Source organism: Pan troglodytes, chromosome 4 (assembly GCF_028858775.2).
Source record: "Pan troglodytes isolate AG18354 chromosome 4, NHGRI_mPanTro3-v2.0_pri, whole genome shotgun sequence".
Classification (NCBI taxonomy): domain Eukaryota; kingdom Metazoa; phylum Chordata; class Mammalia; order Primates; family Hominidae; genus Pan; species Pan troglodytes.
This window is the reverse complement of record NC_072402.2, coordinates 93475161-93619339: the sequence shown is the minus strand read 5'-3', so window position 1 is coordinate 93619339 and position 144179 is coordinate 93475161. Positions and strand designations below refer to the sequence as shown.

Genomic DNA, 144179 nt, shown 5'->3' with positions numbered 1-144179 from the left:
AACAAAAAACCAAACACCACATATTCTCACTCATAGGTGGGAATTGAACAATGAGATCACATGGACATAGGAAGGGGAATATCACACTCTGGGGACTGTGGTGGGGTGGGGGGAGAGGGGAGGGATAGCATTGGGAGATATAACTAATGCTAGATGACGAGTTAGTGAGTGCAGCGCACCAGCATGGCACATGTATACATATGTAACTAACCTGCACAATGTGCACATGTACCCTAAAACTTAAAGTATAATTTAAAAAAATAATAATAATAAAATTAAATTAAAAAAATAATAATGCAACCAAAAAAAAATAAAAAATAAATAAAGATCCATAAATTGCTTTGCTGTGAAATCTATACCTACTGCATTGATTATATTTAAATTTGGGGCCAATTCTCAGCTTCTTATTATTTATTCTTACTATTCACGACATCGGATATGTCTATCTTTAGTTGCATCTGTTATAATAAATTGCAATAAAGCTTTATTTTTTTCTGGAAGAAGTCTCAAATCTGTTTTACAGCTTAACAAGTGAAATGGGATAAGAAGAAAAATGTAGCTTTTAAGTTGTAATTTTATTATGTTGTGATTAAACTTTGGTTATGCTGAATTTTTGAAACTAAATGTTCATATGACAGATGGATATCCTTAAGTAGGCAACTTAAATGCACTATTTTATTTTCACTAGGTTTTTTTTAATCGTAAGCATAAACAGGTTTATCCATTTTCTCTGACACCTACTTCTATGCATACCAGAAAATCTAGAAATATTGATTTATTACTAACTCATCAATTTATCTGTATATTTATTTGATAATTCATTTATTAAGTAGTAATTCACTATGAAAATACTATGTATTTACAAAAATTAGCCAGGCGTGGTGGCATGTGCCTGTAGCCCAAGCTACTGGGGAGGCTGAGGCTGAAGAATCGCTTGAACCTGGGAGGCAGAGGTTGCAGTGAGCCGAGATTGCACTGTTGCACTCCAGCCTGGATGACAGAGTGAGACTCCGTCTCAAAAAAAAAAGGTACTATTATTTAATATTATCATAAACATTTGTGTAATAAATAATAATGGCAAGACCAGATTGTAATACTGAAATTTGTTTTAATTTTCTTGCTGTTAAAGTATATTCTGATTATACTAATTATTTAATGTTTTTTTAAAAAAGTAACTCTATGTATAAGCTCATTTAAATGAGTAAAAGTCAAATTTGATGGTAAAATATTTCACCTCTATTCCATGAAGAATATAGTGTGTGTGTGTGTGTGTGTGTGTGTGTGTGTGTGATTTAAATATACAAATATATAAAAGGAGAAAACGAAGAACAAAGCAGCTTTCTTAATGAAAAGGTATTAAGAAAATAAAAGTCAATTTCCAGTTGACTGTTTGGAATTAAGGAGTTTTTTTTGGGAGAAGGTTATTTTAAGAAAAAATAAAAATCAGATGTATTTGGGAATGCATAGGGTGCATTTATTTATTTTTACACTACTATAAAAGCTTTATGATTTTGATGAACAAATATAGAAGCATTTTATAAACGACAGTCTCAAGTCTCTTAGAAAAAAAAAAAAAGCAAGCACATATATCAGCTGACAAAGCATGTTTATGACCTAGAAATGACACTGTCACCAGTGATTAAGACCTACAAGTAAGACCAGTTCGTGCCTGTAATTTGAAATTGCTTAGCATCAGATACCTTTTATGTGTGTAAAATAGCCAGGAAAGTAATTGGTTCTACTTATAGCAAAAGCAAGTTCAGCATTTTGAGTATTTTTTTCTTTCCCTAACTGATGTACATTTTATCTCCACTCAGCTGAGGCAAATGAAAAAAAAAAAAGAAAAAAAAAGAGGTTTGACTCAGCATTTGTACTCAGATTCATTAGTGAACTGAAGAAGGGAAAATCTAAACCCTTTTCCCCTACTCCCTATTTAAAAATTCAAATGATATCAGACAGAAATATTCCCAAAGTATGTTGAAGTAAACAGGAAAAAAAAGTACTTTTTATTAAGGTAAATTCTTCCTATCATTAATGCAGTGGTTTATAAGGAGATATTCTACTTCTGTTAGGATTTAAGTAATGTTTGGGGAAATTTTTAATCACCTAGGGAGCATTTTAGAAAATACTATTCCAAAGACATGCCCCCAGAGATGATGTTTTAATTGATCTCTTAAGAAGACTTAGAAATAGCATTGCATTTCTAAAAGCTGCCAGTGCCTTTCTCACGTGTACTAAGGATGAAAACCACTGTTCTAATATGTTCCCCACTGCTCTCACTCAACTTTGGAAGTCATTAATTTCTTTAGACCACTAGGGTATTAGAGTCAGCTATAGATTATCTAAACCTACACGCCTAATCTCTGATGATGAATAAGTAAAAAGGTATTTGTCTTTGGATTTTGAATATGAGAGCCATATTCAAACACAGATCTGCTAAGGGGCAACAGTGTAAAAGCAATTATATGATCTATCTGACTTGCACTCCACAGTTAGCCCTTTTGTCAACAGTTTATGAAACACATGTTGATGACAAAGAGGGGGAAGCCATAAGTCATTTATAAAAATATTATCAGGGTAAAACCTCCTAAGCATCCTTTCCACCTGTTGACTTCCACTTTCCTTCTCATTCTGGAAAATTAAAGACCGTGGGACAAAAATCGTAACTCTACCTTGACGCAGAGATGTAGTTGCTGCCTTTGTTTTCTCTATCTTATTCAAACACAGTTGGCTACAAATGAAGTGTTTGAATGACTTCAACTTCTGAGGATTACAAAAGTAGAAATAGTATCCACAGCCTATGCTAATAAATGACTTTAAAAATATGATGGGAGAGAAGACAAATTTTTATTTTAAAAATATGATAAAAGCTTAGAAAACAGAGTAGAATATCTTCCTCTAAACATATGCAAATAATTATAATAGCTCACATTTCTTGAATGTTTTTGTGCTGGTACTTGTGATGGACATTTATTGCTTGCCTTCCCAGAACCCATCATTAATATACAAATATAGTACAGATAATACACATACACATATTTACGGAGCTTTCTCCTTTCTCTCCTACCTTGTTGTTTCATTAGGGACTAATCGTCTTGATACTACAACGCTCTGGCCACAAGGGGAGGATCAGATGCAAGCCAGTATACTCAAAATTCTTCTCTGTGGATTAAAAGCAAACAGAGGTGCATATTAGCAGCCCATCACTTTATTCCAGACATTGCTAATTCCTAGGTATGTTCTTGCCTGTTTTGCAAGTGTCTTTACCAGATATAAAATTTCCACTATTGGCTTACGCCAATTGGAGCTGTGATTCTATTTGCAACACAATTTTTTTCAGTGCTGTACTATAAATGCATAGTGACATTTAATACTATATTTGGAAGTATGATGTAGAGAATTTTAAAAAAAAGGATCATGGCATTATTACTTACTAGTTGTAAGAATTTTAGGCAAGGTAATTCATTACTTTTAAGCCTATATGTCTTCATGTCTAAAATAGAGAATATGTAACAACTTTCCTCATCATGTTATTGTACTAGATGGAATTCTGTGCATAATGCAGGCAGTCAGGTACATAAAAACTAATACAAACGTTAATATTATTGTTCACAGATATTTTAGTTCAGTAATGTATTTTCAGTTTTACATATAAATAAACAACCTCAGAAAGGTTAAAATAACTTGTCTAATTTTGTAATAATATATAAGTGATTAGAAATTGAAACTTTACTTGCATAGCACAAACTCAAAATATGCACTGTTTTTTTATAATTTGAAATAAAGCATGAATGCAAACACACAGACATCAAAACATAAAGTAACAAGGCATAGAGTTATTTACATAAATAAGTGTATATTAACAATTCCTAAATGCAGAGTGAATACACTCACGTAATCTCTGCCCATATAAAAAATGAAATATTTGTAGCATCCCAAAATAGCCCTCATATGGGCCCTGTCAAAAAATTCTCCATTCTGGTGACCACCACGTTTAAATTTGCCTGTTTCTTACTTTTGTATGAATGAAATTAAATAATATTTACTGTGGTACATCAGGGTCTTTAATAAGAGCTTTCCATGTGAAATGTAGGATTAGTGTGGTCATCTAAATTGCTATTTGGTGTTACATTGTATGGGCATTGTGTATCTATTCCAAAATGTATCTATCCATCCTACTTGTGAGAATAACTTTTTTTTTCCATTTTGAGCATATTGCAAATAGTGCTTTTATGAATATCCCTATACATATCTGTTGGTGTGTGTTTGTATGCATTGCTACCATATGTATATCTGGAGTGGAATTTCTGACACATAGGTTGTGCATATGCTCATTGCAATGGAGTTGTTGCAATATTTACTTTCTCCTCCAATAATGCCTGTTGGTTACAATTGCCCTTTCTCCTCATCAACACTTGGAATTGTCAGTCCTCTCCCCACACCCTCTCCCCACCTCCCCACCCTCACCTACCACATGAGCATGCTCTGGCGATTGAGGAGTGACATATCGCATTGAGTTTTATTTTAAAATCTGATATGTTTGCTAACATTTTCACTATTTTTGTTTTGTGAAGTGCCATTTTAAGTCTCTTAGGCATTTACCTTTATATTTTCAATCTTATATTTTTATGTTTTTAATCTTTTCCCATAATGTCTTCTTCTCCCCTTCCGTGGCTTATTTCTTGTTTCTTTTTGTTTGTTTTTTTCCTCTTAATAGTGCCATTTTATGATGTTTTAAATTTTAATATAATTCAAATTATCAATCATTTTGATGTCTTATTTAGGAAACCTCTGCCAGTCTTATGATCATAAAATGCACATTATCTTTAAATATCTAAAATTTTCGGTTTTATATTTTGACCATGGTCTATTTGACTTACTGCTATTTGCTTGAATGTGTGGTGTGGGTTCAAGAATCACATTCTACCTATGGATATACAATTAACCCAGAAACATTTATTGATGAGACTATCCTTTCCCATTATTGTACAATGCCAATTTTTAATAAATCAAGAGACTATGTTAGTATAGGTCTCTTATTGAACTGTTTACACTGATATATTGATCTTTTTATTTATTCTTATGTCAATTACAGCCTCCTGATTACTGTTGATTTATAACAAATATTGATATATAGCAGTGTATATCATCCAGTACTGTTCTTACTTAAAGACCACCCTACGATATTATACTGTAACTCATGACCAATACTCCTCCACCAGTATGTGAACGTCTGGGTGAAGGTATTCAATAGATACTGATTGAATTGATATAATTTAATTACCAGAACAAAAGACCTTCCATATCAATAAATTTCTACCTGTGGCTTCCACCAATAAGTCATCAACCTCTGAAGCACTAGCTGAAACCAAAAAAAGCTACTATATTTTTTCTTTAAAAGGCAGTGTTAGCAAAATTAATTTTTCTTATCAACTGATATATCTGGAATTTAATTTTTGAAAAGTGAACAAAATATTTTTAATTACTGTAATTAGTTTACTATTCAGAATATGACTCAGGAATACCCAAATGGAAGAGTTGCATGAGGTAAGGTAAGGTGAAAGAATCACAGAGCTTACATGACCTCTCAAGGCATACCACCCTCTTAGCACCTTAATATGGTCACCAACTTGGGAAGCTGCAGAAAACTTTAATTTTGTCCTTCGGTTCCTCACTTAACCTGCCAGAATGTGGTATCTAAAATGAAAATTTCACAGAAGGAGAGACAATACCTAGTTCATTGCTATATCAACTATATGTACAGCAGAGTGGAACCTATAATAGATGTTCTATACATATTTGTTTCTAATGAATACATATATAATTGTATATATATTATTAATTAACTTTTTCAGTGTGTAGGAACTTGTCAAACAAAAATGCAAGCAAAAGCTTCTGATTTATTCTACATATGTACTGGTGTTACTTAATGATAAGCATACCCAGGTTTTTCATTTGTTTAGTTTTGTCTTTGTATTTTCAAGATGGCCGACTGGGGCCATTGCATGCCAGTTCTCTTCAGAAAGAAGATAAAAATTACCTTTCACTGGAAAACATTGAACAGAAAATGGAGAGAAGAGAGCCAGGACCTGTAGGAGCACCCATAAGAAGAAGCTGGGATACCACAGAAAAATGAAACAGCCAGAGCCTTGCTGAGATTGATGCCAGAGGAACTTAGAGCCCAGTGGAAATGGTAGGTGGAAGTGCTTCTCTGCTCCCCTCAACCCTCTGACAATATGCCTCCTGCTAAATTTTTGGTGAGTCCCTCTGCCCTCATGAAACAGGGCAACACTATTGATGGTAATTAGAGGATTTCTGAGGAGCAGAGAACCAAATAGCTAATTTGCTCAGCCATGCCCATTCTTCCCTCAGACCCAAATTGACAGCAAGCAGCATACCAACTGTGCATTCATGGTGTCATTGTCCTGCCTGGGAATCCGCCACCCTTGAGCACCAGTGAACCTCCAGATCCGCAAACGTACCTCACAAAGGGCACTGACTTTGGCAGGCACAGGGGACCTGCAGTTCCCCAGAGAGCTGTGGGTCTCTTGGAGATCTAGCCCTTGGCACAAGCCACCTGTAAGGGAGGGAAAGTTCAGCCACCAAAGTCTCCCTTGGACAAAGGAAACACAGGTGTGTAGCCAATCATTGAAGTGGTCAGCACCAATACCTGGGAGTGAATGTATCCGGGGGATCATCTCCCACCCCTCCATGTCCATTATACATTGTTTCAAGTGCAGCAGCAATTCTTCCCACTGGGGCCTGGCAACTGTGCACGGAAAGAAAACATGTCTCACACCCCTGTTCACCCCACAAAAGATAGCCTACACCTGCTCAGGCTTTCAAAATTGCAGAGCCCAACTCCCGTTCCCTACACAGACCAGCAGTGCCCTGGCAATGAGAGGACAGGCCACAGAGCTGCCTTCCTTGCACTAAAAGAAGATGCTCTGCTTGGACTCTCATTCCGGAGGTAGCCATCATAAAGGCGGATCTGCAGTCCGCAGCTGCATTGCACCTGGAAACCAAAGGACAACGCCTTTTAAACAGTAAGTCATTAGCCCCAGGACAGGTGAATGTTAGGGAAGTGGATCACATTTCTGCCAGCTCAAAATGAGAAGCTGGTGCATTCCCCAATGCTATCCCCAAGGCTTCAGAGCACCCAATCACAGTTTCTTCCTGCCACCTCCATCGGGGTGGATGTGACAACGCCACACCAGCCTACTCGCTGGCTCCTACTGTTAAGCATCATCTACTAGAGGGAAGCCCGAACTGCACCATCAAAAAATTATGTATGCCTGCAACAAACAGCATCTAAGAAAGCCACCTGATGAAACCTATCCCAGGCAAGGAACCCATATAGAGTCTTGGCCTCCTGCAAACACCCGAAAATTAAGCCAAATGCTCATACACAACATACATGATAGTTGTATGCTCAAGGAAAAAAAAAGAATTTAAAAAATAAGAAAAGCCCCATTCAAATGATAGCAAATTCAAAAATAAGACGTGACACTTCCCTCAGATGAGAATTAATCAGCATCTACATAATGACTCTGGCGGTACAAAACCAGAGTGTTCTGACACTTCCAAAATATCGCAGTAGCTCCCTAGCAACCGGATTGAAATGTCTGAAATGATAGATGAAGAATTCAAAAGATGGACTGCAAGGAAACTCAATGAGATCCAATAGAATGTTGAAATTTAATACAAAGAAGCTGAAAAAATGATTCAGAACATGAAAGACATTATAGCTATATTAAGGAAGAACCAAACAAAACATCTGGAATTAAAAAATTCACCACAAGAATTTCAAATCACAGTTGTAAGACTTAGCAATACACTAGACAAACCAGAAGAAAGAATTTCAGAGCTTGAAGGCTAGTTTTCATGAATTAATCAATTCAAGATTTTAATAAAATGAACAAAGCCATCAAGAAATGTGGGATTAGGGAAAGTGATCAAACGTATGTCTTGGCATTCCTGAAACAGAAGAAGAAAAAGTAACCCACATAGAAAACATATTTGAGGGAATAATTAAGGAAGATTTCCTCAATCTTGCTAGAGATGTTGACATCTAAAACAATAAATTCAGAAAACTACTAGGAGATACTACAAAACATAACCATCCTCAAGGCACATAGTCATTAGACTATACAACATGAATGCAAAAGAAAAAAAATCTTAAAGGCAGTTAGAGAAAAGGACCAAATTACCTGTAATAGAAATCCCATAAGACTAATAGTGCACATCTTAGCAGACACTTTACAAGGCAGAAGAGATTAGAGGCCTATTTTTACCCTCCTCAAAGAAAAAAAAGAAACAGCCAAAAATTTTATATTTTGCCAAAGTAAGCTTCATAAACAATAGAGGAATAATGTACTTTCCAGAGAAACAAATACGAAGGGAATCTGTTACCACCATGCAAACCCTACAAGAAATGCTAAAAGGAGTTGTAGACATAGAAACAAAAGAACAATACCTGCTACCATAAAAGAAAATGTAAGTGCAAAGCCCACAGACCATATAAAGCAAATATACAATTGAGACTACAAAGCAACTAGGTAACAACACTATGACAGAAACAAAATCTCACATATTAATATTAACCTAGGACATTAGCTTAAATTCTCCACTTAAAAGACATAGAGTAGTGAATTAAATAAAAAAAAACAAGACCCAACCTTTTGTTGCCTTCAAGAGACACTTCTCACATATAAGGACACCCATACACTCAAAGTAAAAAGATGGAGAGATATATCATGCGAATGGAAAATGAAAAAGATCAAAGGTGGTCATTCTTGTATCAGATAAAATGTACTTTAAACCAACAACAGTAAAAGAAAATAAAGAAAAGCATAACAAAAAGTGTTAAATTCAACAAGAAGATTTATCTATCCTAAATATATATGCAGCTGATATTGCTGCACTCAGATTTATAGGGCAATTACTGCTAAAATTTTCTCCCATTCTGTAGGTTGCCTGTTCACTCTGATGATAGTTTCTTTTGCTTTGCAGAAGCTCTTAAATTTAAATGATCCCATTTGTCAATTTTGGCTTTTATTGCCTTTACTTTTGGTGGTTTGGACATGATCTTTGCCCATGCCTATGTCCTGAATGGTATTGCCCAGGATTTTTATGAATTTTTGCAATCTATTGATCTGACAAAGTGCTAATATCCAGAATCTACAAAGAACTTAAAGAAATTTACAAGAAAAAAAAACAATCCCAACAATAAGTGGGCAAAGGATATGAACAGATACTTCTCAAAAGCAGATATTTATGCAGCCAACAAACATACGAAAAAATCCTCATCATCACTGGTCATTAGAGAAATGCAAATCAAAACCACAACAAGATACCATCTCACACCAGTTAGAATGGCGATCATTAAAATGTCAGGAAACAACAGATGCTGCAGAGGATGTGCAGAAATAAGAACGCTTTTACACTGTTGGTGGGAGTGTAAATTAGTTCAACCATTGTGGAAGACAGTGTGGTAATTCCTTAAGGATCTAGAACTGTAAATACCATTTGACCCAGCAATCCCATTACTGGGTATATACCCAAAGGATTATACATTATTCTTCTATAAAGACACATGCACATGTATGTTTATTGTGGCACTATTCACAATGACAAAGACTTGGAACCAGCCCAAATGTCCATCAGTGATAGAATGTAGAAAGAAAATGTGGCACATATACACCATGGAATACTATGCAGCCATAAAAAAGGATGAGTTCATATCCTTTGCAGGGATATGGATGACGCTGGAAACCATCATTCTCAGCAAACTATCCCAAGAAGAGAAAACCAAACACTGCATGTTCTCACTCATAAGTGGGAGTTGAACAATTAGAACACGTGGACACAGAGAGGGGAACATCACACACCAGAGTCTGTCAGGGTGTGGGGGGCTAAGGGAGGGACAGCATTAAGAGAAATACCTAATGTAGGTGATGGGTTGATGGGTGCAGCCAACCACCATGGCATGTGTATACCCATGTAACAAAACTGCACGTTCTACACATGTACCCCAGAACTTTAAATATAATAATAATAATAATAAAACAATTACTGCTATCTCTGAGATACAGAAAGCCATACAGTAGTAGTGGGGGTCTTCAACACTCTATTAACAGCATTAGACAGAATACTGAGGAAGAAAACTAACAAAGAATTTCTGGACATAATTTGGAGAATTGACAAAACGGACCATATTGATATGTATAGAATACAACACTGAACAAACACAGAATACACATTCTCATCTTTACAGAGACGATTGTCTAGGAATGGTTATATGCTAGGTAACAAAGCAAGTTTTAATAAATGTAAAAAAAATAAAATCATACCAATCATCTTCTTAGACCACAGGGGAATGAAATTACAAATCAATACAAAGAGGAACTCTCACAATCACACAATACATGGAAACTAAACAACTTGCTCCTGAATGACTTTTGGGTAAACAATATAATTAAGGCAGAATGAAAAAAATATTCAAAACAAATGAAAATTGAGACACAAAACTTATCAAAACCTCTGGGATAAAGCAAAAGCAGTGCGAATAGGAAAGTTTATTATACTAAATGCCTAAATAATGCATATAAAAAATCTAAATTAACAACCTAATATTGTATCTAAAGGTACTAGAAAAACACGAACAAATTAAACCCAAAACTATCAGAAAAAAAGAAATCTGGAGATCAGAGCAGAGCTAGGTGAAACTGAGACCTAGGAACCCATCCAAATGTCACGAAACAAAAAGGTCGGTTCTTGAAAAAAAATTTAAACAAGATTGATAGATTGTTAGCTAAATCAACAAAGGAAAAGGAGAGAAGATCCAAATAAGCACTATCAGAAATGATAAAGGTAACATTATAACAGCTCCCATGGGAATATAAAAGAACCTCAGAGACTTCTATAAACATCTCTATGCACACAAACTAGAAATTCTAGGGGAAATGGTTAAATTAATGAAAACACAGAACCTCTCAAGTATGAACCAGGGAGAAATTGAAACTCTGAACAGACCAAAAATCAGTTACAGAATAGAATGAGTAATAAAAAGCATACCAACTCCCGCCCCCACCCCCCCAAAAAAAGCCTTGGACCAGAGAGTTTCACAGCCAAATTCTACCAGATATACACAGACGAGCTAGTACCTTTTACTGAAACTATTCCCAAAAATAGAGTAGGGATTCTTCCCTCATTTATTGTACATAACACATTTTATCTTCATATGAAAACCTGGCAAGAACACAATGAAAAAAGAAAACTAAAAGGCAGAATCTTTGATGAATATAGATGTAAAGATTCTCAAAAAACTACTAGCAAATCCAATCCGGCAGCACATCAAAAAAACATTCATCACAAATGAGCAATTGAGTGGGCTTTATTTGTGGTATGCAACATATGCAAATCAATAAATGTGATTCACCACATAAAATTAAACACTAATATCATATAATCATCACAACAGAAATAGAAAAATAATTCTATAAAATGCAACATCCTTTCATGAAAAAAAAAACACCAACAAATAGGAATTGAAGGGATATACCTCAAAATAATAAGAGCTATTTGTGACAAACCCACAGTGAACATCATACTGAACAGGCAAAAGTTAAAAGCATTCTCCCTAAGAACTGGAACAAGACAAGGATGTCCATTCTCACTACTCCTACTCAACATAGTAGTGGACATCCTTGCCAGAGTGATCAGATGAAAGAAACAAATAAAAGGCATTCATATAGAAAAAGAAAATCAAGTTATCTCTGTTCAATGATGACATGATTCTATACCTAGAATACCCTAAATATTTCTTCAAAAGACTCCTAGACCTAGTAAACAACTTCAGTGAAGTTTCAGGATACAAAATCAATGTATAAAAATCAGTACTATTTCTATACACCAATTACGTTCAAGCTGAGAACCAAATCCAGAATGCAATTCCGTGTACAATAGCCACAAATAAATAAAATACGAAGGAGTAAAGATGGTGAAATATCTCTACAAGGAAAACAACAATACATTGTTGAAAGAAATAGTTGACACAAACAAATGGAAAATTATAATTTTAGTTGTATTAGCAGCTAAACAATGAGAAGAGAACCCCAACTATTGAATTAAGAGAAATAAACATGAGCTCAAATGCATTGTGTTAACTCAGACTAGGCCAGTATTTCTCAGTAACATCTGGTTTTAAAACATTTTTCACAATATGTATATATGTAGTAGGCAGAGTGAGCCTCCCAAAGATGCCTGCACTATAATCCTCGAAATATGAATACATTACATTATGTGGCAAAGGTATTTTGCAGATGTAATTAACTTTATGAACCTTAAAACATAAAGACATTACCCTGGATTACCCAAATAGGCCCAATCTAATCACAAGAGTCCTTCAAAGCAGGAAACTTTCTGCAGCTGGAGACTAGAGTAATGAGGCTGAAAGAAAGTGACTTGCCTTTGATGACAGAATCATGGAGTCCGTAAGCCAGGGAATATGTGTAGGTGGCTTCTACATTCTGAAAATGACTTCCAGTGTGCAGTCAGCAAGGACACAAGGACCTCAGTCTTATAACCACTGCATCATTCGACTGGGGAAATTTAATCCATTTAAAGTAATTATTGATAGGAAAGGACTTACTGTTGTCATTTTATTCATTGTTTTCTGTGTGTCTTGTAGTCCCTTTGTCCCTCCTTTCTTTCCTAGCTGTCTACCATTGTATTTAATTGATTGTTTTTGTATGGATATGTTTTTATTCCTTTCTCTTTTTTGTTTGTGTATCTTCTATAGATATTTTCTTTATGGTTACCATGAAGCTTAAATAAAACATCCTATATTTATAACAGTTTAAGTTCTTAATGACTCAAATTGCATATAATTAAACCCCCTCACATGCACATAATTTATGTTACTGCTGTCAAAGTTTACATCTATTTTGTGTATTGATAAACATATTTTATAGGGTTTAATATTTTGTTAATTATTATTATAAATTATATAAATTAAATTATTATAGTGGTTAATATTTTTATATTTTATTTCTCCTTCATATCTGAAAGACAGTTTTGCTGGTACAGCATTGTGGTTGGCAGGTTATTTTTTTCTTTCATCAGTTTGAATATATTATTCTACTCCCTTCTTGTCTACAAAGATTCTATTGAAAAAAATCCGATAGTCTTAAGGCAGATCTTTTATACATAATGAGTCACTTTTCTCTTGCTTCTTTCAAAATTCTTCATCTTTGATTTTGACAATTTGTTTCAGTACAGAGATTTCTTTGCAATCCTTTTATGTGGGAACAATTTGGCATCCTGAATCTGAATTTCCATTTTCCTCCAGATTTGGAAAGCTTTAAGCCATTATTTATTCGAATCAACTTTCTTTTCCTTTCTCTCCTTTCCTGTCTGAGGCTTACATAACGAGTGTATAGGTTTACTAGATGGTGTCCTGTAAGTCCCTAAAGCTTTCATTCTTAATTATTTTTGCTTCTTTGAGTGGATAATTTCCAATGACCTTCCTCCAAGTTTGCTGATTTTTTCTTCTGCTTGATTTAGTGCTGTTGAACCCTTCTAGTGAATCTTTCAGTTTATTATATATTTTTTTACCTTCAAGATATCTGTTTGGTACTTTTTAATAGTCTCTATATCGTTGTTGAAATTCTCTCTTTGTGAATCTGTTGTTTTTCTAACTTTGTTGAGCAACTTTATGATAGTTATTTTGAATTCTCCCTCATTGAAATTATATATCTTTGTTTTACTAATTTTGGTTAATGAAGATTTATCTTATTTCTTTGTTTGAAACACATTTCCCTGCTTCTTCAGTTTTTTTGACTCATTATGCGCTATCTGTATATTAGAAACAACAGCCACCTCTCCCAGTCTTCATGGACTGGCCTCATATGGGAGAAGACCCTGGTAATCAGCCTGTCCAAAGATTCTGCAGATTTCCTCAAGCCTTCATGCTGGTGCAAACTGCTATTGTTCTCATTGGCCCTAGTCATTTAGAGTATGCTCTAATAACAGGACCTGTTAGTGCTCCTTGACAGGTGAGGTAGAAGCTGCTACTTTGGACAGTCTCTGGAAAAAATTGAAACATTGAATGTGAGGTCCAATTTAGCAGGGAAAATTTTTCGTGGAAAATCAGGGTGCTGAAAGTTTCTTTCTGATTATATTGCACTCTGCTTGGAGTGGTGATGGCAAAAGGTTACCTAAAATTTTCTTGAAAGGTGAATGTGACTGGTGTCCCTGTTACCAGATGCAGGATCTTCTCAACTAGTTTCTGGATGACTCATGCACAAAAAAAGGTCTATATATTTTGTCGTTGATTTAGTTTCTGGAAAAGGGAGGTCCTGGGCTTTTTATTCTGCCATCTTGTTGACATCACTCCCCCCACCAAGTTTTATATTCTTCAGTTACCTTTTATGTCATCCTGGTGGGAAAAATTGCCTAAATCGTTTTGCCTTATTCTTGCTTCATGTATGCTTAGAAGAGTCTGCTTCCAGAAGAGCTCTTTTTCAATTTTAGAGCTAATGAAGGCAATCTTTTATTTCCTTTGTTAATATTTAAGCTTACTGCATGTATGTATATGTGCATGTGTGTGTGCAATATTATTTTTTACTCCATGAGTTTTTCACATTTAACAACTTAAAAATTAAAATTTGTATTACAATTGATAATATGCCATAATTTACAGACTGTACTTTTATTATTTTTCTTAATAATACAGAAATCCATGGCAGTTTAAAACCAATCACATCCTACATTTGATGAAATAAAGTATATACACATGTGTTTAACAGTAGTGAATATATGTTTATATACTGTGAGTGTGAGACAGAGAGAGACTGTGAGCACAATTCTACTAAAATAATTTGCAAACATTGATAACAAGTAACAGAAGCACCTGCTTCTTGAATTTACCGTCATTATTACTATACAAAGGGTTTAGAATGACCAGTCAGGTTTTTAGTGCTCTAGTGCTTGCTCCAGGAAATATTCTATTTAGAAAATTGAACCTCCCCCTTTTTGAACAAGAGTAATTCAATATGGAACATCAAACAACATTCTGATACTGGAAAACCTAGTCACTGTATTACTGGAAAAAGTTCTTCCATTCACACAGAGGTGATTGCTAAACATGTGAGCACCAACATAATTTTGGGAGGTGGGAGGAATGCATATAACAAGGAATAAAGAAGAGAACATTAAATATTGAATCATATCAATATTTAAAGAGATGGAAGGAAAACTCAATCAGGAAAAGAGCCAATTGCAGCACTCAAAAGAGAAGCAAAACTGTAGTACCAGAAAAACCAAAAGAAGTAAGAGTTTCTAATGAGAAACATCAATCATACGCTGTATTGGACTTAACTTGTTCTTAATGGTCTCCTTAAGGAGAAATACAATATCAAAATTACTTTTTAACTTAGGCACAAATATGTGATACAAATTTATGTTATTAATTTGAGAAATCAGAACTAATGTGTGAAATACGGAAAAAGCTATGCTTCTAGCACTAACTTCTGAACTCTGCAGTTTCTGAAACTAAAATTGACAGGTTAAATAAGGAACATCAGCTTTAAGTTTCTAAAATATGTCATTTACTATAGTGAACAAAGTAACCCCAAAACACTTTAGACAGAAATCTTTAATATAGTAAAATTGTTTAAATATGTCATTTATCCATTAGGCTGTCAGACAACACTCCCACACACAATGAAATGCCTGCTTCTTGACAGTTGGAATTGTGTGGGAAGATCTCTGCACTATACAGGCTAAAATAAATGCCCAAAATATACACTGCGCAGAAGGAACTTCCAGTTAGAGAAAAATATGGTATTAATATAAATAAGCTCTGCATCCAAAATTGTTAGGAAATATAATAATAGTATACTCTTATGTAAAATTCTGGTGAAAGAAAAAAAATTAAGTTAGGACTAGAGAACAGGAATTTAGTAGGAATTAATATAATTGAATATATCCATGGCATAAAATTTCAATAAAAAGTGGTAGATTTGACTTAATTTCTTGACAAAAGGATTATTTGATTTAGAAGGAAATGTATAATTTATTTTAATATACACAAACACACATTCTAGTGATAATAAAATCTGCTTTTCCTATGAATAATGTAATTTATCATTGGCAAAATTTATCAAGATAGCCATGATGAGAAATACAGTGGTTCGTTTTTAAAGAGCTAATTACACAAACATAGTTGAGCATTTCAAATTATAGCCTCTTGGACTCAAAGTTCCAATGATTACCAATAACAATGCCATCAGCCTCATCAACACCACCAAAAACTGTGAATTATTTAAGTTTATGGTGAGAAATGTCCACTTTTGGGTATTTCCCAAAAAGAGTTCATAATTCCTGCCACAGTTTTGCAAAGGAAACACTGTGTTCCTTTAACAAATTAAGGAACTGACACTCAAACAGTTATTCTCCCCAAGATCACAGAGTTTTAGAAAAAATGATTGTGGAATTTGAATCAGATGAATTTAATTTCATAGCTTGTTGTCTTTTATGTGTATATATTTATATTTTCTATATATTGACTACATTCTGCAAGTAGAATGGACTTGGAACTAAAATTTTGTTTTATTCATAGCTTTGAAATTATTTGACTGTAGCCTGAAATATTTTGCCTACTTTCTCCAGTTCTCAGTCTGTTTACCTATAAACTAAAGAAGATTCTGTAAGTTTCCCTCATTTAAATATATTCTGCACTTTTCCTCTGAGTTCTAAATTTGGCAAAATTTATGTTCTTTCTGTCAATCATTGTGTGAAAAATTGTCATGTGCCTTAACATTGTTGTAAGTGCTAAAGTTGAGTGGTTGAAAAGACAACCAAACCCTTGAGTTCAACTCATTTGACTGTGCAAGTTAAGAAATAAATACATGACATAATATATTCATTATAGATACATATATACACACATGTGTGTATGCACACATATGGGAAACATGATATGTAATATTGTATATGTAATTTATATGAGATAAAATTAGGTTGTGAAACAGATTCCAAGTGATGGGTTGTAAAAGTGCACTAATACTCCTTTTCTTAGGTGTCATTTGAGCAGACTAAAATGAAGTGAGGTGATGCCCTGTAAAAGAACTGGAGAATGTAATCAAAGGTATGGAAAAAAACAAAGGGAAAAAAGCCTAAGACAATAGTGAGCTCCTGGGTTTTTAGTGTCAGCAAGAAAACTGTGTAGCCATGTTGGAACAAACATCCTGGAGGATAACTACTTTATATTTACTCTACTGCAATCACTCAAGTTTGTACCACCCATGGGTCTTCCCATTTCCACTGGTGTTCCACTTCAGTTGGTTTTATATGTATTAGCCATAGAGGTGTGTTCAACAGTCAAATCCATTTCAAAAGCTACCAGTGAATTATGATCATATTCAGAAAAAAATTTCAGATCTCTTACTGTGGTGTAAATGCCTCTACATGTCCACCTGTTATAGGACTTGATGATGGGCAGGTAATGAGGCATAAGAAAAGGCATAATCAGGGAAAACTCTTGGATTTTGACCTGCCTAGTTAAATCATGCCATTTGTAGAGATATGGAAGATCAAGAGAAACAACTCAGAGTAGAGAATCAAGTACATAAGATTAAATGTTGGAACTATTATATAGAATGCATACAAATGCCTAATTGTAATCTAACTGGACAAAAGTAGTTGCGACGATAAAGAGAGTGAATCAAGGGATCAAATATTTCATGAAAGGGAAGAATTTCTTGGAAAGGTAGTATATTTTTGCGGCAATAAGAGATTGTGTGTGTCTGTTTGTATATATACATATAAATAATTACTCTGATGTTTAGTCTAAAAGAGAATGGGATTCTCAAAGATAAAAATATTTTTTTAAAAATAGCAATGGATTGTAAGAAAATTACCTGTGCTATCTTCAGACAAAGGAAAATGAAAACACATACACTCAGGTATGACCCACCCAACACACAGTGAAGACCTTAAAAAAGGTAAGAGTTGTTATTAGAAAATAACTAGGTTTCGATAAAAGCAAAATTTAAAAGAGGATTTGGAAAAGAAATAGAGACAGTTTTCAGAATTTTACTTAAGAAAGACTGTAAGTTCCAGGAGCCAATGGAAAATCATTTGGGATAAGGTGGGAGTGTTAGATTAAGTTAAACTAAGATACATGAAAGTTCTACCAGGAAGAGTCTTGGAGTCTAGTCAGCGGTATGGTAAATGGTATAAATGACCTCGTAGGCTCTGTTCAGGGGCACGTTGCAGGATGTAGAATCCTTAGGAAGTTGGTGTGTGAGTGGGAGGAGGCGGGATAGATATAGGCAGGGGCTCTGAAAGAAGCACATGAAGATTTAAATACGTGTCTAAACATTATTTCTTTCAGATGTCCCTACTTCCCTTCCATGGTAGGAAATGCAAATATCTTTACTTCAATTATCCTTTAAAAACCAACAATATATGGGCTTTTAAGACAAATTAACTAGAAAATGTTAAAATGGAAATTAACATTGAATCCAACATGGTATTAGATTTATAAATAGAATAAAATACATCTTTCAGCATAAATAGAAAATTGCATTTTTGTGCTTCTCTGTTTTATGTATTTTCTGTTACTATGGAAACCTCCTCTATAGAGCCATATATCTATTTTAATCTTGTCAAGCCTTTTCCAAGGTAAAAATGATCAACATTTAAAACAGCATTCAGTGGAGGAAAAAACCTACAGAGTTTACAAGGGAACATTTAATTTAAAAAGTATTCTATCTATAGTCATGTTTCCATATTATCCTATGTATCTACTAAGTGGAAGCAGACTGAATACTCAACATATCTGTGTGTTCCATGAGTAGAGGGGTGTTCTCAATTTTCTCTAAATCATTTGCAACATGGGATTTTCAACAAGCTAGTTTAATCTGTTGGTTGATTGTACTTTGTGTGGCAACATAGTGCAAAAAGTGTATAATGGAGTCAGATAATTTCTATATGAATCCCAGCTCCATTTACTACTCATACAAAATATTCACCCCAGGAAGCCTTAGTGTCTACATCTGTAAAACGGGAGTAATCACAATAACTGTCTCATAATTGTGTGTGTGTGATTATGAAATGAAATGACATATTCAAAGCATGTAACACTGCACTTTGGAAAACTCTCATTGCTTTGATATCTATCATAGCTTGGCAATTAAAGTGAATCCTGTTAGAACCAAACTCTCTTGCCTTCTGCTTACCAATTGCCTGCCCTATATTTAATATCACTCTGTCAGAGTTACAAATATAAAGTACTTAAAACATTAGATAAATAATATCTTATAGACTGGTCATGTTGGCTCATGCCTGTAATCCCAGCACTTTGGGAGGCCAAGGCGGGCGGCTCACCTGAGGTCAGGAGTTCAAGACCAGTCTGACCAACATGGAGAAACCTCATCTCTGCTAAAAATACAAAATTAGCCAGGCGTGGTGGCAGACGCCTGTAATTGCAGTTACTCAGGAGGCTGAGGCAGGAGAATCACTTGAACCCAGGAGGCTGTGGTTGCAATGAGCTGAGATCGTGCCATTGTACTCCAGCCTGGGCAACAAGAGCAAAACTCCGTCTTAAAATAATAATAATAATATCTTATAAACACTTTCTATTACTAAAGATGTGAGCCTTAGTTAAAGTGCTCGATAAAAACAAATCAATGAAATCCTATATATGTTTTAAATATAGTTTAAAAAATATCCTATATAAATAAATCCTCTATATAGAATATATATAGAATTATATAATATATAATTGTATATATAGAATAAAATACATATATAAATATTTTTATTCTTTTCACAAATACAATGGACTAAATGTTCCAGATTAAGAATAAAAAATGATGTGCCAAAAGGCTGAAGAGAACTCCAAAACACATAGCTTTAATCTATGCCCTGAATGAAGAGATTAAGAATGTGCAGCAGGCCATTTATTTTTAAATCGTCAAATGACACTAAATCAAATATTCCTAGTAATGTATTGGAAAACACACCATCACCATTCATAGAGAATCTGTAAATTAATGATGAGCTGTGAAAGCTAAATGATATTCTAAAGGAACAGTTTTGAAAACAATGCTTTCTGACAGAAAGTAACAAAGAAAATGAGAGGGAGAGAAAGAAGTAACCAAAAGCTTGTAAGTAACCATGAAATGATAATGATTCTTCAACCAGAGATATTAATGTGGGACAAAGTGCTTTATTCAGAGTTTTCAGAATTTTTCAGAAGTGAAAAACTACAAATACAGTATTAAACATACAGTTGTTCTCTTAAATAACAAGTGTTTATATGCTTGAATATTTTCCTGTTTAGGCTTCAATGAGAAGAGAAAATAAGAATGGGAGGGTTAATGTGACAACCAAAATAAAATTTTTTTTGAGACAGGGTCTCACTGTGTCACTCACACTGGAATGCAGTGGTGTGATCTTGGTGTACTACAGCCTCAACCTCCCCTCCTCTGCTCAAGCTATCCTTTCGCCTTTGCCTCCCAAGTAGCTGGGGCTACAGCCATGTGCCACTATGCCCAGCTAATTTTTTTAAAAATTTTTGTACAGATGGAGTTTAGCCATGTTGCCCAGGCTGGAACAACTAAAAATTCTAACAACCATATAACTCTCTGGCTGTTATGTTGTTAGTCAGATATGTTCACATAAGAAATGTTTCCATTGCAAGAATGGATTGTTGACTAAGACACTTTCTTAGTGTCTTAGTCAGTTTTGTGTTGCTATCAAGGAATACCTGAAGCTGGGTAACTTATGAAGAAAAGAAGTTTAGTTGGCTCATGGTTTTGCAGACTGCACACAAAGCAAGGTCAGAGCTTCAGGCTCCTTCCACTTATAGCAGAAGGTGAAAAGGAACCTGTGTGTACCAGATATCACATGAAAACAGAGGGAGCAAGAGAGAGGGGAAGTGCCAGGCTCTTTTTGACAGCCAGCTCTCTGAAGCTCCTGAGAACTAACAGAGCACAAAAACTCATTTACTTCTTCTCCTCCAAATGTCCAAACCATAGCAGAAAGATTAAAATAATAAAATAAGAAAGAAGAGAAATAAAAACAAAATTAAGGGAAGGAAGGAAGGGAGGGAGGAAGGGAAGAAGATAAAGGAAATAAAAGAAAAATGATTGAGGAAAGCGAAAGAAATAAAATGGACAGATTAGATTACTCTTTGAGACCAGATCAAATTCTATTTTTCTGACTTTCAATAGAGTTTGGATTGCAGCATCTAGTGTCACAAATTTCAAATTCAAACCAGACCTAGAAAATGTATTTGATGTGCAAGCATAAACAATTATTTAACTTTGCTACTCTCAATTTTCATATCTTTAATGCACATAAAATGAATGTATAAATAAAATAATAGCTGTAGCAAAGCAATGTTTTCAGATTAAATGAGGTAAAGCCAATACAGAGTGAGCATATAGTCAAATCATTTAAGGGAGCTTGAAATAAAAGCTATAATTATAATAAAATCATGGAAAGGGTAAAGAAAAAGAAACAACTATTTAAAAAAGGAATGGAGAGGGGAGTGATGACAGCAAGATAGTGAAGTAGGAGATTCTAGTCTTCATATCTACACAAAACTAACAATTAGGCAGCTATTTACAAATGAAGATATCTCTGGGAGAGCAGAGTTCAGTTAAAAAGGCACAGCAGCACTGTGGAGGAAAAAACAAACAAAAACTACACAAAAAGATGAGGAAGAATAGTTTTATTGTGTCCTGAATCACCCCATTCCCCTGGTTGTCACAGCTCAGCAATGAGAGAAAACTTCATCAATGACAAGGCTGCTCGTTTATCTTGGGAGAAAAAGATGAGCAGAGTGAGCAACCAGCTTCCCCAGACTTTCAGGCGCTACCCAAAACATGAGCTTTGGTTTCACCTCACCCGGTTCACCGAGGAGACCAGCAGAGATGAAAATGTCTGGAGACGGCTAGGAGCACAGAAGGGTGGGGGCTATCAGCATCAGCAATATGACGAGTGCTGCAGTCCCCAGCCAAGCACACCAGCAGCCATCACCACTGAGGACTTCAACCGTCATTGCAGCTGCTGTAAACCCTTCAAAAAAGGGGCCGCTGCTATGCCACCCTGAGCTTGAGCCAACCCTCTTCCCCTCTGCAACATGCACATCCCTTCCCCTGGAGCTTCAGTCATTCTACCTACACGCATGGTTCAAACCCGGGCTCCAAAGCCACTCGACAAGCACTGACACCTCAGAAACCAGCACCACAGGCTGGGCACATAGGTGCTCTGTACACCAGCACCACTGCCATCGTGATGCTCCACACATCCCCATGCTCCAGACACTAGCTTCACACATCCTCTACATTATAATCACACATCAGACACTGGTGCCACAGCCCCTCCCCGTGCACCCGCATCCGGGGCCGGGCATCAAGGGGGATCTCCTTGCCCATGACTTCCACCCACAAGGAAAAAGAGAACAGGAGTACTCTAGCAGTGTTCACCACTAAGGGACCTAGCAGACCTCACCACCCAAATGGACACACACAGCTTTGGCCACCAAGGGACTTGACATTCTTTAGTCCATGGAAATTATGTTACGGTGCCATCCCCAGAGCTGGAATCACCACATCTCACCCAGGCTCAGGGGAGGGAGAGATTAGGAGATGTCGGTCAAGGGATATGAAGTTATGCAAGATAAGTTATAGAGAGCTAATGTATAGCAATGTGGTTATAGTTATAGTTAACAGTACTGTATTGTATACTTGGAATCTGAAATTTGCCAAGATCTTACGTATTCTCACCACACACAAAAAAAAGTAAGCATGTAAAGTGATGGATATGTTAATTCACTTGCTTGTGGTGAAGACTGCACAGGGATAGGTATATCAAATCATTAAGTGCTATGACTTATATATATATAAAATGTTTATTGTCAATCATACCTCAATAAAGTTAGAACAAAAAAGGCAAAAAAATAAATAGAGTAAGGAGAAAATGTTTTTTAGAGAGCCTAGCCTGAGGGGAGCAAGGAGAAATGAGCACAGATCTTTGTGCTAGGCTTGTTGACAGCTACAGCAAGTACATAAACACGATGAGTTTCATGAGTCTAATTATCCTATAAAAGGATGCTTACCATGCCATTAGGAAAAGACAGAGCTTTTCATTGTGTAATAAAGTCTGAGTGAAATTTTCATATAGGGACATGAAACAACAAAATTCATAGTGTCTTTGCAAGCATCATGTCAAAACGTGGATAAAGACAATCAACTCAGAATTATTTCTCAAATTTAAGCAAAGACAATAATGCTAAAACCGAGTTCTCTGAAATTCTTATTATAGCGATCTAGAATATTGTCATTATGTAATTTTCTGGTGAAAATCTGTCAGCTCTAATATTCTATACCCTGACTAGGGCAAAGAGATTTTAATATTCTTCACAGAGAAAAGTAAACTCAACTGTGTTCTTTATTTTTTAAATTTATTGCTGTTAAAGACATGAGCCATAGTTGTTTAATATATTTTATATTGCCCTATACAAAGCTATATGCTGATTATTTTTTATTACTTTTACTATTGTTTTATAACTTCCCTATTTAATGACACATATTGCCTCTTCTAATCTGTTATTGATAAAGCTAGGGAAAATCCAATCCAATACCTGTGTCATCTCTGACTTCTCCATTAACATTAAAAAAACTGAAATTTTTTCCCCCACAAGCATCTATATGGGGATACGTGGGCAGTAGAAAAATGACATTCAACCTTAGTCATTGAGTTATTGCAGTTACATGTTCTGTTATATGTACATATTACCTGTTATCTGTTACATGTTACAGACTTATGATTACCATAAGGCAGTTCTTTGGGATTTCTGCTAACATCTGTTCTTCGCACATGACAAATCCCAGAAATATTTCATAACCAAAAAGAAGTTGTTTTGTGTTGGTGGACTTTGTAGTTAGTGACTCGGCCTTGTCACTGATGGATGAGAGAATGATAATATGTGATAAACGAAGCAATCATGAGAACAAATCAGCTTAATACCATTTATAAAGTTATTTTTATAAATTTCAGCTCTCTGGTTTGCTGTCATCACTCAAGTCATTTCCACCAAGAAGATGAAATGCTATTTCTATAGTGTTTACATCTCTTACATCTCTTATAACACACATATCCAACCAACACCCTTTATTTTCTCATCCAGAGGGAATATGATTAAATAATTTATGGAAGGTTCGAGTTGTTCTAAATTATCACAAAGTAAATGAGAGTCATTCTTGAGCTAGGCACAAGGGAATAATGACTTTCTAAGGTTTTCAGAGCCATACAGTTCATAAAAAAGAAATAATATATATTACATATTTATCCTATTTATATATATGCACTATATTTATTCAGAAAATATCGTCTCCTTTTTCTTGTCCCCAAACACACACATCCATATATCCTATGAAATTCCCAATATTCCAGTTGCAGTGAAAAATTAATTTAAGCTGAAATTAGAAGATAATTGTTTTAAGTGATAAATGAATTCTAAGTGAAATACGGAAAATTTGGACTGCATTAATGCAAAAATATAAATGTTATTTTTCCCAATTATTTGTGACTGAATACATAATTAATATACATGTTTCTTCCTGATAACTTCAAGGGTTTAAATGAGAGAAACAAGAGATTTTTGTCGTTGATACAGGTATTGGGTTTTTTAGACCCCTCCTCCACAAAATGAGGTGCAAGAAATCAAAAATCTAAAGTAAAATATCTTAATTAATTGTTTATTATATGAAAAAGTCCTGGCTACTGGATTAACCAAGTAATTAGGTCAAACATATTGAACAGCCAAAGTTTCTGCATCTTATAACACATTTTAGCTTTTTGGATTTATCCTTACCCAGTCTTTATCATCACAAGATGACTACAGAAATCGCAGGGCTCAATTCTTGACATGAGAATGCTCATATAAAATTAAGTAGGCCTCTGCCTTCTTTAAGTTTAAAGAGTCAGTAAACATTTTTCAGAAGTCCCATAGAAAACTTCTTCTCATGTCCTATTTGTCAGAGTTATGAAGGATGCTCATATTTTTTTCAGCCCAAATCAATCAGTAGCAAGAGAAATGGGACATTCAGTAGCAAGAGGAATGGAACTGAAATAATTGGCATAAAGTAGTGTTTCTTAATCTACACTGTATATCATAATCACTTGAGGGACTGTTATAAAAAGTAAAAAGGCTTTCATAAATTCTGAGTTCATTATGGAGTGGGTTTGGGGAATTATATTTGTTTGTGTTTGTTTGCTTGCTTGCTTGTTTTTGAGACAGAGTATCTCTCTGTCACCCAGGTTGGAATGCAATGGCAGAATATTGGATCATTGCAACCTCTGCCTCCCAGGTTCAAGTGATTTTAATGTTTCAGCCTCCTGAGTAGCTGGGACTACAGGTAAGTGCCACCACACCCGGCTGATTTTTGTATTATGAGAGACAGGGTTTCATCATGTTGGTCAGGCAGGTCTTGAACTCCTGACCTCAAGTGATCCACCAGCCTTGGCTTCCCAAATTGCTGGGATTACAGGCATGAGACTCCATGCCCGGCTTGGGGAATTGTATTTGTTTAAAAATTTCATGTAAATCTGAGGCAAATAAGTAGCTTTGACCAATTATACTCTCCCTGAACTGGTTATTATATTTCCTCACTTGAGGAATTCATACTACAAAAATTGGGGGTTCTCCAGCGGAGAAGAATGGAGGAATTAGCTTAGGCAAAACAAAAACCTCAAAGTGCTATCATGGAGAATGTAGCAGGAGAAAAACGCCTTTGGGGAAAAAAGACCTGAGAGAGAAAGATATATTAAATGGGGTAAAAGAAATAAAAGGAGAGATGATGTGGATTATGCGGAGGGTCTATCACTGAGCTGGTAGGGAGCATATAAGCCTGAGAAGAAACCTTGAAAGTAATTACAAGAAGAAAGAATCTCCAATAATTAGAAAGAGTCTGGTATTTCATAGCCTAGGAGCAAACTGGTGGTTGAGCCAGCATACATAAATTTCCCAAATCTTACTCCAATCAGAATAACCCATTGCCTAAATGCAAGGAATACACTAGCTATCCCTTCCATTATGGATTTCCTTTATTATTAGTAGTAGTAGTAGTATTAGTATTAGTATTATTGAGACAGATTTTTGCTCTTGTTGCCCAGGCTGGAGTGCAGTGGTGTGATATCAGCTCGCCGCAACCTCCACCTTCCAGGTTCAACTGATTCTCTTGCCTCAGCCTCCCGAGTAGCTGGGATTACAGGCATGTACCACCACGCCAGGCTAATTTTGTATTTTTAGTAGAGACAGAGTTTCTCCATGTTGGTCAGACTGGTCTCGAACTCCTGACCTCAGGTGATCCACCTGCTTCGGCCTCCCAAAGTGCTGGGATTACAGGCATGAGCCACCATGCCCGACCATTGTGGCTTTCCTTGTAAGCATCAGCATGTCACTTATCTGAGTACAGAGCATGAATGATACGCGTCCTATCTTTTTTGTCATTAAAATACATGATTCCATACACAATGCTCCAAAGTCCCTTTATTATCAAGGAAGAGGGAGTTGAATCCTGAAAGTCTAGTGGGAAGATGATGGGAATCTCACACCTCTTCCTGCACCTATAGATGATGCAGTATAATTAAAACTTTCTGAACTGAGGCAGTGGTTGATGACACCTCCATGAGGGTCAAATACTGGTTTATAATATGACTGTTCTGAAAGCATTCAAACTTAAAATGTTTGTACAACTTAACATGATAAAATTCAACAAAAATTAAGGGCAGAAATTGTAGAGAAGTGAATTAGGAAGGAAAAATTGCTCAGTAATCAGGTAGTCTGGTATTTGATTGCCTAGGAGTCACAAAAGAGACACATGTACAAAATGAATAAAAATGTGAACACTGATAAATATTCAAGAGCATATGAACAAAGGGAAAGATAGATCTTACCAATTATTCTCAGGTTTGTATGTGTGTGTAAAGAAAAAAAATGTTAAATTATTATTAAATCAAGTGAGGTTGCGATTATATATTTTTGTTCTTAATATCGGTCTATGCCTTTGGACATTTGTTTTTTATGCCCTTTTATCTCTTGAATAATAAGAATTCAGACATAGTAAAGTCACCGTTGAAAATTTGTTTCTGATCATAAATATTCCTTTAACGCATTAAGAAACAGTGTCAAAATGAATTTTGTTAATATTAAGACACAAAAATACTGAAAATCAACATAAGCTCAGAAATCTAATGTGTAAAAAGGATATTAATTTTCCACCTATTCCACTTCCAGCAACTGTCTTAGGTTTTCCTTGTAATATATTTTGCTTCCACATTTACTGTTTTCACAGGAGGATATTTGTCTCATTTGAAGTACTTAGCCTTAAATCAATGTAATTTTAACAATTATATAAAGTAAACAATTTGCATATTCTCATTAAATCCTAAAACATTCAATCCTAAACATATTAAATTTTATATTTATTCAATCCTAAAACATATTAAATTATGAATATATATTAAATTTTATATTCATTCAATCCTAAAACATTCAATCCTAAAACATATTAAATTTTAAAATGAAATTAAAAACATGTAGAGGCATAACAAGATGGCCAAATAGGTCACTGATTGACCTCCCCTCAAGAATACCCAATTGGACGACTATCCACATAAAGGAGCATCAAATCAGGTGAACGATCACAGTACCTGGTTTTAACATCATATTATGGAAAGAAACACTGAAGAGTGTAGGAACGCGTGTTGAATCACTTACATTCCCCCATCCACATTCCCAAACAGTGGATGCATAGTACAGAGAGGGAATCTGTTCTTGGGGGAGGAAGAACACAGCGATTGCAGGACTTTACATTGGAGCTCAGGGCTGCCCTGTCACAGCAGAAAGCAACAGCAGGCAGAACTCAGCTGGTGCCCACGGAGGGAGCATTTAGACCAGCCCCAGCAACTGGGGAATCATCCATGTCAATGTTCACAACCTGAGTTCTGGCAAGCCCCAGAACTGCAGGCCATCGTGCTCTAGAGTCCTAAATAAACTTGAAAGGCAGTTTAGGTCACAAGGACTGCAATTTTGGGTCAAGTCCTAGTGTTGTGCTGGACTCAGAGCCAGCAGACATGGGGGGAACATGAATTAGTGAGACACCTGCTATAGTGGCCCAGAAAGTGCTTGTGCCTTTCCTGCCTCAAACCCAGGCATCCAGGAGTGTATCCTTCCCTCCACTTGAGGAGAGAAGAAGGAAGAGTAAAGAGGACTGTGTCTTGCATCTTGGATACCAGCTCAGCCACAGTAGGGTAGGGAACTGGGCAGAGTTATGAGGATCCCATTTCAGGCCCTAGTTTCTGGACAACATATCTAGACACACCTTGGGCCAGAAGGGGATCTGCTCCCTTGAAGGTAATGACCCACTTCTGGCAGGATTCATCATTTAGGGACTAAAGTGTCCTTTGTCCCTGCAAAATCAGTGGTATCCAGGTAGGACCCACCGTAGGCTTTGGATGAGACTCTGAGATACACTGGCTTCAGGTGTGACCCAGCACATTCCTAGGTGTGGTGGTTATGGGGAGAGACTGCTTCTCTTTGAGGAAAGTAGAATGAAGAGTAAAGGGGATTTTATCTTGCAGTATAAGCGCCTGCAGAGCCACAGTGGGGTAGAGCACCAAGTTGGCTCTTGGCTTCCCCAATTCCAAGCCTTGGCTCTCAGACAGCATTTCTGGACCTTCTCTGGGCCACAGGGAAAATCACTGCCATGAAGGGAGAGTCCCAGGCCTGGCAGCATTCACTACAAGCTGACTGAAGAGCCCCTGGACCTTGAGTGATCATCATCAGTAACCAGGCAGTACTCGTTGTGGGCTTGGTGTGGTGGTGGACATGGAGAGCGACTCCTCTGCTTGTGGAAAGGGAAGATACGAGCGGGAAGAACTTTGTCTTGTGGTGTGGGTGCCAGCTCAGCTACAGAAGAATAGAAAAGCAGGTAGAATCCAAGTTTTCCAACTCCAGGCCCTGGCTCCTAGACAGTATCTCTGGACTCACCCAGAGCCAGTGGAACTGATCACCCGGAAGGGAAAGACACAATCCTGACTGGCTTTGCAACTTGCTGAGTATAGAGCCCTAGGGCCTGAGTCAACATAGGTGATAGCCAGGCAGTGATTGCTGTAGGTCTTAGGTGAGACCCAGTACTGTGCTAGTTTCAGGTTTGATCCAGCACAGTCCCAGGAGCAGTGGCTGCAGAAGTGCTGTGTCACTTCTCCTCAACTCCAGGTAGCTCAGGAAAGGAAGAGAGTGACTTCATTCATTTGAGAGAAATAAGAGATTAGAACAAGAATCTCTGCCTGGTAGTGAAGGGAATTTGTCCAGATCTTATCCAAGACCACAAGGTGGTACCTCAAAAAATCTGCAAGAGCCACAGCATTACTGGGCTAATGGGACCTTAATGCAGATATGGCTGCAGAGACAAAAATATCAGATTTATAACCCCCAAGTCCTTCTGAATGCCTTGAAAGCTATTTCAAGAAGGTTATACACATACAAGCCCAGACTGCAAAGAATAAAATAAACGCTAAACTTTTTTATGTCTGGACACCTATGAACATTCACAAGCATCAAGTCCATCCATGAAAGCATGCATTCACCAAATTAAAAAACACACTAGGGACCAATCCTAAGGAGACAGAGATATGTGCCCTTTCAGACAGAGAATTTAAAATAGCTGTTTGGAGGAAATGCAACAAAATTCAAAATAACACAGAGAAGATATTCAGAATACTATCGGATATATTTAACAAAGAGATGAGAAGAATCAAGCAGAAATTCTGGAGGTGAGAAATGCAACTGACATGCTGAAGAATGCATCAGAGCCCCTTACCAGCAGAATTGATTTAGAACAAGAAAGAATTGGTGATTTTGAAGACAGGCTATTTAGAAATATAGAGTCAGAGGAGAGAGAGATAGGGGTATAAATTTTATTCAAAAGAGTAATAACAGAACTTCCGAAACCTGGAGAAAGACATCAATATTCAAGTATAAGAAGGTTATAGAAGACTAAGCAGATTTAAACCGAGTTAAACTACCTCAAGACATGTAATAAACAAACCTCCAAAGAGAAAGGTTAAAGAAAGGATCCTAAAAGCAGCAAGAGAAAAGCAATAATACACATACAATACATACAATAACATACAATGAAGCCCCAATACATCTGGTAACACGTTTTTCAGTGGAAACCTTACAGGCCAGGAGAGAGTGGCATGACATATTTAAAGTGCTGAAGAAAAACACTTTTATCCTACAAAAGTGATGGCAGTGGCAGCCTGCCTGGAGCAGCCCCTGCCAAGATGGCAGCTGCAGCAGGGGATGCGTAGCCAGGGTTGCATGGTCCATGGAACCTGTAAGACCTAGGAACAGGCAGGAGCCCCACCCCCTACTGAGTTGGCAGGGCAGGAGCCCATGTTCGCAGGTGCAACCGCATGCATTTGCTCAACTGCAGCTCTGGATCTGGGCATCCCTGCCCTCTTGGGGGCCCGGGAAGCCTTCCCTGCCACTGCATGCTCAGAAGTGTCTGCTCTCACTCCCAGACCTCTCCCTACTCATGGCATCTGCTCTGATTTCAGAGCAAAATTGAAGCTGAGCCCTGGATCTGTCCTAACCCAGCAGGGTGTGTGCACACTCAGGGCAGCTCTAACATGCCAGACACCCACCACCTTTGTCCCCTCTGAAACTTTGGGAACTGATGATTGTGAGAAGGAGGCCGAGGGCACTGAGGGCAACTTGGGTGTGGGTCTGCAGGTGCCCCTTACCCCCAAACAGCCTGGACACTGTTGATGGCGGGAGGCAGACAGGCTTCTGGGCAGAAAGGGGCAGGTCCCTGGTGAAACCTTATCTTTAAGTCAGGGACAGCCTGAAGCCTGGGGGCCTGGCTGCCAATTCCAGGTAGACTCTGTGGCCTGGAGGGAGAACTTACGGTGCTTTTCCTGGGCCCTCGCATGGCTGTCCATGGACAAATCAGCATGCTCTTCCTTCCTTCTGAGCCCATAAAAACCCCAGATTCAGCCAGAGTTACACAGACATCAGGACTACCAGCTGTAGAAAGGAAATATCCACCATGGGTCTCCTCTCCACTGAAGGCTGGAAACTCATCAGGACAACCTGCCTGCAGAAGGAGCTACCCACTTCAGATCCCCTGAGAGCTCTTCTGTCACTCAGTGAAGCTCTTCTCCACCTTGCTCAATCTCCAGTTGTCCAAGTATCTCATTCTTCCTGAATGCAGGACAAGAACTAGGCACTCACCAAATAGTAGGACTGAAAGAGCTGTAACACAAACAGGGCTGAAACTTGCCTGCTGCCCACCACATTGCAGGTGACAAGAAGGAGAGATGAGCTGCAGCCCTTCATGGTTCCCAGGCCTAAGGGCTCTCTGAGCCAGGGCTGTGATGCTCTCTCCAGGGCTCTGTGATTCCTGGTATCTCCAAGCTTTCAAGTGCCACCGTCTTCCCTGGAGCCAAAGTGGAAGCTGCTTGCATTATGCCTGATCCAGCTGCAGCCTTACATGGATCCAGTGCCTATACTGCCAGCTGGAGCTGCCTGCCCTGCCACAGCTGGCACACCTGGCTGTGTGCAGTGGCCGGATGCCACACTCGCTCACACACCCATTGCCGCTCCATACCTGCCTTGCCTTTGGCAGGCATGGGATCTGGGCTGGTAGCATGATTCAAGCTCAGCCTTCCAGGTCGAGTAGGCTGAACAAGCCCAGAGGGCCTGAGCAAAACTTGGGCAAAAGTGCCACTGGCCACAGAGTTTTCCAGCTGAAAAAACTACACCCTAAGGATCCTGTGACAATAGCGTATCCAGTCAAAATACCCATCAAACACAAAGGAGAAATAAATAATTTCCCAAACAAAAGCTGCGGAATTTCATCAATACCAGACCTGTCCTACAATAAATGATATAGAGAGTTCTTCAATGTGAAAGAAAAAAGATGTTAATGAGCATAAGAATTCACGTGAAGGTGTAAAACTAACTTGTAATAGTATATACATAGAAAAACACAGAATAGAATAATACCGTAATTACTAGTGTCAACTACTCATATCTTGATTAGAAAGACTAAAAGATGAACTAATCAAAAATAACTACTACAACTTTTCAAGATACAGAAAGTACAAGATATAAATAGAAACAACAAAAAGTTAAAAAGTAGAGCATAGAAGTTAAAGTGTAATTTTTATTAATTTTCTCTTTGCTTGTTAGTTTGTTTGCTTATGCTATCAGTGCTCAGTTGCCATGAATTTAAAATAGTGACTTATAAGATATTCTGTGCAAGCCTCATGATAACCTCAAATAAAAAAAACTATAAGAGATACACAAAAAATAAAAAGCAAGAAATTAAAACATGCTACCAGAGAAAATTACCTTCACTAAAAGGAAGACAAGAAGGAAGAAACAAAGGAGGAGAAGACCACAAAACAATGAGAAAACAAATAACAAAATGGCAGGATTAAGTCCTTACTTGACAATAATAACATTGAATGCTCTAAATCTTCAATCAAAAGACACAGAAAGACCTATAGTGGCTGCTGAATAGATAAAAAATAAATGTAATGATATGTTGCTAACAAGAAACATACTGCTCCTATAAAGATACACATACACTGAAGATAAATCGATGAAAAAAAGACAGTCTGTGCAAATGGAATCAAAAAAGAGCAGAAATAGCTATAATCATATCAGACAAAATAGATCACAAGGCATAAACTATAAGAAGAGACAAGAATGTCATTATATAAGGATAAAGAGGTTAATTCAGCAAGAATATAAGAATTATAGATACATATGCACTCAACAGTGGAGCACTCAGATATAGAAAGCAAATACTGTTGGAGCTAAAGAGAGAGATAGACCTCAATACAATAATAGCTGGGGACTTCAATACCCCATTGTCTGCATTGGACAGATCATCCAGACAGAAAATGAACAAAGGAACATTAGACTTAGTCTGCGTTGTAGACCAAACTAATAGATATTTATAGAACATTTCGTCCAATGGCTGCAGAATATATTCTCCTGCACAGCACATGTATTAGTCTGAAGGACAGACCATATGTTAGGCCACAAAACAAGTCTTAAATTTTTTCAATGAAATTAAATATACTATTTCTCTGACCACAATAAGATCAAATAAGAGGAAATCAATAAGAAGAAGAATTTCTGAAACTCTGAAAACACATGGAAATTTAACAATATGCTTCTGAATGACCAGTGGGTTAATGAAAAAATCAAGAAAGAAATTTAAAATTTTCTTAAAACAAATGATAATGGAAACATAATGTATGACAACCCATGGAGATACAGCAGAAGCGGTACTAAGAGGAAAATTTAAAGCGATAAGCTCCTACGTCAAAAAAAAAAAAAAAAAACCCTCAAGCAAACAACCTTATTATGCATCATAAAGAGCTAGGAAAACAAGAGTAAACCACACGCCAAATTAGAAGAGTAAAAGAAATAATAAATATAAGAGCAGAAATAAATAAAATTTAAATTTTAAAAAATGCAGATCAAAGAAACAAAAAGTTGGTTTTTTGAAAACATAAGATTGACAAATTTTAGCCAGACTCACTACAGAAAAAAAGAGAAGACCCAAATACATAAATCAGAGATTTAAAAGGATGCATTACAAACATTACTGCAGAAGTTCAAAGGATAGTTAGAGGCTACTATGAACAACTATATGCCAATAAATTAATAAACCTAGAAGAAACTGATAAATTCCTATATATAAGAAACCTACTAAGATTGAACCATGAAGAAATACATAATCTGAGCAGATCAATAACAAATAGTGAGATCAAAGCCATAATAAAAAGTCTCCTAGCAAAGAAAAGCCTGAGATCTAATGGCTTTACTTCTAAAATTTACCAATCACTTAAAAAAGAACTAATACCAATCATACTCAAACTATTCTGAAAAACAGGAGAGGAGAGAATACTTCCAAATTCATTCTACAAGTGCAGTATTACCTTGATACAGAAAATAGACAGACACATCAAAGATAAAGAAAAAGAAAAAAGAAAAAGTACAGGCCAATATCCATGATGAACACTGATGCAAAAATCCTCAGCAAAATATTAGCAAACCAAATTAAAAAGATCATTCTTTAGGATGAAATGGTATTTATTCCAGGGATGCAAAGATGATTGAACATATGCAAATCAATCAGTGTTATACATCATATCAACAGAATGAAGGATGAAAACCATATGATCTTTTCAATTGACACTGGAAAGGCATTTGACTAAATTCAACATTCCTTTATGATAAAAACCCTCAACAACGTGAGTATAGAAAAAGCATACCTCAACACAATAAAAGCAATACACAACAGACCCACAGCTAGTATTATGCTAAATGAGGGAAAACTGAAAGCCTTTCCTCTAATACGTGGAACTTGACAAACGCTTACTTTCACGACTGTTGTTATACATCATACTGGAAGTCCCATCGAGGGGAATCAGACAACAGAAAGAAATAAAGGGCATCCAGATTGAAAGATAATAAGTCAAAGTATCATTGTTTACAGATGATATAATCTTACATTTGAAAGAACCTAAAGACTATAGCAACAAACTATTGAAGTCATAAATGAATTCAGTAAATTTGCAGGATACAAAACCAACATAGAAAAATTAGTAACATTTCTATAGCCAAACAGCAAACAATCTGAAAAAAACAGTCAAGAAAGTAATCTCATTAATAGTAACTACAAATAAAATAAAATACCTAGGAATTTACTGAAAGAAGTAAAAGATCTCTACAATGAAAACTGTAAAACAATGGTGAAAGATATCAAAGAGAACACAAAAATGAAGATATTTCATGTTCAGAAATTGAAAGAATCAATATTGTTAAAATGACCATACTCCCCAAAGCAATCTATAGATTCAATGCAATCTCTATCAAAATACCAATGATATTCTTCACAGAAATAGCAGAAACAATCCTAAAATTTATGTGGAATCACAAAAGACCTAGGATAGCCAATGCCATGCAGAGCAAAAAGAACAAAACTGGAGGAATCACATTACTTGACTTCAAATTATGCTACAGAGCTATCATAACCAAACCAGCATGGTATTGGGATAGAAACCGATGCATAGACCAATGGAACAGAATAGAGAACCCAGAAGAAAATCTATACAACTACAGTGAACTCAGTTTTGACAAGAATACAAAAAACATACATTGGGGGAAGCATAGTCTCTTCAATAAACGGTGCTGGAAAACCTGGATATCCATATGTCTATGAGTGAAAGTAGCCCCCTATCTCTTGCCATATACAATAATCAAATCAAAATGAATGAAAGACTTAAAATTAAGACCTTAAACTATGAAACTACTATAATAAAACATTTGAGAAACTCTTCAGGACATTGAACTGGACAAAGATTTATTGAGCAATGCCCATTTTTGCAGACAACTAAAGCAAAAATGAGTAAATTGGATTACATCAAGTTAAAAAATTTCTGCACAGCAAAGGAAACAATCAACATAATGCAGAGACGACAGACAGAATGGGAGAAAATATTTGCAAGCTATCTGCCTGACGAGGGATTAATGACCAGAATATAAAAGGAGCTCAAGCAACTTTTAAAGGAAAACAACAACAACTAATAATCTGGCTAAAAATGGGTAAAGGGTTTAAACAGACATTTCTCAAAAGAATACATCAAGTGGCAAACAGGTACATGAAAAGTGCTCAACACCATTGATCATCAGAGAAATGCAAATCAAAACTACCATGAGATATCATCTCACCCCAGTGTGGCTTTTATCCAAAAGACATGCAATAACAAATGCTGGCGGAGGTGTGGAGAAAATAGAACCCTTATACACTCTTGTCAGGAATGTGAATTGGTACACCCACTATGGAGAATAGTTTGGCCGTTCCTCAAAAGACAATAAATAGAGTTACCTTATGATCCAGCAATCCCACAGCTAGGTATATACAAAAGAATGGAACTCAGTATAGTGAAGTAATATTTACACTCCCATGTTTATTGCAGCACTATTCATAATAGCCAAGAATTAGAAGTAACCTAAGTTTCCATTAACAAGTAAATGAATAAAAGAAAAGGTACCTATACACAATGTTGTAATAATCAATTATGAAAAAAAATCACATCCTGTCACTTGCAACAACATGTATCTAACTGGAGGTCACCATGTTAAGTGAAATAATTCAGGCACAGAAAGACAAATTTTGCATGTTTTCACTTATTTGCAGAAGCTAAAAATTAAAACAATTGAACTACTGGAGTTCAATGTGCTACTCATGGAGTAGCACAATGGTTACCAGAGGCTGGGAAGGGTACTGGGGGCTGGGGGCAGGAGTAAGTGTAATTGGCTGATGGATACCAAAATATAGTCAGATAGAATGAATAAGATCCAGTATTTGATAGCACAAAGGGGTGACTATGGTCAACAATAATTTATTGTAGATTTTAAGGTAACTTAAAAAGATGGATTGTTTGTAACACATAGAAAGAAGGTAATAGATACCTCATTGGCTCTGATGTGACTATTACGCATTGTATGCCTTTATCAAAATAGCTTATGTACCGCCATAAATATATACACCTACTATGTACCCCCAAAAACTAAAAATTAAAAATTTCAACATGAAGTGAGCACTTAACTGCTTTAAAAGAAAGCATATATGAAATAAAATATGTAAAAATTATAATGCTGATAAAGCTTAACATGCTGGAATATAAAAATGTATTAACTTAGTTTTATTTTCTAAAAACCAAAAGAAGAAAAGAGAAATGATTATATACAATATATTTACCATACTATCATTTACACAGCTTAATTTGGAAATATGTTTAAATATTCATTCAAGTGAATTTTGATATATCTTCATTGTGGAACTTTATGGAGTCATTTGTGGGACACTGTTACAGTGATTATGAGTGAGTGTTTTGGGGATGACACAATTTGAATTGAAATCTGAAATGTTCTACTTACTAGATATGTGACCTTGACGAATTGTATATCCCCTCTATACTTCAGTCTTTTTGACCCAAAATGGGAGAGAAAAGTTACACGCTGTTGCACATGGTGATAGAGGTACTAGTAGTGTTAGTCATGAAATCTACACTGAAAACTCACTTTTGTCTAGAAATTATGGTTCCTTTTTATTTATTATTTATGCTAGAAAATATACGGTGATCTGTCCATTAAATCTGTCTCATTATGTAATAGACCTATTCAGATTATATATTTAATATATAATATGTCAAATATGTAGCAAATTCCAGATTTCGGTCTATGTTATCTCACTCTAGAAACTTGCAAGCATAATCACCGTAACAGTGTCTCACAAATGACTCCATAATATATATGAGGTCATATATTACTCTGATTATACCAGATATACATACTCTGATTATATCTGATTGTCACAGACTACTTAAGGACAAATACAATGCTCATGACATAGTATTAAATGATTGAATTAACAAAGCAGAATGATGCAACAGATCATTATTTTGCCAAAATTTCATAAGAGTTACTTATTGCCAGCCACCATGGCTCATGCCTGTAATCCTAGCACTTTGGCAGGCCAAGGCAGGTGGATCACATGAGGTCAAGAGTTCGAGACCAGCCTGGCCAACATGGTGAAATCTCATCTCTACTAAAAATACAAATGTTAACCAGGTGCGGTGGCAAGTGCCTGCATCCCAGCTACTGGGGAGGCTGAAGCAGGAGAATTCTTTGAACCCAGGAGACGGAGGTTGCAGTGAGCCAAGATGACGCCACTGTACTCCAGCCTGGGCAACAGAGCAAAAATCCCATCTCAGAAACAAAACAAAAAAAAATGACTTATTTAAGAATATCTGTCTATCAACTACCTTTGTTTCCATTTATTCTTTAGAACATAATGAAAGGAACATCATTTCAGAATGCAGAAATGAAGTCCAGTTGAAACGTTTGTGGGGTGCAGGTTCCTGTGTGTGTGTGTGTGTGTGTGTGTGTGTGTGTGTTTGTGTGTACATTATCCTCTTTTTAAGTTTTCCTTTATTAAGAAAATGTCAAGTGACATGTAGACATTACAATTTTTTGTCAAAGGTTGATGATAGTATTTGTTCACATATCTAAGCAATTTAGCACAAGAAAGTATGGCTCACTCTGCTTTTAAAAGGTTTACTAGCGATCCATAGACCGGCCCTTTGTTCACAACCAGGTGGTTTCTTTAAATGATGTTTTGGAATCGCTTATTACTTCCAGTGGGGCATAACAGGGCACCACAGGGCTATCCAATGTCATAGCTGCGTTACACTACTCGACGCAGGTTCACTGGACAGGGCACCTTATATTCTCAAGTGACTTTTCACAGGAATTGTACAAATACTTCACGATATCTGCCCTCCTTAAAATATGTATAATTGTTCTTTGTGTATCTTGGATAATACTTATAGTTTTAAATTACATCTTCTATGCTAACAATAATTAACTATTTGATAAATCCCAAGGGGTCTTTAGGGAGAGTTGACTGAGGTTCCACTGATACAATAGTCTATTCCATCATACTAGATGTCCTGGGGTATTGGTTCCAGAACCGCTCTCAGATGCAAAAAACCATAGATGCTCAAGACTGTGATATAAAATGGCATAGTATTTGCAAGTAGCCTGTGCACATCCTCCCATATACTTTAAACCATCTGTAGATTACTTATAATACCTGATACAATGTACATGCTATGTAAATTGTTTTACTGTATTGTTTTAAAAGTGACAACAGTAAAAAATAAAACCATCCTTTTTTTCTCACATATTTTTTATCCATGGCTGATTGAATACATGAACGTGGAACCCACAGAAACAGAGGGCTGACTCTATGTGAAAACAAAGAGACAGAAATACACTGAAGGCCATGGCATTTTTGTGAGAAATGCAAGCCCAAATAGTTGCCTTAATTCAAAACTTTCACAATTCAGCTTATCCTAATAAACCTGTCAGATATTTCTCTTTTTCTGCTAAAGTAGTGGTATCATGTGCCAACAATATAAAAACTATGTGCATTTTCTTGAGTCTGAAAAAAATTAAATTTTATTTCAGAGACAGGGTCTGACTCTGTTGCCCAGGCTGGAGTGCAGCAATACAGTCACAGTTCACTGCAGCCTCAAACGCCTGGGCTCAAGTGATCCTAATGTCTCAGCCTCCAGCCTCTTCTGTAGCTGGGACTACAGGCATGCACCCTCACCACACCTGGCTTTTTTTTTTTTTTTTTTTTTTTTTTGTAGAGATGAGATCTTGCCAAGCTGGTCTCAAACTCCTGTCCTCAAATGATCCTCCCACCTTGGCCTCCCATAGCACTGGGATTACAGGTGTGAGCCACTGTGCCCCGCCAAAATTTAATGTTGGACAAAATTTTAATTTGTGGGAAATTCACATTATTTAAAATTTTATGCTTAGATATGTGATTGATATTTTATAACACACTAGTACAATGTAGTCTCTTTTTTTGTAAAATGTAACTAGCACTGCATATGAATCAATCAAAAGGGAAAACAAAATATTAACAATGGAAAGACAGGGTTAAACATGACTTTTACTTTTTTATATAGCTCTTTTGGAGTGTAATTACCAAATTACATAAATGAAAACATTTTATTAAATGCTGGCTGAATAAATAAAATTAAATGGAATTTTAAAGTAGCATTACTAGGATAATCAGTGTATTATATTTTGTGAAATACACACACACGCATGCACACGCTCACAACATGTATTGAGAAATTAGTCACTTTTTAACCTTTTGGATATGTTCTTCACAATAAAGTTAAGGCATTGAATGCTTCACTATTAAATATTATAATCATTATAATCTTTTTTTTTTTTTTTTTTTGAGACAGAGTCTTGCTCTGTCACCCAGGCTGGAGCGCAGTGATGTGATCTCAGCTCGCTGCAAGCTCCACCTCCTGGGCTCATGCCATTCTCCTGCCTCAGCCTCCTGAGTAGCTGGGACTACAGGCGCCCACCACCATGCCTGGCTAATTTTTTGTATTTTTGATAGAGATGGGGTTTCACCGTTTAGCCAGGATGGTCTTGATCTCCTGACCTCATGATCCGCCCACCTGGGCCTCCCAAAGTGCTGGGATTACAGGTGTGAGTCACTGCGCCTGGCCAATCATTATAATCTTTAATATCTCTTTAATATTTATGAATTATTTCCCCTACTTTAATTTCCACAGTGAGTTTTCAAAGTAAAAGAGTTATACCAGGGAATACCAGTTCTAGTGTGGATGTCAATGATATTATATTTCCTGAACAAAAATGTTGGCATGCTATATTCATTATTTTCTTTCCAGTGATGTCATCTACCTATATAGAAATACACAAATTGCTAAAAAAAAAAATCTGATTGTACAAATTATATTTGCACACACATGCCTATCTACGGAAACTCAGTCCGACGTGCAAAAATTCTTAGAATCCAAGGCTTTGAAATGTATTAGGGGATATTCTATTTTAACGCTTATTCTTTTTGTCATACTGAAGAGAAGACAGAAACATATACTACTGATCACAGACGACTTCATAAAGAAGTTGGGAATACGGCAGAAACGGACTTGGGGAAAATTAATCAATTGGGGCGATTCGTTTCCAGGAAAACTCTACCACTCACCCACTAGAGTATCACCTGGAGATCAAGAAATCCCACACTTGGCTGGGGTGGTGGCTGACGCTTGTAATTCGAGCACTTTGGGAGGCCGAGGTGGGCGGATCACTTGAGGTCAGGAGTCGGACACCAGCTTGGCCAACATGTTGAAACTCCCCATCTCTACTAAAAATACAAAAAGTTAGCCGGGCCTGGTGGCGTGCAGGTATGGTCCCAGCTACTTTGCAGGCTGAGGCAGGAGAATCGCTTGAACCTGGGAGGCAGAGGTTGTAGTGAGCTGAGATCGGCACTGCAACCCAGCCTGGCGACAGAGCGAGACTCTGTCTCAAAAAAAAAAAAAAGACCCCACACTTAAAATTTGCCCCCATTCTAGTGTGATCCTGGATGTGCTTGGAAACACCCAACTGTACACTTAACAGTGCCAGTGTCTCTCCACTACATGTTCTTAGCAGGCTTCTTGATTTTGGACTGCAGAAGAATCATGGCTGTGGCTGCCATTCTGATTCTCAGCTAGAAATGTGTGTTTGTCAATACTCTGGGAAATCTTTGGTTTCACCCAGACAGTGTGACGCAACAGCATTGGAATTAGTTTTAAAAATCCATGATTTGCACAAAAGCAGAGGACATTCAGACAAATCCCTAGGCAAAGAAAATGTTTCTCTCTTTCAGTTCCTCCCTATATGCAAACCTACATACCTACCCTATTTTCTCATAGTCCTACCCCGGATCTAACATCTATTCTTGATTAAATGACTCCTGTGATTTTTGTTTGTTTGTTTTTTTCAGAAGTCAAGAGCGCAAACTTCCTTATCAAACATTCTCTTTTCTTTATACAGTCAGGTTGTTCTATTGCTTTCTCGTTCTTCTGCTTCTACTAAATGCTTGTCTTGTGATTGAATGAGAAGGGTATCTCCAATTAAATGCTCTCATTAATGATGTTTAGTGTTATGCTTAAAATTTGCATAGCACAAATGTATACTTCAGTGATGTTCTTTCTTCAGTGTTCATCTTTCACTCCTTTAACTCCCACATGCATATATATGGAGTGTACGTAGGTATATATATGTATAGGAACATACATGTATGTATGTATATGTAGGAGTACTTATATATATGTATATAGGAATTAAAGGAGTCGAAGATGAGTATATATGAAATATATAAAGATATATATATCTTTAGATCTAAAGATCTAAAGATTTTATATCTACATATGTATATTTTATATATAACGATATAAAGATTTTATATCTATATATGTATATTTTATATCTCTATATGTATATATACATATATAGATATAAAGATTGTATATCTATATATGTATATTTTATATATGAAGATATAAAGATTTTATATCTATATATGTATATTTTATATATATATTTATACATATTTTATATTATATATATTATATATAATTATATATATTTTACATAAATAATTACATATTTTTTATTTTATATATATTACATATATATTTTGTTTTATATATATTTATATTTTTATGTATTTTTATTTTATATTTTATATTTTATATGTATATTTTATATTATATATATTTTTAATATATAAAATATATATAAATATATATTTTAGTATATAAAATATATATAAATATATATAAAATATATATAAATATATATAAAATATATATAAACATATATTTTATATATAATATATAAATATATATAAACATATATTTTATATATAATATATAAATATATATAAACATATATTTTATATATAATATATAAATATATTTTAATATATAAAATATATATGAATATATATTTTAATATATAAAATATATATGAATATATATTTTAATATATAAAATATATATGAATATATATTTTAATATATAAAATATATATGAATATATATTTTAATATATAAAATATATATGAATATATATTTTAATATATAAAATATATATGAATATATATTTTAATATATAAAATATATATGAATATATATTTAATATATAAAATATATATGAATATATATTTTAATATATAAAATATATATGAATATATATTTTAATATATGAAATATAAAATATGTATAAACATATATCATATAAAATATATGACATATATTTAAAATATGTCATATTTTTATATATATAAAATATATGATATATAAAATATGATATATATTTTATATATAAAATATATGTTATATATATCTTATATATAAAATATCATATATATCTTATATATAAAATATATCTTATATATCTTATATATAAAATATATCTTATATATATCTTATATATAAAATATATCTTATATATATCTTATATATAAAATATATAAGATATATCTTATATATAGATATACATTTTATATATAAAATATATGATATATATCTTATATTTAAAATATATAAAGATATGTATATCTTATAAAATATATGATATATACCTTATATATAAGATATATGATATATATCTTATATATAAAATACATATGATATATATCTATATATAAAATATACAATATATATCTATATATGATATATATCTATATATGATATATATCTATATATCATATATAGATATATATTATATATATTATATATATCTATATATAAGATACGTAGATATATATCTATATATGATATATAGATATATCATATATAAAATATAAGAGATATATCTTATATATAAATATATAAGATATATATAAAGATGTATACATCTTTATATACAAAATATAGAAAGATGTATACATCTTTATATACAAAATATAGAAAGATGTATACATCTTTATATACAAAATATAGACAGATGTATACATCTTTATATACAAAATATAGAAAGAGGTATACATCTTTATATACAAAATATAGAAAGATGTATACATCTTTATATACAAAATATAGAAAGATGTATACATCTTTATATACAAAATATAGAAAGATGTATACATCTTTCTATACAAAATATAGAAAGATGTATACATCTTTCTATACAAAATATAGAAAGATGTATACATCTTTCTATATAAAATATAGAAAGATGTATATATCTTTCTATATAAAATATAGAAAGATGTATATATCTTTCTATATAAAATATAGAAAGATATATACATTTTTATATATAATGGTCCTTTATATATAAAGGGCCATTTGAATCAATCAGAAAAAAAGTACTATCTATGATTGAGTGAAATTTCAAGACATAATTTTATGATATGAATATAATTTGAGTTGATTCGAAGTAACTCAGATTAATGAAATTATCAACATTACAGTTAGTTTATTATTTCAATTTAAGTAGAGTGACACAATGGGCAAAATTGTGTAGAAACAATTTAACTGTGTCTTTGAGTCTTCAGATCTTGTAGAGGTTGAAGTCAAAATGTTGGCTGCAATGAATTGAAGGCTGGATTGGAGCTGCAGGATCAGTTTCTAAACTTGCTAATGTGCCTGCCTTCCAGAGCCCTCCGTCCCTCAACTCGTCAGCTTTTTCATGTGGCCTCTCAGGCCCAGAGCAAGTTATACCAGTAAGAGTGAATGAGAGAGTGAAGGAGACAGAATGCTCAAGATACCACTCCGCCTTTCATGGCCTAGTCGTGGAGTCAGACATCACTTGTTTTATATTAATAAAAGAATTTGCTTTATCAAGTCTTCACTCATTAAAATGGATTGCAAAAGGACTTGAATTCCAAGAGGCAGGGATCTATAGGGGTTATACTGAAAGCTGGCTACCATGCCAGGGACTTCTTTCTATTTACCAAAGTTATTGAATATTAACTTTTTATATTATACATATTTCGTATGGTACTTTAAACTTTTTAAATATTGAACCACACATTTTCTTTGATTTTACATGTAATCATTCATTTTCTAAATAATGAGATATTTTCTCTTGCTTATACATACATACATATATATATATATATATGCCATTATCTTTTATCCTCACCCCATTGCTTTGCTAATGATGCTATCTAATAGTGTAGAGGAAAGATAACAGTGAGAAACCTCTTTGCTTTTTTCTTGATTTTACTGGCAGTTGCTCTGGTAGTTTACTATTAATTACGTCAGTGTGGGTATTTTTTTTTGTAAATATCCTTTGTCAAGATTACTCTAGATCAAGAGTTTCTTTGTACATCTAATTTATTGTTTCAGATGAATAGGTGTTGGATACTTCTAATACCTATTGAGATAGCAATATTGTTTTTCTTATTAGTTTAGTCATCAAATATTTACTGAGTGGACATCATGGATAAAGCACTCTTAGCTAACAGGGTAAAGTGAATAAAGCTGTTAATTACGCTGTGTAATTGGGCAAATAGTGCATCACACTAACTTTTTATGAATTTTGCCATGATATTTATTCAGTCATAACATATATACATATAGATATATGTTCAAATTTGTTAAAGATGTCACTATTCAAGATTGTTTTTCCTTTTATATACACCTAGTTTGTAAAATCAGCTTGTTAATCTCCAAAAATGTTCTATGTTCTTGATCAGTTGCTAGCAATTATTTATTCCTTGATTAGGCAGAATTCATTTGGTAATTCTTCTGGATGGATCTTTGGCTGCTGTAATGGCTAATTTTATCTGCCAGCTTGACTGCCCAAACATTTCATGAAACATAATTCTGGGTGCGTCTGTGAGAGTGCTTCTGGATAGCATTAACATTTGACCTTCAGTAGGTGATAGGTAAAATCAACTATGGTACATCTATACCATAGATTACTACCCAGTAATAAAAAGAAATAAATTAGTGACAAACGCAACAACTTTTGATGGATCTCAGGAAATTATTTTTAGTGAAAAGGTCAGTCTTGAAATATTACATACTATATAATCAATTTAAATATTGTTTTTGAAATGACAAAATTATAGAATAGAAAACAGATTCAAGATTGCCAGGTATTAGGTATAGGAAATGAGAAGAGGAAGTGAGGTGCTGTTGTAAAAGGATGCAGGAGGATACTTTGTAATGAAACTGTCCTGTATCTTGATGTGAAGTCTTCCCAAATTGCAGAAGGAAGTAGGTTGCATGGGGGTGCAGGTAATGATAGATAGTCAATGTTAGCATCGGGGAGAAACTGGGTCAAGTGTGTATGAAGCCTCTGTGTATTATATTTTACATCTGCATACGAATCTACAGTTATGTCAAAATGAAAAGCTTTAAAAAGGATAAAAAAAGGAATTGGTTTTCTGAATAAAGTAGATCGTTCTTCCTAATGGGTGAACCTCATCCAATCAATTGAAGGGCTGAATAGAAGGAATAGGTGATTTCTCTCCCTGTTTCAGTAGTTATCGGTGTTTATTGTTTCCATCTTTATGTCCAGTTGTACTGGACATATATCTATATGTATATATGTTATGACTGAATAAATATCATGGCAAAATTCATAAAAAGTTAGTGTGATGCACTATTTGCCCAATTACACAGGGTAATTAACAGCTTTATTCACTTTACCCTGTTAGCTAAGAGTGCTTTATCCATGATGTCCACTCAGTAAATATTTGATGACTAAACTAATAAGAAAAACAATATTGCTATCTCAATAGGTATTAGAAGTATCCAACACCTATTCATCTGAAACAATAAATTAGATGTACAAAGAAACTCTTGATCTAGAGTAATCTTGACAAAGGATATTTACAAAAAAAAAATACCCACACTGACGTAATTAATAGTAAACTACCAGAGCAACTATCAGTAAAATCAAGAAAAAAGCAAAGAGGTATTTAGCTCTCACTTATAAGTGAGAATATTCTAAATTCTCAAAGGCAATTGCAACAAAAACAAAAAGTGACAAGTGGGACTAACTAAACTAGCATTTCTGCACAGCAAAAGAAACTATCAACAGGTTAAACAGACAATCCATAGAATGGGAAAAAATATTCACAAACTGTGCATCCAACAAAGGTCTAGTATCCAGAATCTAAAAGAAAGTTGAGCAAATGAACAAGCATAAAACAAGTAAGTCCATTAAAAACTGTCTTCTCAAAAAAAGACATACAAATGGCCCAAAAACATAAAAAAATGCTCATCACTAATTATCACAGAAGTGCAAATCAAAACCACAATCAATACCATCTCACACCAGTCAGAATGAGTATTATTAAAAAGTCAAAAAAATAAAAGAAGCTGATGAGGCCGCAGAGAAAAGGGAACACTTACACACTGTTGATGGGAATGTAAATTAACTCAGCCACTGAGGAAAGCAATATGCAGATGTCTCAAGGAATGCAAAACAGAAGTACTGTTTTACCCAGCAATCCTATTATTGTGTATATCCCATTACTGTGTATATACACAAACAAAAATAAATCATTCTACCAGAAAGGCCATACATTCATCTGTTCATTGTGGCACTATTCACAATACCAAAGACATGAAAAAATCCTATTTGCCCATCAACAGTAGATTGGATAAAGAAAACACGGTACATGTTTACCATGGAATACTACACAACCATAAAAAGAATGAAATCATGTCTTTTACAGCAACATACATGCAGCTGGAGGCCATTATCCTAAAAGAATTAATGCAGAAACAGAAAACCAAATTCTACATGTTCTCTTTTTCTTCCGCCTTTGGAAAGGTTTCTCTGGATTGAAAGGGATTTTTTTTTTTTTTAATTAATGCCCCTAACAAACAATAATAAAACCTTTATGGCGTGTAAATGCAATCTTTTATTCTTTTTTATCTTACGTTAATGTAGTCTTCCCAAAGTGTAGAAGGAAGTAGATTGCATGGGGGTGCAGGTAATGATAGATAGTCAATTTTGCAATGCAAGAACTTTTTTTGTTTCTTGGATCAAGATTCAAAAATATGGCTTAATGTATTGTGAATTTCTCTTCTCTTTTCCTCCTTTTCATCTAAAGGATTTCTTTTGTTGTTTTTGATTTTTCTTTGCCCTCATGGTCCCTGTCCTGCTCATGTTCAACACTATTTTCTTTAGAATGAGAATCTCCTGAAAATTTGTTTTGCATTGGATCCTAGAGCTGAGGAGCTATTTTACTAGATCCTCAAATTTTCTTTCCACTCACAAATGGAGTAGAGTGTACAAAATCCCTCATCATATCAGTGGCAGATCTTAAATTAGTAACCACCACTTTCCAGTGAGTACCTATTAGGTCTTATGGGGTTTTCCCACCTGCAAGTGTACAATTTGCCCATTTACTTCAGTCTTCTTTCTTCTGCACAGCTTCTGATACCATGCAGGTCTTGCAGCTTATGATGTCGGTGAACGTATGCAGTTATTTGTCAATGAGTTATTTTGTTTGTATGTTTAATTACCTTAGTTACTCTGTTTTGGGGTGGAATAAGGGGAAATCAGGGAGATTAAACGATTGAAACACTAAGCTAACACCACTTCTACCTGCCCAGTATCCTCATCAATGGTAGTATTTGGAAATTGGTGTCACTTTCTTCAAAAAATCAATAATTACTTCATATTTTATACCTTTCTCCTAACTTCTCCTTTACTGTCTTTTGACAGTGATGTTGTCTGTGTGTGTATAAAAGCTGAAGCTGCTCTGATTTTTCCCCCTCTTATAGGAAATGTGATTTTTATACCTGAGAGCAAGAAAACTCTTCTATTCTTCATGTAATTTAAATGCATTTGGCCAATTTCTTTAATTCGGTTCTGAAATTCAGAGGTATCTCTATATTTTACATATTTTTTTCCACTCCAAATATCTCATTTATTTGCTCTATTTAATATTTTTCTCTTTTTGCTTTATTATTTTCTTAAGCAGTTTTCTATTCAGTGACTAGGCTTTTGGTGCTAATGATTTAATTATGATTGTTTCTGATGTGATTTAAATCACTGCTGCTTTTTATTATAACTTAATTTATTTTCTATAATCTCAGCTCATTTGTTATATCCTGCTGTGGTTTTATCAAAATTAAGATTATTTTACGATGTTTATGTGGTCTGTCTTAACAGATAGTTGTTAAAGGATATGTTTTGTTTAAAGTAAAATTCCAGTTTTTATATAAATTGAACAAATGTCAAAAGTTTTAGTTAACTTATTAATTAATAAGAGAACCAGTAATATGTTACAACTAGCTCAACAGAGATTTCAAAACACACACACTGGAACAAACACACACACACACTCCATCCTTTGTGCTGAAATAAATTTACAAATAAATACAAAATTTTAAAAATTTTTCAAACATTGGAAAAGATCAGAAAGTATTGACTTAATGTTTTCTATTTCTTAAAAAAATTCTTTAAAAAATTATATTTCTTAAAAAAATTCTTAAAACTCATTCTTCCTAATTTCTTGTCTTAAAAAATATACACATATAAAAATATATATTTTAATACACTATATATTTTCTTGTCTTAAATATATATTCATATGTAAGTATATATAAAACTACATATATTTAAGACAAGCATATATATAGTGTATTAAAATATCTATGTATATATATATATTTAAGATAAGAAAATAGATATAGTGTATTCCATGTAGATTGGGATAGGAATTCATTAAATAATATTCTCTCTCCATATTTTACATTAATTACTGAAAATGTTTAGGTTGTTTTAACTGTGTTCTAATTTTATTTCATTTTAATAGATTTCAGAGAGACAGAGGAGGCAAAACCCCTCTACTTTTTTATCTTTTAAACCAATATGTAACTGGTTAAACAGTCTTATATTGTAAAGACAGCAGCCTATAAAAAGGTTTGCTTTCCATTTAATGTTTTTACAAAGCTAATTTTACCATTAGCTTTTTACTCGTCATTGGAAGAACAGCCCAGCTATTGAATATATGACCATGGCTTTTATTTCACCAGAAAATATGTATTTTGTTAGAAACAATAAAAATTGCACAAAGATGCTATTGGAGTTGAATCGGAACCTTTCAGGACTGCCTGTAAAAAAATAGTCTTTCATTTAAAAATAATAATTCTCTTCTTATTTAAGTGATAGGTCTTTGGGATTTACAGCTTCGATTACTCCTAAAGAGGAAAAGTCCCTTGGATTATTTGGCGTGGAGGGAATAATTCAAATTTTTAGATAAGGCAGTACCTACTTCTTTAGCTGCTGAGTAAGAGTTGGGAGGGCACCTTGAATTTTGAAGGGGGCATAGAGATAAATACAACAGACTACTTTTCTCCAGAAGTGTACATAGTAATTTTATTTTCCCTTACCCACTCCAGCCTACAATTTCAGTTTGGTTCATGACTAGAAATATATTTACAGATTCACAGAGTCTACAGATAAAACAGATTTATTCAACTGCACTGCACATTTAATATCTGCTACACCAGAGTATTTATACTCTATCAGAGAAAAACACTCATAGGAGTTGTTCAGAGAGCTTTGAATCACAAAGTTTTAGAACATTTGGATTATGTGGATTAAAAAATATATTTTTATATGTTCAGTAAAATAAAATCCCAAAAGCCATTTTCCTACCCTAAATAAATGTTTTCCAAGATTCATAGATAATTTCTAAACACAGTAATGCTACTATACCTCCTTTTACTATGAAGAAGCACCTGCTAATTTTTGCAGGAGAAAAGGAAATAACTCAAGGTGATGTGGGATCATGCAGTAACAACTGAAAGTGAATAAAATGTTACTTCTTTGAAATCAAAAGGGACAGCTGATTTACATACATGCACACACACCAAAAAATATTTTTAAAATCATATAAAATCTAATTTTTTCTTTTTTTTTTCGAGATAGAGTCTCGCTCTGTTGCCCAGGCTGGAGTGCAGTGGCGCGATCTCGGCTCACTGCAACCTCCGCCTCCCAGGTTCACGCCATTCTCCTGCCTCAGCCTCCCAAGTAGCTGGGACTACAGGCGCCCGCCACCATGCCCAGCTAATTTTTTGTATTTTTAGTAGACACGGGGTTTCACCGTGTTAGCCAGGATGGTCTCGATCTCCTGACCTTGTGATCTGCCTGCTTCGGCCTCCCAAAGTGCTGGGATTATAGGCGTGAGCCACCGCACCCAGCCAAAATCTAATTTATTACTGCAGAAGATTTAATATCCCTTCAAATATATGTTTTTACGTTGTTCTTTTACACATCAGTTGGATTTAAAGTTCTACAGTTACATATCTGATTCTTAAAAGCTTTGTACATTTATATTACATTTCGCTTTGATCAATCATTTGAATTAAACAAATTGATGTATTAGCAATACGTCTTTGAAATCAGTAAAATAGAATCGTATGGAAAGATACAGCTATAGGTCAAGAAAACACACACACATGCATGCACACACACAAAAACACACACGAATACACATTCATTCTCACATTATTTAGTTTGGCTCCAACTGTACCACACAGCAGCAACAAAAATTGAAAAAGGGTGCTCACGATCATAATGAACACTTTATAGAAACAAGCTCTTCAGAATAGCATATGGTACTTTAATTCAAATGCACTCCAGGATGAGGAAAGTGCTTCACAATGGAGTATTAGGGAAAATAAATAGCTGTCTAGGGTTCTTTAAGTATAGGAAAAGACATTGGGATAAAAAAAAAAAGCTATACTGAAACACAGGAGTTACACTAAATGTGTTTTTCCTGCTGGGAAAAAAATGCCTAGGGATATTTTAGTTTAATCAGTTACACACTTAGCTGCACTGGTAATCTTTTTTTCCCTTTTTCCTTTTCTTCCCTCTTTCCTTTCTACTTTCCTTTCTCCTTTCCTTATCTTTACCTTTTCCTTTCCTTTTGTCTTCTCTTCTCTCCTCTCCTCCTCCCCTGCCCTCCTCTTACCTCCCTTTCCCTTTTTTTTTACTTTATTGTTTTGTTTTCATTCTTCCTTACTTTTTAATCAGGCACACTTCCAGGCGCTAGAGATATAATAGTATCTACTTTCATGAAGCTTTTATTCTGTCACCGATAACCAAGATTTGTATTAATTCAATAATTTTAGACATAAAACTTCAATAGCATAAGGTAATATATTTAAATACATTTCTGTAATAAAAAGTGTAAGTTAAGTTATAAGTGGTTATTTTATGTTTCTGGTAATTTTTTTTTTTTCAATGAAAAGTGAGGTTGATCTCTGTTCAACCAATCTGGCAGAGTTGCTATCAACTTCATTTCAGAAAAGCTCCATTCTATGTGAATGCAGTTAGTCCAATATACAGATGATAAGCCCTAATTAGAAATATCTGAATACGAACCTTTCCAATCATGGTGCTAAAAGTCGTCCAGAAATTCAAGATAGACATAAAGATTTTCAGGAAAAAAATATAAGCATAAAAAGCTGAGAACTGGCTGGGTATGTGGCTTACTCTTGTAATCCCAGCATTTTGAGACACCAAGGCAGGAGGATCACTTGAAACCAGGAGTTTGAGACCAGCCTGGGCAACATGGCAAGACACTGTTTCTGCAAACAATTTAAAATACAATAATTTAGCCAGGTGTGGTGGTGCACACCTGTTGTCCTAGTTACTCAGGAGGCTGAGGCAGGAGGATTGCTTGGACCCAGGCATTCAAGGCTGCAGTGAGCTATGATTGCACCATTGCACTTCAAGCTGCACTGCACTCCAGGGCAACAGAACTAGACACTGTGTAAAAGTAAAAACAAATTAATTCATTAAAAATTTGAGATGTGACAAATCACATAGAAAAAATAATCTAGGTCTAAGTTTTTATGTGGACACTAGGCTGCCTGCATAAAAATCACCTATTTTTATGGACAAAATGCAGATGCCTAGGCCCAGACATGGATTTATGTAAACAACATTTCTAATAAGTTTCTTAATCATGTTAAGTACTGAGAACCATTGAGGTGAATTCTAGGGAGTGGTTAACTGCATTAGAAGAATTTCTCATGTGTGGCAAACAGATTTATAAATGAACTTCAAGGACTTACCAAGAAATCTTCCAAGATAAAAGTCCTCAACATGCATGCTACATGCAGGTTGGCTCTCCAGGACATTCCTTCATGTCCAGTAATTGTCAAGGCAAACATTGAGCTTGCAGCTCTGGAGTTTTCTATGAAATGGCAGAACTTAGGAATTTAACAACAATTCCTTTTATATCTGGGGAATTCTAAAATATTTCTGGTGTATTACATTTTACAGATTTCTTCTGTATCTTTCAAGATAGACAGCTAGATAGATTCCTGCCATTTAAATGAGATTTTTTGAGAGAAGGTGCATATATATTTTGATGACCGAAATGATTACATATTGTCATTAGTACTATCAGTAACAGTAGTATTACTATTATTTACAATAGCTGGGAAAATGTGGCTCATTATTGTAATCATTAGACATTCCAAAAGAATTTTTGTGTTAGTCCATTTTCACACTGCTGTAAAGATACTACCTGAGAGTTGGTAATTTAATTTGTAAACAAAAGAGGTTTAATTGACACAGCTCTACATGGCTGGGGAGGCCTCAGGAAACTTACAATCATGGCAGAAGGTAAGGGGTAAGCAGGCACGTCTTACATGGAGGCAGGACAGACAGCACAAGAAGGAAACTGTCAAACATTTTTAAAACCACCAGCTCTTGTGAGAACTCACTCATTATCATGATAACAACATAGGAGAAACCATCCCCATGATCCAATATCCTCCCACCAAGCACCTCCCTCGACATGTGGGGATTACAATACGAAATGGGATTTGGGTGCAGACACAGAGCCAAACCATATCAGTGGTGCACCCATCCATATCCTAATTTTGGAAATGTATGTCGCCATTTGTTTTTGCTTCTCAGGTTAATAAAATCTGAACTCTTTATAAGTAGACCAGAAAAACACTTATCAGGGTATTATAACATTTATATTGTAACATACAAACAATACCTAGAAAACTAAAGGTAAAACACTTCTGGTCTTGACAATATTGTGCCAAGAACACATTTTTTCGTGATACTAGTCTTTGCAGTCATCCTTGGTTAGGCAATTGATCTCAAAAGTCTGTAAGAAAAGATAACAGTGGTTATGGTTTTGCTAATCAATAAGCAGTATTGAAATATCGATCAATGCCCAATCTGGTAATTCTTCAGTTGATTTGTTCCTTTGTAAGGTATTTGCATACAATATATATTTCATGTCTTTATCTGTTGGAAGCACATAATATTGTTTTTCAAATCAGTTGCCAGTAGTTAATTTTTCTATTGCCTGAACTTCTGGAAATGGTTTATCTGGGTTTACTTGCCACTGACCATGGCATTTCCAGAAATAATAGAAAAAAATGTCAAAAATGTCTACATAGCTATAAATTGTGGCTCTTCTATTGGTTGAGAAAGAGCTAGAAAGATGCTAGGAAACAAAATTTAATGCATTAGGTCTTCATCATAATTTCTAGAAATTGATTTTATCTCTACCACAGGACTTTATTCTTGGTAGTTGAAGGCATATAGATATTTTCCCAGGAAGTAGAAACTTGGGTTTGTGCTGAAGCAAGCCTCATCTAACAGAGTCATAGTCATATGAAATATATAGCAATTAAGAGATCTTGGACCTAGTTTTAATATCTTATACATGTGACTTCAACAATTAAAAACACACACACATTTTTGCCTTTTTTCTCAGGCAATACTGCATTTTATTTGTTGCAAAATTGATGTTGTCACGAAAGAGACAGAAAATACTAATGGTTGAAGGAGCACTTTGGAGAAAATATCTATGTTTAAAGTACAGAATGACATCTGATAAATATATTAATAGAAAGATTAGGGAGGAGGCTGGACGATGGGATATTAAATTAAGAATCAGTAGAATGCTTGCTCACACCATTTGAATGCAATTTTAGATTTTTTTGCAAATAAATACGAAAAGTAAATGTAACAACGTCTTAAGATTATTTTTCACATTTTAGTATTGTTGCATTTGATAACAACTCTACAAATATGCCAACTAGGTGTTGTCTTCTTAAAATATACCACTTGGCTTCCATTGCAAATTCTGGAAATGTTGCTAAGACTAGATACCAATGCTTTTGAAGATCTCTGATGCAATCTGTTACAAACATTACTTGATAAGAGAAAAAAGTATTTGGCCACCACTGGGTAAGGGAAGAACATAAGTATTTATCTACTGTGAAGTATTTGAAAAAATGATTATTTTCTTTGAAAAAAATATTTTAGTTGTCAAAGATAAATTATTACACATAGAATCAGATTCTTTATGCTATTTGTTTATCTTATTTAGATGGAATAATTTATTACAACAAACAAAAATGAAAAGCATATTCAAAATAAGAAAATGTTCTACAAAAATCATACATATCTATATTTTATATTTTGGTATATCTTTCAAACAAATAGCACACACTATATCCAGACTTTAACAGATTGTTCCCCTAAGATCATATCAAGGATATGTACATAACTTTCATAATGTTAATTTTAATCAGTGCATGTTCTTTTTTAATATTTATCATAATTTATTTAAATAATTTATCTTGACTCTATACATCTGTTTCCAAAGATTTTCTCCTATGGTACATAATAACTTGATAATCACAATTTTAAGAGGTTTTGGCCCTCACTTGCTGATAATCACCTGCCTCAATGTGCACGCTCCCTGCCACTGCCTTACAGAAATGGTTTGATTATTCACAGTCTCTCACCAAATGAGACCTGTGTCCAGGGTACTAGCTTCTCCTGTCACTTGGGCTTATGCTAAAGATGTGAAATTTGGTGTAGAAGCCCGAGCCTTAATGCTTCAAGTTATATGACTTTAAGCCTATGCTCTAGCTGTTACAATGGAGCCAAAGAGAAGAATAGTGATTATTGAACAGAGTTGGGGAAGACCTAAAGTAACAAAAGATGGAGTGATTGTGGCACACTCAATTAACTTAGAAGATAAATATGAAAATATTGGAGCTAAACCTGTTCAAGATGTTTCCAATAACAGAAATGAAGAGGTTGAGGATTGCACCACCACTGCTACTGTACTGGCATGCCCTATTGTCAAAGAAAGAGAAAAATTAGCAAAAGTGCTAATTCAGCGGAAATCAGGAGACGTATTATGTTAGCTATTGATTCTGTAATTGCTGAACTTAAGAATCAGTCTAAACCAATGACAACTCTTGAAGAAACTGCTCAAGATGCTACAATTTCTGCAAACAGAGAGAAAGAAATTGGCAACATATTTCTTATACAGTGAATAATGCTGGAAGAAAGGGTCTCATCACAGTAAATAATGGAAAAACATTGAATGATGAACTAGAAATTATGGAAGGCATGAAGTTTGATCAAGGCTATATTTCTCCATACTTTATTAATACATCAAAGGTGTATTTTACTGTGAATAATAGTATGTGAATTTCAGTATGTGTATGTTCTATTGAGTGAAAAGGAAATTTCCAGTGTCCAGTCCATTATACCTGGTCTTTAAATTGCCAGTGCTCAAACCCTTGGTCATAACTGCTGAAAATGTTATATGTTTTGAACAGTATAAAAGTTGGCCTTTAGGCTGTAACTGTCAAAGCTCTAGGTTTTGGTGACAATTGAAAGAACAAGCTTAAAGATAAGACTACTGCTATTAGTGGTGAAGTGTTTGAACAAGAGGGGTTGACCCTAAATCAGGAAGTTGTTGAGCCTCATGACTTAGAAGAAATTGGAGAGGTCATTGTGACAGAAGATGATGCTATGCTCTTAAAAGGCAATTATGGCAAGGCTCAAATTGAAAAGTGTATTCAAGACACTCGGCCAGTTAGATGTCACAACTAGTAATACAAAAAGGAAAAACTGGGCCAGACGCAGTGGCCCACGCCTGTAATACCAGCACTTTAGGAGGCCAAGGCGGGTGGATCACGAGATCAGGAGATCGAGACCATCCTGGCCAACATGGTGAAACCCCGTCTCTACTAAAAATACAAAAATTAGCTGGGTGTGGTGGTGCATGCCTGTACTCCCAGCTACTCAGGAGGCTGAGGCAGGAGAATGGCGAGATTTTTTTTTTAACAAAAGTGGAAGAAAAAGTTCAATAAAAAACATTTGCTTTAAAGTGGTAGCCATATGCAATAACTAAAAGCCTTCAGGCAAGCTACATTCCCCATTATTGTAACTCATCACAGATTGTAGTAATATCCATTATCTTTTTCCTCCTCTGCTACAAGTTCTAGATTACCCTCTGTAATGGTTAATATTGAGTGTCAACTTGATTGGATTGAAGGATGCAAAGTATTGTTCCTGGGGTATGTCTGTGAGGGTGTTGCCAAAGGATACTAACAGTTGAGTCAGTTGACTGGGAAAGGCAGACCCACCCTCAATCTGGATGGGCACAATCTAATCAGCTGGCAGCAAGGCTGGAATAAAGCAGGCAGAAGAATGTGGACAGACTAGACTGGCTTAGTTTTCCAGCCTACATCTTTCCCACATGCTGGATGCTTCCTGCTCTCGAACATCGGACTCCAAGTTTTTCAGCTTTTGGACTTTTGGACCTTTGACTGCAGACCAAAGGCTGCACTGTCTGCTTCCCTACTTTTGAGGCTTTGGAACTCCTACGGGCTCCCTTGCTCCTCAGCTTGCTGACGTCCTATTGTGGGATTTCTCTTTGTGATCGTGTGAGTCAATACTCCTTAATAAACTCCTTTATACATATATCTATTCTATTAGTTCTGTCCCTCTAGAGAACTCTGACTAATATATCCTCAGACTTGGTGAGCAATTAGTTTGGTCTGAGCTGCTTCCTGTTAATGGATATTAAGACCTTAATCCCACAAGAGACAAAATTCTTCATTATCATGACCTTAAATGTGCACATTTTGAACCTTCCTTGAAATGTCCAAGGGACACATGGAATGTAAGCTTCTTCGGCTTGTCACTCATATAACCTATTCCAGCTTTGAGTCTCACATTTTTTTTTTCCAGAGTACCTTGACTTTGACAAAGGAGATCTGTGAAGACTTCATAGGTCTGTCACTTTTATATTTTGAACCTTGGCCTGATTTTCAGCACAGACTTTTCTGTGGCTACAGAAGATCATAATCTGCTTAAAAGTTACCTTAGAGACCTTATATCCTCCTCAGTATGCATTTAGTTGAATGTTGCTGCTCTGAGTCTAACATTTTAATTTTTAAAAATGTTCCAATCAGTTAAACAAAGTCAGCGTGTCATCTTTACTTCTTTCTCCCATACAGGTCAAGTGCCCAGCAAATGAGCATCACAATGGCTTACTTTCCTATTTACACCATCCTCATTAAGCACAAGTAAAAGTCACAATACTTGTATTACACTGAATGCCAGACTTTACCACCACACACTTACCTCCTTCACACATGAATTACTAAGGAGCTCAGCTCAGCTCCTTAGTAATTCATGTGTGAACTCTGATCCTTAGGATCTACTTTTTAGGGCCATTTCTGGTTCCAACTCTCTTCACATAGGTTATCTACAAAGTAGAGTGTGAAGTAGAGGACTTATGTGCTTTTCTTTTACTTACTAAGATGTATAAATCCAAGGAGGAGTAAGGACCAATGATACAATGTTGAGCTTTTTAATATCTTGCTCTATCCCAAAGAACCTACATAAAATGCATTTTGGAACTCTCAAATACATTCTAGAACAAGCAGCATAGGATCCTGACATATAGCAAGGCATGTCAGGTGGTGACTAGGTAGACTACAGCCCATGTAGAGTGGCTTACCACAGCAACATTTGGATTACCAGAGGGAGGGGGAAAAAGGAGATCAGAAATGGTATAAAACAGGTGTCCCATAAAGTGGCTTTTAAGTTACAGAGTTTTACATTGCAGAAACAAAAACTGAGTTGGATTAGACAATGATTAATATTACCAATATTTTATTAAAATAAATTTAAATCTTATCCCAAGGCATTCTCCATGTGGTATGGATGGATTGAAACAGTTCTATAAATACATTATTAAAAAACTTTCTTATTCAAAATACCTGTGAATAAAAATGAAGAAAGATGGCTACATGGAAGATTTTATTAAAAAGTATAGCTTCCACACACATTAGAACAAGTTACACCAAAGAAAGATAGCAGGCAAAATGAGAGCAAAAGAAGGACATTATATATTTAAAAACCTTGTACAATGTTAAAAAGTTTATAAGAGTAGGCTATATTCTCAAATAGTGTTATGTTAAAAAATTCAATAATCCAGCCAGACTATTAATTTAAATTTTTATTTTGTAAATGAATAACATTAAACAAAAGAGTGAAACTCCTCCACATTTATAGTACTAAAAAGCAAAATTAGATATTACAAATTGTGGGACTAATTGTGTTTACATTTAATCAGTGTTAAATGATGAATATTAATAAGGAGATAAAATACCACTTTTTGAATTGTATTCTTACGGCCATGCTTTAACTCTATACTATCCCCCTACTTTGATTGTATGTTTGCCAAAATTATTAGATTATTTGTATAACATTAACATTCTACTTCCAAAAATAAATACAATAGAAAATTTTAAGCAAATAGGTAAGTCAAAATAAAAATGTTTCTACAAATGTCCATGTACAGGCAAGCATGGCAGAAAAGAATGCTTATAGAGGAGAAAATTCTCATCTCCTGGACCACCCTGGATGGTTCTGTGTAAACCACGCACATTTGACTAGGATTCATTTGCTCATGAAATCAATTAATCTGTTATCCTATTTTTGAAGCAAAATATTATATGATTAAATGTTAGAAGTTACTGCTCTCTTAAAAATTCTGTTACAACATAATTTATATCTTACCATTAAAATTTCAAAAACCATTTGTTAATCAGAAGATCTCTCCAGATCTCATTTCATACTTTAGCACATGGCAATACTACATATGTCAAACAAAAGAGTTATATCTCTATCTCTATTACAATCATGACCAAAACCTGCCTCACACTTATTTATAGGAGAGTCGAGTGGGGACATTCTAAATCCTTCACTGTACTTTAAACACAAACATCAGTGGGGTTTGAAGATATTATTTGATGTAAGTTTTTACCAATTAAATGTAAATTCCTGTGGAGGATCAGTATATTGTTTTTTCTCTTTCATTAATCATTAAAAATGAAGGTCCCTTACTATAAAATCTTTCTAAATACAGGTTTTCACCATACTTTACCACAATACAGTCAAAAGATTCCAGTTAATAACTCACATACATCTCATTTAGAATGTTCGATGTAAATTATCACCATTAATGATGTAAGTGACATATTAACACAAAGAACACAAACAAATTAAAATTAGAAGACACATTTCATAGAGAGAAAGCATTCTTGAGGCTGTTAGCTAAGTCCATGAGAGAGAGTGAAGGTAGGAAAAAATGCAGAACAGTTAAGTGAGAAGAAAAAGTAGTTGTAACAGAGTCAAGGGAAAAGAACAACCAAAGTAGGTAGTACAGAAGCACCTGGATTCCCTCCCGAGTATCTTAACCACGTATTAAAATATAAATATTTGAACTAATGGTGACAATTATTTGACTCCAATCATTTTAGGCTCTGTTTCTCGCCTCTTTCCCTCAAAGTATTAACTCTGTTAGGTTGTCTCAACATCCACTATTATACAACTCACTCATTTACACATTTAAAGCCTCTGGACTATTTTTTCTTCCATTTAAGTTTCTCTCTCAGTATAGGCTTAGAAACAGCTCACCTTTTTGCCTAATTTGGAACAGTTTCATACGTGGCTTCTCTTCCAGGTCCCTGAACGTGGGGGTCTTGAAAACTTGTTTATATTAGTGAGGTTAGCATGAATGGCTTCCCGGACAATCCTCACCTCCCTGTCACTCCACTGTTTGAATGATCCTGCCCACAGTCCAGGCATGTTGGGAAGATGAACATCCATCAGGGATTGTTATCCACCCCAATGCTGTGTGTTTTGAGAAGAAAAGATTCCATTCTCCCACTCTGATCCAGATCAAAGTAGATAATAGGTAGAAGCTTTAAGGCTTAGGGCACCTGAAAATCTGACACAGACTTTTTCTGTGGGGAGGGCTGAAACTCATGGTAAAAGAAGGTAGCTGTGAAAAAGAGAAGACAAAATACATCAGTGAAAATGTCTGGAATTCCCATGATGCCGGGCACTGTAAGACACTGACCTTGTGAGTATTATGGAAAGGCCCCCCGTCACAGGCATCAGTATTGTTTGGATGGGTGTATGCAGAAGGGTCTGAATCAGGTGTTAGGCACAGATGGCTGTAGGAGGTAGGCATGTGAATGGTGTGGGCAGGGGAAAGGGTTTGAGAATGCTACAAGCAGAAAGGGGCTCATAGAAACAATTCTCATGTTCTTCTGATAGGCACATGAAAGCTTCCTGTTGTTAACTGTAATGGGATTCCATGGCAATCATATGCTATTGCTGCAAAGAATATCTTGAATTAAATATATCACTTAGGCTTTAATTTATATCCCATATATTAGCATAGCATTATAATTTATATCAGATATTTGAAATTGGATGTCTGTGTTAAATTTAACTTTACTGGCTATTGAGTAATAAAATTGATTAAGAATTTTTAAAAATCACCAGGAAGGTTTTATAAGTTGATTGTTATTATTATCATAATATTTTTAAACTACTCCCATTAACACATATGTTATCCAATATAGTGAAATCTCAAAGCAATTGACCTAACTATATCTAGTGTTCGTTAAAAGTCTCAAATGTGTGGAAAACATTGTGGCAAGGAAAAAGTTATTAGTAGCACAGCACTCTTTTCCTTTTCAGAACTTACCAAATTGTAAGTATTACTCAATTTTTATTAATTGAAAGAATTATCTGTATCTTAATTTTAAGTAATGTTGTTTATGCTTTTACGCCTAAAGCCTCTGTATTGAATAGCATACATTTCTACAACCTCCCTGAGATATAATTTGATTCAAATTCTGTGCATCAATTTTTGTCATAATAATTATGCCTGATCCTATGCTCATCCAGCTGATTAACAGCATAGAGGATGAGCATGATGACACTGGCACCTTGATTGGATTGTTTACCAGAAGGATATATAACAGTGAATGAAGGGCAGAAGTTCTCCAACAAATGCAGTGATATTAGACATGTAAGGATGTGAGTGGGGAAAAGAGTCAGGCAATCAAGAATGGCGTTGGTGTTTAGTCAAGCGCTCTCACCTCTGGTCTCCAAGCCAATAACCTACATATCAAGAATTCACTCATAATGTAGCTTGTTCCCACCACCACTAAGGAATGAAATAGTAGAGAAACATAAAGAATAGAAGTTACATTACACATTCAAAGTAGAAACATTTCACAGAGACAAAGCTCTGCTGCTTCGGATAAGCAAAATAAAGTCTTATTCATGTGAGGACTCTTCTCTGAAATAATGGGGAAGAACGCAGAAAGAAGGTAGACATAGAGCAGGTAGAAACAGCAGGAAAGAGCATGACCCCCAGCACAACTCGAATAGAACTAATTGTTCCGAAGAAGCTAAGATTAAGCACTCTATGATTATATGAATATAAATGAGTATATAGGTACATATTTTATGGTAGAATAACATTTCAACTCTAACTGTAGAAAGAATAATTTAACAAGGACAATAAAAGAGTTCCATTTCCTGAGCTATTTAAAGTGCCATCTGAGTCATCAGGCAGCAATGCACTTTGTATTTCCTAAAGGACAGAGCATGTACTCGATAAAGGATCGTTGACTCATGAAGCAGTTACCAAAGTTAATCTTCTGGCTTCAGAAAGAGATTTCACAGATTGTCTATCAAATAGAATAAGTAGATGGGGCCACCCTCTCAGTAATTCATTTGCCCCAGCTAATTCAATGACTTTTTTTTTTCTCTCTGATAGATGAAAACATATAGTCAAGGCCAAAATACTTTTTTTTCAATATCAAAAGCATACTGCACATAAAAGTGGATAATGCACATTAAATGACATATTTCTATGGCTTTTAGTTTCAAGACTACTTTCTTGTGCTCTATTTGACCTCACATCTCGTAGTCACAGCATTGCTATGACTAGCAAATGGTCCTTTTTTATTGCTATAATCATTGAGGCTATACCATATGCTTTCTAAAGGATGAACATGAAAATAGTAAAACTAATTATTTAAATTAGTTTCAGGGATACTGTTCTTGGCATGGAATAGACTTCATGAATCTTTTGCAGCTATTTCAACTCACAATGTGCCAGCTTCTGTAGATTTAACTCTCAACCTATCCTATATTTTCTTGACCTTGACCGCTTATTAACATTTTATGATTCTGGAATAGTACTTACTCCATAATAACCATACTCTTTTATGATCTATTATAATAATAGATTATACAATTATTTTATAGGATAATATATTAAAATCCTCTGAATTTTTAAAAAGCCTTTGAGCAAAATGTGAATAGGTCTAACAAGGTAAAAGAAATGACCTAGTTGTGTTTGCTTAAACTGTGGTTTGTCTCCTCAGAAAGGGTACCTGGCTCAGCAAAATCCATCAGCAATATGAAAAGACTCTTCTCCTCAGCCCACAAGTGGCTAAGCTCTACCTACAGGGTGATAACAGGGATCAATGTCTCTTTTTATAGGAAGAAACTGTTACAGGAAAGGGGTCCTGATCCAGATCCCAAGAGACGGTTCTTGAATCTTGCACAAGAAAGATTTCCAGGCAATTCCATAAAGTGAAAACAAGTTTATTAAGAAAGTAAAGAAATAAGAGTGGCCACTCCATAGGCAAAGCGGTACCGAGGGTTGCTGGTTGCCCATTTTTATGGTTATTTCTTGATCATATGCTAAACAAGATGTAGATTACTCATGAGTTTTCTGGCAAAGGGGAGAGTAATTCTGGGAACTGAGGGTTCCTCCCCTTTTTAGACCACATAGGGTAACTTCCTGGAGTTGACATGGTATCTGTAAACTGTGAGGGCACTGGTGGGAGTATCTTTTAGCATGTGAATGCCTTGTAAGTAGCATATAATGCGCAGTGAGGATGACTAGAGGTCACTTTTGTTGCCATCTTGGTTTTGGTAGATTTGGGCCAGCTTCTTTACTGCAACCTGTTTTATCAGCAAGCTCTTTATGACCTGTGTCTTGTGCCAATCTCCTATCTCATCCTGTGAGTCAGAATGCCTAACTCACTGGGAATGCAGCCCAGCAGTTCTCAGCTTTATTTTACCCATCCCCTACTCAAGATGGAGTCGCTGTGGTTCAAATGCCTCTGACAAAACCATCCCCTCTTATTTCTATCCTAATAATTCAGATGTTAATGTTACATAAACATTAAATTTTCTCTGGTTTTCCATGTAAACATTCTTTTGATACTTCATGGTACTTAGCCAATTTATATACCACCTTTATATACTGACTTTTAGCAATTCCTATGAAATGAACATAAATCTTCGAAACAAGATATGATTTTTTTTTTTTCTGCTTTCATGGTTTGGTTTTCAGTGAGCAAAATGAAGTAGGTCCGAGAATGTCTCTGGATAAAATGGAGCAATAAAGCTGTTAATCATGTTTGTGGCAAACAGAAATGCAAAGCCTCTAAAATGATTGGAAGTCTTACATCTGAATGAGCATAAAGATGAAGTAGATAGAGGTGCATAAAATATTCTAGGGGCTTTTTACTATTATCTTCATTAGGGTTCCAGCTTAATGCATGCTTTATTGCCCAGAAATTCATTTCATTTGCATTTTAACTGGGTTTTAGTCAAGTTAATCCTTTTTCTTCCCTTGCTAAGAAACTATTTTGCTACTACAGCAAAATACTGAAAGGAGACAGAAATTGAAAGTCTACTTATGCTAAAATGTAAATTTGTCATAGTTTACTAAAGAGAAGAGACCACTATACCAAGTTCACTAGATCATATTATTTTTGACACCAAAAATTGTCTTGTGTATTAAACAGTAAGCTCTATTAGATGACAAGGAATTTGAATCATTTATGCTAAAGATTTAATATCAAGAAGATTCAGTAAAAATCAACATCTCATTTTTACAAGAGTGAAAGTGATAAAGCAACCACGTATTTAGAAGTATCCAATTAATTTTCACAACAAACTCTAACATCTAATACCATGCATCATTTAAACACTGCCAATAAAAGAGCAATTTAAGTTGTATTTTGAAAAGGCATTCAGTTCAGTAGTATATTGGCCTAATAAAAAGGCAAAATATCTTTTAATTGAAAAAAGTAGGTTCATGGCCTAAATCTTAATAATTTTAGGTTCACATGGAAACAAAATAGTTTTGTTTATGAGATAGCTTGTTAAAAAAACAAAGTGCTGATAGCTCCTTATTAAAATGGCCCCTTCAGGTAAACAGACATCTTAGAAAATCCCAAAGGAAAAGAGAATAAAAACAGGCCGATAACCTGGGGACAACAGACAACAGGAAGCTTTCTTTGTTATTTATTTTGAAATATTTGAAATATATATTTATAAGATAAAAGATAGTATTTAAGCTTACCCATACTGTGTTTATTAAGATCTCTAAGCCTTCTTTCAATATTATTTTAAAATCTGTGCTATTTCTTAAGTAGATATAAAAAAATTGTTTCTCCCTCACTAAAACTTGAGAGATAAACTGCTCTTAACTTAAACCGTCATTTCAAGTTTAGGATGGCTTTCTATGATGTTTGTGGACAGCAGATGGTCTGCTGGAAGTGTGTTGCTTTTAATTACTATCTTCTTTTAAAAAGCATGTGAGCTGTCAATTATTTCAACGGTTTACCAATAAAAGTGTTGCAGGTGCAGTGGCTCAAGCCTGTAATCCCAGCACTTTGGGAGGCCTAGCCAGGTGGATCACTTGAGGTCAGGAGTTCAAGACCAGCCTGGCCAACATGGTAAAACCCCATCTGTACCTAAAAATACAAAAATAAATGGGGCATACTGTCACATGCCTGTAGTCCCAGCTACTCAGGAGTATGAGGCAGGAGGATCACTTGAACCCAGGAAGTGGAGGTTGCAGTGAGCTGAGATTGTGCCACTGCACTCCAGCCTGGGTGATGCAGTGAGGCTCTATCTCAAAAAGAAAAAATAATGATAATAATAATAAAAGTATATAGGAGAGAGAGTAGGGGTAACCCCACATTGTTTCAAACCTATAGTTTCCCTAAGGAAATTGAGAAAAAATGATTTGAAATGATTAATAGAAGCTAAACAGAAAGCTGTTTTCACCTTTCTTCACTCCTGCTGATTAATACTAGATATAAAGTCCAGGATTTTAAATGAAAACAAAACAATCCACTGAGACTTTGATGATCTTTATGACACAATTGACTTTCAGTACATTCCTGGTCATAAGATTAAAAAGAGTTCTTATTCTCAAGTCGAACTCTGTTTCTACTGAAGTTGATGGAAACATCTGTTTTCTTGAATCGAAGTATCTCCAACTTAATTTATAAAAAATGATGTTCCATAAGTTAGTCATGGAATTTATAAAGACATTCATCTCCTTGTACATTCTCAAGCTAATTATTACAACATTTTGATTGTTAGGATCTATATATTAGGAAAAAAATAAAACAAAATTCTGATTAAAAAATAGAAGTATATTATTCTTACGTTAAGTTGATTGCATTTTAAAGTGTTTTTATCTATGATATCTACCAGATTAACACTTTACATGGATTTCTTTTCTTTTCTTTTCTTTTTTTTTTTTTTTAGACAGGGTCTCACTGTGTTGCCCAGGCCAGACTGCTGTGACATGATCTCGGCTCACTGCAGTCTCAACCACCTGGGCTCAGGTGATTCTCCCACCTCAGCCTACCAGGTAGCTGGGACTAAAGACATGCACAAAAACCACATGATTATCTCAATAGATGCAGAAAAGGCCTTCAATAAAATTCAACATCCCTTCATGTTAAAAACTCTCAAAAACTAGGTATTGATGGAACTTATCTCAAAATAATAAGAGCTATTTATGACAAACACACAGCCAATATCATATTGAATGGGCAAAAACTAGAAGCATTCTCTTTGAAAACTGGTACAAGACAAGCATGCCCTCTCTTACCACTCCTATTCAACATAGTATTGGAAGTTCTGGCCAGGGCAATCAGGCAAGAAAAAGAAATAAGGGGTAGTCAAATAAGAAAGAAAGTCAAGTTGTCTCTGTTTGAAGATGACATGATTTTATATTTAGAAAACCCCATCATCTCAGTCCAAAAACTTCTTGAACTGATAAGCAACTTTAGCAAAGTCTCAGGATACAAAATCAATGTGCAAAAATCACAAGCATTCTTTTACACCAACAATAGGCAAGCAGAGAGCCAAATCATGAATTAATGCCCATTCACAATCACTGCAAAGATAATAAAATACCTAGGAATACAGCTAACAAGGGATGTGAAAGGCCTCTTTAAGGAGAACTACAAACCACTTATCAAGGAAATCAGAAAGGATCCAAACAAATGGAAAAAAAATCCATCCTCATGGATAGGAAGAATCAGTATCATGAAAATGGCTATACTGCCCAAAGTAATTTATAGATTCAATCCTATTCCCATCAAACTACCATTGACATTCTTCACAGAATTAGAACAAACTATTTTAAATTTCATATGGAATAAAAGAAGACCCCATATAGCCAAGACAATACTAGCCAAAAAGAACAAAGCTGGAGGCTTCACACTACATGACTTCAAACTGCACTACAAGGCTACAGTAACCAAAAAAGCAAGGTACTGGTACTAAAACAGACATATAGACCAATGGAGCAGAACAGAGACCTCAGAAATAACACCACAAATCTACAACCATCGGATCTTCAACAAATCTGACAAAAAGAAGCAATGGGGTAAGGACCTTCTATTAATTAAATTATTCTGGGAAAACTGGCTAGCCATATGCAGAAAACTGAAAATGGTCCCTTTCCTTACACCTTATACAAAAATTAACTCAAGACGGATTAAAGACTCAAATGTAAAACCCAAAACCATAAAAACCCTAGAAGAAAACCTAGGCAATACCATTCAGGACACAGGCATGGGCAAAGACTCCATGACAAATGCAAAAATCAATTGCACCCAAAGCCAGAATTAACAAATGGAATCTAATTAAACTAAAGAGCTTCTGCACAGCAAAAGAAACTATCATCAGAGTGAACAGGCAACCTACAGAATGGGAGGAAATTTTTGCAATCTACCCTTCTGACAAAGGTCGAATATCCAGAATTTACCAGGAACTTAAACATATTTACAAGAAAAAACAAACAACCCCATCAAAGAGCGGGCAAAGGATGAGAACAAACACTTCTCAAAAGAAGACATTTACATGGCCAACAAACATATGAAAAGAGCTCAACATCACTGATAATCAGAGAAATGCAAATCAAAACCACAATGAGATAACATCTCATGCCAGTCAGAATGACGATTATTAAAAAGCTAGGCTGTGAAGAAATAAGAATGCTTTTACACTGTTGGTGGTAATGTAAATTAGTTCAACCATTGTGGAAGTCAGTATGGCAATTTCTCAAGGATCTAGAACCAGAAATACCATTTGACCCAACAATCCCATTACTGGTTATATACCCAAAGGAATATAAATCATTCTACTATAAATACACATGCATATGTATGTTTATTGCAGCACTATTTACAATAGCAAAGACGTGGAACCAACATAATGCCCATCAATGATAGACTGGATAAAAACATGTGGTACATTTAAATCATGGAATACTATGCAGCCATGAAAAGGAATGAGATCATGTCCTTGCAGGGATATGGATGAAGCTGGAAGTCACCATCCTCAGCAAACTAACACAGGGACAGAAAATCAAACACTGCATGTTCTCAGTCATAAGTTGGAGTTGAACATTAAGAACACAGGGACACTTGGAGGGGAACAACACACACCAGGGCCTATTGGGGGGTTGTGGGTGAGGAGAGGAAACTTAGAGGATGGGTCAATAGGTGCAGCAAACCACCACGACACACGTATGCCTATGTGACAACCCTGCACGTTCTGCACATGTATCCCGTTTTTTGGCTTTTTTTAGAAGAAATAAAGAAAAAAATTATCAGGCAAAATATAATTCAAATGAAGTTTTAAGAAACATTATTACAAAAATGAATCATTATTATGATATCAGAAAGAACAATTAAATAATCTTCTAAAATTAAAGCATCAATATCAGTTTCTCAAGAAGACCTTATGCAAATTTGAAATCAATACAAATATTTCCAAGTCTTTTGGAAAAGGGTGAGCCTAGTAAGAATCCAGTGAAAATTCAGTGTCAAGCTGAGTTTGTCTTTATAATTGAGAAAAATAACCCATGAATTGCAAAATGGGTCAAATTATTGTATATCTTACTACTGGATTAAAAAAAGTAAAACAAATATCTGATATGTCAGAGATGCCACCCACACATTTTAAAACGTATAATTCTTTAAAAATCTAAATTTATTTTATTTATTTTTTCTCTTCCTACATTAACATTTTCCTAACCAAACATTTGATACAACAATTTTATCAGGCTGGGCATCGTGGCTCACGACTGTAGTCCTAGCACTTTGGGAGGCCAAAGCTGGGGGATCATTTGATGTCAGGAGTTTGAGACCAGCCTGGCCAACATGGTGAGACCCCATCTCTACTCAAAATACAAAAATTAGCTGAGTGTGTTGGTATGTGCCTGTAGTCCCAGCTACTTAGGGGGCTAAGGCAGGAGAATTGCTGGAATCTGAGAGGCAGAGGTTGCAGTGAGCCGAGATTCTGCCACTGCACTCCAGCCTGGGTGACAGAGCGAGACTGTGTCTCAAAATAAGTAAGTAAGTAAGTAAGTAAATAAATAAATAAATAAATAAAGCATGTGATTTATGAGCATTTTAATATTAATTTTACAGCCAAATACACACAAAATGGAAGAAATTAAAATGACTGCCTGAATTTTCTCTGGGAAAAAAAAATCTCTTCAACAAAAATATAAATAAATCTTCCAACAAAATCAAGAAAAATAAAATTTACATGGGTGGAGAAAGATGGCTGAATGGAGGAGCCTGACATTCCTACCCCCATATAAAGGATCAAAACAACAATTAAACCAACACATTTGAATTGGAGTGTTTGAGAGTGATGGAGTACAGTGTTGGAACGATAAAATGCATAAAGGAAGGAGACCTTTAGGGAGGGTCTGAAGTAGAAAAGGAAACAGCCTGCCTCTGCCACATCTTATTCCCAGCCAGGTTCAACTCAGAGAAAGAAGGCACTTTCCCCAAGACAGAAAAGGTAGGCAGGCAGGAGGCTCCCAGCAGCCCCGCCAACATTGCAAACACCTGCAGTCTTTGCTAATGGAGAACCCTGTAGTCCCCACAGGCACTGAGCTTAGTTTTGGGAGCTGCCTTGCACCCACACCTCTGCACTGTGCCAGAGAAGAAGCCCACACTGTGCCCCACTCCTTACTCCATGACCCAACCTGCACCTGTATGGTGTCATCTTGACACTGGAGTCACGGCTAAAGTGCATCCTGTTTCAGGAGCCAGTAGCCACTACATCTTTCCATTCCTGAGTCCATGCTACATTGACACCACATTCATGCATCATAGTGCACTCACTGAGCTGCCACAGCTTCCTATACCTAGAGAACAAGCTGTCTAGGAGGCGCTATGCCTTCCATATCCTAGAAACTGCAGACCCTAGCCTCTGGGATCATCGGTCCAGCAACCTGACGCTGGAGCCTGTGTTGACCCTGCCCCCAAGAATAAGCAGTCCTGCCCAGAGAAGTTGTGTCCAGAATGGGTGCATGCTCACTAGCCAGATACGTTACCCCTAAATCATTATGCTTATTTGATCATTACACAATGAATACACATATGGAAATGCACTTTATACCTTTATACAATTGTTTCAATTAAAGTTTTACAAAGGACAAATATGTGCTTTGGATTACTTAAATAAATTTAACATTTATATTATAGTCAGGAAAAAAAGGGAGAAATAAAAACAAAATAATTTTAGAACCGAGATTTTTTTCCCATAAGAAATCTCATGGAATCTAAATAGCACCTCAAATTCTTGATATGAGATACTATAAAGGTATTAGACATAAGAATAGAAGTTTCTTATTACATGTTCCTTAATGGGATAAAACATATTAATTATCTTTCTATTTTATGTTCAGAGAGTGTGAGGGACCAGTGATGCTGGTCAGGAAATGTGAAACATGGCAAGCAATTTTGCATAGATATCGCCATGGCATTTATAGTTAATGCCTAAAACTGAGAATTTGCAAGGCTGCTGATTGTTAGCAGCTTTTACAACGCTTTTGTGATGGGAGTGTTGTGAGAATACTGTACTGCAGAGTGAAAAGACAGTTGCCTCACACAAGTTCTAAATCTAGTTTGTCACTGCCTCATTATATGCCTAATTCTGCTCCATTCCTATAGAACACATGGTGGGAAATACAGTATAGAAATATGGGTTCTGAAGAAAATAAACATAAGATACTTTGACATCTAGATAGTATATAATGCAATCACATGTGATTGTATGATTTTTTAATAGAAATAAGATAATCTTTAAAGTTAGTGACTAAGAATTCAATGCATATGTAAAATTACCTAAATTCCCATCAGAGTGTAGTATAGTCCCTGGCAGGATTGACTCAACATTTTACGATTATATGAAATAAAATGCAAAATCATGAGAGCCAAAAAAACCCCAATAGTTAAAACAGAATCAATTTCTTAATGCCAATAAGACTTCATTTAGGAAATTATCTCAGTTTCCCATCTATTAGTGTAGCAGATATTTCTAGTACTCAATTTTCTGTGCACCTGGATAGACTACATTTCTCAGCCCTCTTGGACTCTTGGAGTTAGTGGAACATATGTCCAGTATTCACCATTGGCTCATAAGCAGAAGTGATCTGTGCCATTTGCAGCACAAGGTATTTAACAGAAAAGTGTGAATTATCTATGCTGTCTATTCCTCATTAGTGGTGTCCAAGAATGCATATTTGAGATGGAGGAAGAACAAGGTAGAAGCAGCTGAACCATGGACGCATACATGGAAGGTGCCTGCCTAGAATGTTGCCAAACTCAGAAATACCCCTTTGCTGAATTGAGACACTGATATATCTTTTTGCAATATAACCTAGTCTACTTTGGTTAATCAGATGGATCAATTCCAAAAGATTTACTGCAGTCTCACAATTGTCTTGCACACTCTTGGGCCCCCATTGCATTGAGATTTAATATACTGCAACAAGTATTAATTTTGTTACTAAAATGATATTGTGCAAAGCATAACCATCACAAAGGGCATTCTTTATAAAGGACAATGCTTATGATGGAACATCCAGAACAAATTATAGTGATGACACAAGGTTGTTTTCAGGTCTGTTGCCATCCCAGTACTTACTGAGCTATAATGTCTTCCAAAACCTTGAAGAGCATATCCTTTTCCATTCTTACATCTATTACAATGGTTTCTGATCATTCATCATGAAAAACATCTACGATAGCAGCAGACTAATATGATGATTTTAGTGATCCACAGTATAAAAATGCCATGGAACGTTCAATAGATAAACTGTGTAAAGGATCTGTCTGTTACAGGTTTTGAATCCATCAGTCTCTTCTCTGTGTTATTTGCTCAGCTCTTGAAATATTGTCAGCCATTACTTGTAGCATATCTGGCTTCATAGTCAGGAGCACTTCCATTCCTCGCCCTCATTGTTCAGTCTGTAAAGCACAGGGACCCTGATTTTTAGCCATTAGTAGAAAAGCACACAAATCGGACTTGACAGTAACAAGTATGCCTCCAGCGAGGCTATTTTCTCTCTGAAAAATCAAAAAGTTTGATATATAATTTAAAAGACTAAATTGTGGAAATATTTGGTGGTGAGACCATTTCCAAATTTCCTGAGTAATATATGCTGAGATTCTGCACAAGAAGAGCTGTCACTGAAGAAATGTGCCTCTTTTACAGGAAAATTAAGAAAAAGTTGGACTGGAACATTATTGCTATGTTTTGATTTTTTGAAGAGAGAATGCTCCTTTAAAAAAAGACTCAAGAAAAAGAAAAAGAAAGAGAGTTTTAGAAAAAAAAATTGTCATCATCATTTGTCCTCAGCTATGGGAAAATAAAACCAAAAGATAATCAGATGAGCCTTGTAACCAGATCTGCGGCCACCTGATGAGCCCTTAACCAGATTTTTCAGGATAAAACATAAGGCTCATCTCAGCTAGTAAGTGTTCCTTGCCCATTTGGCATGAAAACAATCCTTGCTTTCAAAACAGAAATTTCCATCCTTAGAATAAAAAGCACATTTTTGGCTGGGCGCGGTGGCTCACGCCTGTAATCCTAGCACTTTGGGAGGCCGAGATGGGCAGATCACGAGGTCAGGAGATCGAACCCATCCTGACTAACATGGTGAAACCCCATCTCTACTAAAAATACAAAAAATTAGCCAGGCATGGTGGCGGGCGCCTTTAGTCCCAGCTACTCGGGAGGCTGAGGCAGGAGAATAGCGTGAACCCGGGAGGCAGAGGTTGCAGTGAGGTTGAGATCGCGCCACTGCACTCCAGCCTGGGGGACAGAGGGAGACTCCATCTCAAAATAAATAAATAAATAAGCACATTTGTTTATTCTCCCAATAGGAAGGAGAATAAAGAGATGTCATAACTCTGTGACCTTGCTGTAAACTTAGCAGCCAGCACTGCTCCGTGAAGATGGGAAGGCAGTCAACGAAATTGAAATATAGGCTACTAGCATGAACCTATTTGTAGGTAAGTTCTTATCTTGTGACTCAATTGATGATATAAGACAATCAATCATTGCTGGACAAAGCAAACATGGTGTTCTAAATAGGGTACCTGTTGCAATTATTCATGTGTTAGGATGTGGTTCTTCTGTTTAGGCTAAACCATCTAACTACTGGGTAGGAGCTTGGGAAACGGTCTAGTTTCAAAAGAATGCCCTGGCAAAGATCAGACAGGGTACCAAAAATGGTTGAACTGAAGTGGATGGCTTTAATTTTCACAGAAAGTGAATGAGTTAGAAAATTAAGCAAAACTTTGATAAGAAGGAAGATATAAAACATTAATCTAACAACATTGGATATATAGATCTTTGAAATCATAATTTAAATCCAAACATTCCACAACTGTAGACAAAATCCTTAAAGTATTCCTCAGAATTAATTCAAGATTAATTCTGGGTAGGTAAGTATTGAGTATGTAATGAAAAGACTTTAATACTTGGAACAATCAATGAATCAATGATTCAATCAAACAAGGCTTTAAAAAATCTAGGTCATAGAAACTAATGTGTGAAGTAGACATGACTATTTAAGCAAAGCACATCCCAGAACCTTGGATAACATGACATTTCTAACTAAAATATACTAGAGAAGCTTTGGGTTTTTAAAAATAGCACAGTGGAATTCAGGTAAATTTTCTCAACTTCAAAGCTATGCCAGGAAACTAGTGAGAGAAACCCACAAAGCTAGACTTATGCTATGACTCAGCTTTCATTGTATTCATGATTTGATTATTAATAATAGTTTTTTAATATCATGGTTTATTCTAAAATAGATTTTAAGGTGACTTGTTAAAACATATAAAAGAAAACGGCTTATCTTAAATCTAGGAGCAGATAAGGGTTAGAACACATCAGCCTACAAAATTTTAGGTATACATCTAGGCACAGTCAGTAGGTGAATGTTTTGTGTCTTAGCTCTAGGCTTTCTGGCAAGCATATCAGAAATTTTATAATTCATGCAATTCACCATATTTATAAGATGAAAATAAAACTATCTGCCCTGTAGCATTATACTTTTTAAAACTAGGAGTCAGAAGGAATTTCTCACAAGAATCTTCAAGCAGACATGAATAATGTAAGAAAAATTGTGCTCAAAAGACTTGATAAGAAATGAGTTGATGAATATTAAATCTGAAGTGTCTTTATTCTGTAGAGGACTATTGTTAATAATAAGAAGTGATAAAATTCAAACAAAATTGGTATGACCTCAAACAAGTAGAGTGCATTTGATTCTGTCCTGTCCTCTCTTTTTCACCTGAAGATCTGACATTAGTTCTTAGGGATAATTAAAAGGTGAAAGATTAAACTTTCCTAATTCTCTTGTTTGAGCCCCAAACAATGGGTTTCCTCTGATTGAAAATCCTTAGCTTTATTGACAGTTAAAATATATGTAACTGAAATCTTTAAAGAACAATGACAAATGCTAACCTTAGTTGGTGTTGTATTATATTACAAAATCATAAAGAGTGTTTGGGCAATGATGCAAATTGCATGGTTTTAAAGCTTTTGCAATGCTTGGAGAATTATTTATAAAAATATATACAAAAATCTCATTTTTCAAAGTTAAAAAAATCTTGAGCATATGGATACATCACTGTGGCCCACCCTGTGTCCTTTCGAATGGAAATCTGGTTTACACAAGTCAACACTATGAAATCAATAAACACCAAGTAGCTTTTGCCTCCTCTATTTCCCCAGGAATCCATGAGGCCACAGCTTTTGCAAAGACTACCTCTGACTCTTCTAATGGTGAATGTTTCACAGGATTCTCTCCTAGCATATCTCTCTTAAAACATATAAAAGAAAATTGATTATCTGAAATCTAAAAGCAGAAGATAGACAAATAAGGGTTAGGACAGATCAGACTACAAAATGTTATGTATAGATCTAGGCACATTCAGTAGGTCAAGGATTTGTATCTTAGCTTTAGGTAAGCTAAGCTCTAGATAACCTATCAATGATACCCTTAACACTAGTTGAGGATCTTCTTAACTAGTGATACCCTTAACACTAGTTAAGGGTATTATTGATTCCACAGACTTTTTGCAAAATTGACTTCAAAATTGACTCCAAAATTTACTTAAGCTTCCCTAACCATCACCGGAAATTTATTTTTTCTTAGAAAGAAAAACAAAAGGAAGAAAGATGAAGGAAAGAAAGAAAGAGAGAGAGAGGAAGGAAGGAAGGAAGGAAAGAAAGAAAGAGAGAGAAAGAAAAGAAAAGAAAATCTCAAAGAGTGACTGCTAAGCATTATGCTCAAGTAGATCATTAAGTCTCATGTCTCACCTGAGTCATCTGTCTTCTTTTACATTATTGCAAGAGCTGGAACATTAAAAACTTGCCAAGTTGAGAAGGCTCTATTCAAAAATTGTCCCAGGCTTTTGTGTAATGTGAGGCTAGAGAATAGAATTGACCTGTCTCAATGAATATATAAATCCCAAACTGGGTATTCTAAATGCTAACTGTATCTACTCAAAATCTGGAAATAAAAACATTACTAACCTCTCACTAGAAAAGTCATGAAATTATAAGAAAAATACTCTGTTTCACTCCCCACACCAAAGTTGGGTCGGCTTCAAGGTTATGCAAATTGAGTGGCCCATTTTAATAAAAAAACTATAAAATAAAATATGAAAGTGACTGTATGTTAGTATAAGAAAATAAATAACAATGTGTTATAAACTCACAAATTTACAAGCTACAAAATAGCATGTTTTTATTAATTAACCCCAAAATAATTTTTGGCATTTGGCTATATATTCTGATCATGTTCTAATATAAAATATTTTATGTGTTTTTTAAAAAGAGAAAAAATTTTCAGTCTTTCCTCTAGCATAGTTGATATATTCTTATTACTATTACTAATGGTTTAGAAAAGTATTTTTGAAAATCAATGAATTTTTAATTTCATATAACTTTTTAGAAATGTTTTCAAATGTGAGGAAAATTCTATCAAATATTTTTGATATATGAACTATAAGATTTCAGGTCATTTCAAAATTTTTTCTTCAGTGACTGATCTTAAGTATTAACTATGGTGTCTTTAATATATTTATGGAAATAGCACTTTATTTATTTTATGTTTACTTCATTGGTATTATATTTCAAATGAACAAGAAATGTCCATTTTCAAGATATGTATTTATGATTTTTTCCTTAAATGGATTAGCAAGAGCTAAGACCTTATACATGAATTCTTCTTAAAACTTACCTCTTCCTCTTAATGCATTACTACATTTAATATTACCTGAAAATGTTGGCTACAATTTGCTTCTTAATATTAAAATGTTTCTCTTGATTTAATAACATATTTATTACTATTTCCTCACTTTCCACTTATTTTTTAATCTAAATTTTTTTCTCAGTTCTTCAATAAGCAAATATTTACCCAACAAAAAGGAAACCCTCCATAAGTTTCCAAATCAGGCATCTATTATTTCCCATGTGTTTCATTAAAACATTCTGAAATGTCTTTCAAATTGCAATTGAATGACATTTTTGAGCCACATAAACTTTTTGGATAAAATTTAGCATTTTATTTGTGTTTAGATGCCACTTCTGAGATTTTGAAAACATGTTTTAGAATGCTTAAAATGATTTTATAACCATATTGCAAAGTATGAACAGCTTTAAAAGTGGGCAGATTATCTCATTACACTTAAAAAAAAATCCAGATTGGCAGCTAGCTGAACTTGAAATAAGAATATATAAGAAACTGCAAGGTAGTAAAATCTGACAAATTTAGGTAGTGTGGAGGTAGCCTTTTCCCTGATTAGATTCAGAGCTGTATAAGCACATATTATACAAATCCTTGGTGTCACGACTTTATGTGAGTCAGAAGTCCAGGCCATAGAAGAATTTCTGGAAGACATCACAACATCAGGAATATAGGCAACAACTTAAAAATATATAGATGTTACTCTGAACATGAACATATTACACTAAATTCTAATTAAATGTATCCCAAATCATCTTTCCATAGCTGGATCTCAGAAATAACTGTAGCCATTTCAAAATCACCCACAAGAGGGAAAGCATGCAAGCTAGAAGCAGCAGTCTTAAACAATTGTGTTTAAAATACTTTAAAGTTGCATGTTTTAATAAAATGTGACCACAATGCTAGGATCATTTAGCTTCATAATAAATCTGCTTGCAGGAGGTGAGGGGTCAAGAAAAATAAGACATATAAAAACGAGAGAAATCTCATAAGCTCATAAGCAGGAGACTGAAATTAATGTTGTCAAAAATGAATATATTTAAACAATATTTTGAGTTTTAATTAAAGATAATTGAAGTAACCCATGAATAGTCTCTAGATTTTTTTTGTATTCTGAGAAATTTCTACTATGGTGTGTAAAATTATTCCACATTAGCCATAAGCCTAAATTTAGCAGCCATGAGTATGTGTATTAGAGTTCAATTGTTGTTCTGAATTAATTTTCTAAAACTGTGGAACAAATAACCACAAGACTTGGTGTCCTAAAGTAACACACATGTATTTTCCCACAGTTTATGTGAGTCGGGAATCCAGGCACAGCTTAGCTGGGTCCTTTGCTCAGGTTCACACATGGTTGCAATTATGTTTTCAGCTGGGCTGCACCCTCATCTGGAGGCTCACCTGGAAAATAATCTGTTTCCAGACTCACACAGCTTGCTGGCAAAATTTATTTTCTTGTCTCTGTATGGCTGTGGCTCTCAGTTCCTAAATGTCAACTGAGGTTCCTTGACACGTGGCCCTCCCCATAAGCTATTCATAGCCTACAGGATATTTCTTCAAAGCCAGCAGGAGACTCTCTCTATCTCTATTCTGCCACCACAGAGTCTTGCATAATTAAGACTTAATTGTGGCATAATATCCCATCACTTTTGCCATATTGTATTGTTGGAAGGAGGTCAGATTTTCACCTACACTCAAGAGGAGAGATTTTACCAGGAGAAAGAAATGTCAGGGGTTGTCTTAGAACTCTCCCTGCTACATTATAGAAACTATTGATTCACAATTATTTCATAAATTTTAAAAAATTGCCTAATAGTTACAGGCATCATACAGCTACCTAGTGACATCAGGTAAAATCTAATTAAGTTTGAATGGGGAAAAAAATCAAATTTAAGGAACATTTGACATCTGTTTGTAAAAATGGAGAAAATTCTTGGGGAGAGAGAATCTGAAAAGCTCATCCCATATTTTCTTATTTTGATTGTAATAAAAAAGCTTATTTGTACTTATTGATTTTACTTTTATAGGACATACATAAGTGTGTAATGTTCAATCTGACCAACTTGACCAGGGTAAGTTAATATTTGAAGGAAAAATATTATTGATTCTTTTACCAAGAGAGAGAACCTGCAAATAAATATTAAGTTCAAGGGTCTATAATACTACATTACCATGTTCCGTGAAGGAATCAAAATCTAATGAGAAAATAGAGTTTCTATATTTGTATTTTTTTCTACATAATAAATGCAAAGAGTCATGTGGAAACAAAGCTAACGGAACAAGTAATTATTCTCATGTGTCCTGGAGTTTTGCAAGAGGAGGCAGTATTTAGAATGAATTGTTAGAATTGGACAAAATGGAGAAAAGGGTGACGGGGAGTACCACAGAAAAAGGAATCGGTGTGTGCAAAAGCGGGTAGGTTGAAAGACAATATTTAACTTGAGTAATATTGAAGATAGGTTTGTGTTTAAGATTCAGAGGAGAAGTGTGATAGATTTGTTAAACTAGATTAGGGGCAGTTCAAGAAAAAGCATGCATTTCCAGCTATAGAGTAGGATTGCATTCTTCAGGCAATGGGGGTTTATTTTAAGTTGTGGTTGGATACTATCTATATGCTAAAAAGGCAATTAATTAGCACAGGAAGAATATTTCAGGAGGTATGAATTTGCAATTAAGGAGAAAATAAAAAGCAATAGATATGTTTTTGTCTGGAGAAAGTTGATTAAACAAACAAAGAAAAAATTGCCATTGCCTGATATCAGAGGAATTCCTGGACGATATTAGATGATTTGGTGAATAAATGTAAATAGCTTAAAAGCAGACAGTGAAGTTATAACCAGGAAGATTGAAAGGGAAGGGAGAAAAAGTTTCCTGCATGTAAAGGATACTGAACCTAATAAGTGTGTATTTGTTGCCATGCCTATGCATAGCCATGTCTAACAAATTGAGTACTGGAATTTCCATTAGTTACCATTAAGAATTTTAAGCCAAGTTCTCTTGGATTTCTGTGTTGCATCTACATTGGTGGCCAGGAATAATATATGTAATGAGCTCAGTTCACAGATAAGAAGGGATTAAAAAAATTCAAAGTCAATTGGAATGAAGAGGAAGAATAGGTGTGAATAATATTTAGCTGAAAGATAATTGCTTGACTGTGAGGAGAAAAAGGGAAGCATTGAAGATTTCCTTTGTTCTTTTGGTTTGAGCAAATGAGGGATGGTGATGTCACCAAGAGAGAGAGCTGTGATGTCAATAACAGAGACAGCCTGTACAAAAGAGGACAAGCAAATGTGGCAGACACTTGCTAATATTTACAAGAATATATTTAAAAGTCTGGAATCGAAAGAGACAACTACCAGTTGGACATTGGTGGAAAAACTAGATACAATGTTATGGCTTAAAGTGGGCTTCTTAGAATAACAAGTAAGCTATTTTTCTCATTTTATTCAATTACTTGGAAAAAATACCTTCGTGAGGGTGAAAACATTATTTTGTAAAATAACTTGCACTGTTTTCACATTCTTATTGAGCAAAATGAGGAAAAATCAGCGGGAATAATTACATGCAAGTGGAAGAGAATATTGAACCATCTATGAAAACTCAGTTCAGTTTCTCAAGTTATGAACACAATTCTCTACGACAAATATTTTAACAAACAAATGCATCCTTTTAAATCTAAGTATGCTGGAGACTATATGATATAGTCTGGTTTGGCTACCTATTTGTTGCATAACAAACCACCACGAAATTTAGTGTTTAAATCAGGGGATGGCAAACTCCAATTCATGTGCCAAACCTTGCTTGCAGTTTGTTTATGTACCACCATGTGTGAAGAGTGGCCTTTAGATTTTTAAAGGCTCATTAAAACAAAACAAAACAAAAACAATAAAGAAATATACAACAGTGATCACATGTGGTCCACATAGAACCCTTTATAGAAATGCGTGCTGATCCCTGACCTAAAATATTTACACTCATTTGTTTCATAATTTTGCAAATTAAGCAGGGCTTGCCAGGGATACTTCCTCACTGCCTCATATGGTTTTGGCTGGAGTAGGTAAAGTGGAGCTGGAAGGTCCAAAATGGCCTCAGTCACATGATTTGCAGTTGGTTGTTGATGTTGGCTTGGGAGCTCAGCTGAAGATGCCAGCTGGAAGGGCTGGTGACTGGGAATTTAATGGGAGTGAGCAGTTTCCAAGGGCTTGTATATCTGGATTCCTCAGTTTCTATGGGCTTTCCAAACCTCTTCATGTTGCATAAAAAGAAGCATTTCAAGAGAGGTGAAAGCAGAAGATTCCTTAAGGCCTAGCCTTGGAATTTAAAGAGCATCACTTTGGATATGTTCTGCTGATTGAAGGCCATTAGATTACCAGGCAGCCTCAAAGGGAGGGGAAATACAACACACCTTTTATGGGAGAAATGGCAAATGCTTTTCCTTTTTAATTCAACAGTCCTCAGAATTAAGCTATGATTGTAATTCTAAGTAAAACAGAAGAACTTCACACAATTTAACAATGAATGTAATTCAACTTTGTTGAAAAGATTTAAAATATATTTGGGTAATGTGAACTTTATGGTGTTCTGTATTTCTAGAGTCTCAAGCCTTCTTTTCTCTCTCTCTTTTTTTTTTTTTGGTTTGGTTCTAAACAAAGAGTAAAAGTTAGCCCCCCAGTACATGTACTTTACATTTACAAAATAGCTCACTTCAACCACTTCTCTATTTATTCATTATTTATTATTAAATCTAATGGAAAAAATAAATTACAATATTTGGAATTATAAGTTTATATTAACATAGTAAATAGGTATTTCTGTCAAGATTGACAGTAACTTATTTGGGAGTTTAAAGTCTCAAAGAGTACATGATATTAGCTCAGGAACAGATACAGAGTGAAAATAGAAGTTAAAAGAAAAAAATATTGTTTTGTACTACAGGTGACAGAGTATAGCATGTGAGAGAAAATTAATACGTACTAATAACCTGGTAAAAATTAAAGTATTAAAATTCAAACATCTTTGCTAAATGCCTTTAGCAAATATATATCTTTATTGACATTTTTGCTTTTCTTTAAACATTTAAATATAATTTTTCTATCCCTTTATAGTAGTGGTGATAAATGAAATGAACATTTGAATATATATACACTCACACACAAACATATATATTTATGCTTATTACAGAAAATCATTAAGAACAAGATGATATGGTTTGTCTTTGTGTCCCCACCCAAATCTCATCTTGAATTGTAGTTCCCATAATCCCCACATGTTGTGGGAGGGACCCAGTGGAAGGTAATTGAATCATGGAGGCAGTTACATCCATCATGCTGTACTCATCATAGTGAGTAAGTTCTCACGAGATCTGACGGTTTTATAAGGGGCTCCCCTGTCCCCTTGCTCTGTAGTTTTTACTGCTGCCGCCATTAAGAAGGATGTTTGCTTCCTCTTCCACCATGACTGTAAATTTCCTGAGACCTCCCCAACCATGCTGAACTGTGAGTCAATTAAATCTCTTTTTTTCATAAATTACTCAGTCTCAGAAATGCCTCTATTAGCAGCATGAGAAGAAACAAAAACAGTAAATTGGTGCCAGGTAGTGAGGTGCTGCTGTAAAGATACATGAAAATGTGAAAGCAACTTTTTTGGAACAGATAACAGACAGAGGCTAGAACAGTTTGGAGGGCTCAAAAGAAGACAGGAAAATGTGGGAAAGTTTGCAACTTCCTAGAAACATGTTGAATGGCTTTGACCGAAATGCTGATAGTGAAATGGACAATAAGGTCCAACTGAGGTGGTCTCAGATGGAGATGAGAAACTTGTTAGGAACTGGAGCAAAGGTCACTCTTGCTATGCAAAGAGACTGTCAGCATTTTGCCTCTGCCCTAGAGATCTGTGGAACTTTGACTTTGAGAGAGATGATTTAGGGTATCTAGCAGAAAAAGTTTCTACGTGGCAAAATGTTCAAGAGGAAACAGCAAATAAAAGTTTAGAAACTTTGCAGCCTGACTATGTGAAAGAAAAGAAAACTACATTTTCTGGGGAGAAATTAAAGCCGGCTGCAGAAATTTGCCTAAGTAACAAGAAGCTGAATGGTAATCACAAAGACGATGGAGAAAATGTCTCCAGGGCATGTCAGAGACCTTCATGGCAGCCCCTCCCATCACTGGCCTGAAGACTTAAGAGGAAAAAATGGTTTCCCGGGACCCCTCTGCTGTGTGCAGCCTAGGGACTTGGTGCCCTGTGTCCCTGCTGCTCCAGTCTTGGCTAAAAGGGTTGAAAGTACAGCTCGGGCCATGGCTTCAGAGAATGCAAGCCCCAAGCCTTGGCAGCTTCTATATGGTGTTGAGCCTGAGGGTGCACAGAAGTCAAGAATTGAGTTTGGGAACCTCCACCTAGATTTCAGAGTGTGTATGGAAAGGCCTGGAAGTCCAGGCAGAAATTTGCTGCAGGGGTAGGGCCCTCATGGAGAACCTGTGCTAGGGCAGTGTGAAAGGGAAATGTGGGGTTGGAGCCGCACAAAGAGTCTCCACTGGGGCACTGCCTACTGGAACAATAAGAAGAGGGCCACTATTATCCAGACTCCAGAGTGGTAGATCCACCAACAGCTTGTGTTATGTGCCTGGAAAAGCTGCAGACACTCAGTGCCAGCCCATGAAAGCAGCCAGGAGGAGAGTTGTACCCTGCAAAGTCAAGTCACAGGGGCAGAGATGCCCAAGGCCATGGGAGCCCACCTCTTGGATCAACGTGACCTGGATGTGAGACATGAAGTCAAAGGAAATCATTTTGAAACTTTAAGGTGTAATGACTGTCCTATTGGATTTCAAACTTACATGGGGCCTTTAGCCCTTTTGTTTTGGACAATATCTTCCATTTTGAATGGATGTATTTACCCAATGTCTGTACTCCCATTGTACCTAGGTAGTAACTAACTTGCTTTTGATTTTACAGGCTCTTGGAGGAAGGGACTTGTCTTGTCTCAGATGAGACTTCAGACTTGGACTTTTGAGTTAATGCAGGAATGAGTTAAGACTTTGGGGTACAGTTGAGAAGGCATGATTGTGTTTTGAAATGTGAGGACATGAGATTTGGGAGAGGTCAGGGGTAGAATGATATGGTTTGGCTTTGTGTCCCCACCCAAACTCATCTTGAATTGTAGCTCCCATAATCCCCATGTGTCATTGGAGGGACCCAGTGGGAGGTAACTGAATCATGTGTGTAGTTACCTCCATCCTATTCTGGTGATAGTGAGTGAGTTCTCGTGAGATCTGAGGGTTTTATAAGGGGCTTCTCCCTGCTTCACTCTGCACCTCTCTTTGCTGCCGCCATGTGGAGAAGGACATGTTTGCTTTCCCTTCCGCCATGATTGTAAGTTACCTGAGGCCTCCCCAGTCACGCTAAACCATGAGTCAATTAAACCTTTTTTCTTTATTAATCACCCAGGGGTCTCTCTTTATTTACAGCATGAAACCAAACAAATACACATGGTAAGTTATTTTTGTCTTTGTCCCAAAAATTATCTTTGTGCTAGACAGTAAAAATTGCTGTTATTTAATCAGGATGACTTGTTCTGATAAAATGACCAGATTTACATTTGTGTAAAGTCATAATTTTCTATGGGAAATAGAATTTATTTTTGAGTAACATAATTTACTTTAAAGCATACATTGCAAACATATGAGCAGAGAGAGAGAGAGATATGTTTGTGTAGTGTGTATTCCTAGGCAGACATACGTAAAACCTATGTATAAAAATTAAATGTGCAGATCACGAGGTCAGGAGATCAGGACCATTCTGGCCAACACAGTGAAACCTGTCTCTACTAAAAATACAAAAAATTAGCTGGGCATGGTGGTGGGCACCTGTAGTCCCAGCTACTTGGGAGGCTGAGGCAGGAGAATAGCATGAACCCGGGAAGTGGATCTTGCAGTGAACCGAGATGCGCCACTGCACTCCAGCCTGGGCAACAGAGCAAGACTCCGTCTCAGAAAAAAAAAAAAAAATTAAATGTGGGCTGGCCGCAGTGGCTCACGCCTGAAATCCCAGCAATTTTGGAAGCTGAGGCGGCCAGATCACCTGAGGTCAGGAGTTCAAGACCAGCCTGAGCAATATGACGAAACCCCATCTCTACTAAAAATACAAAAATTAGCCGGGCTTGCTGGCATTTGCCTGTAATCCCAGCTACTCAGGAGGCTGTGACAGGAGAATCACTGGAACCCAGGAAGCAGAGGTTGCAGTGAACCAAGATCATGCCATTACACCCCAGCCTGGGCAACAAGAGTGAAACTCCATCTCAAAAAGATAAATAAATAAAAATAAATGTTACATCAATAATACTAATATATTTATTACAATTTAATAGAGAAAACTTACTAACTTGTGAACTAACTTGTTATCTTGCAATGGTTTCATGATTGCTGGCAGAAGATTCGAGTCCTATGTCAAAAACAAAGGACTTTATTACTACGTAAGAACAGGCAATGCGAGCTTCACATTCATGCTTGTTCTCCATGCACTACAAATCCCAGGGAAGCAATGCAGGTGGTCCTACACAGATGCTGTAAATATGGATTTACATCACCCTGAGGAACCCTGAGCTTAGGAAACACTAAACTTTCATAATGAGATGCCCAAAAATCTGCCCAAACTTTGCCCGGAAGGAAGATATTATCTTGATTAAACTTGAATACACCAGCACCCTGTTCTGGAACATCATTGTCTTACAATGCTATTTGTTATACAAATATTTGTGGATAGATAGTGCAAGAAAAGGCTATCAATATCTACTAACATTATGTGCTGAAATGCAAAAGGTTCATAGAGAATTGTCTCCCAACATAGATTATAGTCCTCTTACTCTTCGGTTTAATACATGAAACATGGGTTTATGCATAAAGATACATTGAAACATGAGGATTTGATGGAGAGTAAACAGCGGTAAAACTCATAATTTTTAAAAACTACCCTAGATATTGAGCTTTTCATATTAAATGTATATGTTGGCCTGGTTATCAGGGAAATGTGATTTTGAAGTATCAATTTTCATACTAGGACTCTACTACTGAAAAGAAAATGCTTCCCTTGTTGGTGCAGTAGCTTTTAAATTCAATGGAATTTCTGTTGTATTTTGTGGGTTCATGTGCTGGAAGTATTTTGACTCTGAATATTTGATTTGGAATCTCCTTATGGAAATTAGATTGTCAATAATAACGTGATATATTATAATTTATTTTCAATTAAACCCAACTGGACACATAGACCTATTAAACTGTTGATTCGTGAATAAACATATAAATTTCTTATACTTTGTTTCAATCTACCTGTGGAATATATAATGGAGCAAAAAAAAATTAAAGGCCTAGATAGTGTTTATCTAATGTTTATCTTATCATACATCTTTTAAAATTAGTGTGATCATATAATTTGCTACACAAACCAAATCATTTTGAGAATCTAAGAGGATGCTATTAATTATTACACCATGACAGGTATAAATTGAGATTCTATTAGACAGACAAGAATGTATAGTCACACTACTTATAACCAAATTATATCACCATCAATAAGATTTGATTTTCTTCTAAAGGATCTCATACAGACTTTTTATCTCAATGAGGGCTATGTTCTTACTAAAGGAATTTTTAAGTGATAGACATTTTAAAGGCAATACCATATCAGTATATATTAGAGTATCAGGCTGATTCAGTGTTTCTTATTTCTGTCTTTCCAAGTTCCCTTGAATTCTGTTTTAATATTCATTGCATAAACCATAAAGTTCTAAATGTATTGTGCGTGTTCTGTGTCAAGCACTGTGTTACGAATTTCCTATCAATTATGTTATTTAGTCTTTACTCCACTCTGTGATACATGTTTCACTATTCTCACCATTTTATAGCTGAAGAAATGAAGTCAAAGGAGACTAAGTGATGTGTGCAAAGTCCTGTGACCTATATGGGGTGGGCCAGGTTTTGAACCCAGTCAGTCTTACTCTACAATTTGTGTTTTTAGCAGTGTTAAGGCAAACTAAATATGACCTGAGAAGGACACTGTACTTTTATATTTGAGTCCTTATGGACAAACAGCAACCCAACTTAATAGGTAAACAAGATTGAAACCCTAACTTAGGAGTATGTGCCTGTAACAATACCGGAATCTTGGCTAATCCAAGCAGCCATATTTCAACTAGTCATACACTGCTGAGTGTTCAAACTGTGTTCAAGTAAGGCAAATGCCAAGCTGTAACCAACCCAGCTGTTTCTGTACCTCACCTCTGATTTATTTACGTCACTTCTCTTTTTTAGTCTATAAATCTGTTCTGACCATGAGGCATCCTTAGAGTGTCTCTTAATCTGCCAGAACTCTGGGGGTTGCCAGATTTACAAATCACTCATTGCTCAATTAAATTTTTTAGAATTTAATTCAGCTGAGGTTTTTCCTTCAACAGCAGCTATACTATTTTTTGATGTATATATTACCTTACTAACAATAGGTCAACCTTTTTATTCAGCTATGTGTTTAATTTGAGATGGATAATCCCCAGGGCAAACAATATGTAAATATATATGATAATAGAAACTAAGAATATCTATTTACTTTCACTAGATGGAGGGGAAATAGTTGGACAATTAAGTTTTTCAATTTGCAGAAATCAAGAAATGATAAGGATGACCTGAATCCATGAATATTGATAAGCCACAGGGAGCTGGAATAATTAAATGATTTGATTCTTTACTCTGCATAGTATCCTCAGATTACAGATCTCCTGACTTAAGTTTATCAGCTGAACTACATTTTGATAGTAAATGTAGAAAATGTATCCAGTTATGAATAAATAAATTCTACCACTGGGAAAGATAAAAGTGAAATTCTCTTGGAATCACCCACAAGCTTTCTGCCCTCTCTATTATACTGATTTATTCCTTAACCTCTCTTCTCAGAGACCATAAAATGAAGATGTGAACTTACAAAACTGAGTCAGCTAAAGGATAATTTTATGTATATATCTCCCTGCTCATTAGGGAAATGACTAGAGAGATAGTCTTTAATTCAGCCTTCAAACGCTTGAGAAAAAATTTCAACAAAGTCCAGTCCAGATGGTCTAATAGTCTATGATAAGAATAACAACATAGGCATCAATGAAAAAGAAAAGAAAAAAAACCCTTTTACTATAAAGACATCCAACCAGAGGGATAAAGAGGAAGATTCTTCTTTATGGTTTCTAAATAAGGTCTGTTCAAATTAGTTTCATGAAGAATGCATGCTGCTTTATTGTTTGCCAAAAATAAGGTGAGATCCAGTAATTTGAGCATCCAAAATGTTCAATTATATTAGGCTTAGAGAATGATAAAGGAAAAGATATGAGCTGCCTCTCCTGCAAGGTACATGCTACTATTGGCTCCATAACTGGACATTTCTACAGAAACCAAGATGATAACCTAAACTTACAATATTGTGATTCTGACATAAGAGACTACCAAGATTACCAAGACTTAGCGACTAAGTCTATTCAAACACCTGTAGATCCAATGAGACTGACCTCACTTCAACATCTCTATTAGCACAAACACAAGAGCAACCAGAATAAGATTAGAACAAGCATGACTGTAATACAGCTTGTACTTAGTCTTATCAAAGATACTTCTGTTACTATTATCCTTCAAGCCAGATGCCCACTTTTATTTCCCTTAGCAGTCCATAACCCAAACTGATCTGCCCCACTCTCTTTTTCCCATGGCCTTTATTAGGTATAAACATAGCATTTAAAAGTGACAGTTTTGTCTATCATTTCCATTCAAAACCTCATCTGAGCCGTGGATAGAGCTTGTAGATATAAAGGTGATGATGGCAGAGTACCCACACTACAATTTTGCATATTATGTGATGTAATAATACTCTGCATAGGATTTAGGAAACAGATGTGGAAGATTTCTTACAAGAGATAATGCTTAAAAATGTTTGAAAACAATGTTGAATTATTTGTACAGAAATTAGGAAACTGCTTTATTGAAATGTACTAGCCTATGTAAGGTACAAATGCATGACACTGAAATGTAAGTTTCATAATATAATAGCAATCTATTTTATTTACTGAAGTGTCTCAAGCATAGACAATTATCGGATGTGCAATACGCATTCAATGAATATGTGTCAGACGAGTGACAGAATATGATGAATTTTAGCAACTGCAATTAATTTGATACTGCTGAAAGGGGATACCAGATGTTAAAGCTGATTCTGCAGTGCTCAGGCAGCAGTACAGTAATAGAAGACAGGATGTGATGATGTGCAAATGTCTGGGGCTATGCTTCATTGGTAGTTGTCTCTCTCTGATTTGGCAAATGGATGTGGCTCTGTAGAGGAGAGGTGGAAAGTTCAAGGCAAGGAAAATAAGACAAAGAAAAAACTTTCACTGTTTTCTAGTTCCTCAGAACTGGGAACTTTTCAGGGTCTTCAATGCTCTGCAAAGTTGTTTGAGCTCAGAATAACTGAGTAAGAAAACAGGCCACTTCTGATTTTAATTCTATTATATTGTCTGCCTTTTCATTATTGAGATTACAGGGAGAAATGGATCTGTAGGGCACTTCATTATTTAGACCTGTTTTTTTAAATTTCTAATTTAAGCAAAGAAGTTTCGAATGTACAATAGCAAGGTATGTATATTTATTCATAAATTGATGAAAAGCCATGGAATAATTTTAAGCAGAAGACTGATGGTCCATTTTTACTTTTATTTATTTATTTTTCTTATTTTGTTTTTGTACAGATAGGGTCTCATTATGTTGCCCAGGCTGATCTCAAACTCCTGGGCTCATGTAATCCTCCTGCCTCAGCCTCCCAAAGTGCTAGGAATACAGGAGTGAGACACCATGCTTGGCCAGTATGGTGTATTTTATATTTTGGGGCAGTGAATGAAAAAACTGAGTAAAGAAAGGATTGAGGAGAATCAATCAACATACAACAAATAGAGAGAAGTTCATTCATATGCCCATTAGCTCCCTCTTGAACAAAGGTGCATTGAACAACAGACATGTTTGAGAATCTATGCTAGCCACAGGGATACAATTATGAACAATAAAATTTAGTCTATGTCTTTAAAGGTCTACAGTTGAGAAAGGCAGAGAGATAGTGAACTAGTGAGATTAAGTCTGATGAATGCTAAAAACAAATGGAAACAAAGAGTTCACTGAGAACATGACACAATAACTCGACCTATCTAAATACACAAAAGATGGACACAGTGAGATTTAAGTATAGGTAGAAATAAATCAGGTAGAAGTGAAAAAGAATGTCCCAGTGTCTTTTTTTGTCTACAGAACAAGAAAAGAACATAAGGAGATAAATAAGCGGCATCCACAGAAGCGTATTGTCAGAGGGGAAATAATGAGAAAAGAAACTGGAGAAATAAGAAGGGAAGTATGTATAATTTTTCCTAAAGTCAATAAAACAGTATTACAGGGAGGGTAAATTAAAGAAAAAAAATACATGAATGTAGTGTAGTCTATTAAAAGATTAGACTGGGCTAGACAATGATTTTGTTAAAAATAAAGGGATGTGGTACACATATTTTTATATTGAAATCAACAGGAAGGTAAATTAGTGACTGATTAAAATTGAAAAGGATTAAAGTTTGACTTTCCTCTTTCTGGGTTGAGTATTGGAAGAGGAGCAGAACTAATCATGGAGGTGTAGATACAAGATGGACGTTGAGCTCAGGTTGGAACATGCTGAGTGTGAGATAGACAAGTTGAGAGACGTTAAATAAAATATGAGTTCAGAAGAATGATACCTAGATATAAAATTTTTAAACAGTGGTTATTTTATTAGAAAAATATGTAAAATTACAAGGATACGGGGCCTCAGACAAAACCCTGAAGTCCAAAATACTTCCATCCTTAAATATGCAGGCATAAGGAATAGATATCTCCAAAGATTCACTAGGAAAATAGAAATAATAGAAGATAATTTTTCTATTATCCTATCATGAGATTAAATCTTATTAAATCTCCTATATTTATTAATGAAATATAATCTATTAGTTCATATATATATTATATATACCCACACACAGATACATACACACAGAAAGAGACATAGACTTTAAGAAATTGGTTCTAGTGATTTTAGAGGCTGGGAAATTTGAAATCTGCAGTGCAGCCAGGATGCTGAAGATTCAGGTATGAGTGGATGTTGCAATCCTCAGTTCAAAGGCTAGAAACTCAGACAGAATTTCTATATTGCAGTCTGGAGAGAGAATTTCCTTTCCTTTGGGGAATATGACTCTCTGCTCTTAAGGCCTTGAATTAATTGGATGAGGCTCACACATATTACGGAGGATAATCTGCTTTACTTAAAGTCAACTAATTGTTAATGTCAACTGCACCTAAAAAAAAAAAATATATATATATATATATATATTTACAGCAACATCTAGGCTGGTGTTTGATCAAACAACTGGGCACTAATCTACTGAAATTGATAAATAAAATTTAACCCTCACAAGGGCAAACAATAATAGAAGAAGGAAACAAGATCCCTTAATCCATATAGACAAAGAATGAGCCCTTGAAGGAAAAAGTGTTCAATCTTGTGGAATACTTCTGAGAGGTCAAGTAGCTCAAGCATTAAAAAGCATCCTTTGAACTGACTTTCGCTACTGAACAATAGTAAGGGCTTAGAGAACTAGAATTAAAAGCCTGATATAAAAGATGAGCATATTTGAGAGAGCTTATTTGGTAGTGTGAATGGCACCTGAGCAAATGACTGAGGATGGTTACAAAGGAGAAAATGTCAAGGATAGTCCATGGGGTTAGCCTTGGTCATTGGAGTGAATGCCGTTAATTAAGCAACAAATACACAAGATAGGTAGATGTGGGGAGATGGAGGTTAAACATATTTGTTCTGTTAGAAATACATAAATTTTACCTACTTATGGGATATCTAGTAGGGATCAACCCATGTATTAGTCCATTCTCACACTGCTATAAAGACACACCTGAGACTGGGTGGTTCTGCAGGCTGTAGAGGCTTCTGTTTCTTGGAAGGCCTCAGGAAACTTACAGTCATGGTGGAAGGCAAAGGGTAAGCAAGTACATCTTCACATGGCCGGCTGGAGAGGGCTGTGGAGAGGTGCTACATTCTTTTAAACAAGCAGATCTCACGAGAACTCTATCACGGGAAGAGCAAGGGGGAAGTCCATCCCCCTGACTCAGTCACCTCCCACTAGGCCCCTCCTCCAACACTGGGAATTACAATTTGCCATGAGATTTGGGTGGGGACACAGAGCCAAACAGTATCAACCATCTTTTGGAATTTACGCATTTAGACAGAGATATTTGCTAGCATATAAAAGAGGAAAGAAAAGGCTATTTTCTAGAGACAACAAACATTAAGGAATCAGTAAAGGAAAGGATGGAGGAAGATGATGAAAATCTTTCTTTTACTCTGTGTTGCCTTGCTAAGCTAGGAATTGACAAGTATTTAATATATTAAAACCCATATTATGGATGTTGTACACTACAAGAGCATATCTTGGCAATAGGATTAATGATCACGAAAAGGTGCACTCAGACATCTGGCAGGGTCTACGTCACGTGTCACTTAACAATATGATGTAACCTAGTCCAGGGATTACCAGGTCTCCATGACAACAGGATGTAAAAGCCCTGGTTGCCCTAGAGACAAGGCTGCGTCAGCACAGATGGAACTTTCATGAACCTTAAAATAAAGCTTCCCCTTGCAAGAATAGCTTAAACTCCCTTTATTAAAGAAACACCTGGTGACTGACCCAGACTGAGTACAGAAATAAAAAAGGACAAGCTCTCAAGAATCTGAAAATAATCTCAAGACTGAGACTGTCTCCCTGAGATAGCTATTTGACCCCTGACTGCATTTGGCTAGTGTCACCGGCTTGTACCTGCTTATTGTTTTGTAAGGTCAAGCCAGAATAAACTACCTGAACATAAGCCAGTGTCTATGATTCATCTTTGAATCAAATTGGACCAAAGGAGAAAAACTGCTCTGGGAAAGCTGGTCTGCTAGGTCCACCAGATACGCCAAAAGCCTCAATGAGGTTGTGAACCCAAAAGTACCTGAGACCGGTCTCAATCAATTTAGAAAGTTTATTTTGCTAAGGTTAAGGACATGCCCATAACATAGCCTCAGGAGGTCCTGACAACATGCACCCAAGGTTGTCAGGGTACAGCTCGTTTTTATACATTTTAGGGAGACATAGGACATCAATCAGTACATGTAAGATTGACATTGGTTTGATCTGGAAGGGAGGGACAACTCAAAGCGGGGGCAGAGGGTTATAATAAGGGGTTGTGGAGACTGAGGTCTTGCCATACAGATGAAGCATCCAAGTAGCAGGCTTCAGAGATAATAGATGGTAAGTGTTTCTTATCCAAAGCGAGATCTGTATTGATGTCAATGCTAGTTGGCTTTTCCTGAATTCCAAAAGGGAGGGGGGCCAAGTGTGGTCTGATCCTCCCCTTCCCATATTAGCCTGAACCACTTTTTCACTTTAACTTTGGAATACCAATGGCTGAGAGGAGGGCTCCATTCAGATGGTTAGGAGGGCGTTAGTATTTTATTTTTGGTTTACAGGGTAGAGAACAAAGGACATCAGCTTACAAATTGAGCCTCTGAGAAAGTAAACAACTCTCTCAAATTGTTTGTTAAAAGACAACTTTTTTTCCTTCGATGACTAGATTCCAAAGAAGTCTTAACACTTTCAAGTAACTCGTGGTAGGTGGAGTAATGCCCCTTCCCCAGATGTACATATCCAAATCCGTGGAACCTGTCTTTAAATGACAAAATGAATTTTGTAGGTAAAATGAGGTTCAAGTTAGAAGATTACCCTGGATTGCTTGGGTGGGCCCAATGTTAATAATCTGATGGGACCCTAAAAGGAAAGCGGGAATGCAGAAGTTTTCATAAAAGAAATGGAAGTATGGAAAAAGAGGCAGGAGAGATTCGAAGCATAAGCATTCAACTCACCATTGTCATGTTTGAAGATGAAAAAGAAGGGGGTGGTGCACAAGCCAAGGAATGGGAGTGGCCTCTGGAAGCCGGGAATAATGGTCACCTGGAACAGCCATCAGGGAAAGGAGAACTTCAGTCTACAACTTAGAGAAACTATATTCTACCAACAGTGTGAAGGAGCAAGTAAATAAGATTCTCCCCTTAGATACTTAAGAATGCAGCTCTGTCAGTACTCTACTTTTATGATACTATGACAGAACTAGGAGATAATGTATGTTTCATTTTAAGCTGCTAAATTAGAGATAATTTGTTATGGTAGCAATAGAAATAAATATACTTGCATTTAGCTTGTTTATGCGAACATATTATGATTATGATATACTAAATGGTATTCAGAAGAAAAATACTAATTAAAATATGAATGTCAACTGACACAAATTGGCAAACATCTTACTCCTATTTTGCTTATATTATGTACAACAATACAAAATGCATGCAATGCAAAACTTTCTAACATTAATCAACATTTAATACTGACATTGTAGCAGAAATGTTATTAAATTGAAGGAATGCATAATTCTGTTTGTTCAGTTTTAAACAATAAACAAAACTGCAGTCTTGATAACGAAGATAGCACAATTTTTTATGTTGTAGAGTTTATCATGTCTAGCAAACTCTCACTAAAATGAAATAGTGAAGCCAATTCTATTTTCTACCAATATTAAGTTTTTGTTTTACCTTCAGGGTTCTTAAGCCAATTCACCCAAGTGTAGATTGAAATGAACTTTAGCTCCTTAGATTCGTAGACCTATGGTACCAAAGTCATTTCCCATATATAATATGTTGGCCTCTTTTCTTTTCTTTTTTTTTATACTTAATATCACTTATATCATACTTGTTCAAAATAGAGAATACTGGTTGCTTTTTATTAGGGAAATAAATCATTGCAAAGAAGAAGATGATGTACAGAATATTTAGCTTATTTCAGTCCATTTGTCTGCAGTTATATTGTGAAACTGAAGTGTGAGAGGACAAATTAGTGAAAGTTAGTCTCATCATAACATTAATAGAACAAGAAATGGCACCAAATGTTAATATTTAAGTCTCAGTGTGTTTTCACTCCAGGCTATGAAGCCAACAAGATTTAGTTTTCACTTTATTTTTAAATCCACTAAGAACTTTACAACAATGCTATTCTCTAGTTTATGGAAACAATGTCCCTATTATTTCTACTATTTATAAATTCTATTTTTGAAACTTCTCCTTTTGATCTAATATAGTCACTGACTCATTTCTTCTAGGCAGAAAAAAATATATATATCAAAATAATCCCTTTTTTTTTTAGTTTGTACAAATCAAGTCATGAGAAATAATTTCATTAAAATGATAAGAATTATCCGACATCACTAACAAAATATTGAATTAAATTCTGGCTTCCCAGAACAGGCATCGAAATTTCATTTTTATTTTTGCTCCTAGTTTTTCTAACACAACCAAACATAAGCTAATTACATCTTTTGTTCAGAGTGGTTTATATGTAGTTTAGTGAATTATAATTGATATTTTGATCTGTTATGTTTTCTAAGGTTACAATAAATATTTAGAGTGTGATTCCTCAAAGAATTTCCCATTAAGATGAAGTGAAAAGAGAAATAGATAAAAACACATTTGTATTCTCTAATAACAGATAGTCACAATTTTAAGTTCTATTTTATTAGAAAAATAGGCATTGTGTAGTTGAGAATTTATCAAGGTTTTAAATCCCAGGCAAAGGAAATTAAGTAAAGTAGATGAAAGAACCCATTGGATTTTTTTCAGCAAAGTTACTGACTGATCTAGTCCCTAAGTCAATACTCTGATAACACCTAAGGAAACCATTACCACAGGACTTATCACAGGACATTGAGATGTGATGCTAAAGGTCTGTCTGTCCCATGTGGCCTCTAGATCTCTAGTTTATGGTTGTATATTCTTTTAGTCTTTGGATTCTGATATTTAACATACATCTATTCTTATATTATGTTCTTAGTATATATTTCTATAAAACATAAGGCTTTACAAGAGAGGTTTAATTGCAATTAAACCTCTTTAAATGCAATAGCATAAGGCTATTCCAAACTAAGGGTTAGGGCAGAATTTGAACCGTAGGTTTAACAGTCTCCTGGAGATGCTTTGTGTCCCTGGAAATCATGAGCATGTTGTCACACAACCACACCTACAGATTATTGTCTGGGGTTCATGGATCTCTTTAGGTTGAGTGCTCTTTTTGTGGAATTCTGAGCATTCTACCAAGGATTTCTGGCCCAGTTTCTCATTCATGACAAAGAAAATAAAGACCTGAACTCACTCTCTCTTTCCAAAAACCCAGATACTCAAAGAATATGGATAAACTCTTTGGTTTCACCTGCTCCTAGCAGCTGCTCTACCGAGACAGGTATTCAATAGTTGACTTAGAGATGGAAGTTAGGAAGATGGGCATGACAATGGGGCAGCCATCTTGCTGGAATCACCTCTCCCATTTCAATTTGTCAGCTCACTCTAATTATTTAAAAATGATATCCCACTCCTGCTTCAATGCATTTTTTTACAGTTATAAAACCTCCCCAAAACTGTCTTAATTCAAAATGTGTGCTACTATTTGCCATGTATTTTACCAATCTTATACTTTCCAGCAATACATTTAGGAGTGATTTGACTACTTATAACTACAGAGTAAACTTCAAAACCCTGCAAGTATGCTCTATTTTATGACCACCACCTCTGCATTTCAGATTTTCAAAGGACGTTCAGAAGTTACAGAAGGAAAGGGGAAAGGGGCTGCAATCAACACTATACTCATGAATTAGATGACGAATCCTTACGACATCCAGAAAGTCATGCTCTCCTGCAACAAATCTTGAGTTCGTAAGATCCTGCACCCTGTTAGTAATTCTTTGCCTATCCCAAAGCAAGTTAGAAATTCTTCACTTTTGTCTGACTATCTGATATGATTTGGATATTTTTCCTGCTCAAATCTCATGTTGAAAATGTATTGAGGTTTTTGCCATTAAAATGACAAAAACCGCAATTATTTTTGCACCAACCTAATAATACCCCATGTTGGAGGTAGGGACTGGTGGGAAAGTGTTTTGGGTGATGGGGTGGATCGCTCATGGCTTGGTGCTGTCCTCAAGATAGTGAGTACTTCTCATGATACCTGGTTGTTTAAAAGTATGTGGTCTATACCCAACCCTTACTCCCACTTCACCTTCTGCCATGAGTAAAAGCTCCCTGAGGCCTCTCCAGAAGCCAAGCAGATGCCAGCATCACGCTTGCTGTACAGCCTACAGAAATGTGAGCCAATTTAACCTCTTTTCTTTATAAATTACCCAGTCTCAGGTATTCCTTTATGGCAAGGCCAGCAGCCTAACACACTATTTAGCTCATCAGCAGAAGCTGCCTCCAACATTCTCCTATGCTTGAAAGTTCTTTGCTAGTTTAGTTACCTGACCAGCTTACCTAGAGCCTCAGGGTTGATGAGGATCAAGGGTAGGCAAAGGAAAAAATAAGACATATAGGAGGGCTAGTGGTATTGTGTCCCAACCCAAATCTCATGTTGAATTGTAATCTCCAGTGTCGAAGGTGGATCCTGGTGGGAGATGATTACATCATGGGGCAGTGCTCATGTTTCAACATCACCCCCCTTGGTGTTGTTATGGCAAGAGTGAGTTATCACAACATCTGGTTGTTTAAAAGTGTGTAGCACCATCCTGCTCTCTCTCTACCCCCTACTCCATATATGTAATATATGCCTGCATCCCTTTCAACTTCTCCAGTGATTGTAAGTTTCCTGAGGTCTCCCAGGCCATGCTTCCTGTACAGCCTGCAGAAGCATGAGCCAATTAAACCTCTTTTCTATACAAATGACTCAGTCTCAGTTATTTCTCTCTAGCAGTGTGAGAACAGATTAATACAGAAAATTGATACTGAGAGTGGGGCATTGCTATAAAGATACCTGATAATGTGAAAGCGCCTTTGGAACTCATTAATGGGCACAGGTTGAAACAGTTTGGAGGGCTCGGAAGAAGACAGAAAGGTGTGGGAAATTTGGAACTTCCTAAAGACTTGTTGAATGGTTGTGACCAAAATACTGAGAGTGAAACAGACAGTGAATCCAGGTTGAAAAGGTCACAGATAGAAATGAAGAACTTATTAAAACTTGGAGTAAAAGTCATTCTTGTTATGCTTTAGCAAAAATAAAAAACCGGTGGCATTGTCACCCTGCTATAGGCAATCTGTGGAACTTTGAACTTGAAAGATATGATTTAGCGTATTTGGCAGCAGAAATCTCTAAGCAGCAAAGGAATCAAGATGTGGCCTGGCTGCTTGTAAAAGTCTATCTCAGGGTCATGAGAAAAGAAATTACCTGAAACTGGAACTCATATTTAAAAGGAAACCAGAATTTAAAAGTTTGAAAATTTGCCTGGCCATGTGATAGAAAAGAAAAACTAATTTTCAGGGGAGTAAATCAAGCAGGCTGTAGAAATTTGCTTAAGTAAAGAGGGGCCAGTTGGCTGGGTGCGGTGGCTCATGCCTGTAATCCCAGAACTTTGGGAGGCCAAGGCAGGTGGATTACAAGGTCAGGAGATCGAGACCATCCTAGCTAACATGGTGAAACCCCGTCTCTACTAAAAATACAAGAAATTATCTGGGCGTGGTGGTGGGCACCTATAGTCCCAGCTACTCAGGAGGCTGAGGCAGGAGAATGGCATGAACCTGGGAGGCAGAGCTTGCAATAAACCAAGATCGCGCCAGTGCACTCCAGCCTGGGTGACAAAGTGAGATTCTGTCTCAAAAAAAAAAAAAAAAAAAAAAAATAGGGGCCAGTTGCTAACAGACAAGAAAATGTGAAAAAGACCTGGGAGGCATTTCAAGACCTCTGCAGCAGTTCCTCCCATCACAGGCCTGGAGGCCTAGCAGGAAAGAATTGTTGGCCCAGGTTCAGGGACCCACTACTCTGTGCAGCCTCAAGACACGGCACTCTGCATTCTGGTTGCTTTATCTCCAGCCATGGCTAAAAGGGGACCAAGTACAGCTCAGAATGTGGCTTCAGAGGGTGCAAACAGTAAGCATTGGTGGTTTTCATTGGTGTTAAGCCTGCAGGTGCACAGAGTACAAGAGTTGAATTTGGGAGACCTCACCTAGATTTCAGAGAATGTATAGAAAAGTCTGGATGTGTAGACTTTATTTCTTTCTTGGAGATCCACTTATAGCTTATCTCTTAGCAGGCTAGCTATATTAGTTAATCCTCACACTGCCATCATGGAAAACCTCTACTAGGGCAGTGCAGAGGGGGAAATGTGGGTTGGAGACCCCATACAAAGTCTCCACAGGGACACTGCCTATTGGAGCTATGAGTAGAGGGCCACTGTTCTCCAAATCCCAGAATAGTAGATCCACTGGCAGCTTGCATCCTGCACCTGGAAAAGTCACAGGAACCTAACAGCAGCCCTTGAGAGCAGCTGAAGGGGCTGAACCCTGCAAAACCACAGAGGTGGAGCTGCCCAAGCCCTTGGGAGCCTACCCATTGCATCAGTGTTCCCTGGATGTGAGACATGGAGTCAATGGAGATTATTTTTAAGCTTTAAGGTTTAGTGACTTCCCTGCTGGGTTTTGGACTTGCATGGGGCCTATAGCCCCTTCCTTTTGGCCAATTTCTTGCACTTGGAAAGGGAATGTTTACCCAATGCCTATAGCCCCATTGTATCTTGGAAGTAACTAACTTGTTTTTTTAATTTTATTTTATAGGCTCAGAGGTGGAAGAGACTAACTTTGTCTCAGTTGAGATTTTGGACTTTGGACTTTTGGATTAATAACAGAATGAGTACAACCTTGGAGGACTGTTGGGAAGGCATGACTGGATTTTGCAATGTGAGAAGCACATGAGATTTGGTAGGGGCCAGGGGCAGAATGATATGGTTTTTAGGTGTGTCTCCTCCCAAATCTTATGTTGGATTATAATCTCCAGTGTTGGAGGTAGTCTGGTGGGAAGTGATTGGATCATTGGTGTTGTTTCTCATGATTTTACACCATCCCCTTGGTGTTGTGGCAACAGTGAGTTTTTATGAGATATAATTGTTTAAAAGTATGTAGTACCTCCTTTCTCTCTCTCTCTCTCCTGCTCCAGTCATCTTAGATGTGGATGCTTACCCTTTACCTTCTGCCATGATTGTAAGTTTCCTGAGGTTTCCCAAGCTATGCTTCCTGTACAGCCTGCAGAACTGCGAGCCAACTAAACCTCTTTTTTGTTTTATAAATTACCTAGTCTCAGTTATTTTTTATAGCAGTGCAAGAACAAACTAATACAGCTAGCCTATTGAGACAGAAACTATAAATGGGTCTCCCAGAAAGAAATACTTGCTTCTGATGAAACAAAACTAGATAAAAAAAAATAGCAACAACATTAAATTAAAACCATAAGTATCTTCAAGGCAATTAGAAATCTATTTTCTAAGAATTATTATTTATAATGACGAGGAAGAGGGGAACAACATTTAATTAGTGAATTAGATCAGTGATCAGCAAGACTTTTTTCTGTAAAGAGACAGATCGCAAATACTTTAGTCTTTGCTGCCCATATGGTTTCTGTTGTGACCATTTACCTCTTAGGTAAATAATCACAGAAATACAGAAGTAAATAGGCATGGCTGCATTCCAATGAAATTATATTTACCTAAATAAATAGGTGGCCATATTTAACCTCTGACCTGTAGATTATCAACCCTGATCTAGATTAAAGAGGAATGTACATATCAAAGCCATAAAAATCCTGAAGGAAAGCAAAACACAAGCATTTTGAAGAGCTGAACCAGAAAAATTTACACGCTAATAAAAAGTATTTCAGAAATTAGGGTAAAGGCAAGCTCTAATATTGGAGGAAAATGTTGCCTTAAAGGCAGTTCTGTGTATGCAGATTGACTTTACTAGTAACAATGATGTATTAGTCAGGCTTCTCCAGAGAAACAGAACCAGAGGTGTATGCATGTGTGTGTGTGTGTGTGTGTGCATGTGTGTGTGTGTGTGTGTGTATGGAGATTATATATAGTATATGTGAAGAGGAGATATAAGGAGGTTTATTATGGGAGTTGGCATATGTGATCATGAAGGCCAGGAAGTCCTATAATCTGCCATCTGGAATCTGGAGAACCAGGAAAACTGGTGGTGTAATTCAGCTTTAATTTGAAGTCTTGAGAACCAGGGGAGCCAGTCCAAGGCTGAAGAGCTGAGAATCAAAGAACCAGGAGAGTAGGGGGAGGCACTTGAAAGAGTGAAGATGTGGCCAGCCCAAATTATGTCAGATTAGTGTATTATTTCAAGCTGAAAACATTGGAGAAATTGTAGTTTCAGAAAGGTAAGTTGAATTGTCTCTTCCTGCATGCAGCAAGTAATAAAGATTTCTCTGGTAAGAGTACCTTTCCCATTCTGCAGTAAGAAAATAGCCCTTATCACCGGAGACTTGGAATCGAAGGCTGCAATGTACTAGAATAAGCATAGTTAATGAAGTAACCTTTATCTTCCACCTACTTAACCTCTGCCCACCCAAATATGTCTCCTAATGGCTCCCCTAGAAAATTTTACCACCCTAAACAGATTTTCTTTGTTACATCATTTCTTATCAAATGTATTGCTCTTTGTCTATAATGTTATAAAAGCATCTTGCTATGGCAACTTGGATTTTACTCTCTTGTGAAGATCCACATGTACATGTAAAACCAATAACATTTGTGTAATTTTCTCTTATTTATCTGCTTGGTGTCAATTTGGTCTCTAGATCCAGCTGAAGAGCCCACCAAAAATTGGGACTTGAAGTAATGTCTGGCTCCCCTACACACACTGCTGTAAGTCGTGGAGTTGGGACTTTCAAATGTAGTAGAAAATAGGTGTCTCAGCTCAACAAGAGAGAGAGAATGTCACCCTTCTATCCATCTGCTCAACAGATTGAATGTTGCCTCCCTCTGACTCACACTGGTGAGAGCAGCTTTTCTTTATTGTTCACTGATTTAAACGCTAATTTCTTCCACAAAGACCCCATGGACTCACTCAGAAATAATGTTTTACCAGGTATCTGGGCTACCTTAACCAAGTGACATATAAAATTAGCCATCACAGATGGAAATTGGAAAAGAATTGAACACCTTAAATTAAGAGATAAGAGAAATACAAGATAGAACGCCAATAATTCTGTGCCTAGCTAGTAATTCTTTGTTAGATAAAACACTATATAGTAATGCAATGCAAAGTTTAAAGTATTAATTTACCAGTATATGATTTGGGGAAATATGTTTATTAAAACTATACAGAAAAAAATTCTATATCTCTTTCCTTTGAGTTCTGTCTTGATAGTCTCCATACAACAATTAGAGATCTTAGAAATTAGAAATGAAACAATGTCAATGCTCCACTCAAAACCATCCATTTTCTTACCATTTCATTCAGAATAAAGTACAAATTTTAAGGTCTTCAAATTGGTTCCTTGCTCTGCTCCTGAACCATCTCTCTGATCTCAACCTACCACCATCTTCACCTACCCTTTTCTGCTGGTGTCCAGCCTAGGCCAATGTTTCTCCTGTCTCACAGTCTTTGCACTTGTTCTCTCTCCCCGGATCACTATCTATCCAGGAAATGCATAGCTGATCTCTCCACTTTCCTTTGTTGTTGTTGTTGTTTGTTGTTGTTGTTTGTTTGTTTGTTTTTTGAGACGAAGTCTCTGTCACCCTGGCTAGAGAGCAGTGGCACAATCTCGACTCACTGCAGCTTCTGCCTCCTGGGTTCTAGCAATTCTCCTGCCTCAGCCTCCCAAGTAGCTGGGACAACAGGTGCGCACCACCACTACAGGCTAATTTTTTATGTTTTTAATAGAGATGGGGTTTCACCATGTTGACCAGGCTGGTCTCAAACTCCTGACCTCAGGTGATCTGCCCGCCTCGGCCTCCCAAAGTTCTGGGATTGCAGGTGTGAGCCACCACGCACAGTGATCTCTCCACTTTCCTAAGATCTCTTCAAATATCACTCTACCAGGAGGAGTTAGTCAAGCATCTGCAAAAAGGAATAAACCTCACCTTTTTATCAGCACTTACACTGTGACACTGAACATCACTCCATGAGAGCAGAGAATTTTTCCTTCTGTTTTTTGGTTTTTGTTTTTGTAACAGAACTAGGAACATTAGATGTGTTATTTTCCTTGGGCTGTCATAACAAAATACCATAAACTGGGTGGCTTAAATAAGATCAATTTGTTTTCTCAAAATTCTAGAGGCCAGAAGTTCCAAATCAAGATATGAGAGGGCCAGTTTCTGCTAAGAGCTCTCTCTCTCTCTCTGGCTTGCAGATGTGAGCCTTCTATCTGTGTCATGTGTCAGGGAGAGAGAAGTCAGGGAGACAGTTCTGATGTCTCTGACTATAAGGACACTAATCTATGAAATCAGAGCCCCATTTTTATGACCTCACTTAACCTTAACTAGTTTCCTAGAGGCTCCATCTCCAAATATGACCACACTAGGGGGTAGGGCTTCAAGTTATGAATTTGGGTGAAGGTCACAAACATTCAATTCAAAACAATAGAGATACTTTAAATGCACAGGGCTAGAAAAAAAAGTGAATTAAGTAATTATTGCTAATAAAACCATTAGGAAAAGAAGACACATATCTTAATGTGAACGCTAATCAAGACTTAGAGCTAAATGTTGCATATATTAGTAAGTAAAACCTTAGAGTTTTGAAATATGGAAGTAGAAGAAAGAGAAAGAACAGCTAAAATTTTCTTTGGAAAGTGAATGTTGAAAAAAGCATTTTAAATAGCTCATTTAATATAGTGACTTTGAATATGATAGGAAGAGAAAAGATAGAGGAGGACATAATATATCTTTATACATATACAATAACATATAAACACATATTTCATTATGATCATAGGGAAGAAAATTATATAATATTCAAAAAAAGGTACAAGAGAAATTACCAGTAAATATAAAGATCAAATAAGAAGAATAGTATGTTGATCAAATTGGCAATAATTGGAAACAATAACAGGAGAAAACAATAGCATAAAGTAAATACATCTAAACTAGAATAAAGACAAAACAATGTTACATATGGTTTAATTCAGTGCTCATTAATAAATACCCTTAAAAATTAAAAATTATGCCAAATTAATTTCAAAAACACCCAGTTACACATTGTTTACAAGAAATCCAATAAAACGAAATGCTAAAGAAAGAACACAAATAAAGAATATTGCCAAGACACATATTATAAGAAGATAAAAGGTACAATAATTCACAAAGAAGGTACACATTTCATCATGTATGCACAAAACTATGAAGAAGCTGAATGCATGAACAGAAATAATAAAGATGTAAAATGTTAATCAATTATAATTACAGTTAGATATTTTAATAAATTTCTTCAGGATTTATTAATAATAGTAATTTCTAAAGAAAATAATTCAGAAACAAACTGGATAATTAATCAGCTATAGGGAAACTGAACACGCAACTATGTATAAAATTAATTCCAAAGCTAAATGTGCTTGTCCATGATCAAATAATCAGCATCTTTCAATTAAATTCACCATATAATTTTTCCAAAACAAATAATTTCCTAAATATTTACACTCGTTCTTAAATATCAAACACGTACTTAATTAAAAGGCATGCAAAATAAAAAAACTAAAAATTAAGATGTATTTTGTCAAGCTTCTCCAGAGAAAAAGCATCAATAGGAGACACACACACACACACGTGCACACACACACACATACACATACATAAAAATGTTTATTATGAGAAAGATTATGAAGGCTGAGAAGTCACCCATCTACCCCTCTGCAATCTAGAGGCCTAGGAATGCCAATTATGTAGTTCTAGTCCAAGACAAAAGGCCTGAGAACCCAAAAAGTCAATGGTATAAATCTTAATTCAAAGGCAGAAGACTGATGTCACAGTTCACCAGTCAGTCAGGAAGCAAAAGGGGATGAATTTCTCCTTTCTATACCCTTTCCTCTATTCAGGCCCTCAGCAGTTTGGATTATGTTAAGCCACATTGGGGAAGACATTCTTCTACACCAAATCCACTCATTTAAATGCTAATATTGCCTGGAAATACCCTTGCAGAAATACCCAGAAATAATGTTTAACCTGGACGTCTGTATTAGTCTGTTCTCACACTGCTGTAAAGAAATACTTGAGACTGAGTAATTTATGAAGAAAAGAAGTTTAATTGGCTCATGGTTCTGCAGGCTGTACAGGGAGTATAGTGACTTCTGCTTCTGGGGAGGCCTCAGGAAGCTTTCAAACATGTCAGAAGACAAAGAGGGAATGAGGCACTTCATATGGCTGAAATAGGAGAAAGAGCGAGAGAGGAGATGCTACACACTTTTAAACAACCAGATCTCATGAGGACTCCCTCACTCACTATCATGCAAACAGCACCAAGGAGATGTTGCTAGGCCATTCATGAAAACTCTGCCCTCATGACTGAACCGCCTCCCACCAGGTCCCACCTTCCATATTGGGAATTACAATTGAACATGAGATATGAGTGGGGACACAGATTCAAAGCATATCATTCTGCCTCTGGCCCCTCCCAAGTCTCATGTTCTTCTCACATTGCAAAATCCAATCATACCTTCCCAATAATCCCTCAAAGCCTTAACTTATTTCTAACATTAACTCAAAAGTCCAAAGTCCAAAGTCTCATCTGAGACAAGTTTAGTCCCTTCTGCCTATGAGCCTGTAAAATCAAAAATAAGTTAGTTTCTTCCAAAATATAAAGGGGTTATAGGCATTGGGTAAATGTTTCCATTCCAAAAGGAAGAAATCCATCAAAAGAAAGGGGCTACAGGCTCCAAGCAAGTCTGAAACCCAGCAGGAAAGTCATTAAACCTTAAAGCTCCAAAATAATCTCCTTTGACTTCATGTCTCACATCCGGGGAACATTGAGGCAAGGGGTGGGCTCCCAAGGGCTTGGGCAGCTCTGCCTCTGTGGTTCTGCAGGGTTCAGGCTCTATAGCTGCTCTCGAGGGCTGCTGTTGAGCTCCTGTGACTTTTCCAGGTACAGGATGCAAGCTGCCAGTGGATCTACCATTCTTTGGGGTTTGGAGAACAGTGGCCCTCTTCTCACAGCTCCACTAGGCAGTGCCCCCATGGGGACTCTGTATGGGGTCTGCAACCCCACATTTCCCCCTCTGCACTGCCCTAGTAGAGGTTCTCCATGAAGGTTCCACCTCTGCAGCAGGCTGCTGCCTGGACATCAGGGCTTTTTGATAAATCCTCTGAAATATAGGTGGAGGCTCCCAATCCTCAACTTTTGCATTCTGTGCAACCAGATGCTTAACACCATGTGGAAACCAACAAGGCTCACAAGCTGGCATCCTCTGAAGCAGTGGCCCAAGCTGTACCTGGGCTCATTTGAGTAATGGCTGGAGCTGGAATGACTGGGATGTGGGGAGCATTGTCTTGAAGCTGCTCAGGACAGCACATCTTCAGCCTGGCCCATGGAACTATTCTTACCTCCCAAACCTCTGGGTCTGTGATGGGAGGGGTTATCATGAAGGTCTCTGAAATGCTTTCAAGGCCTGTTTCCCAGTGTCTTTTGTATCAGCATTTGCCTTTCTTTTAATTATGCAAATTAATGCAGCCTGCTTCAAAACCTCCACCTGAAAATGGGCTTTTCTTTTCTACCACATGGCCAGGCTGCAAATTTTTCAAACTTTTACATTCTGCTTCCCTTTTAAACATAAGTTTCTGTTTCAGGTCATTTTTTTGCTCATCCGTATGAGCTATGTTTTTAGAAGCAGCCAGGCTGCTTCAAGAATGCTTTGCTGCTTAGAAATACCTTTCACCCCCTAAATCATCAATCTCAAGTTCAAAGTTTCACAGATCCCTAAAGCAGGGACACAATGCAACTAAGTTCCTTGCTAATGCATAACAAAAGTGACCTTTGCTCCAATTCCCAGTAAGTTCTTCAACTCCATCTGAGACTTCATCAGCCTAGTCTTTATTGTCCATATCACTATCAGTATTTGGGTCACAACAATTTAACCAGTCTCTAGGGTGTTTCAAATTTTCTCTCATCTCCCTGTCTTCTTCTGAGCCCTTCACACTCTTCTAACCTCTGCCAATTACCTAGTTCCAAAGCTGCTTCCACAATTCAAGTAGTGTTATATGAATGCACTACTCCTTTGTACCAGTTTTCTGTGTTAGTCCATTCTCACTGATATTAAAAAAAAATAGCTGAAACTGGGCAATTTATAAAGAAACAAATTTAAAGTGGTATGATTTGAATAAGATTCTTCATCTATTACTGATTTGTGAAAGTTATACAGATGATTTCAATATAAATAAATGAGATAGGCCAGGCACTGTGCCTCATGCCTATAATCCCAGCACACTGGGAGGCCTAGGAGGGTGGATCACTTGAGGTCCAGAGTTCAAGACCAGCCTGGTCAACATGATGAAACCCCATCTCTACTAAAAATACAAAAATTAGCCAGGTGTGGTAGCACATGCTTGTAATCCCAGCTAGTTGGGAGGCTGAGGCAAGAGGATAGTTTGAAACCAGGAGGCAGAGGTTGCAGTGAGCTGAGATCAGGCCACTGCACTCCAGCCTGGATAACAGAGTTGGACTTTGTCTCAAAAAGTAAATAAATAAATAAATAAATAAATAAAATAGAAAATATGCCAAACGTGAACTTAATGGATCTGCAATACCCATCAGGTGCAGATCCCGCAAACTCCTTCCATTCCAAAAAAAGAAAAGAAACTAAAATTCTCCCACATTTATTTTCCCATTTAAACAAGAGACAATTATATGGCCTTGCTCATAAACTGAGTAGCCGTAATGGAGAGAATTTAGGGTCTATTTTTTCAGACTCTAAATTTATAAAATATAGAAGATATTCTTGCAAATTGCCATTTTATAATCCTCCTCATATTCTTGTCTTGAGCATTGATTCAAACCATGAAGTATGATCAAAATGCATAATTGTAAAATTGGAAACAAATAGCACTTTCCCTTTTGTGAAATTAAGTTCCATTTTTAAAGTGTTATTTACTATTTTCTCAAATTTTGGCTTTTCGACATTAGCCGATTTTCTTGGAGGTAAGTGCTATGAATGGAAAGAAACTGTATAATTTCCAAATCAGGAGAGACATACTCTATCTTTTTTGGCAATAAAATTTGTAATTTTACTGTATTTAGAGAGTTTCAATAAAATGGAAGCAATAAGAGAAGATAATTTAAGGGGATTAATAATTTTTCAAATGCCAGAGGCCAAATTATAATCAAGTTTTTATACATTTAGTTAATTAATACTTGGAAACAGGCTTAATTTATGTGGAATTTAGAGCACTTTTAATAGGTTAGACACATGTAATTTCCTTTAGTACCTATAATCAACTTGATGCATAATTTGCATGGATTAGGATGAAGATAAATGATCTGGAAAAGCATTACATTTCCAAAATTCTTGCTAAATGTTTCTGCCAATGTTCAAGTTTCTTGAAGAGCACTCGAGTTCTCTTACTTCATTTTTAAGAGCCTTATATAATGATTTATCAATAAGACTAAGTATAATTAATGTTAATATATTAAATAGAAATAATCTACTTGTTATTTAGAGAAGGCATTATAGACATAAAAATAAATTTCTTCGCAGAAAACCAGGTCCTATTGTATTCAACCATGGAAGAAAATAAAGCTCAGTTGCTGTGTTTAGAATATATGCATGCGGTTGGTAGCATAAGATTTTTCAACAGCAATTAAAATGTGTGTTAAGCCAATACGATCTCACTCATCATGAATGGCACTAAGCAATTCATGAGAGATTTACCTTGATGTTCCAATCACCTCCTACCAGGTCCCACCTCCAATGCTGGCAATCACATTTCAACATGAGATTTGGAGGGGACAAACATCCTAACCATATCAAGTATAAAGTATCATTAGTTTTAGAATGACTTGGGAGAGTTATGCACTTGTAATATTTGGACTGGTCTCCAGTTTTGGGGTCAGAAATGTTAGCTAATGTGCTGTCTAATTCAGAGACTACCTAGAGGAGTTATTCTTAGTGGGTTGAGTTCTGGAACATTCCATCTGAGGAATAAACTACTCTCTATTATATTCACCATAGTATTATATTCCTCACTATAGGGAGTGAAATTCTCATCATATTCTGTGATTTTTTAATTCCTCTTTCTCTTTGGCATTTCAATAAAAACTAAGAAAGCCTTTAAGAAATATCTAGCCTATTATTATGTTTCTATCTTAACCATAAAAATTTTGTTGGTTTAAAACATTATTAAAATAATAGCTTTAATCCATTTTACACTTCTACACATTCCATTCCTTGCCCCAAATTTAACCATGGGCCCAATTTTTTGCTTCTTCTCAAAAGTTGGCCATTTATTTCTTCATCTAACAACTGGCATAGAATTAAACTGCTCTTCATTTGAACTCACAATTCTTCCTTTCTCAAAATATTCAACCGTACTACTCACTGTCCCCCTTACTTGCCAGGATTAAGCTCTGATGCCACATTATGTTATGGCAATAAAAACTTCAAACTAAAATTTAACCTATTTTTCTGTTAGCTACTTCCTTTCAGTCAGCAGAAATGAGAGAGAAAAATGACAAACAGTGCTCAGACAGAAATCTCCACATTCTCATCTTCTTTCTGCATGCCAAATTATGGAAAAGATTCAGTTTACCTTAGATATTGGTGAGAGGTGACAGCGCGCTAGGAGTCCTCACAGCCCTCGGTCGCTCTCGGCGCCTCCTCTGCCTGGGCTCCCACTTTGGCGACACTTGAGGAGGCCTTCAGCCCACCGCAGCACTGCGAGAGCCCCTTTCTGGGCTGGCCAAGGCCGGAGTCGGCTCCCTCTGCTTGCAGGGAGGTGTGGAGGGAGAGGCGCGAGCGGGAACCCGGGCTGCGCGCGGCGCTTGCGGGCCAGCTGGAGTTCCGGGTGGGCGTGGGCTTGGCGGGCCCGGCACTTGGAGCAGCCGGCCGGTCCTGCCGGCCCCGGGCAATGAGGGGCTTAGCACCCAGGCCAGCGGCTGCGGAGGGTGTACTGGATCCCCCAGCAGTGCCAGCCCACCGGCGCTGCGCTCGATTTCTCACCGGGCCTTGGCTGCCTTCCCGCAGGGCAGGGCTTGGGACCTGCAGCCCGCCATGCCTGAGCCTCCCACCCCCTCCACGGGCTCCTGTGCCGTCCGAGCCTCCCCGATAAGCGCCGCCCCCTGCTCCACGGCGCCCAGTCCCGTCGACCACCCAAGGGCTGAGGAGTGCGGGCGCAGGGCGCCGGACTGGCAGGCAGCTCTATCTGCAGCCCCGGTGCGGGATCCACTGGGTGAAGCCAGCTGGGCTCCTGAGTCTGGTGGGGACGTGGAGAACATTTATGTCTAGCTCAGGGATTGTAAACGCACCAATCGGCACTCTGTATCTAGCTCAAGGTTTGTAAACACACCAATCAGCACCCTATGTCTAGCTCAGGGTTTGTGAATGCACCAATCGACACTCTGTATCTAGCTACTCTGGTGGGGCCTTGGAGAACCTTTGTGTCGATACTCTGTATCTAGCTAATCTGGTGGTGAGGTGGAGAACTTTTGTGTCTAGCTAAGGGATCATAAACGCACCAATGGGCGCCCTGTCAATGAGACCACTCGGCTCTACCAGTCAGCAGGACGTGGGTGGGGCCAGATAAGAGAATAAAAGCAGGCTGCCAGAGCCAGCAGTGGCAACCAGCTCGGGTCCCTTTCCACACTGTGGAGTCTTTGTTCTTTTGCTCTTTGCAGTATATCTTGCTACTGCTCACTCTTTGGGTCCACACTGCTTTTATGAGCTGTAACACTCACCGCGAAGGTCTGCAGCTTCACTCCTGAGCTAGCGAGACCACGAACCCACCGGGAGGAAAGAACAACTCCAGACGCGCTGCGTTAAGAGCTGTAACACTCACCGCGAAGGTCTGCAGCTTCACTCCTGAGCCAGCGAGACCACGAACCCACCAGAAGGAAGAAACTCCAAACACATCCGAACATCAGAAGGAACAAACTCCAGATGCGCTACCTTGAGAGCTGTAACACTTACCGCCAGGGTCCACGGCTTCATTCTTGAAGTCAGTGAGACCAAGAACCCACCAATTCCGGACACACTGGGAGTGTAGTCTCTATGTCTCAAGAATTTAGCAAGATATTGATAAAATTTGGAGGAGGAAGACATCACAGGGATAGCGGAAAGGTTTTCAGGATAAGACCACGGTGTGGAGTGTCAAGGTATTTTGCCTGGCGCTCTGTAACTGCATGCTACTTCTCTTTTGTGTGGAGCCACCATTGCTTCCCTCTGACGTAATCTGTGTTCAATCCAGAAAACTACTGTCTTCTGTCAAGATCATAAACTGGCCGGGCGCGGTGGCTCACGCCTGTAATCCCAGCACTTTCGGAGGCCGAGGCGGGCGGATCACAAGGTCAGGAGATTGAGACCATCTTGGCTAAAACGGTGAAACCCAGTCTCTACTAAAAATACAAAAAATTAGCCAGGCACGGTGGCGGGCGCCTGCAGTTCCAACTACTCAGGAGGCTGAGGCAGGAGAATGGCGTGAACCCGGGAGGCGGAGCTTGAAGTGAGCCGAGATAGCGCCACTGCAGTCCGCCTGGGAGAAAGAGCGAGACTCCGTCTCAAAAAAAAAAAAAAAAAGATCATAAACTGAGCTGATCTGTTTGTCTAGCTCCTCTGTTACCTCTCTTTTGCCATGAATATTTTATTTACAAGATTCCATCAGCAGAATGGATGCTTTGTTTTCTTTTATAGGCTAGATCAAGCTCACATAGATATCTTACATTCTGGGAGGTGAGTTTCAATGCTGCTCAATTTGCATTATATTATTACGGTTCTAATCCATAAAAATAGGTTTAAAAAAAGGAAATTGTATACAAAGGATGTTTGAAATTGTATGGGTTCTCAAACACATGTATTCATCTCCATTCAAAACAACTAGTTAGGAACTAAAGGCAGGTAAGTGAGATATGCCTTACTCTTTTGTCCCTGTCGTCACACAAAGCCATCCTGTCCCCAATAGCCTCTCTGAGTGAGAATTACTTCTGTCACATTGATTAAGCAAGGTTCAGACCCATGAGGCTTTCCCGGTAAAGACCCAGAATAATGAAGGCAGAATATACAGACTTGTATTTAATGCTCTATCACATATGAGACATTTGAGTATTTGGAAGTATTAGCTGGACCTTATGAAACTGCTGCTTTTGTAGGTCAAAATTGCCCAAATACCAGTAATTTCATACAGTTTAAATTAATCAATCAAAAATGAAATCACTCTTTAGAGTAGGTCTACATGGAAAAGCTTGAGGGTTGAGGAATTGTTTTTATTTAGAATCCTAATACAGCAAGAAACTTTAAACTTACACACACATGTATACACACAAATACATACATGTATATATAATTTTTGCTTTAATATACGTTCAATTCTACTTTTACTTTTGAAGACACCTTTAATTTATAGATAAATGTTTCTTTCATATAAAAAAGTTTAGAGTGCTATGATTTTACCAAATCAAAGATTCTATTGCTTGTAAAAAGGTACTTTAATTTCTGCATTAAAAATAAAAAGAAAAATCATTATTTTTTGTACTACAGAATGAGAGCATTGATAATGCAGTATTTCTTGGAATATGGCTCCTGCGTTTTCCCTGGACTTTGTTTCAAGACACTTACTCACATATTCACATTTTTAAAATTTGGTTTACTTCCTTATCTTTTCAGAAGGGAAACTTACGTGTGTTTATGTAGTTAAAATATAGACAAATTAATTTAAAAACCAGTAAATATGTATTTTTAAAAAGCACAGATAGGTACCCTTGTTTATTCTACTGGCTCCTATAACAAAATCCCATGGACTGGGTGGCTTATAACAACAGAAATTTATTTCTTACAGTTTTAGAGCCTGGGAAGTTCAATATCTAGGCACCAGCAGATTTGGTGTCTGGTGTGGGCCTGCTTTCTGGTTCAGGGATGACTATCTTCTCCCTGCAACTTCATATGACAGAAAGGACAAGGGAGCTGTCTCAGTTCCATTTATAAAAGCAGTCCTGTTCTTGAGGGCTTGATGAGTCCTGCTACAAGAAGGATGCCAAAGAACACAGCAGTTCTATGTTGTTAATCCACTGCATAATTTGTAGGTGTCAAGATTACCAAGACACTTAAACACAGGCATTGAATGGAACAACACTCAACTTACACGGAGAAGAGGAGACAGCAAAATCAGCTTCAATAGTAAGTACAAGTCCGCCATGGCTAGCCAGTCTGGTACTGCAACCAATGTAGAGAGATAGTCTGAACTACCCCTCTTGTGCTGTCTCAATATATTGGAAAAAAAACTCTGACCCCTTTTCCTCTCCATTAGGAACATAGTGGTGGAGTTCACTAGGTGTCCTATGATGCACACAGAAGTGGAACAAAGAAATACACATCAAACCCAATATAGAAAGAAATATTTCCAAATAAGGAGATATGCTCAGCAAAGACTCTGAGGGCTCATATCTCCATGCTAAAAATGTTTCAGGCTCACGTCACATCCTTAAGCAACCATACAAGGATTGACAGGCTGTGGATGAATGCCCTTTCCAACAACTATGGGTTAGAACTTTGGTGGGGACACAATTCAGCCCAGAACAGGTGGTGAGAAATATTACATATATAATAATTCACAATTATTGCTTGTCTCCACAGTATGACATGCTTCTCTTTATGTTGAGTATACTGCTAGTGAACTTTCACCTTGGCCATGAGATTTTATTGTGCAGTGGAGTGTGCATAGATGAAATATGCTACGTGACAAATCATAATCTTTTAATGCACTCATGTGTTCTGCCTCTGTCTCTTGAAATTCTGCCCTCTGCCATGCATACCACATATCGTCTATCAGGGTTGCTCCTTCAGTATGCTTTCTGGAAAGAAACGGCTTGTGAAGAATAGCAGTGCTGGCAGAACTCAGCAAAACAACATCTAATCTGCAACCATCGTTTAATGCGATTGATAAATACAAACTTGTTTCTGTCAGTCTTAAAGTATTGGTGTTGTTTGTTTCCACAGTCAGAGTTGCCTAATAGTGAGACATATACGAAAATGGGGAGCTGCCACAGCAAACACCTAAAATATGTCACATAAGCTGTGGTTCTTGGTACAAATTAGCAAGAAAAGGCTATTCAGTTTTTTAAGATGTCAACCCATATTATGTATCACAAAAACTTTGTGTATGACTAAAACCTATAAAAAATTGAAAAGCGAAGCTGTCAAATAAATATGTGGCTTTGGATAATGAGATTTTACTCAAAATAGAATATTGGTAGCATTAGTGGATTATTATTAGCTGCCTTTGATAAATATTATAAAAATTAGTTTAACTCAGAAATAAAGGAATTTTTGTAATCTGGGTTAAAAAGAAATTGAAAGGATGTAGACAACTAGGACTAGAAGGACAGATTTGAATACACACTTCTTGTCAATTCTAGGCAGTAAAAGATTTTTTAAAAATCAAGGATGTGATCATTACATCCTTTATTAAAATATCTGATTGGATTAATGTTGCACTTTGAAATTCTCCTCAATCAAACACAATGGCTCTAGGAAAAATACAGCAAAGATATTATCTCATGGGCTTTTGAGAAGCTAAAGATATCTCTAATCATATAGAGAGAAGCACGTGGCTATAAGCAATTGGAGCTAATTGTATTCAACTAGAAAAAAATTGTTACTGGGTTTTATTGCCTAAAGTAGCTGAAAATTAGCTGCATGTCGTGGCATGCACTTGTAGTCCCAGCTACTGGGGTGGCTGATGTGGGAGGATCACTTGAACCCGGGAGGTGGAGATTGCAGTGAGGCAAGATCACGTCACTGCACTCCAGCCTTGGTGACAGAGTAAGAATCCCACTCAAAAAAAAAAAAAGAAAGAAATATTGTAACTATTCAAGATTTTTTAAATGGCCCTCAAGACCCTCAAATAACCAGGTACAGGAAGCATGTTTAGAAAAATGTATTCTTCCTTTCTCTTTAAATATACCCAAGGAGACTGATAAAAAATAAATCAGTCTCGGTCCTATACAGGACTGAGTTAGGAGCCACTGAGACCAATGCTCTTGGGAGCTCCTTCTAGGATGAACCAGAACCTATGCAAAGACTATTTCATTCATCAAGAAGATAACTTCTGCCAGATTTTCAACACGGCTATTCACAAGTGACCTGTATCTGTCTACTATTTTCTTCTTTCCAAATGTGAGAATTTGAGAGTGTATGTAGTTGTCTTACTCCTGTTTCATCATTCTATGTGCTGTGTGTGTGGGTGTGTGTGTGTGTGTGTGTGTGTGTGGTGGGGGGAGATGGGGTGGGGAGAGAGAGATCGGAAGAAGCAGATACCTTATCCTTTCAGATAACGTATCTTAGATGACGCGTAGCTGTATCCCAACCTGATGCAGGTCATAATGCCGCGAATTATAACTTGACAGAATAACTGGATGAAGCTTTTGGAGCCTTTGAGAGGAGGATGAGTGAAATAGCAGTAGAGGAAAATGAATGCTCTCCACTGTGGTAAGCTGTATTAGTTGTTCACTGTTCTTTGTTCCCTTCCTACTCTTGCCACATTTCCCTGCATGATGATTACATTTTTCTGACTTTGAGCTTAACTATACAACTTGATTCCTCAATAGTGTATGAGTAGACATTTTTTCCCACACTTGTGCAGAGGCATTCAATACATTTGTGTGATTTTGTTCTGCATCGTTTTGTTTCTGCACCTGACCGTGAGAACAGCACATCCCAAATATGAGCAACTCTTTGAGCATGGGTCCAAGAAAAAGAGCTTATTTGAGGTAAGCAGAGCTCAGAAAAGCTGTAACTCATTGTCAATCTCAAAAGAAAAAGAATTGTGTTGTTGTAAGTAACTGAGATTTTGCTACCTCAGTAAAAATGTGATTTAAACAGCTAAATTAACCAGATAATCACTAGAGAACAAAGGCAAGATGGTGGTGTTATTTAGGTAGAGAGAAATTTACTTTTCAAAGTCTAAGACAATTAGTGCTAGTCATCAAGAGGTCATAAAATATTGCCAAAGAAGAGTATTTGAATCTTGTTGTATGACTAGAAGCAATAAACAAAAGAAAAAAATCCAGAGTTTCATGTTTTTAAAGGGGCGAAAGGAATACTTTTAAAACTCACTGTGATTTGCGTGAGAGAAATGGGTAGTATCTCAACCGCAGGTTGTAATGGATACTGCAGCATTTGTGTGGGGAAACAGAGTCATCCTTTAAGGTTAAAATAGATCAATGGTTACACCTCAGAGAACAGGTCTGTGACTCTGCCACTGGGGGATTTTGAGAACTTCTTAAGAATCTACTTTGCAACTATACTATGAATGCTGAAAGTATCATTTTTCCTCAAATGCATGAATATTCTCCTATTTCAAAACATTTTCCAGGCATACCTAATTTTATTTTGCTATACTTTATTGCACTTCACAGAACTTATTTTTTAAATTAATGCATAATAATTGTACATATTTATCAAGTACATATGATTTTTTAATGTGCATAGAATGTGCAATGATTAAGTCAGGGAATTTAGAGTATTCATCACCTCAAGTACATATCAGTTTTATGTGTTGGACATTTCAAGTCCTCTCTTCTAGTTATTTTAAAATACGTAATACAGTGTTATTAACTAGAGCCACTCTTCTCCGCTATCAAACATTAGAATCTATGCCTTCTATCTAACTATATGTTTGTACCCATTAACCAATCTCTCTTCATCTCCACCCCAACACACGTACCTTTCCCTTCCTCTGAAACCTATCATTCGACTCTCTACTTCCAAGAGTAGAGAGCTACTTTTTAGCTACTTTTTAGCTCCCACCTATGAATGAGAACATGCAATATTTGTCTTTCTGGCATGGCTTATTTCACTTAACATAGCCTCCAGTTCCATCCAGATGCCACTAGCCAGCCATCTTGAAGTCTCAGCCTGGCTCCTTCCTTATAAATTGAGAGTTTTTTACATCGAAGGTCGTGGCAACCTTGAGTTGAGCTACCCTATTGGTGCAATTTTTCCAACATCATGTACTCACTTTATATCTCTGTGTCATATTTTGGTAATTATCATGGTATTTCACACTTCTGTGTTCAGCTGTTATTGTTATCAGTGATCTTTCATGTTAAAATCATAATTTTTTATGACACCACGAAACTCTGGCGATGTAAGACAGCAAAATTATTGATATCTGTTGTGTGTGTTTTTACTATTCCACGTACCAGCTGTTTCCTCATCTCTCTTGCTTTGGGCCTCCTTATTCCCTGAGACAAAATAATATTAAAACTAGACCAAATAATAACTGTACAAATGGACAGTAAGTGTTCAAGCAAGAAAAGAGACATACATCTCTCACTTTAAATCAAAAGATCTAAATAAATAATTGATCTTACTGATAAAGGCATGTTAAAAGCCAAGAGAAGTCCAAAGTTAGAACCATTGCGCCAGTTAGCCAAGTTGGGATGTGAAGGAAAAGCTATTGAGGGAAATTAGAAAAGCTACTTCAGTGAACACACAAATGATAAGAAAGCTAAACAACCTCTTTGCTGATATGCAAAAATTTTTAGTTGTTTGGATGGAAGGTGAAACCATCCACAGCATTCCCATAAGCCAAAGCCTAATCTAGGGGAAGGCTCTAGGGAAGGCTCTAACTCTCTTCAATTCTATCGAGGCTGAGAAGTTGTTGAAGCAAAGCTTCAAGGTAGCAGAGGTTGGATCATGAAGTTTAAGAAAGAAAGCCATCTCCATAATCTAAATGTGCAAGGTGAAGCAACCACTGCTTATACAGAAGCTGCAGCAAGTTATTCAGAAGATCTAGTGAGGATCATTGATGAAGGTGGCCACATTAATCAACAGATTTTCAATGTAGAAAAAATTGTCTTCTATTAGAAGAAGAGGCCATTTAGGAAATTCATAGATAGAGGGAGAAGTATTTGGCTTCATACCTGCAAAGGTCAGGCTGACTCTTTTGTTAGGGGCTAATGGAACTGGCAGCTTTGAGATGAAGCTGTCTCATTAGCTATTCTGAAAATCCTAGGATGCTTAAGACTTATCCTAAATCTACTTTGCCTGTGCACTATAAATAGAACAACAAAGCCTGGATGATAGCACATGTGTTTATAGCATGATTTACTACATATTTTTTAAACTCACTGTTGAGAACTACTGCTCAAAAATGATTTCCTTTAACACATTACTGCTCATTGACAATATATCTGGTCATCCAAGAGCTCTGATGAAGATTTACAGGATGATTAATGTTGTATTTATGCCTGCCAAAACAACATATATTCTAAAGCCCATGGATCAAGGAATAATTTTGACTTTCAAGTCTCATTTAAGAAATGTTTTTTTGTTAGGCTATAGCTGCCATTAACAGTGATTCCTCTAATGGGCCCAGGTGATAAAAATTTAAAATCTGGAAATAGTTCGTCATTCTGGATGCCATTTAGAAAATTAGTGATTTATGGGAAGCAATCAAAATGTCAATGTTAACAGGAGTTTTAAAGATGATTCCAACCCTCGTGGAAAATTTTGAGGGTTCAAGACTTCAGTGGAGAAAGTAACTGCAGATGTAATGGAAATAGCAAGGTAACTTAGAATTAGAGGTGGTGCCTGAACATGTTACTGAATTACTACAATCTTGTGATGAAACAAAGAGATGAGAAGTTGCTTCTATAGATGAGTAAAGGAAGTGGTTTCTTGAGATAAAATCTACTCTTGGTGAAGATATTTTGAACATTATTGAAATGAAAATAACTGATTTAGAATATTACATAAACTTAGTTGTAAAGCAGGGGCAAGGTAAGAGAAGATTTACTCTAATTTTGAAAGTTTTGTTGTGGGTAAAATGCTATCAAACAACATCACATGCTACAGAAAAGTCATTTGTAGAAAGAAAAGTGAGTTGATGCAGCAATGTTTATTGTTGTATTTTAAGAAATTGCCACAGCCAACCCAACCATCAGCAACCATCATTCTGATCCATTAGCAGATATCAACACCAAGGCAAGATCTTCCACCAGCAAAAAGATTAGGACTCACTGAAGGCTTATATAATCACTAGTGTTTTATTGCAGTGAAGTATTTTTTTTAATTTAAGGTGTATACCTTACTTTTATAGACATAATGGTATTATACACTTAGTAGACTATGCTATAGTGTAAATGTAACTTTTATATGCACTAGGACGAAAAAACTTTGTGTGACTCACTTCACTGCAATATTTGCTTTATTGTGATGGTTTGAAGCTGAACCCCCAATATCCCTGACTACCCTGATATCCCTGAACCCTGAACCCCCTGATATCCCTGAACCCTGAACCCCCTGATATCCCTGAACCCCCAATATCCCTGACTACTCCAACATCCTTGACTACTATCCCTGTATCTACCCACCAAACTTTGACTACTCTATAGACTAACCTCTAAAGCTACCAGTACTTTTATCCCTAGGGATATATCAGTGTCATTGAAAAGATAAGGCATACTCAATCTGAAAAGTCAGGGAGATATTTATATCTCACTTGCCTTAGTGTTCCACTGTTTTAAGGCATTTTGCCTTTAGTTTCACAGAGATTGTTGAAAAAAGTTTAAACTTTTTTTTGTTTTTTCTTTTTATTTTTTCATCCTATGTAAAAATCAATAGAGAGTTCGGCTAAAATGTAATTATAAATCAGAGCCAACTTTTCGCTGCACAGCCCCCTCTTTTGAAATCTCAGGGAAATTTCATTAGATTAAGTTTTGCACACAGATTCTGTTTTTAACAAACTTTCTCACAAAGTTCTTTAGTCATAATAACCTGGGAGGCTTATGTGCTGTATTTTAGAATGTTTCAGCCTGTTGTAATCCTACTGTGAGAACAATTACCTATAAAATACATATTAAATAAAAAAGATGAGTAGTGGATAAGGAAGTATGAACAGAATGAAGTGGTTAGATAGAATATCAGCCATGGAAAGAATGTTTGTAAGGACAAAGTATTTGTTTGTTTGAGGATAAAGATAAGAAAATCTTGGGTGAATGGGTTAAAATTAGAAAAGAAAGACATTGACTTGACTGTCCTTGACATCACTGGTTGTTGGGAGGAGAGTTCTTGTGGGATTAGAAACCTACAACACTGATAAGACACAGTCCATTCTGTATCCAAACTGAATGTAGTGACAAGCTGAGCTGATGTCCTTGAAATTGAGCTTTCCTCAGAGTATTAACAAGTAGAACTAAGCTGTATCCAGAGAAGGTGACCTCATGGGACATGGAAGTGTGTCACAGACTCTGACAGAGATGATGCAAAAACGTCTTCAACTCAACGGACACTGAAAATACTGGGAAGAATAAGTAGTCCATGATAATGTAACAATAAACTTTAATGTTTTGATAGGAACAAGGCTAACTTGCCATGGAAGAAAGAATTAGAAAATGATGACAAAGTAAATACAAATCTTTAATAAAATGTGGTTGAATACAGCTTCCTTTGCTATGCAAGTGTCTGTGTGATAGCCAATTATAATTCCTTAAAATGTATTACTTTATTTTAATAAATTACTCCAATGATGAAAAAGGCTACTTAGAAATTGCCTTGTTGTATATTAAAATAAAAAAGCAAATCTTAGTCTGTTAACAGAAAGATTTAGGTAATATTTAAAGTATTTAAACTTCTATATATTTCAAACTAATAACTAGTTTTTATTTACCATGATTATATTTTAATATTCATAAAGATAGGTTCATTAAAATATTAAACCTTGAATATTTTAGAATAAAGTGTTTGAGGAGGTGACTTACTGTTATCATTGGAAACTGATATTTATTTTTCCTTGCATTTTTTATTAAAATATAAAATAATTATACTGCACAGTACAAGTTGCTTTAATCTTTGAAAATTATATATACATTTAAAAATATTTTAAAAGATTTATTGAGATATAATTTTTATAATATAAAATTCACCTGTTTTGAGTATATGATTCAATGATTTTTTGTATATTTTCAGTTGTTCAATCATTAATTCATTCTAATTCAGAACATTTTTGTCATCCCAAAAATGAATTTTATGCTGATTAATAATCATGTCCTTCCCCCACATCACTCCTTCAACTCCTGAAAATCATGCCTTTATATTCTGCTTCTGTAGATTTGTCAATTCTAGTAATTTTATACAAATAGGATCATATGGTATGTTGTCTTCAGTGACTCTTTTCACATACCTCATAGTTGTAGCATGCATGCATCCTTCACTCATTTTTATTGCTAAATAGTAACCTATTGTGTGAAAACATTACATTTTATGTCTTTATTCATCAATTGGTGGATAGCTGGGCTATTTCGATTTCTTGACAATTACAAATAACGCTGCTATGAGCAATTGTGTAAAAGTTCTGTGTAGATATATGTTTTGATTTCTCTTGGGTAGATATCTAGGAGTGAAATTGCTGGTTCATATTATTATCTCTATATTTAACAAAAATATATCCTTATGAGTGAATTTGCTTTCTGTAAAACTACAGAAAAGGAAAACTACTCTTCCGAAACTTATGCAGAATAATTTTTAAGAAACTTTATAAGGTAAACATTTTTAATCATCCAGAATAATAACGATCTACTTTTGAAATTAAAATAAAATAAAAAAACTCAGAAACTCTGATTTTCAAATTTTAAGATGGTGGCTTCTGACAAACACATTTTTGTCAAAATAGCATTTGTACTTACTTCAGGTTCTCTGAAAACCTAAATGACAAAAATGATCACGTAAGGTAGTAATTTTGAAATTTTTTGGCTGAGTGGCCATGAGTCTATTGGCACCCAACAGTGAGGAAAATTATTTATAAACAGCCATATTATGTGCTAGACCAAAGTTCTGTATTGCCTCAAGCTTTAAAAAGTATTGCAAAAATGTTGTGACTAAAATTATATATTCTTGAACACTTCTTACCAAATTCAGTTTCAAAGTTTACTTTTACTTTCTCTCATTATATTTATACTACTGTTTTTGTAAATTATTCTGATTTCTTAAAGAGTCTCTTGAATTAATATATACATCAACAAGCCTACACTTCTAAAAATACTCATAAATTTAAGGGCATTTTAAAGTAAATCTCTTAAAACTAGAAGCTTTAAAATAATTTCACTTTTTTACTGAAAAGTATAATTTCACTACAAACTATAATTTTTATGTAGTTGTGTTATAAATAAGAAGTATAACTGCACTCTTACCAGAGTCCAAAGCAGTGATTAAATGACCACAAATTAAGGCAACTACAAATAGATACTGGTTACTGACTTCGATCAATTAATTTTTCAAAGGTCAGATCTCCCTTTAAAGTTTTCCCTTTTTAATTTCAGTAAACTAATGTCACCCTAGTAATGGGAAGAGAGAAAAATAATATTTATTTAATTTCTCCACGTTTGTTACATTAAAATACTTTATTGTTATTATGAAAACCAATCTCATAAAGTTATGTTCAACATTAGCCCAGTTTTCCAACTGAGTTAATACTTGTGACAGGGAAATATTACCTTCCTTACATAATGCCACAGAACTGTGAACCAATAGAGTTGACATTTTAACCCAGAATGCTCTAACATCAAAGCTTCTATACTCTTTTCACCACACCAGGGATCCTCTCAATTGAATTTATCTATGTAGTCAACATATGTTGAGTGCACAGTTTTCTACTAGGTGACAGGTTTACAAAATACAGTAGCACCCAGTTTCTGCTAAGAAAAGATTACAGTCAACTGGGTGGGAGGGAAGTAATTATTAAATTTAATTACAATAGAGAATGGCAAGTGCTAAATTTTACTCATGTATGCATGGGATAAAAGATGTAAATGACTACAGTTAGTTTTTAGAGAGAAAAGTTTGAGGGGCATTCTTTTTGTAGAAACTGATGAGTGATAATAAAAATTAAGAATGGCAGATATTCACACAGAAGAACTTTAGAGGAAAGCCTGGAGGAAATAAACAGTATAATGTATACAGAACAATGATAGGAAGTTCAGAATCAAGGGGCCATGCATTGTTTATAATTAATTTTAATTATAGATATTATGCTCCTTTTTACTCATCATTTTTATTGTTTCCTAACATGAGCACACACACACAAGCACACACAAATAAAACTTGCATTCTAAAACAGGTATTTTAATCTTACATGGATGAGCATGGGAATGTCGGAATAAGGAGTGCCTTAAAACTATTTTCTGAATGTATATTTTATTTCCTTTGAAAATGGTGCATAAGATTCCCAGAGGTGCTTGTGACCCAGCTATGACCTAGCCTTCTGATTCTACTTTGAGGAATCCACAAACTAAGTTGGTTTATATATTTATCTATTCATATACACATATATATGTATATTTAGAGCATATAGATTCAAGTATGTGTAAACACCTGAAAATTATAAAATAGTTTACTGTAACATTATTTTTTGCCTTAGAAAAAAATGCTTTTACTTTAGGGAATGCTAAATTCTTCCAACTTGCTTTTTCTTTCTCTTTGTTGGAACCTGGTAGTTCTACTCGACTGTCACTGAAATTGCAGTAATTAGCCTTATTTTATTGCAGAACAGATGTTCTAAGTGCTGGGCTCATTCAACATGGGTTGGGATTGAGATATCACAGCTGTTATAGTTTAATTCTGGTTGGGTCAGAAGGCTTTATCATTATCCATTCAAAATATTGGTAAAATATAATAAAAATACATATTTCCAATTAAGTTTCACTTAATTGAGTTTTAGTTAGTCAATCCCTCAATGTCACCAATGGTAGCATGGGCTGTAGTTTGACAAGTCAATAATCATTTTAATGGTCACAGTCTGAAGAGTTCTATTTGTATAAATAATTATCATTACTGATTGATTTTTATTATAATACTGAGAGCAGCTGATTGAAAACAGAAGGAAAAAATCTGTATTACTATCTGATTTCCAGAAAACAGACACTTTGAGAACCTTTTTATATAACCAAATTTTTCTGAATTATTTCTAATACCCATAAAAATAATATAATATTTTGATTTCTGAAAATCTGCATTGTTCTCACACCACTACTCAACTTTCTAAATCAGAGAAAAGACTACATTTAATTTTGTAGAGTAACAGATTCAATTCCAACTAGCCGAATAGGACTGTTTATATGAGGATCTTCCACAACTGATTAATTTTCATCTCTAAACAAAAGTAATAGCCAACTGCTTTGACTTAGGTCATCCCCAACCTAGGTACATTAATGCAATCCGATTTAGTCATTAGGACTGTTAAGTTAATTGAATTGACTTTGCAATTTTATGGTTATTTCAGTCTTAACCACTGAATCAGATCTTATCTGAATTGTCTCAATCAATTTGTGACAAATGGCTATTACCATAGCCAAAGGAACAATTCTGCAACTATTAAGGGAGGGTCATCTTGATCATTGTAAAAACATTTTAGCTAGGCAGCACTAGCTTAGTATATCTGTTTATATAATAGAAATATGAAATACATAATTTAATGATTTCCCCTATAAGGCAAGATAGTAGATACAACTGGGTTAAATGTTCTATGAGCCCATTTGAGTGTAACATTTGAATATTGTTCATGTTGGCAGTAACAGTGAGGGTCACTTGGTAAGAAACATTGTTACCCTCTACGAAGTAAACTACTAAAAACATTCTAAATTGTCCAGGGATGAGTGGTGGGATTGTAGCAGGATTGCTTGGGACACATTCTAAAATGCCTGCCCTCTCTTTAGCCTCTCCCTTTGCCACACATTTGACAGTTCTCCAAGCTATACTGGAATATTGGACACTTACTGTTACAGATATTAGTTGGCTTGTATATGCCCCAAATTCATCTTGTGTATGAGTCCATTCTCACACTGCTAATAAAAACATACTTATGACTGGGTAATTTATAAAGTAAAAAGGTTTAATTGAGTCTGGGAAGGCTTAAAGCTGGAGCTTGTACTAGGGCCTGCTTTAAGGTTTTGAAGGCTGTTTCAGCCCCTGGTTCCCATTCTATTAGATGAGTATTTGCCTTCTGGGTCTCCATGATTAGAGTGTATAGTGGTCTGGCCATCTCGCTGTATCCAGGAATCCATAGTTAGCAAAAGCCGGTGATTCCAAGGAACCCCCACAACTGTTTTAATGTCTTAGGGTAAGGATAAGCCAGTATAGGCTGTATTCATTCCTTGCTGAGGGCCCTGGTTCCTCTGGCTAAGATTAGGCCTAGATATTTGACGTGCTGTAGGCAAAGCTGGGCATTTGACCTAGACACCTTGTACCCTTGATTAGCTAGAAAGTTCAAGAGATCTAGAATAGCCTGCTGGCATGAGGCTTCCGAACTGGTATCCAAAAGCAAATCATCCACATATTGAAGGACCAGAGTGCCTGGACTTGAGAGTGGCCTAGATCTTGGGCCAGTGCCTGACCAAACATATGAGGGCTATCCCTAAACCCTTGGGGCAACACGTTCCACGTAAGTTGGGACATGTGGTCTGTGGGATCCTCAAAGGCAACGAGAAACTGGGAGTCAGAGTGCAGGGGAATACAGAAAAAGGCATCCTTGAGGTCCAGAACCATGAACCATTCTGCTTCCTCTGGTATTTGAGAGAGCAGGGTATAGGGGTTGGGTACAACTGGATATAGAGGAATTACTGCCTCATTGATGAGTCTCATATCTTGCACTAGTCTCCACTGACCATTCGGTTTTTGTACTCCTAGAATTGGGGTGTTGCAGGGATTGCTGCATTTCCTTATTAAGCCTTGAGCTTTTAAGTGTTTAACAATATCCTGTAATCCTTTATGAACCTCAGGCCTTAAGGGATATTGCCTTTGATAAGGAAAAGTGGTGACGTCTTTTAACTGGTCGGGCATTTTTTGCCCTTCCAAATTGTCCTTCCAATGCCCAGACTTCAGGGTTGATTCCCTCCTCAAGTAGGGGACAACAAATGGGTAACTTATTCCCCACATTCATGTAGATAACAGCTCCAGCATTGGCTACTAAATCTCTCCCTAATAAGGGTGTGGGACTTTCAGGCATAACAAGAAAGGCAAGTGAAAAGAGCAAAGTCTCCCAATTACAACTGAGGAGGTGGGAGAAATACCTGGTTACAGGCTGTCCCAGGATTCCTCAGATGGTAACGGACTTTGAGGGTGGTTGTCCATGACAGGAGATTAACACTGAGAAGGCCACACCAGTGCACAGGAGGAAGTCAATTTCCTGGCCCTCAATGGTTAAGCGTACCCGGGGCTCAATGAGGATGATGACATGAGCTGGTGCTTGCCCCAGGCACCCTCAGTCCTGTTGTTGGATCATCCGGTTGGGGGCTTCTGGCTCAGAGAACCATTGCACTCTGGGGCAGTGCACCTTCCAGTGATTGCCTTGGCATAGTGGACATGGGCGGGGGGATGGCTTGTTTCTCATTGGACAATCTTTTTTAAAGTGTCCCTGTAAACAACACTGATAACAAGCCTTACCGGGTGATTTTCTGTCCTTTCTGAACCACCAAGGTTTCTTTGTCTGAGGGCCATGACTAAGGCTGCAGCCTTTCTCTGATCTCGCTTTTCCTTTTTGGCCTGTTCCTCTTGGTCCCTATTATAGAACACCGAGGTTGCCAGGTCTAATAATGCCTCCAGATTTTGTTCAGGGCCCAGGGCTCACTTTTGGAGCTTTCTCCTGATATCTGCAGCTGATTGGGTAATAAGCTTATCTTTTAGGATCAATTGGCCCTCTAGTGAGTTGGGTGACAGGGGAGTATATTTTCTTAAGGCCTCCCATAGCCACTCAAGGAAGGCAGAAGGATTTTCTTCCTTTCCCTGAGTTATGGTGGACATCTTTGAATAATTCATGGGCTTTTTCCTAATTCTCCTTAGTCCTTCCAGAACACAGGTCAACAGATGTTTACGACTCCAGTCCCCATGATCCAAGTTGAGGTCCCAGTGGGAATCCATACTGGAGACAGCTTGCTGACCCATAGGGAATTTGGCCCTTTCTTCAGCTGTCATTCTATCATTTATTTGACTAAGATACCAGGTATCTCCAAACTCTGGGGCTGCAGCTAAAGCTGCATTCTTTTCATTAAAGGCCAGGGTTTGATCTAACAATAGCATGACATCTCTCCAAGTGAGAGAGAAGGTTTGCCCTAGGCCCTGTAGGACATCTATGTACCTATCAGGATCATCTGAAAACTTCCCCAGGTCTGCCTTGATCTGCCTTAAATCAGAGAGGGAGAAGGGGACACGTACCTGGGTTGGGCCAAATTCCCCTCCTCCTACAGCTTGAAAGGGACATAACTGATAGCATGGGGATTTTTGTGGTCCTTTGGAGATTTCTTTGCTTATTTCCTTCTGAGTGGGGGAGATTGGAGGAGGCTTAGTAATAGGAAGGGGAGCTATAGGGAGGCTAGGATATGGAGGTAAGCTGAGAAGTCCTCCTGTGGGTTGTAAATTGCAAGCTTTTCATAGTTGTGTATTCTCCTTCAATGAAAAGAAAGCTTGGACATAAGGTATTTCACTCCATTTGCCTTCCCTCTAACAGAAAAGGTCAAGCTGCAGGATAGTATTGTAATTTGTACTTCCCTCAGGTGGCCATTTTTCGAATATTGGGGCCCAGCCATAGTGCAGAAAAAAATGAGCCACCTCTTTTTCAGGGTTTGTGGGTCAGATTGGTCCCAGTGGCTTAGGATGCATTTCAAAGGTGAGCCTGTTGATGCCTGAGTGTTTCCCATCTGAAGGCAAAGCCACCCACAGTTTTGGTTTGTTTGTTTCTCTCCCTGCCCAAGAACCCGCAACAGTCTGTGGACCCTGTTGATTGGAATAGTTGCACTCACCGATGCAGCAGTAAAAACACCTCTTACCCAAGAACCCACAATGGTCCCTGGACCCTGCTGATTAGAATAGTTGCACTCACTGACACAGCAGCAGAAACACCTCTTGCCCAAGAACCTGCAATGGTCCCTGGACCCTGCTGATTGGAATAGTTGCTCTCACCGACGCAACAGCAGAAACACTAGTTTTCCTCCTAGACCACAAGGAGGACCAAGGAATGTCAAATTTAGTGGCCCTTACTGATGCATTCTTGAAAACCTGCATCCTTGCCTGTCCTAGACCACAAAGAGGACTGAGAAAAATCAGATTTAGTGGCCCTTACTGATGCATCCTTGAAAACCTGTTAGAGTCCTAAGCATTCTTCTGTTAGTACTGGGACTTTACCTGTGTCCTATAAAGATGTTATGCCCCAAAAATGAAGTGGAGGGCCATACCCTGAGGGAGTGGAGGGATCTCCAGATTTGGAAGAGTGATGCCTTTTGTCCTCACTTATATGAATAGGAAGGATACAGTTTCTGAGGCTCCCTACATCCTAGGTTCAGGAATAGGTTTTGTTAGGCCTGCTTGTCTGAGGAGGGATCCTAAAATTCCAGATAGTGCCCCCTACAATGGGGCTTTGGGCAAAAATTGTGTCTTTCTGATCGGTGAGCTCAGGTGTCTAAAGAAGGGAATAGAGTCCTGGAGTTTATACTGGAAATCATTCTTATAGGAGAAACTAGAAAAGCACCAGAGACAGAGTGGTTTTTAGAACCAGGACTAGCCTCAGAGAAGAGAGGTGAGAGGAAGTTTTTCTGACAAGCATTAGGACCCAGGAGGCAAGGGTCAGGACAGATAGAATAGATGGGCGAGTCTCACTTGGGAGACATGACTTTGAGGTTCTGCTCATGGCTGCAGGGTCAACCAACTTGTCGGGACCCCGGATCTGAATGGCTTTCCTCTCTGTCGACCCTCAGCTCAGCCCAGAAGTACAGGAAAAGAGGAAGCTGGTTCCAGGCAAACCACTGCTCCCAACTCTGAAGAGTCGGGGGTTGTTAGAGAGTCTGCCCAGAAAGCCTGACACCCGTGTCTTTAGCCTGGCAGCCATGCTAGTGGCTTTTAACTGGCCAACAGTTGCCCGGTATTTAGCCCCTGAGTTCTAAGGAGAAATAAGACAGAATAGCAAGCAAAAGGGGTCCTATGGTACTCACCACTTGGTGATAATCCCTTCATGGTTGCCAAAATGTGTCCTGAATCAGTTCCTTACAGTGGGTTCTTGGTCTTGCTGACTTCAAGAATGAAGTCATGGACCCTCACAGTGAGTGTTACAGTTCTTAAGGATGGTGTTTCCAGAGTTTGTTCCTCCAGATGTTCAGATGTGTCCAGAGTTTCTTCCTTCTGGTGAGTTCATGGTCTCACTTGACTTCAGGAGTGAAGCCCCAGACCTTTGCAGTGAGTGTTACAGCTCTTAAAGGTGGTGCATCCAGAGTTGTTTTTCCCTCCTGGTGGGTTTGTGGTCTCACTGACTTCAGGAGTGAAGCCACAGACCTTCGCAGTGAGTGTTACAACTCTTAAAGGTGGCACATCCAGAGATGGGTGGGTTCATGGTCTTGCTGACTTCAGGACCTTTGCAGTGAGTGCTACAGCTCATAAAGGTAGTGCAGACCCAAAGAGTGAGCAGCAGCAAGATTTATCATGAAGAGTGAAAGAACAAAGCTTCCACGGCATGGAAGGAGACCCCAGTGGGTTGCCGCTGCTGGCTCAGGTGGCCAGCTTTTATTCCCTTATTTGGCCCTGCCCACATCCTGCTGATTGGTCCATTTTATAGAGTGCTGATTATTCCGTTTTTATAGAGTGTTGATTGATGTGTTCACAAACCTTTAGCTAGACACAGACCGCTGATTCTTGCATTTTTACAGAGTGCTGATTGGTATGTTTACAAATCTTTAGCTAGACACAGAGCGCTGATTGGTGCATTTTTACAGAGTGCTGATTGGTGCATTTACAAACCTTTAGCTAGACACAGAGCGCTGATTGGTGTGCTTACAATCCTTTAGCTATACAGAAAAGTTATCCAAGTCCCCACCTGACCCTGAAGCCCAGCCAGCTTCACCTCTCATCTTCAGAGAACCCTGACTAATACATCCAGAGACAGGTGCCCTCACAGAATGTTTGAACAACCTTCTAAAGGCAGAGCTGAAATACCATTTGAAAGGCAACATCCTGAAAGAACAAGATGCCCTCCTTCAGGACAAGTGTATTTATTAAGTCCGGGGCCTCTATTTGATGCTGTGTCCATAATAGAATACATAGGTCCAGTAACTACATTTCAAATCCACATTTTACTGCTTATTTTTTTCAGAATACTTTCAGTGCTACTTGCATCAGTCCACAGCCTGTGAAGCACAAGACAGGACTTTTATTAAATTTCACCCACAGATTTTATCAAAGGAACCTGAAACCAGTTATGTGAGAGGAAATCAGAAGAGGGATGTGTGACGATGGGGAAACTGTTAAGCACCAAGGCAGGTCTAACCCTAATTGAAGGAAAGGAAGGAAAGGAAGGTGACATCTCCAGGACTTTGGGTCTAAGGAAGGTTTGGAAAATAACCACTGAGGAGTCCTCATGCCAAAGTCCACAGCCTAAGCAATTCCATACCTGCCAGGAATGGGCCTGCATTCACACTGCTCCTGTACTCAGTCAGGGGCTAGGAAGCACCCATAAAAAGGCATAGCCTTGGTCCCAATGCAGTGATGGGTATTGGGACTCAGCAGCAGGGGAACTTATTCAATTATGGGTTTTGCAGTTGGAGGTCTGTGAGGTGCCATTCTCCCCACACAACTGTGTCTCCATGGCCTAAAAGCAACCTTTGCTCTTATACTCAGAGTTTTCTTACTTTCTCAGTAGCTTTGCTTCTTGCTGTCTCATATTCAATTGAGCTCTCTCTATCTGCTATATCTTGTCCTCTCTTCTCATCTAAGAATATATCTTTATGATAGGACATTCCCATTAAAATAATAGCAATAATAAATATAATTCTCCCTCTTGACACAGAATTGATTTCCATCTTGGACCTCATTCTTCTGGTTGCCTTTCTTGACATTGTTTGAGATAATTGCTACCCACACTATCTTATCTTAACTTCTCAATCTGCCATTTACTTATCTGTCCAGCTAGTTTGATTCAGATTCTACTATATGTGCATATTTTCAATAACTTTGTATTAGTTCTCACACTGCTATAAATATATTATCTGAGACTGGGTAATTTATAAAGAAAATATGTTTAACTGACTCACAGTTCCACATGGCTGGGGAGGCCTCAGGAAACTTACAATCATGCTGGTGGGTGAAAGGGAAACAAGCAACTTTTTCAAAGGGTCACAGGAGAGAAGGAGAACTTGGGGAAACTGACACTTTTAAACCATCAGATCTCATGAGAACTCTCTTACTATCATGAGAACAGCATGGTGGAAACCACCCCCATGACTCAATCACCTCTCCAAAGTTTACTCCCTCATTACATGAGAATTACAATTAGAGATGAGCTTTCGGTGAGGATACAGAGCCAAATCATATCATTTCACTTTCACTCCTGGTCCCTCTCAAATCTCATGTGCTTTTCACATTTCAAAAAAAATCATGCCTTCCCAATCCCCGAAAGACTTAACTTATTCCAGCATTAATTCCAAAGTCCAAATCCAAAGTCTCATCTGAGCCAAGGCAAGTCCCTTCAGCCAATGATCCTGTAAAATCAAAGTCAAGTTAATTACTTCCAAGTACAGGCATTGAGTAAATGTTGCCATTCCAAATGGGAGAAATTAGCCAAAGCAAAGGGGCCACAGGCCCCATGCAAGTCCAAATGGCAGGACAGTCATTAAATCTTAAAGCTCCAAAATCTCCTTTGACTCCATATCTCATGTCCAGGGCATGCTGATGTAAATGGTGAGCTCCAGTGGCCCTGGGAAGCTCCACCCCTGTGGCTCTGGAAGGTACAGACCCTGTGGCTTCTTTCATGGCTGGCATTGAGTGCCTACAGCTTTTTCAAGTGCAGGGTTACAAGCTGCTGGTGGATCTACCATTCTGGGTGCTGAAGGATGATGGCCCTCTTCTTGCATCTCCACTACACAGTGCCCCAGTGGGGACTGTGTGGGGGCTACAACCCCACATTTGCTTTTTGCACTGTCCTAGCAGAGGTTCTCCATGGGGGCTCTACCCCAGGAGCAGCTTCTGGCTGGACATCCATGCATTCTCGTACATCCTCTGAAATCTAGGTGGAGGTTCTCAAACATCAACTCTTGTCTTCTGCACACCTGCAGGCTCAGCACCACGTGGAAGTCACCAATGCTTGGAGCTTGCACCCTCTGAAGCAACAATCTGAGCTGTATCTTAGCCCCTTGTAGCCACCGCTGGAGCTGGAGTGGCTGGGATGCAGGGTGCCATGTCATGGGGTGGCACAGAGCCACAGAGTCCTGGGCCTGGTCCATGAAACCATTTTTCCTTCTTAGGCCTCCAGGCCTGTGATGGGAGGGGCTGCTGTGAAGATCTCTGACATGCCTTAAAGACATTTTCCACATTGTCTTGGCTATTAACATTCAGCTTCTTATTATTTAGGCAAATTTTTGCAACTGGCTTGAGTTGTTCCCCAGTAAATGGATTTTTCTTTTCTACCACATAGTAAGGCTTCAAATTTTCAAAACCTTTGTGTTCTACTTCCCTTTTATACATAAATTCAAATTTTAAACTGTCTCTTTGTAGATGCATATGACTGAATGTTTTCAGAAAAAGCCTGGTCACATCTTGAACATTTTGCTGCTTAGATATTACTTCGGCCAGATACCCTAAATCATCTCTCTCAAGTTCAAAGTTCCACAGGTCTCTAGAGCAGGAGGAAAATGCTGCCAGCCTCTTTGTTAAAGCATAGCAAGAGTGACCTTTCTCCAGTTTTCAGTAAGTTTCTCATCTTCATCTGAGACCACCTCAGCCTGGACTTCCTTGTCCATATCACTATCAGCATTTTTGTCAAAACGATTCAACAACTCTCTAGGAAGTTTCAAACTGTCCCACCTCTTCTTGTCTTCTTCTGAGCCCTCCAAACTGTTCCAATCTCTGCCTGTTAGCTAGTTCCAAAGTTGCTTCCACATTTTCAGGTTATCTTTATAGCAGTACCCAACTCTGAAGGTACCAATTCTATGTGCTTGTCCATTCTCACACTACTATAAAGATACTATCTGAGACTGAGTAAGTTATGAAGAAAAGATGTTTAGTTGACTCACAGTTCCGTATGTCTTGGGAGGCCTCAGGAAATGTACAATCATGGTGAAAGGTGAAGGAGAAGCAAGCACCTTCTTCACAGGACAGCAGGAGAGGGAGATAGCGCAGGGGAAACTGCCACTTTTAAACCACCATACCTCATGAGAACTCCCTCACTATCAGAAAAACATCATGGGGGAATGGCCCCAATGATCCAATCACTTCCCATCAGGTCCCTCCCTCAACACATGGGATTTACAATTTAAGATGAGAGTTGAACACAGAACCAAACCATATCAATTTTATTGTCAAATTGATTGGAAATTCCTCTTACCTCATCTTATTAAATGATTGAACAGCAATTGATAAATTCAACCATTCTTTCTTTCTCTTGCAATAATCTTCTTGGGTTCCCTGAAATGAAGATCTTTAGTGGTTTTACATATATGTTTTGTTCACCTTACTTTGCCAGACCTTTTTACAGATTTCCCTATTTCATTGGCATACATCAGATCTTTGTTTTCTTATCTTTTTCTACCATCTCCTTAGGTAAAATAAACAGTTTGTTGGTTTGTTGCTTTAGCCAACATATTGTGCTGATGCGTTCTTCTGTTACCTCTTTAGCCTTAACTTTTCCTCTGAGTACCAGTCTCGTATATCTAAATTTCTACTTGACATCTTCATGTAGATGTCTTTCATGTATTGTAAGCATATACTAAGTAGAAATGGTCATTTCTCTCCCCAAATCTTTTTCTCCTTGAAAATACTATGTATCAGCAAATAGTGCTGGAATTCATCCAGATATTCATGCATGAAAAATTGGAGCAATTTTTCAGTTACTTTTTCTACCTCAGCCATTATATTCAAGCATCCGTATTTCTTATATTTTATTATTTTATTTATAATCTATCCACTTTTTTCTGATCTCCACTGTCTTCACCTTAGTTGATCTCTTCTATGGCTTATTGCAATAGCCTCCAAACTCATCTCTAGATGTCTTTCTTGATCCTTCCAATCCATTCTCCACAAAGTAGCTAGAATATTTCAACTAAAATATTTTTATACTGCACTTAGAATAAAGCATTGGCTCTTTACATTAGGCTAGTAAGGTCAATGCTTTCTCTTGTCCCATTTGTCATTTGTACTTCATCTCAATAGCACTCTCTCCATTTCTATTAGAGTCTAGGAAAATGGTCTTGGGTTACACTTACATGCCAAACTTTTTCTCCATTATTGCAGATTTTCCTCTGCCTTCCACAGTCTTCACTTCTATTTTGTTTAACATGATCATGCTCATTGGTTTTCTGGGTAAGACCCAACATTTTAAAGAGTGTCCCCTTTTTCCTCAGAATTGACTACATTTGGGCAAATTCTATGACAAATCTATAATTTCAAAGCAAACTCTTCTTATTCTTCAGTTCTTAAAATAAATGTCACTTTATCAAAAAACTCGCCTGATAATTCTTTGCAAAGCATTCTCCATCTTAGAGTATTATCCCTTACCCAGTTTTCTTCAAGCAGATATTTAAATTACCATATATTTCATTAAGCTGGTATCTCATTGGTGGCCCAGAGTTATTGCATATGGTGCTGGGAAAACAGCAACTTTGCTAAATAATGATATATTGCTTTTGTATCACCCATAATTTTTTAGACTTTGGAAAAGGATACTTTGAATCTTATTCAACAATTATTACTCTTATCCATGTAAAAATGTAACTATATGTAAAATAAATGGTGAAGTTTAACCTTAACCTTAACCTAAACCTTGAATTCGAAGTTCAACTTTCCTAAGTTGTATTTTGATTCAGATATTGCTGTTCATGTTTTCCATGCAACAATGTCCTTCCCGCTGTTAAGGGATTGGCAAATCCAGGAAAGAAAGAAATAATTTATTCAAATATTGCTTTGCCTATGTTTCCCAATTTTTAAGTCAGCTGTTGGCATATATTTTGCAAATTTTGAAGTCAGCATGTTCTGAATCTTAGCAGGAGTCATCAAGATTCTGCACTCTTACTTCTTCTTCAAATAGTTCTGAAATATCCTGTGTGCTGAAATACCAATGGATGTAGCTTTCCAGATACTACACTAGGAGTAACAAGCAGACACACTTTTTCATGAGTGCGTTCTTTAATTGTTGACACCTCTATCTATACCAAGCAGGGCTGCCTTATCACATCCACTTCTTATAAATTTCAGCTGGTTCAATCATTTCCCTTATCCTTTGCCCAGTAGGCAGCTCTTTCTTTCATTTGTAAGTTGAAGGGAAATTCCCTTTCCTTTATTGCATTATATTTTTATTTTATTGAAAGGCACTGTTATATCTGTGAATTACTTTTCCTAATATTTGGTGCATTTTTCAAATAAAATAATACCTAATTCCACTGCTTCGATGATATATAAACAGCCTAAACCAATATATATATATAGGTAGATAATAACTTTTACTAAAAGACTGCATTCTGGACCACAGCAACAGGAATATGCTATTAATCAGGTAATGAATACTAAGTTCAGAGATGTTAAAACGTACATTAAAATTATGTGTATTTTAGTATGAGTGAAATAAAGGATATCTTTTTTATTACATTTTTTTACTGGCTAACTATCCCTCTGGATTGAAAGTTGAATAAGGCTGTGTCTATTGCATTCACTTTGATCAAACAGACTAAGGTAACATCTGATTGATATTAACTGTTGAACAAATTCCACATATATTTGTTGAATAAATGTATAAATAAAACCTCATAATGGAAAACTCTCCAAAGTATGAGTTTATTTATAAATGGTGAAATTATCAAATGCACTAATTAAAATAAAATTATATCAATCTTAGGACCCCTGGTTTTTGTAAAGAAAATTTCATTTTTTTAGTAAAAAGATTTTAATATGAAAATGAAATAGTCAAGTACAATATGTACTTTCATTATTTTATTAAACTTCACCATATGTGTTTGTCTTAGTCCAGGTTGCTATGACAAATTGCTATAGACCAGATAACTTAAACAACAAACATTTTTAATTTTTACAATTTTGGATGCTGGAAGTCTGAGATCAGGGTTCCAGCATGGTTGGGCTTTTGATGAGGAACTTCTTTCTAGTTCTGAAGGACCATCTTCTTCCTGTGTCCTCACAAGTTAAAAAGTGAGGAAGCTAACTGGCCTCTTCTAAGGACACAAATCTTATTCCTGAGGGTTTTACCTTCATGACCTAATTACCTTCCAAAATCCCTACTCCCAAATACCATCACATTGAGATTAAATTTTCTACATATGCATTTTGGGAGAACACAAACATTCAGTTCATTGCATTCCACTTCTGGCTTCCCAGAATTCATGTGCTTTCCACATGCAAATGCATTCATTTCATCTCAATAGGCCCAAAATTAACTCACTCCAACATCAACTGTAAAGTTAAAAGTCCAAAGTCTTGTCTGAATTCAATATGATTAAGATTTGAGGTAAAAATGTTCCTCAGACAAAATTCTTATCTAGCTGTGAAACTGTAAACTCTCATGTATTTTTTAGGGCTCTTCAGAGAGATAAAGCTAATAAGATAGATAGATGGACAGGTAAATTGATAGAAAAAGAAAGAAGAAAAGAGAGAGAGAGAAAAGAAAGAAAGAAGAGAAAGAAGGAAGGAAGGAAAGAAAGGAAGGAAGGAAGGAAAGAAAGAAAAAGAAAGAAAGAACGAAAGAAAGAGAAAGGAAGGAAGGAAGGAAGAAAGGAAGGCAGGGACGGAGGGAGGAAGGGAAGGAGGAAGGAAGGGAGGGAGGGAGGAAGGGAGGAAGGGAAGGAAAGAAGGAAAGAAGAGAAAAAGAAAGAGGGAGAGAGAGGAAGGAAGGAATGAAGGAAGGAAGAAAAAATATGAGAAGAAATTTATTAGAGGAATTGGCCCATGTGATTCTGAAAAGGTCATATAACAGCTTGCCGTCTGCAAGTTGCAGACCCTAAAATGCCAGTAGCATGACTCAGTCAAGGCCAAAAGCCTCAGAACCAGGGCAGTGATGGTGTAACTCTCAGGTCAAGGCTGAAGGCCTGAGAACCCCAGGAGGTTACTGGTATAAGTCCTGGGGTTGAAAAGCAAAAGAGCCTGCAATTCTAATGTTCAAAGATAGGAGAAGAATGGTGTCCCATTCCAAGACAGAGAAAAATAAATTGCCTTTCATTTGACTTTTTGTTCTGTCTGAGCCCACAGCCAATTGGATGATGCCTGCCCATATTAAGGACAGATCTTCCCCACCCATTCCACTGACTCATTCACCAGTCTCCTCTGCAAACACTGCCACACACAGACACACCCAGATATCATGCTTTACTAGCTCTCTAGCTATTTCTTAATTCGGTCAAGTTGATACCTAAAACTAACCATCACATTAAACAAGTTATGCGCTTCTAAAAAAAAAAATGTTGTGACAGAAATAAGATAGACATTGCCATTCCAAAATGGAGAAATAAAGAAGAAGGAGCCAGGGCATGGTGGCTCACGCCTGTAATCCCAGCACTTTGGGAGGCTGAGGCGGGTGGATCATGAGGTCAGGAGTTCAAGACCAGCCTGGCCAAGATGGTGAAACCTCATCTCTACTAAAAATAAAAAAATTAACCTGGCGTAGTGGCAGGCGACTGTAATCCCAGCTATTCGGGAGGCTGAGGCAGATAATTGCTTGAACTTGGGAGGCGGAGGTTGCAGTGAGCCGAGATTGTGCCATTGCACTCCAGCCTGGGCAACAGAGCGAGATTCTGCCAAGAAAAAAAAAAAAGAACTTATTTTCCATATTTCTAGCAACATTCTGTACGTAAGTATTCATGTATGCTTTAAGATGAATAAAGCTTTCCTTAAAGCTCCCATCTTTTCCTTTTAAGTCTTTACCAGATCTACTTAATTCCCTTCAGTGACAATCTTAGGTTTTTCTAGCATGCACTTCAAAATTCTTCCAGCTTCTACCCATGACTCAGTTCCAAAGCTCTTCCACAATTTCAGATATTTTTTCCAGAACCACCCAACTTATTGGTACCAACTTCTGTCTTAGTGAGCATGGCTGTTATAAACAAATTACCATAGACTGTGTTGCTTACAAAAACCAAAAACTTACTTCTTACCATTCTGAAGGTTAGAAGTCCAAGTTATGGGTATGAGTGTGGTTAAGTTCTGGTGAGGACCCTCTTCCATGTTGCAGACAGTCTACTTATCCTGTACCTTCACATGGAGGAAAAAGAGCTAGCTAGCTCTTCAGCCATTTCTTATAAGGGCGTTAATGCAATTCACGAGGGTCACCCTGTGACCTCATTACCACCCAAAGACCAGGCCTTCAAACACCATCAGATTGGGATCAGAATTTCAACTTATGTATGAGATGGAGAGATCAATTTTCAGTCTGTTGTGCTCTTTCCATCAAAATTTGGAAATTTAAATGCTGATGTTTAACATTATAAAATATTTTTAATTTATCATACTGCCACAGGGATACCTCTAAATTCTGTTCTTGAAGCTAACTGTCTTTGCAACCCAAAAGAATATTACATAAAGGAATCAAGAACACTATGAATACATTGTTTTCCCAGAAAAGTTTTGTGAATGTTGTGTGATTGCAATATTTCTATTTTTATTTAAAACTTCAATAGTTTGTAGTCTTTTTTTTTTGTAAATTGTCAGTTACAAGTTTACAAACTATGAGGACTGGTTGATCCTCATATAAAGATGTGTCTTGTCATGTGCCTAGTGATACATCTTCTCTCACCTCTAGTAAAAGAAACGGCAGGGTTTTACCCTGACAATGTCACAGAGCTGTTTCAAATTCCCTTACTTATTTCTCAGTGTTTATAGCTTGTGCAGCTGTCAGCAGCAATGGCTTTTTCTTTGTTAGGCAGGGAAATGTCTGAACTTATAATTAGACGTCAGTTATGAAAATGTAACTAGTTAATCATAGCTTTAATTAGGGCTTTTGGACTCCAGAGGGATTTGAATATATCCAAGAATGGTGGAACACAGTAGCCAAAGCTTGCCTAAATTATTTTAGAGTTTATTTTCTAATTCACATACAAATGTTCATCTTCACTATATGGCCCATAATTATCATCTGAACTATTATTTAGTTATATTATCTAAAATGTTTATATCAACCGTAATACCATTATTTAAATTTGAACCTTCTTCTCTGATGAAATTATTTTAATTATACCAGTGAGATATGTGTAAGCAAGACAATAGTAACAATTTTTTAGCCACATCATAACACTGTGATATTAACATGTGTGATCAACTTAATACAAACAAAACTACAAAAACAAATTTTAAATTAGAATAATAAAGTTAATATGATGGCTTATGTTACCCAATTAAAGATAAATCATTGATACGGATCAGATTCTTTTGTGTTAAGTCTAATGTGTGATTTTTCAATTTTCTCTCTTCTTTTCTCTATTGCAACTTTTGTGATATTTTTCTTAGTTCAACACAATCTTGTACCACTTGTACTTCACTAATGGCAAATACTTCATGAATTCAGTCTTTTTCCTACTAGCCTCGACAGGCCTCAATGTATGTTTCTCCCCTCCCTGTGTCCATGTGTTCTCATTGTTCAGCTCCCACTCATAAGTGAGAACATGTGGTATTTGGTTTTCTGTTTCTGTGCTTGTTTGCTGAGGATGATGGCTTCCAGTTCCATCCATGTCCCTGCTGCAAAGGACATGATCTCATTCTTTTTTATGGCTGCATAGGATTCCATGGTATATATATACCATATTTCCTTTATTCAGTCTATCATTCAATGTCTTTGCTACTGTGAATAGTGCTACAATGAACATGCAAGTGCATGTAGGTTTATAATAGAATAAACTGCCTAATTCAGCTAATTCAGCAGTATTTTCTATCCTTCATTTCTTGATTAGATTTCACAGATTATGAGCTCAACAACAATACTTAAAATACTGCCAACTCCCTATACCTTTAACTTTTTTTTTTAATTGGACTGGCAATATCCTCACTCTGGCTAAACTCAACTTTCTCTTTTCTCCATGTGAGAGTTGTTGGAGAAAGTGTCATCAGAGCAAGCAAAGTTCGTCATAAAATTCAAATGACCCCCAACACCTGAGGAATTCTGTTAATTTTCCCAAATCAACTCATACTTTGAAATTACCTTTTAAAAATGCTCTGTTGTCATCTAATCATTCCTCCTAAATACACAAGCTCAACACATTATTATCTCTCCTAAGTTATAGGTATTGTAGAAACAACCAGAAAAAGCCAACCCCCTCCATCTTCATTCCACAAATATACAAACACAAAAGCCTATCTGCAGTTGTAGCTACAACAGCCTCTGTTTCTTTGTTGTTGATTCTTTAAAGGAAGAGTTGGCAAACTGTATTATATGGGCCAAATATGGCTGGTTGCTTGTTTTGGCAAATAGAATTATACTGGAACACAATAATGTCCATTCTCTTACCTGTTGTTAATGTCTGCTTTCCCACTTAAATGGCAAAGTTGAGTAGTTTTAACAGAGACTGTGTGTTCCTAGAAGCCAAAAATATTTACACTAGTCCTTTACAGAAAATGTTTACCAAATCTACACTACAGCAACTAACAATTTAATGTTAAATTTCAAAATACTTGCTTTGGACTTTATTATTTTCAATCTTCTCAAGAAATTTTTGAATTTATAATACATTTATTTTATTTTATTTTATATTCAAACTTGTTCTTCAGGGTAGATTCTTTTTTGTTGCCTTTTAACTATTCTCAAATATCTTTAATATTAAAACATCAACAACCATCACCAATCAACTAAGCAACCAACCAGCCTTTGACCATATATCTTCCTGTTGCTATCATAATGATCTCATCTCCTTTCAAGCCAAAATTGTTTAAATTTTCTTTATTCCTGACATATATTTTACCACTTCTTATTAATCCTCTGCACAATATTAGTCTGGCTCTAATTTCCATCTCCCCAAGAAAATAGTAGATGTTAAGCTCACCTGCATCCCCCATCACCTACACTCCATCACCTACACAATTGTTCCCAAAGTTTGCTATGCAACAGAATTGTTTGGAGAGTTTAATAAAAGACTGATTCTTCAAAAATACTTTCAGAATTTCTGATTCAGCAGGTCTAGGCTTTGATCTAAGATCTGCATTTCTAACAATTACATATTCTCACCATTTCAGATGCTGCTACTCTGGGGATCAAACATTGAGAAGCACTTATTGGCCTATTGAATATTTGTAAGTGCTCTTCTTTGACACTGTTGAAAATGTTCTCCTTAAAATATTTCATTATTTGGCTCCTTTGATAACACATACATCATTTTCTTTCTACCCTGTCTGTTCCTTTTCAACTTTGTTTTAAAATCTTACCCTTCTTTACTAGTCTTTACATTTTTAAAGTTTCTTCCACTAGCAGAGTTTATCTCTTTTACCTCCATACTGTCCTTGTAAGAGTCCCCAGTTATTCACAACCCTGCACTAGCTTCTGTTATCAACTACATGAATACATTCCAAATTTATATTCCCAATCCAGGACTCAACTCTGATACACAAAGTTACGCAATTTCCTATTGCCATATCTACATGCCATGCATGGTACCTCAAAATGTTTAAGAATGAATTCATGATCTTCTCTTTCTAAAATGTGTTCTTTGTATTTTTCCTGAGCTTCAAAAACAAATGAACAAACAAACACAACTGTCACACCAGTTGTTCATGCAACTGGTGAATTACCCTAGATAATTGCAACAGAGTTCTACTTGATCTTGTTTTGCCCACTCTAACCCCTTTCAAACACTCCCTTTTATAGATTTTATTTGCTTGATTTTTTAAAAACAGAAATATGAACTCAACCTAACCTGTTTAATAACTTTTAGTTCTTCATAGATGAAGCACTAGAACTTAATTTTACATTATTAGAACAAAACCTGTAACATGGGCTACAGAGCCCTCCATGGTATGACTCCTGCATCCTCACTAATCATGCCATAATTTTCCTTGCTGTGGCCAAGCTCACCTTACTTTATTTTCTTAAATATATATGGTCCCCCAACCACAGAGCCCTTACAGATTTGATTCCTTCTTTCTAGGAAACCATCCACCATAAATGTGCTTAATCTGAACTGTGAAGTCTCATGTGGCACAAATGACTTCCCCAACATTGTGGTAAGAGGGTGACTTTAACTTGGCTTCCACCTAACTAGCTTGTGCCACTAAAGACAACCCCAACCCCCACACAGAGTCTTTGCTCAGGAAAGAGCAATGCTGCTGAACCACAAAATGTATTTTGTCTCAATCCGTTTTCTGTAACTTTCCACTTACTCCCCTTCTGTAATTTTCTATTTCCTCCTCACTCTGCCCCATTTGCTTCCCCCATAGTTCCCTAGTTCTTTTTGTTCCCTCTTTTACTTTCCCATAGATCTTTTCTGTTTTCTCTCTGTTCTCCCTTTAAAAACCTAGTTACTTTTGTCTCAGTGGGAGTTGAGCTCAGTTTGTACTAGAATCTCTCCATCACTGCAGTACTCAAAATAAAACCTGTCTTGCTGTCTTTTACAAGTGTCCAATGCTGTTTCACTCTGACATTAATTAGCACCTACTAAACCTTTATATTTTGGATAAAATAACATATTCTCAGGGAATCCTGCCTTAACTGCCCCAACACCACCAACAACCGCGTAAGTCCAGCTACTTTGAAATCTGCTTTGTTAAAAGGCACTTTCAAAAAAGTTAAATTCACAAACCTTATGCAGACATGAGAGGAGCACGTGTCAAAAAAGCAGAGACTTTTGTAGCTCGACTTTACTAAAATCAATTTGCAGATGGCTGGCTGCAAACCTGGCTTTTTCATCAGGGTCGGGAGCTGGAGCAGAGGCATGGGGAGAAAAGAATAATTTCTCCACTGCACAGAATTTATTTGCATATCTATAGACCAGAATTATAGTCTTTGCTATCAGTCATCTCCAATTTACGGAATCGTAAAGTAGCTCAAAGGCAATGAAAGCCCAGAGCCTTCACAGAAACAGAATCAGACAACTAAGAATGTGCTTTAAACAATACATAGTTTCGAATTGGAGCACAAATTTTCCCTATAGCTTTTATATTCCCATTTTTAAAACTATTTTTTAGAATGAATATTTGATTATTGTGTGTGTTTAGTTCTTAGTCATCATTAATCTTTGCAAAAACAGGAAACAAATCTGCTTACCACTTCATCTCTAGCATCAGGTGAATGTAATGTCTTAAATGTGGTAAGTGCTCAATAAATATCGTTTAAATTAATGAGAAAGAAAAAAGACCATTTTTTATCTGAGGAATGTGAGCTGCTTTAAATTGTCAGGCCCAGAGAGGCATCTAAAATGTAACAGCAGTCATGTCTCACTCCCCTTTGAGCTAAATAATTACTTCTTGAAGGCACTTGCTATCCAGGCTCTCTAGACAAACTAGTATCAAGAAGCCATAAAATGCCGTACACCATAGAGTTCAGCAATGTATAGTCAATCACTAGCCAATGTTATTTTTGTAAACCAGCGGATATTCCTGAAAAACAACTTTTGCTTTTGTAATCGCCTCTCCTGATTCTCTTTTTTTTTTTTTTTTACTTAAAAACTCTATCTTCTTCCTTTTTCTTTGGAACATTCTCCAAGGCAACCAGGCTGCAGTCCTCAACCTTGGCCCAAATAAACTCTTTATATTAATTTTGCTTCAGCTTCTTCCTTTTAGATTGACATGAACAATAACCTTAATCACAGCTAACTGATATTAGTGAATATCGCTGTATCACTTGTGGCTATATAATTTTATAGAATCTATACAAGCAGAAAATTAAAAGAAACAATATTATTATTATTTTATTTTATTTATTTATTTATTTATTCTTTAGACGGAGTCTCACTCTGTCGCCCAGGCTGGAGTGCAGTGGTGCGATCTCGGCTCAATGCAATCTCCCCCTCCCGGGTTCAAGCCATTATCCTGCCTCAGCCTACCGAGTAGCTGGGACTACAGGCGCCTGCCACCACGCCCGGCTAATTTTTTCTATTTTTTGATAGAGATGGGGTTTCACCGTGTTAGCCAGGATGGTTTCGATCTCCTGACCTCGTGATCCGCCCGCCTCGGCCTCCCTAAGTGCTGGGATTACAGGCGTGAGCCACCAGGCCTGGCCAAGAAACAATATTAAACATCTCAATTTATGTTACTACTGTGACAACTCTGAAAATCCAATTCAGAGTTACAATTTATCAAAAGAAATTAAACTTTTCATGCACTTGTCAGTGAAAGTATTAATAATAAAACACTTTATTCCAAAATGAATCCTAAAAACAAAGCTTCTATAAACTTTTAATAACCAAAAAAGTGACACGTCAGAAATATTAAAAAAAACTCTTTGAAGAAATAATTAAATCAAGCTAATTAAATTATGGAAAGTTATAAGAATGCAGGTACCTCATAAGATGTTAGTCTGATCGTTTTCTGACTTTCCTCAAAAATTCCCTAAAATGTATT

The 144179-nt window shown here is 36.5% G+C and overlaps 1 long non-coding RNA gene and 1 pseudogene across 1 annotated transcript; one reads left to right on the top strand and one right to left on the bottom strand.

Moving 5' to 3' along the window:
- The first annotated feature begins 55253 nt into the window (after positions 1-55253).
- LOC100612282 (60 kDa heat shock protein, mitochondrial-like) lies at positions 55254-56434 on the top strand (annotated as a pseudogene).
- A 2377-nt stretch (positions 56435-58811) lies between these two features.
- On the bottom strand, positions 58812-109967 carry LOC134810022 (uncharacterized). Its single transcript, XR_010157088.1, has 3 exons — positions 109285-109967; positions 93554-93641; positions 58812-60634 (listed from the first exon to the last, which is right to left on the bottom strand). It is a non-coding gene; the product is annotated as an uncharacterized LOC134810022 (long non-coding RNA).
- Positions 109968-144179: the final 34212 nt, after the last annotated feature.